This window comes from Camelus dromedarius, chromosome 11, assembly GCF_036321535.1.
Source record: "Camelus dromedarius isolate mCamDro1 chromosome 11, mCamDro1.pat, whole genome shotgun sequence".
In the NCBI taxonomy this organism is placed as follows: domain Eukaryota; kingdom Metazoa; phylum Chordata; class Mammalia; order Artiodactyla; family Camelidae; genus Camelus; species Camelus dromedarius.
The window spans coordinates 7733182-7871272 of record NC_087446.1 but is presented as its reverse complement, the minus strand read 5'-3'; the positions used below and the strand labels follow the sequence as shown (position 1 = coordinate 7871272).

The 138091-nt window shown below is 55.8% G+C and overlaps 2 protein-coding genes across 4 annotated transcripts; one reads left to right on the top strand and one right to left on the bottom strand.

Annotated features, from left to right (window-relative positions):
• Positions 1–946: 946 nt before the first annotated feature.
• Positions 947–4521, bottom strand: RPS19BP1 (ribosomal protein S19 binding protein 1). Its single transcript, XM_010983552.3, has 4 exons — positions 4393–4521; positions 4099–4227; positions 1882–1979; positions 947–1455 (listed from the first exon to the last, which is right to left on the bottom strand). The coding sequence occupies exons 1-4, from the start codon at positions 4442–4444 to the stop codon at positions 1318–1320; spliced, it is 417 nt and encodes a 138-aa protein (XP_010981854.1). The 5' UTR covers positions 4445–4521; the 3' UTR covers positions 947–1317.
• A 20789-nt stretch (positions 4522–25310) lies between these two features.
• Positions 25311–132434, top strand: CACNA1I (calcium voltage-gated channel subunit alpha1 I). Of its 3 annotated transcripts, none has more exons than XM_064491430.1 (37): positions 25311–25435; positions 35410–35666; positions 53645–53756; positions 55345–55478; positions 70658–70755; positions 84631–84790; positions 90548–90863; positions 91979–92071; positions 95259–95571; positions 97977–98398; positions 106038–106189; positions 106848–107033; positions 107345–107462; positions 108103–108258; positions 108751–108844; positions 109611–109699; positions 110361–110840; positions 111213–111313; positions 112052–112175; positions 112414–112482; positions 113028–113212; positions 113621–113747; positions 115042–115167; positions 115662–115751; positions 117197–117389; positions 118007–118158; positions 119368–119477; positions 120103–120236; positions 121071–121141; positions 124308–124386; positions 125093–125214; positions 125630–125974; positions 126245–126391; positions 127322–127444; positions 128596–128761; positions 130275–130471; positions 131784–132434. In XM_064491430.1, exons 2-37 carry the CDS (start codon positions 35434–35436, stop codon positions 132432–132434), a joined length of 6468 nt encoding a protein of 2155 aa, XP_064347500.1. In that variant the 5' UTR covers positions 25311–25435; positions 35410–35433. The 3 variants fall into 3 exon arrangements, with proteins under 3 accessions (XP_064347500.1, XP_064347499.1, XP_064347501.1); XM_064491429.1 differs by having other exon boundaries at positions 109509–109699; XM_064491431.1 differs by lacking the exons at positions 25311–25435; positions 35410–35666; positions 53645–53756; positions 55345–55478; positions 70658–70755 and adding an exon at positions 79370–80257 and having other exon boundaries at positions 109509–109699.
• Positions 132435–138091: the final 5657 nt, after the last annotated feature.

Genomic DNA, 138091 nt, shown 5'->3' with positions numbered 1-138091 from the left:
TCTCAGATGGAGGCCACCTGCAGACAGGACTGGCTCCAACAGCCTCAGGCAGTGGTCCCCTCCTGTCCCCGTTCAAGGTGGAAAGCTGGTTAATGACTAGGAACAGACTCCCTCTTCCCGGGTCTGGGTGCATGTTGGCTAAAACTCTTTCCTTTTGCACAAAAGAGCCCATGCGGTTGTGGGCACTCACTCCCTGCCAGAGACGCCAAAGTCCTCACCAGACAACGCCACGTCCTGAGGAGCCCTGTGAGGGTGCTAGGAGAGCCAGGCGGAGCTGCCTGAAGGCATCTGGGGCCCCACCCTCCACAGAAGGGCTTCCTGGGCTTTGAGGCCTTGTTGTCAACCCCGCCCTGAAGACCAACCTGGGCAGCACCACTCACTGGCTCGTGCATTTGTTCAGTGGGTCTGGCACTGGGCCCGCTGGGCGCGGTCCAGCCTCTGCCTTTTCACACTGGTGCAGCTCCAGCCCTGGCACCACCTCCTGCTCCGCACAGACCTGAGCATGAAACCCTGTTCCTTGAGGTCACCTCCAGAATGGCCCCACCAGCCCCCACCTTATGTGACAGAGAGAGGAGAAACAAGTGGCCTTTGACTCCCTGCCCCACCTGCTCCCAAGGGCACAAGCCTGGGGCAGTGGGCTGAGGCAGCAGCACCCCCTCCCTCAGACCCTGGTGTCCGTGTCCCTGGAACAAAGCCCCCAGCAGCTGCGGGCACTATTTTTGCCTCAAGAGCTGCCTTCTCAGCTGTGGCTGCCACCCCCAGGGGAGGAGGCCCGGGTGGTAGGTGGACGAACTGCTCTCTGGGTGGCGCCTGCGCTGGGGCCGGACAGGAAGACTTCAGACCCGGAGCTCTAAGATCCACTTCAGGAGGTGGGGGAAGGGAGGGAAGGATCCCTGGTGCCAGAGGAGATGGGCAACACCCTGTAAGTCAGAGCAGCACGCACAGCTCCCAGGCCACATTTATTAGAACCCAGCAGCCCTCCTATCAGAAGTGAGATCCCTGAGGGCCCACTAACTGGCCCCTCCACAGCTAACAGCCCAGAGGGCCTACTTGGGCCAAAGCAGACAGAACAGTCAGTAATGTTCCTTTCCGGCAGGTAGATGGCACCCCCTGAGCCTACAGGTATCAGCGCCCGTCAGTGAAGATCCTCCCCTGGGCTTTCAGCTCGCCAGCTCCATCCCAGCCTCCCCCAGACTGCACTCCCGAGCCATCCTGAGCCAGGCTGGCTGCACCATGCAGGGCAGGCTCCGGAGGCCAGCAGAGCTGAGAGCAGGAGGCTGGGCCCAAGGGCCCCTTCTGCTGTGCCCTCCTGGAAGCCTAGCTGCCAAAGTATTCCTGCTGGAACTTCTGGAAGTCCTCCTCGGTGAACACGGTGCCCTTGGCCTTCTTCTTCTTCTTCTTAGTCTTGGTCACAGGCCGGTCACAGGCCTTGCGGCCCCGGTTCTGGCGCACAATCTGGGGGCATGTGGGAGTCAGGAGCCCTGGGGTGGTGACTCCTAGCACATGAGGGACCGCCACTTGGAGCCACACACCTGGCACAGCTGACCAAGTGCTGCCCTCTCACACTGTCCTGGGCAGCAGGACACATCATTTCCACTTACAGAGGAGGCCAGCAGGAGGTACCCACAGGGGCCACAGGGGAGTAAGGCCAGGCCCAGACTCCCACCTTCCCGCCCCCCGCCCCTGCTCGACCCAGCTCTGCTCTCGGCCCCCCCTGGGAGAGCCTCTCACAGTCCAGCAGTGTAGTCCAGCTCCTAGGAGCCTGTAGGGTGGCTCAGCTTCCACCCTCTGCTCAGGACTGAGACTCCCACAGGTCCCAGGAACAGCCTCAGCAGCCCCCTCCCAACCCTGTTCCTTCCCACAGCTCAACCCCTGACAAACCTGCTGGGTGACAGATTCAGCCACTGTGCTCCTTGCACTGGTCATAAACCTCAGGTTTACGTCAAGGTAACCCCGACGCTCTCGCTTCTGGAACTCAGCTGTGGGTGGTAGGCAGGGTGGCATCATTTCAGATTCACCCCCTGGAAGCCTTCCAGGTCCCATCCTGACATTTCCCCACTCCACCCATACCCTCCAAAGGCCCCATCGAAGCCCCATCGTTCCTTCTGAAGATTACTGCAACAGCCCGGGCTCTTCTGTCAAAACCACACTCTACAAGATCCTGCTCAAAGTCTCCCTTGGTTCCAGTTGCTCAAGTGATTTATTCAACCCATACATCCTGAGCACTTATTCGGTATGAGGCACTGTTCTTGATGCCAGAGCACACAGCCGGAAACAGAACAGACAAACTTCTGCCCTTAAGGAAGTTACACTCCATAGGAAAAGGGATGGTAAACGAGAAAAACTGTATTTTAGAAGGTGATGGTTTTATGGAGAAAAAGAGACTAGTAAACAGAAATGAGGAATGCTAGGGAGCAGGGTTGCAATTCTAAATAGAAGGGCCTGAGAAGGCCTTGCTGAATTGAGTTCTGAGCAAAGACTGGAAGGAGAGAGTGTGCCCAGGTTGGGGAAGAGCATTCTGTATAGAGGGAATGGCCAGTGCAAAGGCTCTGAAGCAGAAGTGTGATTAATGTGCTTGAAGAAAAGAAAATGGCTGGGATGGGGAGGGGACAGCCCTAGGAGACAAAGCTGGTGGGGGAGCAGATCATGTGGGGCCTTGTGAAGCAACGTAAGAATGCAGAACTCAGGCTTTCACCGAGTCCGATGGGAGCCACTAAGGATTTGGGGTAGAGGAGAGTCAGGTCTGACTTAGGATTTTACAGGTCACTTTGGCTGTAGTGGTGAGAAAAAGATTACAGGGGTGGAGATAGGGGGCCAGTTAGGAGGCATCTGCAATAATCCAGGCAAGAGGTGATGAAGCTCAGACCAAGGCGGCAGCCACAGAAGTGGTCCTTAGATTGGCCACCTAAGCTCGAGAGTCCTTGCACTCATCAGTAATGTGCCAAGACAGGCAGTGGGAGGACGGCTGGAATGGAGGGGTGGCCCCTGGCATCAGATGTTCCTGCTCCACACCAGCATCCCTGGTGCTCAGCGAAGTCCCACTTTCCTGCCTCCACACTTTGCTCATGCTGTTTCCTCCTTGGAATTCACAGACTTTTAACAAATACTCAAACACCTTTTATGTACCTGGCCCTGGGGATTCAAAGACACACTGGGAGCTCACCAAGTCCTGTCACATGTCAATATCCCACCATTTTGCCCACAGCTGCTCCCCTTCAAGTCCATACGTCTTGTCAAGTGGCACCATGTCCCCCAACATGCTCTGTTAGAAACTGGGCTCCATTCTCGCTGACTCCCTCTTCCTTCACCCTCACAGCCACCAATGCTCTCTCCTCAGCGCATCTTCCACTCACACCATTCTCTTATCTCTGCACCATCACCACTGCCCAGGCCACAGCACCTCCTACTTGAATAGAGTAAGTGACAACAGGGCTCTGGAGACACACTGCCTGGTTTCTACCTGTACCATCTGCTCGCTTCTGTATCTGTAAAATGAGGGTAATGATAGTGCCGACCTCCCAGGGTTGCTGCGAGGAATTAAATGAACGAACATTTGTATGAGGCTTAGAACAGTACCAGGCACAAGGAGTATTAATTTTATTAAATGCTCTGTCTCTGACCCTTGTTCACTATATGTCCCCTTTACCAGGCTTCTTTCAAATTTTCAAAAGCAATAAAATTTCTGACTCCGCATATGCCGTTCTCTCTAGAGTACTCTTTCCCTAGCTCACTCTTATACTTCCTTCAGGTCTGGGCTTAAGTGTTGCTTCCTCAGAGAAGCCTAATTTGGCTTTTTATTCTAGGTCCCTCTAAGAACATCACAGTTTTACTGCATAGACCTCATTACACTTCGCAACTATACGCTGATTTCAACTCTTTGATGATTCTCTTCCCACTAGGACTGTAGACCTTGAAGGCCGGGACGATGTGATTCGTTCACCTCCGTGTTCCCAGGGCGCTGCTCCGTGCCCGTCGCACAGTAGGTATTCTAGAAAAGCCTGGCGAATGTTTCAAACCCTGACTCAAGCGCTGCCTCCTCCAGGGCACTGCCCTCAACCCCCGGAGCAGCAAGCACATCCAGCCCCTTCCCGAGCTCACCTAGGGCCGACTTGGGCACCTTTCCCTTGGCCGAGTTCCGCAGTTTCTGGCCCTGGGTCGCCTTCGCCTTCCGGGTCCGCTTCATTGGAGCCGCGCTGGGCTTGGTCTGGCTTGGCGCAACCCCGGGGGCTGTAGGGGAAAAGAGAGAGGATCGGACCAGGTTGGAGGGCTATCAGGGTTCCCATCTCACCAAGGCTAAGCCAGGCCTGGATCGTTCCGCACCCTCCTGACTCCTGTCCCCGGCCCTGCCACCTTCCCTCCAGGGTTGGACGTCCCTGGGCAGGGCCTCCTTACCCTCGGGCATCCCCAACAGCTCCAAACCCCGCCGGAGCAAGGCCGCCGACATTGCTGCGTTTAGCCCCGCCCACGCGCCTCAACTACTTCCGCCTTGGCCGCCCTTGTTGTCTCGGCGGAAACCCGAGCGAAAATGAAAGGTTCCGCCGTCGGCGGGCGGAAGTGCCCACGTTCCTTAGAACGCCTGTGTTAGGTTTACCACTGGGAGGAAAGGGGGCGGGATGTGGAGGCGGGGCCAACGCGCCGAAGGTCGCATTTGTCGTCCAATCACAAGCCAACCAACCAACCCTTTGCGAGCCAAGCCCTCGCCTTCTCCCGGAAGCCGTCCACCACTAGTCAAGCTTCGTAGGTCAAGCCTCTAGGGTCTGGCCGCTCGGTGGTGGGCGAGGCCGGGGGCACGGTGGAGTGTCAGTAGTCTCAATTTTTACGAAAAAGGAGAATGTATTTTTTGAAGTATTTTTTTCATGTTCTTCAATCAGAGCAACGTATCGCACAGATCGAGTTTGACATGAAAACCCAGCTGTCTTCCATGAAGCCAGACATTAAAGATATTTGCAAAAATGCAAAACAGTATCAGTGTTGTCCCACTAGTCTGTTTTGTTTTGGAAAATACAACTATTTTCATTAAAATATGTCACTAATGTTAATATGTGAGCTTGTTATTATTATTTAAAATGGATTAATAAGTATTTTTAAACATTCTCTGTTTTAGTTTCTAACGGTAACTGTCGTTAGATATTTACACAGACAGAAGTTCTTTGGGATCCTGAATTTTATAAGAGTAAAGAGGTTCTTAGAACGAATAGTTTGAGAACTTCTGATCTGGATATTAGTACCCTGGTACAGAGGAATGCTGTCTTGTTCACTGCCCCATTTGCAGCTCCTAGCCTGGTACCTGGCATGCGGAAGGCACTCAATAAATGAGTGGTGAATGATGAGGAACTACTGAATTCTCCAGGCAAACATGTTCTAAGGTCCTTCTGTATATCTGACACTGTAAAGTGTAGAATATGGAGATGACTCACTTGGTCCTTTGTGAATGAACCTCACTAATCTTCATCAGCTAGTCCAGGAGGGAGATAAACACCTAAACAGACATTAATAATAACAAACACAATGTCAAAGTGCTGTTTTAAAGGTTTACATTTGTTAACAGACTTATCACTCCCTGCCCCTGACTCTGACGTATGAACTTCCCGATTTACGGATGAGGAAACGGGGACACAGAGAGACCAAGGAGCCTGTCCAGGTACACAGGTGGTGTCAGAGCTGGGAATAGAGGCAGACAGCCCTGCCTGAGCATCCATGTACTGCTCTCCTGTGCCAGCCACCCAGGAGAGTACTGCTGAGGCCCTGAGTAGGGCCTGTCAAGCCATGGAGGTCAGGAGGCCCCTGTAGGAGAAGAGCAGCTGGCCAAGGTGGGAAGAAAGTGTCCCAGGCAAGAGGACTCCATAGTGAGGGCAGATCCCTTGGGGACAAGAGTGACCCCAGAGGAGCAAGGGGGACAGGATAGTTTCTCTGGCAGCAGTCTCCATGGAATTGCCCTGAGGGCTGTGTGGTGCCTGGAGCCCAGAGAAGTCAGCTCTTTTTCCTTGCTTCTGAAATGGCCAGATTGCTTTCTTATTTCTTTTATTCGATTTCTTTTTATTATAATCATTTATTTTTTATTGACTATTCCCTACCCACTCCCCCCTGTAAACTCTACAAAGGCAGGGATCCTTGCTTTGTTCCCTGTTACATCTCTAGCGCCTCCAACAGTACTTGGCATATAGTAAGGACTCTGTAAATGCACGAATCAGACGGATGAAGGCAGAGATGTCCAGGTGGTCGTGGGATGTGTGAGTCTGCCCCTCAGGAGGGCAAAGGACCAAGCTCGACCATACCCCCTTTCTATGAATCTGGGATGTATTCCAATATCCTAGCTAAGCGGGGGGGATTCCGGCTTCGTTTTCAGCTCTCCGGACGCTGGTAGGGCCAGATGGCCACTAGGTGGCGCCGCAGGACAGCTTTCTCGCAGGGCGCGGCTCAACCATCCCGGTCCACCGCAGTCTAGTTGGGGGTCCGGGTAGGAGTGTGGGATCAAGATGTCCTTCGGCGTCAGCCGGCTCTTGGTGGCCAACATTGCTCTGGCTCTGGCTTCCTGCTGCCCCTGCCCCGCAGCCTTCCGGGCTAGACAGTCTTCCTGGGCTTGACCTGGAGGAGTGTGTGAAGTTGAGGCAGAGTCACCAGGCTGGGCATCCGGGTGGGGAGGGGAGGAGGCCCTCTTCCGGAAAAGTGTGCAAAGGACTGCTGGTCACTCACTGTTAGGAGGCTGTGCGACCCTCGGCAACCCCTTAACAGACAGTGCCTCAATTTCCCCATCTGTTAAATGGGCTTAGTTCCCTAATAAAGAGTGTATGAGGAGCCAGTAAGTTAATACCGGTAAGGAACTGGGTAGGTCAGCACCCAGCAACTGTTCATGGCCGATATTACAGACATGTCCACTCCACTCTGAGCAAGAGCAAGAATGAGGTGCTCACATTTGGGCACCTAAGAAATGTCAGGCCTCCCCTGGACTCCTGATGGGACAGGCTCAGGGATGGCAGCTCCCTCCTGCTCTGTCCCTGTCTCTGGGGCGAGGCTGGGGTTATAAAGTCTCATAGGCGGGTTTCTGTCCTGGTTGCCTGACGTCTAGGTGAGCTGTTTACTGATCTCAGCCTGTTTCCTCATCTGCAGGTGGAAGTGCTGGGCTCCCGCACTCCCCTCGGTGCCCCTCAGTGCCCCTCAGTGCCTGCTCAGCCACACAGAAGCAGCATCACGGTGAGGTTAACTCCTCCCTATCTCTGTTGCCCGTGTGCCCCATCCATGTCTCTTTCTTGGCCTTTCTGGAACCAGATTAACCTCACCAGGCCTTGGGGGTGGGGGTGGGGAGGGCTGAGGCTCAGAGGGAAGTGGGGTCTTCTGCAAGGTCACATGGCACTTCAAGAGCAGAGTGAGGACTAGAACCTGGGTCTCTGAGTCCTGAGCAAGAGTGTGGTGAGTGTGAGTGAGCGTGAGTGTGTGCATGGCCTTTCTGAATTGTGTGTTGGAGGGGGCATCTGGGGTCTTGTAACTTGCTTTTTCTTTTCTCTCCCCATCTTTCTGTGGCTCTTAATCTTATCCTTATCTCTGACTGTTGTCTCTCCGTGTCTCTGCCTTCTCTCTCCTCTCTCTGTCTCTGAGTCCTCTCTCTTTCTCTTCCTCAATCAACACCCCTGTCTCCCTCGCCACCACCCAAAGCTCCTGGCTTCTCTCCACCTTCAAACTGAAAACCTAGATGGAATTTCCAATTGCCTCTTCCCACTGGCAATTGCGAGTCTCTTTATGTCCGATGTCTCTCTTCCCTCCGCCGCCTGGCCCTGCATTACTGCTGAGGTCTCTCTTGCTTGCCCTCCTCCGACTCCTGCCATCAGCGGCTTTGAAGTGCGTTCACAAGAGCGCTCAAGAGAAAATCCATTTCTGCACTGTCTGGTTCTAAATGGACGGGGAGTGGGCTCCTTTAGGCCTCTGGTCTCATCTCCTCCTCTCTCAGGCTCCCTGGAGCTTTCTTTTCTAAAAGGTGATGCTCGTGTCTCCATCTTATTTCCTCCTGACCAGGCTGTCGCCAGGCAATCACTCCTCATTTCCTCCTGGGTGGGGAAGGGGGCCGTGGAGCAGAGGGAGGTGTTGGGGGATGGGTGGGGTGGAGGGGTGGTGGTGGGAAGGGAAAATAGCCCAGGGGACTGGGGCTGACACAGATGCTCTGGGCTCCAAAGCCTAGGCTCACACAGCTGTGTGCCCAAAAACAAGCCACCTTCTTTCTCTGGACCTGTTTCCTCCTCTGTGAATTGGGCTTTGAGAAATATTGTCTCGCCCTCCTCCCAGGACTGAGATTGGTGGAGGCTCAGAGCTCCTGGCTCCTGGGTCCTGAGGTCTGGAGGAAGCACAGGTTCTGGAGCCAGGCTGTATAGGTTCCAATTCTGGCTTTTTTATTCACTAGCTGTGTGACCTTGGGCAAGTTGCGTAACCTCTCTGTGCCTTGGTTTCCTCATCAGCAAGTTGATTATAATAATGGTCCCTACCTCGTAGGGTGGCTGTGAGGATTGAGTGTGAAGTGCTTGGAATAGCACGCTGGGCACAGGATAAGCGCTGTGTGTTTGCAAATAAATGATTGCCATGTGGGCCAGCCGTGTGCTCTTGGGACCTGTGCCTGCATCTGTGCGCGTAAGCTTGCATGTGTATGTAGCTGCTGGGACCCCCGCTCTTGTGATCAGCACACAGGGAGAGTAACGCTCAAGAGCCTGGAGCCAGCAGATCTGTGTTCAAATGCAGCCTTTGCCACTTACCAGTGCAGGGACCTGGGGAGGTTATATGGCCTCTCTAAGCTTTGTAAGGGGATTCGTGGGGGCTGGCGGTGTCTCCCCTAGGGATCTGTCATGGGAGGAGGGTGCAGTAGGAGGTTGCAGAGAATGTCCACAGCACCAGGCCTGGCACTTAATCATCTGTTCACTCAGCAAACACTAGGAGCCATGTTGTGTACAGGAGGGTGGATTCAGGGTGAACCAGGGGCTCCGTCCAGGGCTGGTGGTGCTCAAACATTCATGTTACACTCTCATCAAGTGTGAGCCTCTTTTGCTCTTAAGGCCTGTGTTTGTGACTCCAGGGTTTGTGGGGTTCAGGGTGGCACCCACAGACAGGCCCCAGGGACAGCAGCCCGTCTTGGGAGGGAGAGGTCCAGGCAGAGGCTGAGTGGCTTCTTTTCAATGATTTGAAAAGATAAAATTGTTGGCATGACTGATTTTAAGAACTTAATAAAGTTACAGGAAGAATCTACTACAAATTCTCCACAGTGATCTAGGGTCAGATAGTGACTCTGGGTAGGCGTCAGAGGTGGGGTCTTTTTAATGGCTCCACCCTGACCAGCCAAAGACACAGCTCTGCCCTAAATTGCTGTGTGACCTCGGTACATCCCTTCCCTCTTGGGCCTCAGTTCCCCCTGGGGTCAAATGGGAGGGGTCCCCCAGCCCTGACAGGCCCCCAGGGCCACTGAGATGTCAAGAGGTTACAGGGAGAGGAAAGGTGAGCTTGGAAGAGCCAGGGGAGGGCTTGGGGGCTCTCAGTAAGCTAGCACTCCTCTTCCCAACCAACTCGTACTCTGAGACTCACCAACGTGGTGGGGTCAGATGGGGGGTCCTTAGGCAGAGCAGACTCGGGGGGCTCGTAATCATTGTGAGATCTGGAGTAAGTCCCTTCTCTGGTCGGGGCCTCAGGGTCCCCATCTGGCCAGGGAGGACAGATACTAGGGTTATGGAGGTAGAGAAAGTGTCAGCATAGGGCTCCTCAAGGGGCAGAGGATGAGGAGTGGGAGGGCTTCTGGCTCCCAAGGGGAAGGGGAGGGTTCAGTTCCTTCCAGCCTCAGCTTTTAAATTCTAATTACATCTCCATTAAAATGCAAATTTCCAACAAACACTCGGAATGGAGGCTCTGTTGTCATGGCAACTGAAGTCTGAGGTGGGGAGAAGGGAGCTGGTCTCCATCTCCTGAACCTTCCTGACCACGCTGAGGCCTGCCTAGGAACCTCCCTTCTCCCCTTCTCAGAACTCTGAGCATCTCATCAACAGCTTGGGGGTCCCCTGCCCTGAGGCTGGGTCTTCAGGGGAAGACAGCTGGGTAACTTTGCTGAAATCATTTTCCTTCTTGGCCTCAATTTCTCCATCTGCGAATTGGGGAAAATTTTTATAGGCCTCTCTTGCAGGTTTATCCTGGAGATTCAGTGAATTAATGTGCAGGACATCAGGGAAGGGGGATCTGCCCTCCAGGTGCAGTTTCAAGGTATTTGATGAAGCCATGGCCTGGACCCCTCCCCATGTGGAATCAAGGTGTCTCTTGCCTTGGAGTTCTAGCCTCTGCTCCATCCCTGGGCTAAGAGCCAAAAGGTGGTATGAGAGGGACCTTCAAATCCTGTGTAGTCTCAGTCCTGCAGGTTGAATCTTCCCTTACACTAACACTGTAGCCATTTGACTTTATGGTCTTCTTTCCTTGCAAGGGGGATATGGATGTCTAAAAAATGGTGGGGGGGGGGTCTTTTTGCCCCCAGGTGATCTGAAAACAGGGAGGATAAAGAGAAAGAACTTCGATAAGGAAAAGAGCTGACAAAAGGAGCAGGAAGGGATGAATATATGGAGGAAGAAGTTGTTTCCCTTTTTGCCTCTGCTTCTAGGAAGCTCAGATTGAATAGCATTATTATTGTATTACAGTGATAACTGTAACTGATTACATTATTATATTACATGACTATATTATTCAACTGTAGTAAGTGTCCCTTTCAGCTTTCAAGTATATCTAGCTCACTCCTTTTCCCTAAATGACTTCTAATCTTTTATTTCACTTTTTAAGAAATCCTCTTTAGAAATAGCTAAGAGTATAAATTATAAATTAACAATTATGACAGAGAGAAAAAGAATGAGCTTGGATTGTTCTGTGCCAACCTTTCAGACTCTAAACTTCCTGGTGATTGTGGCCTTATGCTAAGTGGTAGAAGGGGAAGACGGGGGGGGGGGGGGGGGGTGGGGTGGGGGGGTGGGGGGGGATGGGGTGGGGGGATGGAGGGTGGAGGGTGAGGGGTAGGGAGGGTGGAGTTGTGGGGAGTGATGGCTGTAAATGCGTCTGATGATTGATTTTAAGTTCCTAATGCTAAGCTGGTAAGATTGTATCCCCGCAAGTGAGGCTCAAGGGGCTGGTCTTGAAGGGGCCAGATATTGAACAAGACGGGAGCTCAGTTCTTAGAAGAGGCCAGAGAAGGTGCATTAACTCCCTTACCAACCATGACGAGACAGTGTTGGTGTTTACACCACCTTCCCTACCTCTGCCGCTGCTTCCTTTGCAATTGGGCGGGGTCAGAAAATGAGTTCTGGCTGATGGAGTGTTGGTGGACCGGATGGTGCCACTCTGGGCCTGGCCTGGCTCTTGAAAGCATCCCTTGCAATCTCCAGCTCATTTTCCTTGCTACCATGACCTTGGTACAATATATTGTGGATGGCAGAGGACTGTCCAGTCGGACTGTGATGCATTTAAGCAATAAAATATTGTTGTTATATTTTTTATAGCTCTGAGATTGCAGGGTATATTTGTTGCCCCAGCATAGTCTATCACCTCCTGACTAATATACCTATACTAATATACCTCCCTGTTACCCTCCTGACAGTCCCCCAGGAGCCCCCAGGAGGTCAGGCTGGGATGACCTGTGTCATGTGAAGTTTGTGCACAGAGGCAGAACGAGGAAGAGCAGGCTTTGTCATGGCTTCAGGGTCCTGAGTCTGCTCGGTGGTAAACCCTGGTCCCCTGAGGGCTCAAGCTTCAAGAAAGCAGAGGACCAAGAAGCCTGGAGCTGGGACTTGAGGGGTATGGGTGGACTGAGACTTCGGCCAGGCCCCAGGGGCTTTCTCAGCCACAGAAAAGGAAACCCCTGAGATGGCTTAGAGGGGGCACTTAGAGAGGAACAAGGGTCAGAGGCTGGCGTTCTCATCCTGCTCACGTCCTTGCTGGCAGCCCAGGACAGTCAGCCCCCCTTGGGCCTCCTTTGCCAACCTGTGAAAAGAGAAAGTGTGAAATGTCTGAATCTCTTCACCCCACACAGGTGGAGCTGAGGGTGCAGGGGACAGGGGCTGGGCGGGTGGTAGGGACTTCTATGGACCCCAGAATCCTTAACTAGATGTGTCCGGAGAGGCTGCCTCCCAGTGAGAAGCCTGGAACCAAGAGTCAGGATGTGGCTGGAAGGGAATCGCAGGATCTCCCAGGAGGGAGTGGAGTTAGAGATTTGCACCAATAACTCCACCCAGGACCCCCAAAAGGGGACAGTCCATTCCATCCCACCCCAACAGGTCCAACCCAGCCAAAACTCCCCAGGGGTCTGCCTTTGCCCGCCCTGTGCTAGGCTTTGGAGACACAGAGAAGAATCTCTGTCCCCACCACCATCAAGGAGTCTTGGGGGGAAGATGGGTGGCAGTGCCCCTTGACTGAGGAGGAGGGGACAGGAGGGAGGGAGCATCTGTCCAAGGCCTTGTTACCCTGAGGGCAGGACTGGCTACCTATCTGGATCCCAGTGCAAAATAAAAATTCAAGGCCCCTTGTTCCAAAACTGTTGAGATGGTGAGCTGAGAGCAGAGCATTAAACCAAGTATGAGGCCCTTGTGAACACGGGGACGGGGGGGGGGTGGGGGGTGAGGTGGTGGGGGAGGGAAGCCCTGTGTGACTGCACATGTCGCACCCCAGGGCCGTTGCCCTGTCCAAGGGCACAGGTTGCCTGGAAGGGTTTTCAGCTTGGGCTTTTTCTAAGGCATCACCCTCCACACCTCACCTCACCCCAGCACAGAAACCAGACGCCTGCTTAAGGTCCTGGCTGGAACCAGGGGCCAGAGACTCACCCTGCCGGTGCCTAGGTTGACTCACCTGCAAAATAAAAAGAATAACACCCACCTCCAAGGGTTGTGAAGCAAAAGCTTGTGAAGCCTTGGGATGGGGCAGTAAAGATCCGCAGGTGGACCACCCTGGGGCCTCTAAATGACAAGACCGCCATCCCCGCTCCCCGGCCTGCGCCCCGGCCTGCTGTTCACACCACAGCACTTAACTGCTTTCTGACCACCTTGTGTTTTCCTTCCACTTCTTATCCTTGTTGGTTGTCTGTCTTCTCCATCATGACCTGAGGACCGCAGGGTTTCTATCTATCTTCTTTCCCCCGTGTCTTTTGATTGGAGCTTTTAGTCTATTTACATTTAAATTAACTATTGATAGGTGTGCACTTACTGCCATTTTGTTAATTGTTTCTGGTTGTTTTTGTTGTTCTCGGTCCTTTTCCCCTTCTCTTGCTCTCTTCCCTTGTGATCTGATGACTTTCGTGTTCTGTTTGTCTTCCTTTCTCTTTATATTTTTTTGTGTATCTGTTATCAGGTTTTGGTTTGTGGTTACCATGAGGTTTTTATATGACATCCTATGTATATAATGGTCTATTTTAAGGAGATGGTCGCTCAAGTTTGAGTGTGTTCTAAGAGCGCTACGTTTTTACCACCCCCCCATTTTATGTTTTTGACGTCATATATTTTACATCTTTTTATTTTGTGTATCCTTTAACTCATTATTGTAGATATAGACAATTTTGCTGCTTTTTCTTTTAACCTTCATACAAACTATGTAGGTAGTTGCTTCACTACCTTTACTATGCCTTACTGTGAGATTTTTTCTTTCATAATTTTTGTATTTCTTGTTATGGGCTTTTCTGTTTAAAGGAATCCCTTTAACATTTCTTGTCAGGTCGGCTTAGTAGTGATGACCTCCTTCAGCTTTTGCTTGCCTGGGAAATGCTTTGTATCTTGTTCTTACCTGTAGCTGCAGAGCCCCGAATGGTGCCTGGCAGATGTTTGTTGAATGAATTAATGAGTGTCAAGCTATTTATTAGGTAAAACTTATGTACTGAGCACCTACTATGTGCCAGGGGCTGTCTGAGGATTCAGTGTGAGGGAGGTTGAGGCAGGAAGTGCAGGATGGGAGCAGGGTGACAGTGTGACTGTGAGATGGTAAAGCCTGGAGGGGTGTGTGGGATGCAGATGGTGTCCACTGACTCCAGGATGGGGACATACAGGGGAAGGCTTGGTCGGGAGGAGGGAGCATTTGTTAGTTGTGTGGATGTAACCTGTCATGGGGAGCTCACCCCTTAGTGGGCAGCCTATTCCTTGGCAGGATGGCCTTCAGTCTTGGGAAGTTCTCCCTGAACCTGGGGTAAAGTCAGCCCCAGGTGTCCACAGTGTCTGTCAGCTTCTGTGCTGGAGATCATGTCTCTGGAATTGCCCAGGGGGAGGCAAAGCCCTGTCTGAGGATGGTGCACCTTGGTAACCCCTCTCTAGGAGGGAGTTCTGGATGACCACCCCTTGCTGAGGCCCTGACTTGGTGGACACTGGCAGAAGAGGTCCCCAGAGGGTCCTGGCAGCTCGACTCAACCCCTCTCCTGAGAAACGAGTACAAGGAGTCTGGTGAGTCCACCAGCCCTTGGCTGAGCCACCCCAAGCCACACAGTTCATCGCGAGCTCAGACCTCTCTCCAGGGCCCCAGACTCACATCTCCGTGGCCTCCTGGGCGTGGCCTCAGTCTTGGATGTGGCACAAACCTCCAGCCTCAACAAGCCCAAAACGGAGCTTACTTTACTCACCCACACCTTCTTCTCTCCTTTGTCTCTCTCTAGACAGAAATCCGGGTGCCACTCTCCCCTTTTCCTTCACCCCACATGAGGGGAGTCACTGTCTCTGGCATGACTCTGGAGCTGGCTGCCTGGTTCAAATCCTAGCTCCACCATCTATGGGCTTTGTGACCTTGGGCAGATAACTCAGTCTCTGTGCTTTGGTTTCCTCATCATAAATTGTGCCTAACAGTACTGTCAATCCTGTAGCTTGTTGTGAGGATGAAATGAAAACGTTCTAAGTGCCTTATGGACGTAGCTATCGTGTTTTTGGTGCCCACCCATTTACAGAGCACTTTCCCAGTTAATGTTGTGTGACATAGGTGTCATGCTTAATCTGTGGTATAAGTGCCAGAACTATTTGACAAACGTGGAAATTGAGGTTCCCACCTACTCAATGCAGTGGAGAGGCTGGGACCGGGAGTGGGGGTCAGACCTGGGTGTGAGATTAAGTTAGGTCATTTCCTGTGTGTCTTTGGGAGATGCCCTCTCCCGTCTGAGCCTGTTTCCTGAACTTTAGAGTGAGGATTATAAGCCTTACTTTGCAGGACTCTTACAAACCCACTCCTTTTCCAGCTGCATGACTTTTAGCCAGGTTACTCACCTCTCAGTGCCTCAGTTTCCTCATCCATAAAATGGGAGTGATAATCTTAGCATCTACCTCCTAGAGCTGATGTGAAGGTTAAATGAAGCAGTGTGTGGAAGTGCTTAGAACAGTGCCTAACACATAATAAAGACTGTATCAGTGTCTGTCATTATTATTAGTTGATAACATTTACACATAGGCACAAGATTTCCCATATACTTCCAAGAGGTTCATCTCTGGAGAGTCAGCATCCTTGGATTAGACATCCCCTGGGATTCCTTGTCAGAGATGTGGCGGGGGTGTGTTAGAGACCCCTGTGGAGGTGGAGCTTGTGGGTGGGGGCTTCAAACCAGAAAGAACACTTTTGAGTCCTGGTCGTTCCTCTTACCTACTTCATGGCCTTGGGCAAGTCATCTCCTCTCTTTTGAGCCTGTTTCACCTTTTGCTGGTAATATTGTGAAGTATAAGTTAGGTCAGATACAATGCCTGGCAAGAGAAGACCCTCAAGAAATGATCGCAGTGATTCTGATGCCCGGCACAGGGCAGGTTATCCACAACAATTTCCTGGCTGTGTGTGTGAGTGCCGTGTCTTTTAAAATACCGGGGAGGGGGGCTGTTCCTAATGTCCCTTGCTTACTCTCCCAGCTGCCTCCCCACGCTCTGCCAGCACCCTGCTTTTTCCACAGTTCAAGTCTGGTGGAGGGGTTCCCTGCAAGGAAAGTAGGGGGCACACACAGTCCCAAAGGAAAATGGAACTATGGCCTCTCTCCTTTCCCTGAAATAGGAGAGGAAATCCTCCCTCCCTCTCGGGAACTACTGAGCATTTCCTCTGACTCCAGTTCAAAGCTCCGCAGAGACCTGAATGAATTAAAGATGTAATTAAATTAGGTATCATTCATTATTCGAAGGCTGGGATTCTTTGGCAGGTGGGGTGGTGGAGGAGAGGGGGCGGGGCCATCATTCTGCCGGGGGAGAGGCGTGTGTTTGGCCAATCTGGGGCCCAGGGACCTGGGAGAGAGAGCCGGCCCCCTCCCCATCTGCTCCCACTCAGAAAGGCCTCCCTACAGCCTCAAGATAGTCGGGATGCCCACTATCTCCTTGGACAAGCTTGCACCAAAGCCCTTTCTCTCTCAGCCTGATTTCTCATCTGCAAAATGAGGCAAAGCAAGGAGGGAGGACTGTATTAAACAGCTTTTAAGGTTGCTTTAGGAAGTAAGTTTTTATCTAAGAACTTGGAGATCTTTCCCTTTGAACACCTGCAACACTCTCCTTGCTGGAGGAGTCATTTTGCACCCCCCCCCCAATCCTAGGGAATTTAGTCAAGCATTTCTTTGGCTCAGTTCACTCATCTAAAAGGAAGGGAAACTCAGTGAATGGGTATGACAGGTTCTGTGCTGGCTGCTGGGGATACTGAGATGAGTGTGATACTTCTTACCCTGCAGTGTCCAGTGGGGGAGACAGAGAAGCTGGGCCTGGAAGGAGAAAAAGGAGGAAGGAAGGCACTCCAGGTGGGGGGCACAGCATGTGCAAAGGCCTGGCGGCATGAGACAGTGTAGGGATGGGGCAAGTGTAACTGGAGCATGGAGGGGGGCAGGTGTGTGCCAGGGAACGAGGCTCCTGGGCCTGGTGTGTGATGGGGAAAGGGGGGGAGGTTAGCACTCTTCTGCATTCCCAGAGGAAAACAAAAATTTTCGAAACTGTCAGATATATGATAGAACTGTCAAGAGTACATGAAACAGCCACGTACCCTGGGAAACGGAAGTCGCGACTCTGTTTGTTCTGTGACAGTGTGAAAACTCACAACCTTTTCATCAAGATGGGTAATAAAAACACAGGAAAACTAGAAGCATTTTTGTTCAAGTCTGCTGAGGACGTTACTCCCAGCCTGCCCAGTTTCCGCCCTCCGGCCTGGATTCGTTTATGCATGTCAACGGTTGCCCAGATTTGCAGACATCTCACTCTGCTTTGGTTCCTCGACTTGTCAGCCATCTTCACTGTGGTGTTCTTGGTCACTGTGGATATTTGAAAATGATGTCAAGGGAGAAATTGCTCTCTCTCTCCCTGGAAATCTTTGGCTGGGGACACCTCTCTCACAATCTCTGTCCTCTGTCTCCTTCTCCCCCTTCCTTCCCTCCACGACCTCTTCCCTCAACCCTAGTGAACTGCTGGGAGATGTTTGGGTGGGAATGGACACTGTCCAGGTTGGGGAGAGGCGATGGAGAGGTTCAGCACCACGGACAGAGACACAAGCCAGGAACTATAGGAGGTGATTCTGCAGGCTCATGACTGCTGCTTGGGTTGCCTTGAATGCCAGCTCAGGAGGTCTGGACGCAGGGAGCTGGGTTAGGGGCTGATGATGTCAGAGGAGCTCCCCATGAGTCCAGAGGTGATTTTGCCAATGGAACTTTCTTTCTCCTTTTGTTCCCAAGACCCTCAGTCACTGCCCCCTACCCTCACCTGCCCGTTTCATTTCTTCCTTGCTCGGCAGGTCTTGGTTCATGCTCTTTATCCCTCCACCTTCCACTTTCCCTTCTCCAGTCCCCAGCCTGCCTGCCCCTGGGCACTCAGTGCCACCGCTCAGGCCCTCACTCCTGTCTCATGCAGGAGTTTCTGGCCTGGCAGTCACAGGAGGCTCTAGTGTGGCTCATCTGTATGCATGCTGTGTGACCTTGGGCAAGTGTCACCCCCTCCCACCTGACCTCCTGGCATCAGAAAGGGGTGGTTTGGACTATGTTATTTCTGAGCTTGGAGCCAAGCCCCATGGTCAGCTCCTGACAGCCAGTATCCTGGTAAGGAGAGCCAGAGCAAGGGCAGGGTGTGTGCTGGTGGCTGCAGGAGTGTGAGGCAGGGGCTCTGAGCGTGTGTATCTGTGTGTGTGTGCTGGGGAGGGGAGGCGAGGGCGGAGGAAGAACGCAGAGGAGCTGCTGGACCAGAACAGAAGAACCCCTTAGCCTGTATATTTAGCTCATCGAGGTATATAAACAGAAACCTGGAGCCAACCCAACGCTCCCCCCGAGCGTGAGTCATCTGCGCTGCTGCAGCTAAAGTTAGGCTCCAATCACAGGCTCCCCCTCTCTCTCTTTCCTTCTTCATTCTCTGTCCCCTTACTGCCTTCTTGTCTCCTTATCTTTTCTCCCCATCTTTCTCTTCTCCTCTCCTATCTTTCTCCCTAAATCTCTCTCCTCTTGGATGCTCTAAACCCTCTCTCTCCCTGATCTGCCCCTTCCCTCTCTCTCTCCCCCTAGATTTTCCCATCTTCCTTCTCCTCTTTCTTGTTCCTTTTCCTCTTGACTTGTCTTTGACTTGACTATGTCTTTCTCCCTTTTGAGTGCATTTGAGAGAGAGTATTTTTGCTTTTGTGTTTGTGTTTCTGTGAACCTAATAACACTCAAGTGGCTGTGTATACTTGAGAGGGAGTGTGAATCTGTGTGAGTTTGTGTCTTGCTGTGAGGTGTATTTAATAAAAATTCTATTTGGGTGTACGTGTGAGGCTGTCTGTGGTGTTTGTGGGTCTGAGTGTGTACACACAGGAGTGTGTGATTGTGTGTCAGTGTCTGTGTGTTTTTTCTTCTTTGGGGGGTGCAGCTCTATGCCCTGGAAGTGAAAGCAGTGGAGAACCCTTCCCTAGTTTTACCCAGAGGTTTGGAGTGTAGGGGAACTGCCAGGCCCCTAAAGACTGGGAGCAGGGTGGCCATAGGCTCCAGACTATCTAGAGAATGGACACAGGCTTGGCTTTTGGGCTCTGTTCCTTTCTGCTGTGTGACCTTGGGCCAGTCTGTTAGCCTCTCTGGTCCTTGCTTCTGCATCAGAGGAACATGATGACACTGCCCACCTTGCAAGGCTAGAGGTGAGCAGCAAGGGAATTCATGGGTGTAGAGGTGGTGAGGATACGCTGGTCACCGGAACACTGGAGACCTTTCCTTCAGGTGTATGCTTTTCTGCCTCAGTGGGCTGGCTCATTCTGCTTCCATAACTATGTATTTATAATTTGATGTTCAACCAGAATTGGAGGCTGGATCCCCCCCACTGGAAGTGTCCCCCTATCTTAATTTGTGGGTGGCCATTCTCACCTTTAAGGCGTATCCTGAAAGCCGCTCTCTGCAGGAAGTCTCCTGGGTCTCTGCTGAAGATGTGCCTCTGCATCCCCCATCCCTCTGTGGCCCCTCTCACACCTGCATCATGGTCCGTGTCTCTGCCCTCAATGGAGGGATTCCTAGAAAGATTTTACGAAAGGGACCATGTGTGCCCTGGGGATGGTGTGGGAGAGTGGAAGATGAGAGATAGATGGGAGGGACTGAGATAAAGTGGGGCAGCTTGAGCCCCAGGCTCTGCTCCACTTCACCAGAGGGAGAAGTGTCTCGGCCCTCAGCTGGGTAGGGGGCCCAGATGTCAGGGGCCATTTGCATCAGGGACTAAGGGATCTGCTGAGAAAGCATCAGTCCTCTGGCCCTAGAGCGTGTGGAGACGGATGAGCAATGCTCCCTCCCGGTCTAGTCACTACACAACAGCCAGGGTGATCTTTTAGGGTCTGAGTCACATCATGTCCCTGACTACCTCACTTAAAGTGACCCCACCATCCTCAGTGTCCATCTGTCTCCACTGCTTTATTTTTCTCTAGAGGCTGATCATATCTGATGTACTATGTATTTCATGTATTCATTTTGTGTATTTTCTGACTTGCCCACTACAGTATAAGCTCTGTGAGGGTAAGGACTTCGTCTTGTTCACTGCTGTACCCCAGGGCCTAGAACTGTGCCTAGCACCTAGCTGGGGCTCAGAGAGGAGCTGCTGAAGAGACAAAGCTGCTCCGTCGCACCTCCTGTGTGATAATCATTCATTCAGCCATTCACTCATTCAGCAAGCCTCTGCCACCTGCTCTATGCCCAGCTCTGCCCTTCTTTGCAGGGGTCCAGTCTGGCAAGGGCAGGACAGAGTGCAAGGCCATCAAGACAGGGTTGGGGTGAGGAGTGAGGGGCCTCTGAGTCGGTCTGGTGTGATGGGCAGAGAAAACTGAGCTGGGCTTGAGGATGGGGAGGCACTCTCTAAGTGGAGACATTTGATTGTGGCTTTTCATACCCTTCCCCCTACCCCCCAAGACCAAGGCCAAACAGAGGGCAGGACTGGGGATGATTCTCCAAAATCTAGAGTTGGCACAGGCATAGAGCTAGCCCCAGGACTCGGGAGCTGGGCTCCATGAGTCTTCCCGGGATGGGGTGGGGGTGATGCTGGTTCCAGTTTTTAAAAAGATGAGAACCTTAAAAGAAAGGAGGAATTTGGCCACCCTGGGAGGCCAAGGAGCTGCTCCCTTGAATATCCATCCTGAGCTACTGTGGGTCCCAAGGTTGCCGGGCAGAAGCCAGCCTGGGCAAGCTTCTCCAGCCCAGGGCCCCGCTCCCACCCGCACAGCCCCCAGTCATCCCTCCTTGAGGGCGACATTGAAGGTGGCTTCCTGGAGGCCTGACTGCAGGGGTGCCAGCCTTTGTCCAGCCAAGGATAAAGGGAAGAGTTGCCTGCCCTATTATTCTTTCTGCAAGCAGCAGGAGGGGCAGAGAGATAAAGGCAGTGAGACTGAGAGCGTGTGTGCCGCCAGTCGCAGACTGCTGGGGAATTAACCAGTCCTGTCCATTTGCCCCCAGACTGGATTCTTCAAGCCCCAGCCCGGAAGGTTCTAGGGCATTAAAGGCTTCTTTTGGCTGTAAGTCAGGTGCCCCCCACCTGGCAGGAAACTGGGGGTCCTGAGATCTGTCCCCTCTCCCTCTGCCCTTCTCCAGCCAGTTCCTGGGCAGGTGGGAGACGGGTCTCTACGCTCTGTCTCTCTCTCTCACACATACACACACTCTCACACACTCACTATGGCATAGAATCCTGATTCTGCCACTCATTAGCTGTGTGACCCTGGGCAATTTACTTAATTTCTCTGGATTCTGGTTCTCCCATCTGTAAAATGAGCTTCATGATCCTGCTCACCTGCTGCCAGGGTTAAGTGGGTGAATAGAGGAGATGGGCACATTTCCGGGGGAGGGAGCCCTGCTCCTTAGCTGGGTGAGACTCTGGACCCCCACCCACCCAGTCAGGGCAGGATTCCTGTGGCTGCAGCGACTCTGGAGGGCTGCCAGTGCCCTCCTGGGCCCCTCTGGCTCTGACCTTTGCTTCCGCAAGCTTAGTCCTGTTGGGGGATGGACTGGCTGGCCTGCCCAGGGCTGGCCTCATGCACATCAGCTCCGAGGGGGATTCATCCCTTTCTTCACATCCCCACATGGAAAGCCCCACTCTCACAAGGCATCTAGCAACTTTCCTGGGGGCTTGTGGGGAGAGACGACTGGAGCCTCCCTTCTGGGGGCTCCCTCTCCCTGTGACCCCACCTCCTCATCTTCTCTCCTCTCCCTTCACTCTTTACTCTCTTCCCTTCGAAATTTCCAGTTCTTCTCCCTTTCCCAGTCCAGCCACAACCCTCCAGAGGGCTCTGGGTCCACCTTGGCCTCTCTGGATCCATCACGCGCCGGCCCCACGACATTTGGGAGGCCCAGTATTTGGCCTATCTTTCCTCGGCACCTGACTCCAAATCCTCTCCCTGTTTCACCCACAGTCAGAATTTCTGGACCTTTCCATCCTTTATCATGTCCTTCAGCCCTGGCACAGGCCTGGTACCCAGTAGATGCCTAATAAAAGCTCTTGGATTGTTGAAGTTCATTTTCTGCCATTGATTTTCTCCTATCCCTAGCTCCTATCCTGGTGGGCTGCTCCCAGGGCCTGGTTCTTAGGCATCCAGGGTACTGCTTGGGCTAAGAGCAGTCCCCCTCTATGCCCCGGGGGACTGTGCTCTAAAGGGGCACAGGGCGGCCAGTGTGAGGGTATCTCAGGCCATCCCCTCCCTGCACTAGTAGATGGGGTCACTCTGCCAGTTTGGAATCCTAGAAACCTTGACTCTTCGTTTTTGAATCTTAGAATCCAGAATCGTACTTAAGAGTACAGAGTCTGGAGCCCGTACCCGGGAATTCAAATACTAGCTCTGCCATATATTAGCTGTGTGACCTTGAGCAAGTAACCTAACTTCTCTCTGCCAATGGTTGCTCATCTGTAAAATAGTAGTGACAATTTACAAGCCTGTGGAAAGGATCAAATGCATTAATATTTGTCAAGGGCTTAGACCAGGGCCTGGCGCAGATAAACACTCTGTAAGTGTTTGAGAAATAAATTAGCGTGAATTTTGAGGATATTGGAATCTTTATTTCTGTGCTCTTAGGATCTTTAGGTCTGGAAAAGACCTCATCTCGTGTCCTAGGGCAGGAATCCTGCCCCAGCTTCCTTTAGTCCCAGCTTGCTTGTCCCCATTGACAGATGCTCCCTACCCTTCCAGCCACTAGAAATGCTAGAAAGTTCTCCTAGGGGATGGAGGTGAGTCTGGGCTTCTCTGCCCAGCAGCTGCTGGAGTCAGGAGTGGGGGCCCAACGTGGGTTGGGCTTTGTCTCTGGGGGCGGGGATAGGGAGCCTGGCCCAGCTGTCAGGTGGGTGCACTAGGGGATTCCAGGCCGGGGCCCATCTCACCTTCATCCTGGCAGGAGCTTGGCAGGCCCCTGCTCCCAGGGCCTGGCGGGGCCTAATGAGTGTGTGCGGCGGCTGCAGCCTTCTGCAAATACCAGGCACAATATAAATAGCAATAATGAATAAATGAAGCTCCTGCAGCCAGTGAGGGCCTCCAGGAGGGACTGCCGCAGCCTTGCTTCTTGTGGAGACCTGGAGTTGCAATCCCATCCCCCAGCAGGTTTGACGGTCACTCCTCATCAACACTTCTTCCATGACCTCTCCATGTCCCCAGAGCCCATCCCTCTGCTGAGCGGTGGGGTGGGCAGAAGAGGGAAGGAGTGGACAACAGGCTTTAGTTGAAGCATAAAGCAGGTTGGACATAAAGCAGGACTTCCTGCCGGTGTGGATGCTTCAAGGAGGCTGGGGAGAGGGTGTTAGTCCTGCCGGGACAGGGAAGGGACTAGGGTCATAGAGGGGGGCAAATTTCTCCTTAAATCTGAAAAAGAACTTTAGATGATCAGAGATGCCCAGAGAGCAAAGGAGCTGCCCCAGGAGGTGGTGGGATCTTCGTCACCCCAGGTATGCAAGATGCGGCTGGGCAGTTGCGTGGGAGGCTGTAACTGAAAAGACCCAGTCCTGAGAACTCACCATCTGGTGGCTTCTCAGGGTCCTAACCAGCCTTTGAACTTAATGAAAATGTTGCCAGACGAGAATGGAGAGAAAGCGAGCAGTACTTGGCATCTTCTCCCTGCCTTGCTGCCTGTTCCCTTTCACTGTCCCAGGCCTGGGGATGTCCAGCTGGGCACTCAGCCGGTCAGGGCACTGGGAGCCTACTTGTGCCACCTTATTTCTACCTCCTTGCCTTTGCATATGTCCTTTCTCCCTCCTAGATGCCATTTCTCCACCCACCTCCTCTCTTATTTCAGTCCTACAAGCCTTTGAGGCCCAGTGTAAGCCTCTGGCCTTTGATGGGGCCTTCCCTGAGACTCCTGATCTGAAGCCCACTCTGCTCTGAAATAAATCCGTCCCACCCGTGGACACCTTCTGGCCTGCTCCATCCATGCCTCTGAGACCTTGCATAGCCTGGTGTGTGCTCATGTGACCTTGTACTGTGGTCTGGTGACAAAGATTTGCCTTGTCTCCCTGGACAGATTAAAAGATGAGTATTTGTTGAGCACCTACTATGTGCTAGGCATGGTGCTAAGCCCTTTTTAAACTGTTCTCATTCTGCAAAGCGTGAACTTTTATCCCCATTTCACAGATGTGGAACCTGAGGCTCAGAGACTTCATGGGGCTTGCCCAAGGCTCTCAGTCAGGAAGTGGCTGAGCTGGGATCAGATCTGAGGGTATCTTCCTCCAAAGCTCTGCCCATCTGCCAGACCAAGTAGTCCCAGGGCAGGCCTCAGTATCGCTTTCCTTCACAGCCCTAGCCCAGCAGGGTGCCCCTCACATTCTTCAAGGAGATGAGGTGGGGGTGGAGAGCTGAGATGAGGTTTCTGACCTCGCAGGCTCCTGTGACCCAGGGGAAGTGGAGAGGCTGGGGTATTTGCAGTTGGAAAAAGAGGCATCTGTTCCACCTGGAGGCTCTCTTGGACGCCTTCCTGGAGGAGGAAGCTTTTCTGTCAAGCCTTTAGGCTGGGAAGAAGCAGAGTATGGATGAGAAATGGGGAGGTTGTCTGGGCTGTGGAGTGACCTTTGGAGCTGAGTTCCAGCCGGGATCCACCGTGTAAGAGCTGATGGTCTTAGATGGGCAGCCCCTCACTGGGGCAGTGAAGGCCTCCCTCCCGCCTTCTCACAGCATCTCAGGGAAAATCCGGAGTATAATTTGGCCAACCAGGCACCTGGGACTTGGGGGTGGTCAGTAATGGGGTCCCTCCCTTTTTATGCATGACGCAGCCCCCATGTTGAGGGGGTAGGACCCTCCCCCAGGCACGACCCGGGATTTAAAGGAGGTGGCCACAAGGCTGGAGGCTTCCTGCCTTCTGGGGAGAGGTGGGGGCTCACCGGCCGCCGCCGTCAGTCTGTCTGTCGCCTCCACGCCTCCCCCCTACAGCGTCCCGCGCCTGCAGCTTTCCCCGAAGACATTTGGTGTCAGTATAAGGACGGCTCTGCCTCGCACGCGGCGCGGCTCGGTCTCGCCGCCGCCGCACGTCCCCGCACCGCCGGGCGCTCAGGCTCCTCCGCAGCCCCCGCCGCGCGCAGACCCCGCGCCTCGAGCCCCGGGCCGGAGGCGCGAGCCCAGCCGAACCGCGCGAGGGACGCGGCCCCGACCCCGCGCCCCCGCCCCGGGCCGCCGCCCGCGCGGCTCCTCTCCGGGCACTTGCCCGCCGCTCGGTCCCCGCAGTGCCCCCGCCCCCGGCCCCGGCCCCGGCCCCGGAGCGCCGCGCTCCCGCCCGCCTGCCCGCCGCCCGCCGCGCGCTCCAACTCCGGCTCCGTCCGCGGCTCGTCCGCGCCGCCGGCTTCTCGCCGCCCGCCGGAGCCGCGCCGACACTCCCGCCAGCCGGCCGCCTCCTCCCGCCATGGCCCGGGCCCCAGGGCCCGCCGCCCACCGCCCGCCGCCCCTCGCGCCCCAGGGGCTCAGCTGATCCTGAATTGGCGGGGGGCGGCTGGCGGGGCTGCGGGTCCCCCTCAGTTTCCGGCTTCGGAGGGACGCGTCGGCCCGGCGGTTCTAACCTGAACGACCCCCGCTGCCCGGCCAAGTCCATGCCAAGGTAGGTGGGGGTGGGGTGGGGGGAAGGGGAAGGAAGGGAGGGCTCCGCTTCGATGCCAATTTCTTGGCGAGTCGGATTCTTTCTTTATTGAGGCGTTTATTTATTTATTTCTGGGGACAGGTCCCCCCACCCGCTCGTGCCCATCAGGTCGGACCCCCATCCCATGCCTTCGGGGTAGGTGCCCTGGGAGGAAGGACGGGAAACTTTGACCGGTCCCTTCTCTAAGGCCACGAAAGTTCTCTCGGTGCCAATGCTGAAGCCGGCTGAGCCAGCGCTGCAGAAATTTATTCAACAAGTCAGGCTGCCGGCCGGGGGCCCAGGCTGTCTGTCTGTCCCGCTGCCCCTCCGCTGCTGCGGCTGTGCGGCCAGCGGGACCAGAGCTGGTGTCAGTGTCCAGGGGGCTGAGCTGGGGGTGTTGGCGGAGGGACAGCGGCAGCAGGGAGACTGAATGGGGGAATCCCAGGCAGCGTTTAACTTTCCTCGAGGCCGTGGTGGGAGCCGGCCCCCTCCCTGGTCAGCACCCAGGGGGTCCCCAAGGCCTCCCTGTGTGAAGCCAGGCGGGGTCGGAGCTGGGACTCTCGGGGGTAAAAGGAATCCTCAGCACGTTGGGGCTGGTTATATAATGAGTATTTATGATGACTGGGTTTTAATTGTACGCTGGGTGGTGTGTGGGGGGATGTGGGGGGCAAGAGGCCTTGGCAGGGGGTGAGAAGGCCTCTGGGGGGAGGTCATGCTGCCTGGGGGAGGGGGCGCTTGGATGGGCCCAGGCTGAGGCAGCAGTCAGCTGCTCTGCTTCTGTCTTTCTTTCCCTTCAGGGTCCTGGGGGCTCCTGAGCGTTGGATGAGATTGGCATCTGGGGAGAACCCTGAGCTGTATTCCAGCCGTGGGAGTCTGTGTTTTGGGGCCAGGTGTGTGCGTGTGTGTCCCTATTAGTGTGTGTGTGTGTGTGTGAAAGAGAGAGGAAGCTTGCTTGCGTCTGTGCCGTGCAGTGTGATGGGGTCTGACAGGCCACGTGAGGAGTGTCCTGAGGGCTGGGGTGCTCAGGTTGCCCTGTGCAGGGAGCCAGTCTGTCCTGCTGTCTCTCACTGCCTGGGGGATTTACCCAGCAGATAGCGGCACTGTCTGGGGCTAGGATGCTGTGCCGATGAAGCCGTGGGTCCGTGGTCTAGGCCCCATGGGAAAGGGGCTGGCTGAGGAGTTCCGCCCTGCTTCCCCACGGTCTCAACCCTCAGGCCTGGCCCATGCCCCTCTTGGATCCATGTCACCCCTCAGCCCAAAGGACTGGCTTTGGAAACTGTTGTCCACCCTTTAGAACAAACTTTCTGTTCAGGCTCCAGTACCTGGGCCTGGGATGGGGACTGGGCAGGAAGTCTGGAGACCTCCCTGTCTCCTTGCCACCTCTACTGTCCATGCTGAGACCAGAGGCAGGGGATCCAGTGGGTGACAGGGCAGGTGGCACTGAGCAGGACTGATTCTGGGGCTGCAGTCTCGGAGAGGAAGAGGAAAAGAGGAGAACATATGGGGGTGTTGCTGAGCTGGCTGACACTAAACTCACCCTCCCAACACGCACCCTGGGCCAGGTCACCACGCCATGACTGCTGCACTCCCTTCCTGGCTGCTCAGAGCTGCCCAGGCCTGTCTCTGGAGCACCTGAGGGATAACTTGGGGGAGGGGCTACCAGCCTGCCTGAAGGTCCCTCCCAGTTCCTTTGACCAAGGTTCTCCACCCCCTTCCCCTCACCCCATTCCAGGCGCTTCTGAGAGGGCATCTCCTAGGCCCACCAGGGGGCACCAAGCAGCAGTTTCCAAGTCCCTGTGCCCTGGCTCCCCTTGACCTTGGGTGGGGAGGTGGGAGCGGAGAAGCCCTCCTCTCCCACTCTCTGTCGTTGGCTCCGTACAGACAGCTTGCGCCTCGTGAGCTTGCAGCCAAGCTGGAAGCAGTTGCAGAGACTGGCTTGACTGCAGCCTCCCTGTGGTCCTGGACCCAGAGTCACATCCTGAACCCGCCAGGGGGTCGCCTCCGACTCTCCTCCTGTTGTCCCGCTCCACTGCTCTCTCTACCACCCTCACCCTGTGCCCCTAGTGGGGCTCCCCAGGGCCTCAGCGCCCCCACCCAGGAAAGTCTGTTTGTGGGCATCGCTCTGTCCCTCCCCCACCCTCAAGAGGCTCCCACCCCCAGCAGCTTCTGAATGCTTTCCAAGGTAACAAAACAGGCTCTTGCGGGGCTCCTTGATTTGCGGCTGTCTCCCCCTCAGCTGCTCTGTTCTCTGGGTTCCCAGCCCCGGTTCAGGGTGCTCGAAAACTACGGCTGGAAAGAGAGGCTGGTGGGCTGGGTGGGGGCTGCAGGGAGACCCCGTGGGCTGCAGAGGGAGCAACGCCCTCCTCCCCTCTCCTCCACCTCCTCTTCTCTCCTGGCTCCCAGCTTCCTTTCTTGTCCTCCCTCCCTCTTGCTCCTTTCTGACCCCTTCCTTCCCTCTTGTTCTTTTCTGCAGAATGTTTTCTTCCCGCACGTTACCAAGATGTGCTTTTGCCTTGTGTCCTCAACCCCTGTGCTTCTAGGAGTCCTCCCGCTGGGCTGGGAGCTCTCAGACAGCCCAGGGAGCCAGGTGCATGGTCTGTGAGTCCATGCTCCGTCATCTGTGGTCTGCGGGTCTCTGCGAACGTGTGAGTGTGGGTCTTTGAGTCTGTAGGTCCATGGGTGCGTGGATCTGCAGATCTGTAGGTGTCTGTGAGCCTGTGAGTTTGTGGATGCAGGATCCTTGGGTCTGTAGGTTCGTGGGTCTGTGGATCCTGATATCCAGGAAGGTGTGGGCCGAATCTCTCCCCCTCATGGCTGCCATCTAAGGAGGGAAGAAAACAGATCTGATTTCCTTCTCTCTTTCTCTCCTACATTTATTAAGCACCTATTTTGTGCCAAGCCCCGTTCTGGTCACTGGGGGACATAGCCATGAAGAGAAGGGAACAGACAAAGCCTGCCTTCTTGGAGCTTCTGTGCCCCTGGGAGGGGCCTGGGGCATCCCCCATGCCAGGTGCCAGGTGGGCACACAGCCATAAGGCCTGATTTCCTTGTGTGCTCTCAGAAAGGAAAACCAGGGCTATGTTTGATACAGGGGGGAGGGGGTACAAATCATGGAAGGCTCTGAAAGCACTAGGTGTTTGGATGCCCTTGGAGCGAGTGCTGGGCTCCTAGGGCTCCTTGAGCAGGAGAGGATGAGAGGGAAATGGTTTCTCCAGGGTGGAGATCACCATCTTTCGGGGCTGAGGTCAATACTGACCTGGCCCTGCCTTGCAGACCTTCTCCCTTTGTCTGGGAGGCCCTCCTGCTGCCAGCTCCCCCTTTCCTGCGCTCTTGCCAGGGCGGTCTCACTGACGATGCTTTTTGAGAAGAGCATCAGGGTTTTCCCTTTTCTCACCTCTGACCACCGGCCCTGAGGAGCCGCCAGGACTGCGTTCCACTTGCTGTTGGTCCAGGACTCAGGCCTCTTCCCTGGGTCACCCAGCTTTTGTCCCGGCCGGGAGAACATGAGCCGCCCAGGATGACAGGCATGGCCCCGAGGGGCAAGGCACTCAGCATCACGGGAGCAGCAGCTTCTCGTAAAACTGGGATAATAACTTCCACCTTACAGGATTTTTGTGAGGCTTAGAAATGTCTGCACAGTGCCTGACATGGGGCCTGGTGCAGTGAGGCTGTTTTTCTTCCATTAAGGTTCTTTCCCAATCGTTTTCCCCATTTGCCTTCCCTTTTGTGAGTCAGAGAAAGCAGCGTGTTCTGCGTTTGATACAAGAGGAAATGAGGCTTGGGGAGAGGATGCGATGCAGAGAGGGAGGAGCTGGGACTTGAACCCAGGCCCTGAGACTCTGGAGCCAGTGCTCTTTCTGCCAGAATGTCTCCCTTCCATCAGGGGCCACATTCATCCTGATCTGTTAGCTGAGGACCCAAGGCCCTAGTTACTGCAGAGTGAGTGAAAGATGATCAGCAGAGTCACCTGCTGGGAAGCGCTCAAACACACAGCCTCACTTGCTGGTACTTGTCATAAGGCCGGGAGCTGACAAGCAAATGGCAATGCCTAGTGACGACAGGACAGGTACTGGGGGTGGAGAGTGGGCTGCAACCCTCTGACGGCAGCCCAGCCTGGGCAGCCCTTTAACTGGTGACCTGGATTTGGACCTCCCAGATCCAAATCCTAGCTCTTTGACTGAGTAGCTCTTGGCCTGGGGAAAATCCCTTAACCTCTCTGTGCCTCAGTTTCTTCACCTTTACGTTGGAGAGAGCAAAAGTGCTTACTTCATTCGGTGGGATGAGGTGCCCAGCACGTAGTAAGTGCTCAACAAATAATGTTGGCTATGATTCTTGTTCACCGTCATCGGAGGGGTTGCTGATCCAGTACGTTGCACACTGCAAAGCTGGGAGGGCTAGCTGTTGATTTTGGTGACAGAACCAAGGTGACTGCAATAGGTGGGCAGGCTTGACTGGTCAAACCAGAGCAAGTTTTGTGTCAAGTCCTTCACTTAGAGGCCAGATTTTAGCCATTCCTCTTTAGGCTAGAGGAGCCTTGACTTGGCTGCAACTCCTCCGAAGATGATCTGAGGAGACCAGTGGACCACATGCCCCATAGTTGCTACAGTAACTGGGTTGCCAGCTAGGCTCTGGGGCTCCCAGGCTGCATCAACAGAGTTCTCTCTCTGCCCCTGCAGAATCAGGCAGGGACCTGTCTGCTCTACTCTGAGTGACTTGGTGCAAACCTCGTCCAGCCCTTGCAGAGGGAAGTAGAAAAACTCAAGTGTGATTGGGGAGAGGTCCCAAGGAACAGATGATCTGGAAATCCTCACCAAAGGAATAGATGAGGGAGCTGTTGACAAGAGGCCTGGGGCAGATAGGCTTGGGGGTGGGCAGGCCACTGTCACACATCTGCAGGGCTGTCATGCGGAAGAGGGAGCGACAGGGGGTTCCAGGGGCTCTGAGATGCCGGCTGGAAGATTCTGGGAGACAGGTTTCCGGCAGCCTCATAAAGATTTTTCTACAGGCCACCAGATGCAGGCTCTGTATTGGTGGGTGTATGTGTGTGTGTGTGTGTGTGTGTGTGTGTGTGTGAGTGGGTGTTGTGTGTGTGTGATAATGAGTGTGTGAAGTGTGTGAGTGCATGTCTGTGTGAGTAAATGTTTTTTGCGTCTGTGTGTGTCATTGTGTGTCTGCGTGTGGGTTTGTGTATATCTGTGAGTGTGACAGTGTGTGAGATGTAGTTCTCTGCTACTGGATATTGTGTGAATGTCTGATTGTACGTATGTGTCTCTGTGTGTGATTGTGTTTGTGAGTGTGCGTGTGTGCAGCTGTCATTTTTGTGCTGGTGAATGCGTGTGGTGATGAATTAGGCCACTTCAGGGGTCCCATTCTTTTCCCTTTGCAAAGATCTGGAGCCCATAGGGTCTAAAGTCAGACACTGTGTTTCTGGGCCACCTAAGTTTCAGGGTTCTGGAATTTCGTGGCTGATGGCACTGACAAGCATGGGAGACCATCGCGGGCTTATTGTGCACTGTTCGCGGGTCTGATGGTGTGGTCAGGGGCTTGTGAGTGTTACCCCAGTTCATCCTCCCAGCAGCCTTGCTGCAGAGCAGCCGTCACCCTCATTTTATCGACAGGGTATCCGAGGTCCCTGCCAGGCTGAGTCGTGTTGCTAAGGCGGGTTGGTGTCAGAGCCAGACTCCGACACAGGTCTCGGCTTACAGTGCCAGTGTCCTGAAACACACACTCTAGAGTCTAAGGGAACTGTCATTAATATCTTGGGCCTCTAACAGGCTGGGTGATTCTAAGGTATTCTGATTCTGAGATTCCTGGATTCTAGAATTCCCAGAATGAGTTTGTTGTTCGTTCTTCAAGCGGTGACATTAGCTGATGTGTGGTTGTTGACAAAGGGGTAAACAAGTTGCTTGCCCATGTTCACACACACACACACACACACACACACACGGCCTGGAGTGACCAGGCCAGGCCTCAGGTCTTTCTCCACCAGGACTCTGAGCTCTGCAGACACAAGGCTCCCCAACAGCACACTCTGAAGGCTGTGGAGTGCCAGCTGGGAGACTCCGGGCGGCAGGTTTCCCCATAGACTTGGGAAGACTTGGAGGATTTCTACTCATACTTGGGGGGGTCTTGGCTGGACCAGTGGCTCTGTCTGCACTGCCTGCTGACTCGGCTGGGAGGGAAGGACTTGTTCCAGGGCACCTTCCCCTGTCCCAGGGTGGTGCCTGAGATGGTTCAGTGCTTGGGCTCAGGGGTGGCTGACCTGGACTGGGACCTTTACTCTGCCCTCTGCTAGTTGGCGACCTTGGGCACTGCTGGACTTCCCGGTCCCCAGTCTCCTCCTCCACAAAGTAGGAATGAGCACGGACTGTAGATCATGGAACTGTGTGGGAGTCCACATAAACACTGACTGGCACAGGGTCAGACTCAGTCAGAGCCTCTGTAATGCTGTGATGATGGTGGTGATGGTGATGGCGGTGGTGGTCATGATGGTGTTGGTGTCGGTTGTTGTTGGTGATGGTGGTGGTCGGTGATGATGGTGGTTATGGTGGTGCTGGTGATGGTGGTGGTGACGGTGGTGATAACAAATAGGGCTGGGGTGGCAGCCCCTGGGGATGGCACAACCGGCCCCATGCATGCTTGGACATTCACTTTCATGGGTCCTAGGGAGCCTTTCCATCCACATCACATTGCCTCTTCACAGGGGCTTGCAGAGGCAGGTAGGAGGAGGGCTGAGCTTTACAGAGAACTGAGGCTTCAAGGGGGCAGTGGAGTCAGGACTGGGGGGTATGTTCTAGACACAGTGGGGTCCTGCTCCTGCCCCTGTTCGTGGAGGCCAGTCCAGTTACGGCATCCCCGCCTGGGGGGCCACCCTCGGAGCGCCTGGAGGGAGGAGGCTCCAGCTGTGGGGGCAGCTCAGACTCTGGGACCAGATGAACCTGAGTTTGAATCCACCAATGCTGCCACCTAAAGCAAGTCCTCTCGTCTCTCTGAGGCTCCATCTGCAGACAAGTTGGAGCCCAGGGGGCCCAGCTGCCTTCTCTCCAAGAGCTTTCAGCCATGGGTGGACAGGAGGTGGGCTGCAGGCACAGAGCAGAGGGAATTGGGGATGGGGAGCAGGTCAGAGGGAGGTGGTCTGGGTGGGCACTGGAGAGTGAGCTGGTGGCCTTGGCAGTCATGGTCTCTAAGAGCCCCACAGTGTGGGGGAGAGGTGTGAGAACAAAGGAGAGCAGCACAGTGTGACAGCATTAAACAGGGCCAAGTGAGGCGAAGGGAAAGTCAACACAAAGCGGACGGAGCTGAGCGCGAGGAGAGGAGGTGGCTGTGTGTGGTCCCCGAGGCCTTGGCAGCACTGTCCACCCATGCAGTTGCAGTTTTCGCAGTGCTGGGCGGGGTGGCATCAGGGCCGATGCAAGGCCAGGCTCTTGCCTCTAAAATATATCCAAATCCACTCCCTTCTTTTTCATCTCCACCAGCATCCCAGGCCAGCCCAGCCCATCTTCCCGGTCTCCCTCTGGCCCTCCCTGCTCCACTCCTGTCCCTCTACCCACTCCCCCTTCAGCTTATAGAGGGATGGCTTAGAAACACAGATCAGAACACACCACTCCCTGCATCAAAACCCTTCTGTGGCTTCCTGTTGCACCTGTAATAAAACCCGAGCTCCTTCCTTGGGCTAACGACAGGCCCTGCCAAACTCTCCAATTTTGCCTCCTGTGCAGCCACACTGGCCTCATTTCTGTTCCTTACATGTACCGAGTGTTTGCACATGCTGTTCCTGGTACCTGGAGATTCTCATCGTTTTTATCTTAAATGTCTTTCTTTATAGAGGGCAAGGTGGGTTCTCTCTACTCCCACCTTTCTCCCTTGTTTATTTACTTCCCAACACTTTTTATTTATTCAACAAATATTTATTGAGCACCTGGTGTGTTCCAGGCACTGTTCCAGGTGCTGGGGGACATAGCAGTGAATGAGACAGACCACAGTCCCTGCTCTCTTACAGCCTTCTTTCAGGTCAGGAGACAGACACTAAATCATAAATATATAAATACGTAAATTCTACATTATGCTTGGTGATGATAAAAGCTGTGGAAATCCAGAGAGAAAAATTAATTGACCCATGTGCCTCCCTCCTTTTCTGGAGTGTCGGCTGAATGAGGGCTGGTGCCAAGTCTAATTAATCACCAGAAGAACCCCAGATCGTGCACAGTGCCTGCACATAGTAGGTGCTCAGGAAATGAGCCACATTGTTGGCCAGATTAATGAATTGTCAGGGCCTGGGAGAACGGGGGATGGGAGTTATGGGGAGCGTGCTCCAGGGAGAGGAGACAGTATAAGCAGAGGCCTGGAGGAGGCAGCTGGCACTCTGGGACCTGAAGACGTCTGGTTTGGCAGGAGTGAGGGGCCAGGGCAGGGAGTGGCAGACTCTGAGGCTGGTACGGTGGTGAGCAGACCTACAGCCACCCCGGGGAGGATGTTTTTCCGCCCAGTGGTTAACACGTGGCGGTTCGAGGTGCCTGGGAGCTTATGTAAGGCCCATGGCTGTTTTTCTGGAACTGAGAGCAAAGCCTTGAGCTCAAGAGAAAACTCTGCCTCGCTGACCAGCCGGGCGAAGTGGCAGGAGGTGCCAGCTCCCGCCTGTTGCCTCCAGGAGCCAGAGAAGTGTCCAAACGTATCAGCTCCAGGCAGCTCAGCCCATAGCTCAGAAGTCACGGGCAGCAGCTGGGTGGGTGCCAGGGATTTGGGCCTCATCTCTGGCTCCCACTGCCCAGTCTGGCACTACTGGGGTGCCAGGGCCCAGGAGACCCCGGTGGGTGAGGGTGCAGGGATCGGTAGCCTCTTGGGTGAGGTGGTGAGGGGCAGGCCCTGAGGAGTAGGACTGGCTGTGGAGGGGGTTGAGCGACCACGGTCAGTCATCCCCGAGTCAGAATGGCTGGCGTGGGCTTCTGACCCTAGACATGCCCTAGTTCAGTGTGTAGCCTTGGCAGCCTCCTCTCTTCTCAGTTTCCCCATCTGCTAAATGGGCATAATAATGCTTCTGGGGTTGTAATGAGCATTAGATGAGACGAGGATGTGGAAGTATCTCTGAGTTGAACTCAGGACCAGCTACATGATTTGCAGGGCCCAGTGCAAAGTGAGAATGTGGGCCTCTTGATCAAAAAGTACTAAGAATTTCAAGTTGGTGACCGCAGAGCACTAAACCAAGCACAGGGCCCTTCTGAGTACAGGGCCGTGGGTGGTTGCCCAGGCGACACACCCAGGAAGCCAGGCCCGATGGAGTTCTGTCTCTGCTGTTCCCTGGCTGTGTGTCCGTCCTGTCCCTTCTCTGAGCCATCCGTTTCTCCAACTGTAAAGCAAAAAGATTGATGTGTGTTAGGTCCCTGGGTTCTCAGCTTTGTGAAGCAGTGAGTAGGGGAGGGGGTCCCTGGGTTCAACTGTAGGCCTTGGCTCAGGTCTCACTTCCTCAGGGAAGCCTGCCCTGATTCCCTCCTGGCTTGCCCAGGTCCTCTGGTATCTGGTCCCACAGTACCTCAATCTCTCCTTTGTAACACATGTCATCCTGGCAGTAATGTCTGTTACAATAACTTTCACGTTTTTCCTGCAAATTTTCTTTACCTTCACACAGTAAACAGTCAACTCTAGTCTCATTAAAAAACAAAAAGTAACAACAACAATTAATATCACAGCTACATTCTAAGAAGGTTTTATTCTCCCCACTTTTCATCTCTCCAAACTGAGGCTCAGCAAGGTTACCAGACTTGCCCCAAGACCACCAACCTAGAAGTGGATTCCAGCTCGGTTGCATCACCTCTTTCCTAGTCATCACGGCCAGAGTGAGGGTGAGGGGCCCGGGGGCTGGAGCTGGGCTGTCTGAGCCGTGCTCCCTTATCGGGGGAGGCGGGTCGGGGCCTGGATGCCAGGCCTGCCCCCACCAAGTGCTGCCTCTTTTTCTTCCGCAGGGCTCCCTGCTTAGCGCAGACGACATGGCTGAGAGCTCCCCGCCGCCCTCCTCACCTGCTGCAGCCCCGGCAGCTGAGCCAGGAGTCACGGAGCAGCCAGGGCCCCAGAGCCCCCCTCCTTCCCCTCCAGGCCCTGAGGAGCCCCTGGATGGAGTCGATCCAGACGTCCCTCACCCGGATCTGGCGCCTGTTGCCTTCTTCTGCCTGCGACAGACCACCAGCCCGCGGAACTGGTGCATCAAGATGGTGTGTAACCCATATCCTTTGTGCGGCCTGTGTTGGTCTGGGCCCTGCCCAGGGCCCGGCTGTTCTCTCGGGGCCTTGTCTGCCACACCTTCCTCTGGTCAGGAGGTCCGAGGCCTGGTGGCCGTGAGCCAGCTCAGGTAGTGGGTCCTGGGAGACCTCCAGCCATGGGGCTCGGACTGCTGAGGACCTGGTGTCCTGCTGATGTGAATGTTCTGGAAGTTGCTGATGACTGTGGGGGTCATGCAGCACCTGGCTGGTTCAGGAAGTCCTCAAGTGTGAGCCCCAGGCCTGTGCCCGGACTGTAGATGCAGAGTTGAGTCAGACCCTGGCCTGTGGACAAGCTCGTAGTGACTGATGGTGACCACAGGGGTGATGAGAGCCTGATGGGGAACTTGTGGGCACAGACCCGGGGGAAGGGAGCTGACCCCAGCCTGCAAGGCGAGGTTCCACCCACCTCTTACTCTCTCTGTTGTGCCTCCGACTGGGGCTGGAAGGCGGCAGGGAGCAGCCTCCTCACAGATTCACAGATCTTCCTGCCTCCACGTCTGCCACGGGTTGGCTTGCGTCACCCCCTGCTCAAGCCCCTTCTCCATTTCCCATTGCCCCGAGATCCTGCCTCATTTCTCTTGCTCTGCTTCCCCTGTGCTCTTCCAGGCCTCAGGGCCTTCTCAGTTGCTCTTCCCTTTGAAATCCTTTCCCTTTCCTGGCCACATCCTTTGTTCTATCCTTCAAGTCACATCTTAAGTGTCACCTCCTCAGGGCAGCCCTCTGTGATTCCTCCTCATCGTCTCCATTTGTTGTCACTATCTAGTGTGGGATTCTGAATCTAACATTTCCCTCCTTCAGGGTGCTGTCAGGTGACCAGGACACAGACTGAGCCTGTCTTGCTCACTGTGGGACCCCAGCACAGTGGCTGGTGCACCGTGGATGCTCCCTCAGTGTTCCCTGGGGGCATATCAGCGGTGTCTTTGCAGGGTCTCCAATAATGACTGGAGCAGAGGCTCATTCATGGGATACGCAGGCGGGGCTTTAGGGTGTGGGGGGCTGCCTTTGATCAGGTGCTGGGGCTCCAGGATTCTTCCCTGGCCAGAAACCTCCCTCCCCCTACTCCTCCCTGGGAGGGGGCAGTGTTTAACCTGGGGCTCCACAGTGGGGGCATGGTTGGCACTTTGAGTGTAACGTTGTTTTGTGGTCTGTGCTATCTGGCACATTACAGGATGTTTGGTGCCTAAATATTGGTAGGTAGTGGCCCTCAGTCACTGTGACAGCCAAAAATGACCCTTCACATTTGCAGATGTTGCAGGATTTTGCTCCCCCTCAAGACCCCAAAGGCACGGTGGACATGTCAGCATCAGGGTCAGGCCAGCAGGCCCGGGGTGACGGGGAGGGGCAGGGGGGCAGGGCTGTGTGGGAGCTCTGTCCCAGACAGATGTCCTGAGCACGAGTGTCCCTGCTGCAGAGGGGCCCTGGCTCAGAGCCAGCTGCCCCTTGAAGCTTGGTGCTCCCTGACTCAGTTGCTCACCCAGCACAGAGGTAGGCCCTGAGTCACCGCCTGACTCACTGGAGAGCCAGAGGGCTGCTGGGACCGTCCCTGAGCTGGTGAGCCAGGCTGGGAATAGTGGGCACACCCACATGTCAGCACCACTCCCTGCCTGGCCCAGGCTGTGAGTGTGCCCTGGCAGCGGGCTTTCCGCTGGGGGGGCTCTGGGTCTGAAACGTCAAGGGATCAATTGTGCTGTTTGACTCATGAGTAGGTGATGTATAGAAAGCACTGGGGACCTGAGGGAGACAGATCCACGGGCTGGTTCTGCCTTTTATTTGCTGTGTGACCATAAGCCAGTTTCTCAGCCTCTCTGAGTCCCAGTTTTCGCACCTGTCACATGAGGATGATGTTACCCATTTCACAGGATAGCACTGAAGACCACAGCAGTGCATAATACACACGTGAAAATGGATCTTTGTAGATTAGAGAAACTGCATATGTGTGGTTATCACTTTAAAAAAATATTTATTTTTGTTTTGTTTTAGGGGGAGAGGTAATTAGGCTTATTTATTTGGTTATTTATTTTAATGGAGGTACTGGGGACTGAACCCAGGGCCTTGCGCATGCTAAGCATGTGCTCCACCCCGGAGCTGTACCCTCCCTACTGTGATCATCACTCTTACTACCCGAGTCCAAAAGGTGAACAGGGCCCTCACATATAGCTGATGAAACCCTGCTCATGGTAGATTCGATAAGACACTGGGCACCAAGTCTTTTAGATAGAACATAATGCCTTCAGAGGACATTGTTTCTGGGGAAAATCAGATTCAATCTCTGTTATTTAGGTAAATTTGTGCCAGTTATGCTGCTAGTAGCCATGCCCTCATCTGTGCAGTCATTGCTAACCGATCATAGCACCCTCCAGCAGGGCATTCTGGCAGCATGACTAATTAGGTGGAAACCTATTTTCCACCCTAGATTAGACTTTGAGAACCTTTCTTAGGAGCGTAACCAGCTGCATGCGGGAGAAGGGCCAGTGGTGGGTTGTGCTCGCTCTGGTTTCCCTTCCCTGAGCCTTAGTTTTCTCATCTCTACAATGGGATAATTAAAGATGATAAGAGATGATTCCTGCAAAGCACCCAGCTGTGTGCCCAGCACAGAAGAGGGTTCAGGGCTGATAACAGCAAGAGCTGGCACTTACAGTGCCCAGAATGCTTTACCTGCATTATCACCTTTTAACCCTTATAACCACCCCAAGAGGTAGGTGCTGTCAGAGCCCCATTTTACGCAGGAGGAAAGTGAGGCTCAGAGAGGTTGAGTAACTTTTTCCAGGTTGTGCAGCCAGGATATGGTAAAGCTGGCATGAAAACCTCAATTTCTCTGAATCCCCAGGCTCAGCTTTTACCCAGGACACCGCTGCCACCTGCGGAGCCTGGAGACACCAGCTCTCCACACTCCACCAGAGCAGGGAGGTTTGCTTCTCAGTTCCAGGTGGCTGGATAAAGGTCTTCCTGGGTTCCAGCATGTACGTTCGTCAGGCACCTCACTGCATCCTGCCAGGGGCCACCCCCTTGAGGACTTTGCAGCCCCCTTCCCTCCCGGCATGCTCCTGGCTGCTGCCTCCCCCGCGCCAGCCAGCGCTGAGCCAGCGCTTCTGCTGCGGTGCAAACCAGCCATGCATGGTGGGAAGCCAGTCGGCTGTGAAGGCTGCCTCTCTGCTGGGCAGGGGGAGGGTGCCAGCCTGAGCTGGGAGGCAGGAGACGCCAGTTGCCAGTGACCTTGGACAAATCACTTCCCCTCCTTGCCCTCAGTCTCCCTGTCTGTAGGATGGGGAGAGCTGGGCAGTGAGGTCAGGAAGCGGCTGCCTGGGGCGCCCATTCCCCTGCTGCCCTTGTCAGGAAGCATCTCAGTGGTGTCCGCAGGGACTGGGCGCTGCGCTCCTTGTGGGCAGGCTCACTCTCTGTGCCTTCGTGGCTGTGGTCCTGGTTCTCATCTGCCCCCCTGTCCCACTTCTGCTTGCTTCTGGCCCCCTGCCTGGCTCTGCCTTCTGCTGCTAGGGCTGGGGTCTGTGGGTGCTCATGCTTCGAAGTCCGCCTGGCTGAGACCCCCGCCTTGTGGACCCTCTGACCTGGGTTCTCACTGGGCAGGAAGACGGCAGAGCCCACCGTCTCATCATAGCCCTGCGGTTCCAAGCCTTGTGCTGTTCACTGTGAGGGTTCAGTGTGTTTGCTGAGGGAGTGAACGGGCTTTCATTCATCCATCCTGTGCTCACCCACTTATGAGATCATTCGGCAAGCCTTTACCGAATGCACACCGTGTACCAGGCACGTGCAAGGGAAGGTCACTCTGGCTCCCTTGGAGAGATGGCAGCCTGAAGACCATCAGGAGAGCGGACCTGTGGGATGGTGGCAAGGGATGATGGTGGCCCAGGGTGCTGGTGGGGCCTGGAGAGGAGGGTCCGAGTGGAGGGGTGGCTGCTTTCGGGTTGGTGTTGGAAGGACTCAGAGGTGACTCTAGGGACTGTGGCCTGGTTGAGCGTGAATGATAGCCTGCTCCTGGCTTCTTGGCTGAGAGGCCTTTGTCTTTGCTGAGGCTCTGTTTGCTCATCTGCAAAATGGAAGCCTCAGCAACTCCTAGTTGGGAATGTGGGAATGTCAGAGGGTCCAGTGAGAATTCTAGGGCAAGCACTGACCAGGCAAACTGTGAAGTGCCGAGTGGCAGCACCGGGGCTGATGATGGCACTGGCAGGGGGCCACCTGAGGTGGCTTGGGTGCCCTGGTTCAGAACAAGGGTCCGGAAGGCCAGCAGGCAGCTGAGCCCCACGTCTTTGGTGATGGTCTGAGGAGCCTGTGGGCCGGGCTGCCAGGGAGAGGGGGGGAATGTGCTAATTCCTGGGGGGGTGGGGCTGCCTGGAGGCTGGGGAGTGAGAGGGGAGACAACCTGGCAAGCCCTAACTGTGGGGAGGAGAAACGGGGCTGTTACCAGCAAGAAGACCCCTCTCCCGGCACCCTCCTGCCCCTGCTCTGGTCATTTAGTCCGTCCCCCTGCCTCTGGCGGGCTACCTGTCAGTCGTGCTGTGCCAGACGGGGCCTTGGGCCACCCGATCAGGGCGCTGAGGGCTCTTGACACTTGGGAAGTCCTCCTTCTGACCTCCGCCCTCCCTGCCCTGAGCCTGGCCCCTGTGTCTGGGCCACCCGGAAATCTGGGCTGTGCTTTTCCGCCTCTTCCTGTCCAAACAGGTGGCTCCTGGGCTCACCCCTTCCGCCTCACTGGCAGCTGGCGTCACCCTCCCTGCCTCCCCTACACCGTGGAGAGAGCGCCCGGCCGGGAGCCCAGAGCTGTGTGCCCTCGGGTGAGGGCCTCTCCCCGGACCCACTCTCCTCCCCACTCACCTTCGTCCTCGGGGCCCTGGGGCTCCTGGTGTGGAAGCAGTTTGTCGTCTGTCAAGTGTGTTCCCTCCTTCCCTGCCTTCTTTCATTTGTTTGCTTATTCATTCCTCACTCAAAAGCCCTCAGTGACTCTCTGTCACCCCCGGAGTGACAGATTCCGGGCCTTCCATGATCCACAGTTTGGCCTCCAGCCGCCTTCCTGCTATTCCTCTCCGTGTGCTCTGTTCTGAAGCCCAAACAAGCCGCTGGTGTTTCCTGAACCCTCTGTTTCCCTGCCTGTCTGCCCTGCGATGCCCTCTGCCCCATCCCCACGGTGCCACATCCTGCCGGCCACACCAGCCCCAGCTTCCCAGCCACCACCTGCAGGAAGTTTTCCTGGATCTCAGCTTTTTCCGCTCTAGACCCCCTCAGCCCTCTGTCAGCCCTTCCCTAGCCTAGGAGCTTCCTCCTGCCTCAGGGAATTGTTTGTTCCTTGCCCTTTCCCCTCCACTGGGTGTGAGGCCCCAGACTGCCTGGCCTGTGGCTCTCACTTTACTGTGTCTCCAACACCCAGGCCTGGCACAGATAGGCTTATTCATCACTTTCCGGTTTACAAAGTACTTTCCAGCTCGCCATGACCTCTCAGATTCTCTCAGCCCTCCCGTGCAGTGGCAGGGCCTGGAGAGTGCTAACTCCCCATTCTACAGCTGGGGAGACTGAGGCCAGGGGAGGGAGCATGACTTGCTTGAGGTCACATGTTGAGCACTTGGCAGAGCCAGGGCAGACTGGAACCTGGGGCTCCAGACTCTCAGGCCAGGGTCTGCTCGTGGCTGGAGAAGGGGTTCTTTTGGGGAGGGTCCCCTCCTCCTTAGGCCCTGGCCCAATGGGAAGGCCCAGATGGACGGTAAGTGTTGCTGGAAGAAGCAACACATGTCTGGGAAATTGTCCGTTTCCCTCCATCTGGTGTAGGGAAGGTTGTTTTTCTCAGAAGTAAAAGTCAGCATCAAGCTGTGCTCTGGGGATGCTTATCATGGCCAGAGTGGATGGGACATTCTCACTGGTCAGCAGGTTGGACTGGACAGCCAGTCAGAGGAGCCTAGCTGGACCGGGGAGAGCCTGACCCGTGGTCAACCTCAGGTACGGTCACCTGGAGATTTCTATATAAAGAGAGCTACATATGCAGAAGCTGCCCCTGACCCAGCCCAGGAGCATTGGTGAAGCCTACCTGGAGGAGGAGGCATTTGGCCTGGGTCTTGCTGCATGAGTAGGAGTTTTCCAGGAGAACAGTTGAGGGTGGTGTTTCAGGCAGAGGGACTAGTGTAGAGAACAGTGAGGAATTTAGTGTGGCTGGAACAGTGTGAGGCAAGGGCTGGATAGCAGGGCATGAAATGCCAGGTTAGAGGTTGTTCTTGATTTTGTGGGCCCTGGGGAGCCATTGAAGGGTGTCCAGCAGGGATAGGACGTGGGAACTTCATTTATTAGAGTGGTCGTTGCTAGAGCAGAATGGAGGATGCTTGAGGGAAAGAGACTAAGTTCTGGAGACCAAGCAGGAGGCTCCTGTAATGGATATTGATTGGTTGATTCATTCGTTCATTCATTCATTCAGCGAGTGTTTACTGAAGCCCAGCTTCAATAGTGTTGGACACTGTTCTTGACTTGGGTGGGGACGTGGTGTACAAGACCTGGACACCGAGTCCCCAACCTGATGGGGGAGGCAGAGCCACACCCTAATCGTACTCCAGTGAAGAAGAATGGGGTAAGGACTGGGCAGAGGGACCTTCAGGGGGCCGTGGGCACCAGGAGGATGGAGTGGTCAGCCTGTCCTGCCCGGGGATGCTGCAGGAGTCAGGAGGGACTTTGAAGGGGGTGAAGTAGAGAAAGGGGGAATGGCACCCCAGTCGAGGAAACAGCCTGGTCCAAGGCGCTGAGCCAAGCTGGGGTCACCGGGGTTGCAGATAGGCTGGAATGGGGGCTGGGAGGGGACAGGAGTGGGAAGGATATTCAGGACCCAGATTCTGGAAGGCTATGCCAGAGAGGGCACTGGTGTTCACCCAAAACCCCAAGCGCTGGGTGCATTTCTTTGTCCCAGCAGCTCAGCCGGATCTTGAGATTTGCCCGCTTGACAGTCGAGGCCCAGAGAGGCGAAGTGCTCGCTAGGCCACCCAGCCTGGCGGTGGCTGCGTGGGGCTTGGGGTGGGGGCCCGGGCCTGAGCAGCCAGCCCTGTGGAGCCTGTGAGCCCAGACAGGAGGTCTCGTTGTAACTGATAAAGAGCAGGCGGATTAGAAAGAGGGCTAGCTGGCTAATGAGGAGTCAGCCTCCTCCTGGGACATTTAAAACATGATTGGATTTTTACTCCTCCATCCTGCCTGTGCTCCGGCTCCGGCTTCGTGTCAGAAGCCAACTTTGACCTGTCGCCTCCCTCAGACCGCCTCACAGTCCTGTTGGGAGACAAATGGCCCGATTTGTTTCCCTTGGAGAAAAATCAATATGTCTTTTTAATCAGCCAGGATGTCTTCCTGCGCATCTCCCTCCAGATCTCCTATGGGGCTGCCTTCCACATTTCCATCCCCATCTGTCCTGTGGAGCCATGCTCTGCTCTCCCGTCTCTCTCTTCTCTCCCCAAGTTCTAACCCTGACGCTGGCGATTACTGCTGTGTGATGCTGAGCAAACAACTTGACCTCTCTGGGCGCCACTTGCCATCTGGCTGAGCTACGTGAGAAAGTGGGAGGAGGCTCAGCCAACTGTGAAGTGCTGTAGGAATGTGGGGGTTTGGGGGGCTGGGCTTGGGGGAGAGGCTGCACCCACGTGCAAGCTTTGTGAGCTCAGGGAGGTCACTCCTCTTCTAAAATTGGTGGGAGAAGGTTGAGCTGTATCAGTGATTTCGGTTGGGAGTGATCTTGCCCCCAGGGGACATTTGGTGGTGTCCAGAGATGCTTTTGGCTGTCACAGCTTGGGGAGGGTGTGCTACTGGTTTCCGGTGGGTAAAGTTCAAATGTCCTACAATGCACAGGACAGCCTCCCACAAAAGAATCATCAGCTCTCAATGTCAGTAGTGTTGTGGCTCAGAAATGTTGGCCGAGGTGGTCTCTGAGAGCCCCTGAGGATCTGAAAGTGTGGGAAAATCACGGAGCCGAGGGTCTTGTGGGGCGGAGGGCTGAGACTGAGAGTGGGAATCACTGAAAGAGGAGTCAAGGATGGTGCTGAGTCCCAACCTGAAGGGATTCCTGAAGTCACATAGACCTGGCTTTGAATCCTGGAGCTGCCATTTACTAGAGTCACATGCCCAACCACCTTCCCATGTACCCACCCACCCATCTCCCCACCCACCTTTCTTCACTTCATCCATTCATCCATCCATCTGCCCACCAACCCACTCATCCATCTATCCATCCATCCATCTATCCATCTATCCATCTATCCATCCATCTGTCCACCCACCAACCCACTCATCCATCTGTCCATCTGTTCACCTTTTCATCTCTTCACCCGTTTATCTGCCCACCCACCCACCTAATCCACCCAATCCTTACATCCATGCATTCATCCACCCACATTCCCAACGGCCTGCTTATTCAATCATCCATTGGCCCAACTACCCAAAGGCCCCACCCCACCCTCCTTCCTACCTATCAACTCATTCACTCTCCATCAATTCACTTGTTTGGCAAATGCTTATTTATCCGCCTGCCACCCGCTGAACGCCCAGCTAAACCCTGTGTTGGGCGCCATCACTCTCTCCTTGTACTACTTACAAGGCCTTTTGTACCTGGCTTTTTCTCCTCATCCTCTGCTAGACTGTGAGCTCTGTGAAGACAGGCTCCATAGTCCATTAATGCCTGTCTCTTCTTTAGGCCTGGACCCTCAGCCCCGCACATAGCAGGTGTGCTGCAAAGCTTTCAATGAAGTGCATCCTAGTAAACAAGGTTGAAGGCGGAGATTGTGTGGACAGAGATGAGGCCAGCCAAGAGCCCTTACACAAAGGACTGCCAAGCCAAGGAATTTGGGAATTCTCTGGAAGGCAGTGGGGAGCCAAGGGGGACTTTTGGTTTTAGAGGAGCCCTTGGGCTGCTGCATGGAGGATGTATCAGAGGAGGCAAGGCTGGAGCAGGGGGCTGTTCAGTTACTCAGGAGTGAGTGGGTGCGTCCTGCCTTGGGCAGCGGCGGTGCAGAGGAGAGGGTGGAGAGGAGAGATTTAGGCGGCGCAATGGACAGGTCTCTGAGATGGACATGGGGATGAGAGGGAGGGAAGCTCTGGAGGGTTCTAGTCTGGACAACTGGCAGCATTGGTGGTGGTTGGGGGCATTATTCTTGGGGGCGTGAAATGCAGGGGAGAATTTGGCAGTCTGCGGAGAGTATGACCTATCCCATTTTGGGCCTGATGAATTTGAGGTTCCTGGAGACATCCCAGGGCAGTGTCTAGGAGGCCAGTTCAGCAGTGAGTGAGCCTGTGGCTGGGACAGACTCAGGACCTGGTCAGCCCAGGGACGGTCATCGAGGTTGTGGCAGTGGGTGTGGGGTCACGGAATGGAGAAGGGAGATCAGGGGGCTGGGGACCTGAGAAGGGCCAGCATTTAAGAGGTGGAGTCTGCAAAGTAGGAAGGGGACCTGCCCGGGGGCTTGTGGTGTCCCCGCCACCCAGGAGGAGAGCATTTCTAGAACAACGTTCGTGAACTTGGATGGGGACAAGTTGCATGTTTGTTTTCACTGACCTCTGACCGAAATGCAGCATTTCTTTCTATTATGAATGGAGGCAATGAAGCACGGTGGGATTCCTGGCTGTTCCCGTGACTGTCACCAGTAGCGGTCATGGAGATCTGTGCTGCATCTCGGCCGTTGTAGAGCTCTCCGAGTGTCATTGCCACTCATCCCCGCTTCCTCGTCACACAGAATCGGACCCGCCCCTGGCTCTGGTTATTCATTGTGTTGATAACGAAGCACACATAGTTCTCCATGACAAATTTGTGATTTTAAAAAATATTTTGACAACTATTTCAACATAACTGGCTTCTTTCCTTTCTAATGGTAAGCATTCTTCAAAGAATGTATGCACTTAAGAACATTCTTCTGAGAAAGGGCTCGTGCGCTTCCCCAGAGACCACAGAGACCCTTAAGAGCCGCTGTTGCAGGAAGAGGGGGTGGGCCGTGTCCAGCGTTGCTGCCTTGGGGGCACAGAGGACGCTGTGCACGCATGTTAGCATATGTGGTGTGCAGGTGCATGCGGGGCTGCGGGGCTCAGGGGAATGCACACGTGAACATGTGCAGTGTGTGGTCAGGGCGGGCAGGGACATGTGTGGTGGGGTACAGGCCCCCAGGAGGCCAAGGGAGAGTGTCATCACCCTCCATCCAGCCCTCACCCTCTCCATCTGTCTCCACTGAGTGTTTGGTGGTGGTTTCTGGAGGGCAGAGACCATGTCGTCTTCATTCAGGGTTCCCAGAGGCCCTGTGGGCCAGACAGAGGGGGACATCAGTGAGGAGGTGCTGAATAAATGGATAGTGAGTGATGGATGTTAAAAAGGAGAGGAGAGGGGAGTTCAGGGTGGGAAGGGAGACTGGGAATCCCTCCAGCAAAAAAATCCCTCCTTAGCAACTTGATGCCTCCAAGTGACAGGGACCTCATTCCCTCATAAGCTGCTGCTCCAGGTGGGCACAGAGAGGGACAGATATGCTCTGCCTTTGGAGAGCACAGCCTGGTTGGAGATGACAGGTTGGGACAGACCACACTGTTGTAAGGGGGACGTCCGAGGTTCAGTGAGGGCCGGGGAGGTGTCCACACCCTCTGCCTTGGATTCCAGGAGGCTGCCTTGCAGGCACACCTTCTTTGTAGGTGGGCTCCTGAGGCTGGGTCAGCCCACAGACAGTGGGACCCTGACCCCCTGGGGCTTTCCCTGCCCTTCTCTTCAGCAGTGGCTGAAGCATGGCGTCTGGAGGGTCTCCTGGGCTGGAGCTTCTGTCTTGTAGACTGTCCACCCCAGGTTTTCTTCCAAGCTGGCAGCCCCAGTTCCCTCGCCATCGCCTGCCCCATTCCCACTGTCTGCACTGGGCACGGAGGCCTGCTGGGCATCTGAGAATCAGAGACTTTGGCCAAATTCAATGAGTTCTCAAATTAAGGGGACTTAAAGAAGTGGGGTTGGGGGCAGGGACAAGGAAGAAAGGGAGAGCTCACTCTTTCTAAGGGATCTCAACCCACCGAGGCTCCATAGTTTATAGCCAGAACCAATCAGCTCGGGCAGGGCTGTGTGTCATGTGGGGAGCTTCCTGTCGCTAGAGGCATGTAAGTGGAGACAGGCCTAGGACTCTCTGCCCAGCAGGTCTGTTCACTTTGTGGAACAATTTTCTGTCTCAGCACAACTACTGTGTCCGCTTGGGCAAGTTCTGCTGTCTCTGGACCTCCATTTTCATATCTATAAAGTGGATGTAATGTCTCCAGGCCTGTCTCCAAGGGCTCCTGTTGTGGGCTTGGACAGAACAAATCTTTAAACAAACTGAAGACGGGATGGTGTGAGGTTCGGATCTCGGCTCTGCCCCTTGCTGTGGCCTGGGGCAAGTCTGTAAAACAGAGATGACACCTCCTCCTCCGCAGGGTTGTGGTGAAGGTCCCTGTGGGGGTCCATGACAGCCGGAGCCCCAGCAGGTGCCTGTGTTTTTTAACGGTTGCATTTTCTTTGTCCTTAGAGCAGTTGCTCGTTACCATTTTGTGTTACACTTTTTATTGGGGTAAAACGGGCATGCGGTAGAGCTCACATGTCTTAATGTGCAGCTCAAGGCATTTTTCCACATAAACACTCCTGTGACCCCACTCAGGCCAAGAAGAACATAACATCTCCAGCCCCCGGAAGCTCCCTGGCGCCCCCTGCAATGGGCACTCCCCCAGAGTTAGCGCAGTTCTGACCTCCAGCACTGTCGGTCCACTTTGCCTGGGTTTTCACTTCGTATAATTAGATTCGGATGCTCTTTGCTTTCTGGCATCTCCCTCCTGTTACCCAGAGTTGTGCCTGGCAGCTCCATCCACGCTGCTGCAGTAGTTTGTTCTTTTTCATCACAGGGTATCCCATCGAAGGGACGTACCGCAGTGTTGACATTCTGGGCTGGATGGTTCTCTGTGGAGGGGCCGTTTTGTGCGTTGTAGGATATTGAGCAGCGTCCCTGGTCTCCACCCACCACATGCCAGGAGTGTCCCTCAAACCCCAGTTGTGACAACCAAAATTGTCTCCAGGCTGGCCACATGTCCCCTGGGGGCCAAAATCATCCCCAGTTGAAATCTGCGCCCAACTCACTCTCCTGCTGTTGGGTTGGGACTCTTGAGCTTTCCCTAGGTTGACACTGTTAAGAATATCGTGTGCCTTTTTGTGGACTTATGTCGGCGTTTCTCTGGGGTATGGACTCAGGGGTGGCACTGCTGGACCCTAGTGTGGGCCTATGTTTAGTTTGAATAAATGCTGCCAAGCAGCTTTCCAGAGTGGTTGTTGCTCATGAAGCTACATTGAATGAATGAATGAATGAATGAGTGAATGGATACCCTCTTTAAAGCCCAGGGCCTGCAGCATAGGTGACATTCAAAATGGTAGCAACCTTTACTACAGTGCATGCCACATGGCCTCATACCACGCTGGGTCCTGGAACAGGCGAGCACTCTGGGCGTCTCCAGGGCAGGAGCAAACCTGTTTCATCTCAGTACACTGATGCACAGGCCAGGTGGATAGCAGGTGCCCTATGGATGCCTGTGGGCCTGGCCTTGGAAGAGCATGGAGCTGGCCCAAGAACTGGGGCCTGGAGCCTCAGGCCTTGGTCTGTGGAGACCTGAGTGCCCATCCCCGGACCCACTGTTGGAGGAATAGGGGAGGGACTCCCGTATAGGGGCTGGGTCACCTTCCCTGCCTCCCTGGTCCAGGAGGATGCAGCTCCCAGCCCTCCTCCTGCACTTGATTTATTTAAGCAACTGAGGTGCATCCTGGGAAATGGATCTGATTTCAGATTTGACAAAAAAATAAACAAACTTGGCTGCCCCAGCCAAACCCAGTACTCCCGCCCCCATCCACCCTTCCAGAGCCCCCTGCGTTATAGAAACCATGACTGTCAGCTGGGCCTCCGGGATGGAGGGTGATGGTTGCCATGGTAACCATGCAGGCCTCTGGCTCTGGCTCCTGGAGAGGAGGCTGCCCTGAGGGGCCTGCTCAGGCTATGGGCACTGCCCAGCCAGTCACTCTTCTCTTTGAGAAGTTGAGGAGGGGGGTGGGGCCTGGCATCATGGCTTCCCTGGTGACCCTATTTTCCCAAATCACACCCTGGCCTTCTCAAGATAGCAGCCAAGTTATGGTTTCGATCCAGCTCGGTCTCTTGCTGGGGTCCTTGAGGCCAGCACCCTCCCCTCACTAGCCTCCCCTCCCACCATCTCCTGCACTCAGGTCCTTCCTTCCTAGCTGTGGCAGGGGTGGAATATCCCCCTTCCTGACCCCGCCCTGCTGACCTAGGCCAGAGGGAGACAACGTGGGCGAGAGGGAGACAATGTGGGCGAGAAGGGAAGGGCAGATACTCCACTGAGCACATGCCAGTCCACGCTCTGTGCCTGGGGGATGCAGAGCACGTGGCCAAGAACAAGGGATTTGGAGTCAGCAGAGGCGGGTTCAAATTCTGCCCCTGCCGCATTCCAGCTGCGTGACCCAAGGTGGCTGTGACTGGAGCCCCAGAGCCAGCACTGGTGCCTCAGTTTCCTTATCTATCAAATGGGGTTAATGATAGTACCTGCCAGTTGGGGGGACTTGGCTGAAATTCCAGGGCTACTCTCCACATTGCCAGGCCTGAATTGATTGAACCTTCAGCACTTGGGAGGCAGACATCATCTAAAGGGTTTGTGATAGCATCTCTTCTTCTTACTCAAGGTCATATTAAGTAATCAGTCAGCAGATAACACCAGCATGGGATTCTCAGTCCTCTGCTGGTGAGATGACTTTTTTCCCCAGAAGAGCCAAAGAACTGGAGACCCTGGACCCTGTTATAGGAAAGGTTGACAAGGGGAAGGGCTTTTCCTGTTGCACACACTTGACAAGCCCTAGTCTCCAGTCCACAGCTACACTGGCTCTGTGTTCTGGGGCCTCTGGGCTCCCTGCCTCGTGTGCTTGCCGTAAGGTTTAAGTGAGATAATACGTGCCGTTTGGTTAGAAAGCTCCTTGGCAAACAGACACTCAAGAACACTTGAGCTATGTTGGCCATTGTTACATTTATTGCTCTTGTTAACCTGGTCCCTGGCACATAGCAGGCACTCAATAGGTGCTTGTTAATTCACTGCTGGGCTCTGAGGCCCCAATTTCAAGGACCATGGGAGGCACTGAGAACAGAGCAAGGGTACAGGGAGGAGAGTCAGGCCCCAGGGAAGGGCTGTTAAGAGGTGGGGCTGAGATGGAGGTGAGGGTGGAGGTGATAGGTGGGGTGAGGGCTCTGCAGCCCCTAAGGGCCCTTTGGTTGCCCCCACCCCTGCCAGGGGCTTGGGAAGGCTTTGCCAAGGAGAGTACCGATCGGATCACCATTGATGCGTTTCCCCATGTGTTCCTCAGAGGAGCCCCCGGCTGCCCGTCACGGATCTAATCAGCTTCAGATGACCGAAGGTGCCTGTACCGAGCAGCTGCTACACGTCTGGGGACACGTGGCGTTTCGGTGGGGTTTGGAATCCAGCCGTGGCTCAGGGACCCTGTGGGTGGGGAGTCTCTTGTCCTAGGGTCACTTCTGCTCCAGGCTCGCCGTGTCGCTGGAGTGGCTCTCTGCCCCGCCGTGTCACATCTGTGCAGTGGGGGATGGCACTAGGTGCTTTCTGAGGACCCCAATGGGATTGTTCTGTAACAAAGGTCACCCAGAAGGTGGCGAAGTGGGCCAGGTGGCAGGATCCTAACTACACAGCCTCACTGTAGGAGGCAATGCAGGGCCACTGACAGCGCCCTGCCCTCGTGGAGCTGGCATTCAGGCCCCTGTCGGCCCTGTTACCCAGAAATCCCTTACCACTCTCCTGGGGCTTCTGTCCTCCCTCACATTGTCCCAGAACGCCGGAGCTTTGCCTGACTGCTCTCGGAGTTCCTCAGTACTTGAGACTAATGATGGAAACATTGGGCGCCGGGCCAAGCCACCGAATTGCTCAGCCTGGGACCTTTACTCCCTCTGACACGCCTTCCCCATGCCACGTGATCTAGTTCAACTTCAAGGAGGGCTGGTGCCTTTGATCCCCGAGCCAGTGGGGAGCGTGTCAGGAACCACGGGCAGCGATGCCAGCTCTGGCCTGACTTCTGAGCCTCACGGGCTCCTGGAAAGGGCCCAGGCTCTGCCATCTGGGATTTCCCTCAGTGCCTCGGGGCAGGGCTGAGATTGTCCATCTCTGAGTGTCTGAAGCTGAGCAATCTAGAGGTGAAAGCTACTCCGTCTGCCCCTGAGAGGGATGAGCAACAGAGGCAGCCCTGTGCCGGTGGCTCCGGCACCACTGAGTCAGACCATTTGGGGGACTTACTGACTGTGTGACCTTGGGCAAGTCACTCCAGCTCCTCTGGCCCGTTCCTCCATCTGCCCACAGCGGGCAGTGATGAGAGCTAAGGCCGTGCCCCTAGGGGCCTGGCACGTATTAGTTGTGATTACTGCCAAGTTCATTACTTCGATAGGAGCTAGACCAGGTGGGTGGGGAGCATTTCTAGAGAGGATGCTGAGTCACCACTGTGTGGGTGGGGAAAGGTGCTTCAAGGAAAGCTTTGAGAGAGGTGACAGATGACCTGGGCTGTGAGGGATGATTAGGAGTTTGCCTGGTAGAGATGGCAGAAGGAAGTGCATGCAAAGGATATGCTTGGGAACAGCAAGAAGTTCAAGGCATGCCAAGGCTGGTGGGAGATAAGGCCAGGATTGTTCAGTGAGGTTGGTGTGTAGGAGGCCTTGGGTGTCAGGCCAAGGAGGGCAATGGGGAGCCATGGAATGTGTTTGAACATAGGAGAGGTATAATCAGAGCTGTGCTTCAGGCAGATTAATCTGGCAGTGGCAAAATACCTTGAGGGCAAGAAAAGCAGGCTCTAGTTTTATATCCCAGCTCAGCCTTATTCTAGCTGGGAACCTTGGGCAAGTTACGTTCCCTTTTGTGACTCAGTTTCCTCATTTTTAAATGAGGCTTATAATAGTGCTGGGGGGTTTAATGGGATAACACTTGCAAAGAGCTCCGATGGTGTTGACCACACAGCAAATGCTTGGCGGTTGTGTGCGGGGCAGATTGGAGGAGCAGAGAGACCAGAGCTGGAGGCTAGCCAGGAGGCTGTGCAGGGTCCTGGTGAGAGACACTGAGGATGGGCTGAGGCCTCAGAGGAGAGAGGGGTAAAGCACAGGCAGAGACAGACCATGCATCACAGAGGAGAGCACTGCCCTTGGAGTCCAGCAGGCCTAGTGTGGCGCTCCACTCTGGTGTGTCCCAGCTGTATGAGCTAGGAGAGGCCCCTCATTTCTCCAAGCCTCAGTTTTACTCATCTATAAAATGGGCCTGCTGACCCCCACTGCTCAGGGCCTTGTTGAGGAAGAATTGGGGGTGCCAGGCTCCTGGGAGACACCTGCCAAGTGCACTTTGAACTTGAAACTGGTGAGAAGGGCAGAAGTTGCTGAAGAGGTGACTGGAAGGAGGGAGAGCATGACAGGCTGCGGGAAAGGCAAGGGGGATGGGGGACGTTCGCTAGTAATTAGAACGTTTGAACTTCAAAAAAGTTAATTAATGATGAAGCTGCTACTGGAGCGATGCGCAAGCTAGAAGGGGGCCCTGGCAGCGACTGAAGTTAATTACAGGCTGTGGCGGGAGAGTGGCAAAGGAGTGGGGGGCGGGCAGGAAGGAGCAGAGCTGGGATGAGGAGGGTCTGAGGGGGAGGCAGGAGGGAAGGCAGCATCCCAAGGTGAGCAAGGGCCCAGGAATGAGAGGGAGGCTGTTGCCACGGAAACCATGTCAGTCTTCCATCAGGCAAGAGGACTCACCCTTCCACTGAGTGGGGGGTTTGGCTAAGGGTCTGGCTGGCATAGCTACATCTGAGCTCAGAGCAAGGGCTTTGAAATTGAGGGGCCAGGCTTTCATTTGGGGGCAGTCAAGAATCCTTGGATGTCAGAGTGGGCAGGGCCCAGAGAGATGGATTTACTTATTTGCACAACAGACATTTATTGAGCTCCTCCTAGGTTCCTGTTGCTGTCAGAGCTGTGAATGCAAAACCCCTGTCCCCTTGGAATGTAGATTCTAGTTATCGATAAAGTCAATGCTCATGTCAGCAAGATAACTTGTGAATGACCCAGGCCCTCAGTCCCTTCAAGCTCTGGCTCCTTGGTTCCTTGGCTCCTTGGCTCCTTGACTCTAGGTGGATTGGGAGGGGTGGGACTTGACATCGTTTGGCTGTGTTCGAAGCCTGGGCAGGAATCAGCCCAAAGGAGGTGAGTGCTGATAAGGAGAGTGATCTGGCTTGGGGAGCCCACTCATCCTGGGTCCAAGCAGGTGCCCCAGAGGCCCTGCAAGGTTGGTGGCAGCGGGAGACTTTCTGCCTGGGCAGACCTGAGGACAGTGAGCCCCACTCCGCTAGGTTCGGAGCCTGGGGAGGGCCTAGGCACAGATGTGCCAGAGTCTGGTGATGAGCTGTAACCCAGCCACAGGAGAGGAGAGAAGGACAGGGGTGCCTGGCCAATCTCAGCCATGCTGGACGGCCCCTCGGCAGGCTTCAGCTCCAGGCCTTTGGCAGAGGTGGAGGGGGCATGGGTCGGGGAGGGGAAGGGTGGTCAGAGAAGGAGGCAATGACAGTCAGAGGGAGGTGGTCAGAGATAGAGAGGCCGAGATAGTCCAGAGATGGCCTGCCAGCTGGACCTCTGAGAGCCTCTCCTTTCCTGAGAGGGGAGCTCTCAGACTGGGGCAAGGGTCCTGGCAGGTAGTAGCTTGGTGGGGTTTGGGTTCCCTGGTGGGTTTGGCACGTGTGGCCATGTCTATTGTGAGGGAGGATAGGCTGGCTCCAAGGTCTCTAAAGGCTTTGAAAATGTGGGCTGTCACCCATCAGGAGAGACACCTGGAGGGGAATGGGGTGTGGGCTTGTGTTTGTGGTGGGTGGGTGTACTCTGACCCCATGGCTATGGTCCCCTAACTGTTTTGTCCTTGACTTGGTGTGTACGTGGTTTGAATGTGTCAGCATGCTGGTGATCCTACTGAACTGCGTGACACTGGGCATGTACCAGCCGTGCGACGACATGGACTGCCTGTCCGACCGCTGCAAGATCCTGCAGGTGAGGCCGGCTGCTCCGGGCCCCACCCACCACCCCACCTCACCCAATGCCCCCCCAAACCTGCCCCTCTTCGCTCTGCCCTGCCCGGCCTAGCCACATCTTCACCACCTGGCCTGCCCTCGCTCCCCTGGTTGTCCTCTTCCTCACTCCCAGCTGGTCTTACCCATTTCCCTTTGTAATCCTCTCTCTCTTCCATCCTCTCCCCTCTATCTCGAGGCTTCTGCCTTAGTCCAGGCCCCCTTTTTCTCCTGCCTGGGGACCACCACCAGGTTCCTCCTGGTCTCCCAGAAACTCCCTGCAGAAAGCCTGCCTTGGCTCCAGTGCTCTTGGAATAAAGGCTGGGTTCCGTAACTCTCAGTCGGTGCCTTTAGGAGTGGCCTCTTGTATCTCTCCTGTTTTCATCTCACCGAGGTCCCAGGTGGAGGCCTGACCTTTGATCCCTGCAGCACAGGTATACCCAGAATGCAGGGTGTTAGGCTTATACCCATTTTACAGATGTAGAAAGGAAACATCCAAGTCTGTCTCCCTGGGAAAGTCAGATTCCTCCTAGGAGGAATTGCCATCTGTCTCTTACGTTTCCACAGGACTCAGCAGTTCACAAGCTACCTGGGGCCTCTGATTCCTTTGGGGCACTTGTTAAGGATCCAGACTCCTGGCCCATCCCAAACCTGCAGAATTAGAATCTCTGGGGCAGGTCTGGGGCCCAAGTGGGTAACAAGCTACTTGGCCAGCCCTGGGGCCTTGGGTGGGGTTAGAAGCAATTAACCTCAGCGGATACTAGGCTGGCTTCCCTACCAGGCGGTGAGTTCACTGAGCACTCATCTCTGTGTCCCCGACGCCCAGTCTACGTCCTGCACACAGGAGGTGCTCAGCGCCCACTTGTTGAACTGAATTGACTGTAGCCCTCACTGATCCCTGAAAGAGGAACTCCACCCAGGCCCTGTCCTCAGGAAATATACACTCAACTGAGCCTGTGGTTAGGACATTTGGGGCCTCCTTTCTGAGCCGAGGAGGGCAGCATTGAAACCTGTGCCTAGGAAGATGTCAGGCCCATTTTGAGAAAGCTCCTTCCACATGACTTTTGGAGTCAGATAGACCTGAGTGTCATTTCTGGTCTTCCTTTCACTGCTGTGTGATTTGTGGCAAGCGGCTTAAGCAGTCTGAGCCTTGGTTTCCTCATCTGTAAAATGGGAATATTCAGGGGATCATTGTGAGAATCGAAGAGAGAATGCAGATCACATGTCTAGCCCAGTGCTTGGTGATTATTAGGAAGGGTCCCTTTGCCCCACTCCTAACTGGGTCCCTTGTCAGTACACTTGCTTTTAGAGAACAAATAGAGTGGGCTGGATGACCTTGGGCAAGCTCATTCCCTCAGTCTTCTACCTCAGTCTTCTCATCTGTGAAATGACCGCATTGGACCAGGATCTCTGAGGTTCTCTTCCTGCCCAGGAGGAGAAGTTTCTAGATCTTCCCCTGGCCCCTCGTATCTGTGCCCATGTTCCCACCTAACACCGTGGCTCTGAGCCCCAGATCCTGCTCCAGAACCTCACGCTGTCCCTTGCTTCTTGCCTTCCTCCTGCCCCTGCAGGTCTTTGATGACTTCATCTTTGTCTTCTTTGCCATGGAGATGGTGCTCAAGATGGTGGCCCTGGGCATTTTTGGCAAGAAGTGCTACCTTGGGGACACATGGAACCGACTGGATTTCTTCATTGTCATGGCGGGGTAGGTAGACCATATCAGACAGGTCCTAGCCTCTAGTGCATGCCAGACAGAATTTATGTAATCTCATGGGCTTCTTGGTAATAATGATGAAGCTGTGTGATAATGTCTGGGTCCCTCCTGGACCCCTGCAGTGGAAGGAATGATGTCTCTTCACTGAATGGCCTGGACAGACAGACATTCCTTCCTCCCTACTCTGGTAAATCATGTGTCTTCCTGCACTGTCAGCTGATACTGCATCTATTTTTTTTTTTTTTTGATACTACGTCTATTTTATACTAACTATGATCTTGAGAAAGCCACTTAAACTCTCTAAGCCTCAGTTTCATCATCTGTAAAATGGGAGTAATAGATAATGAAGAGTAGCTACATCAAAGTGAGCACCCAATAAATGTTGACTATTATTATTACCATCATCCTAGATCACTCGGCAGGTCAGAGATCCAGCACAGACTCAAGTACTGTCTGACTCCAAACTGTGGCTATTTCTGCCAAGGTGTAAGCTACAGTCAGAGAGGCCAGGTGATAACTTAGCCTGTTTTGGCGCATCTTGGGCCCTGCTCTGTGCCTTGTTCTTGCTTTCCTGGGTCAAACCAGGCTGAATGCCCATTCATACACTCCTCCAACAAGCAGGGGTTAAATGAGCACCTACTAAGTGTTTGGGCCTACTGAGTGCTGCCCTAGTTGTAGGGTATGGAGGATGGCAAATCCAGACGTAGACTTTGTTCTTCCCCACTACCGTCTGGAGAGAGGCACCCGGCAGCCACGTGGGTAAACATGCCACGCTGAGACCAGGGCGTCGTGGTTTTCTGAGAGAATTTCTGGGCCAGGCTGGGGCTTGTGGGCTTGAGGACTTGTCTGAGGAGGTGACACAAACACAAGAGCTGAAGGGCGAGCAGGTGTTAACTATGCCCAGTAAGGGTCAATATGGCAGAGGTGAGAAGGGGAGACCAAAAGGCTGGCAGCCCATGAGTGTGGGCCTGTGTGTGAGTGTGTACATGTGTCACTGTGTGAGAGCATGTGTATACGCATATAGGTCTTGCCAGCATACGTGTGTGATGCCATTTGGAAGGGACAGAGGGTGGACGGGCACACAGCTGCGCTGGCGAGTTAGCACCACCGAGTAGATGCTGAATTCCACAAATGTGCCCTGAAGTGAAAGGATTCGCTCACTGGTGTTCTTTAAAATGTTTTAGCTCTTCCGTGTATCCTGTCCTAAGAGCTGTATTTAATTTCACAACCATGTTGTCAACGATGGTTTAGACCTAACTAGAAGTTCTGCTGGGTCTCTATGGTATCCTGTGAACTGTGCCATCCCTTTGACAAAGTCTTCATTCTCAGTCTCATTTTGGTTTGGCTGGAGGACATCCTTAAGCAGTTTTTTTATTTTTTTAAACTTTTTTAAGGGAAGGTATTTGGATCGTGTCATTTTCCAGTCTTGTCAGTCCAAAAATATATTCCTTTGATCTTTGTGTGTGAAGGGTGGTTTTTGTCTGCACTGTTCTAGAGCCATAATTTTTCTCCCTCAGAACCCTGCACATGGTACCATGCAAACCTACACCACAGTCACTGAGCTATACCCATCCCGACCCCTTTTAGAACTCAAGACTCGTGTAATTCTTCAGGTCAGAAAAAAAACTCTATACCTTCTTCGGTGATTGCCCATTCTCTGCTGTCTCCTGGAATTCCCATAAGTGGCTGTTTCCCTCCTCTATCTGTGCTCTGCATCTTTCCTCATTTCTCTCACAGAGTTCATCCAGACGAGGAGAGAATTCTTGGCTTGGCCTCTGAATCACTAGTGAGTTCCTTTTCCCTCTTACAGTCCCTGATGGAAGCGTTCGTCTCCTCTGTGTCTTTTTAACACCAGGATCGCTTCTTGTCCTTGAATGTCTCGTTTTTCAGAGCAGTTTGTTTTAGTGGGCGCAACAGTCACTCATCTCTTTACAGGTACAGATTAGGCTTCTTAAAAGTCCTTTCCTGACCCCAAAGTCCAAGCATAATTTTCAAAAAGTTAAAAAAAAATTACCCTCACACAAATCTTAGAAGGAACATGTATCACAGATTTATTCAACTCATTAATGAGGAACCAGCAGGATGGTAATCAGCCGAATTAGGAAAATAGACATCGGAGGAAAAATTATAGGAATAAGAGGGGACTAGAATCAAAGCTAGTTAGTGGCTTTATAGGGCCATAAAACCATAACCTTTGGGGTTATCTTTTATATTGGGCAGAAATCACTTACGAATCTCTTATGAGTTCACATGTAATTTCACAACAGCCAGACCTTTAATTAACAGTAAAGAGTAACTTGAACAAAGGTATATTTCCCTAGATAATGAGATAATCTTTATATGGGTCTGTTAAATAATGCTCCAAATGCAATTGCGAGAAGTACTGCCCTCCCTTTGCCATATTTCCCAGTTTTAGGATGATTTTTCTTAACTCCCGTTTCAGAGAAGTCATTTGTTTTGCTGGCTCCCCATGAGTGCCCCTACTCCGCCCTTTTGACTTGAAGAGTCTCCTCTGTTGCTTAATGATTCCCCTCGTCTGCTCATATTTATAAATAAAGACAGTGAAGATCTAAGCTGAGCGGAGTGAGGAGCTGGCCTGGCTTCAGCACTGCCGCGGGGTCTCCGTTTGCTATCTTCTCTCAGTCCTTGGGGTGGGGTCCACAGGCCAGCATCCTCCTGGGGGTCAGGGAGGGCTGGGCGCATGTGCAGTCCCACAGGGCCCCATGCTTGGTTTAATGCTCTGCTCGCACCATTTTGAAATTCTCAAGAATTTTTGAACAAGGAGCCCTGCGTTTTCACTTAGCACTGGGCCCTGCAAATTATATAGCCAGTCCTGGCTGGGGGGCGGGTTCAACAAAGACATTTTTGGGAGAGGCATGAATAGCCTTAGGCAGGAGGCTAGGGACTCCAGTGACCTACCCCTGTCCTCAAGCTCCGCCCTGTGCTTTGTGCCTGGGGATGGTGAGCGCAGAGGGCAGGATGGGAAGCCACAACCCCCAGCATCAGAGCGCAGCCCCCCCAGCCCCACCCAGGCTCGCAGCTATAAATGTCCTGTTTCCCGAGTAACAGGCCTGCCATCCCGAGAATGTTTTCTTCCTTCCTGCTCCTCCTCTTCCCTGAATTACTGGCTCCCTCTTCAAGTGATGGAGGAGACAGAACCTCCACATTGGAAAGTTCCTCAGAGGTCAGAGCCTTTGTTTCAACATCCAGTCCACCACCTGGGCCAGCTCACAAGACAGCCTATCGCAAACTGGGACAACCTGCTGTGCTAGACAGTTCTTTCGCTGAGCCGAAATTTGTCTTCCTGTAGCTCCCACCTGATGGGACCATGCGGTCACTGATTTATTCACAAAATCAGCATTTACTGAGCACCTACTACATGCCAGGTACTGCGCAGTGGGGACTCGAGGTGAACAAGACAGATGCTCTCATGATTTCATGGAGCTCACGATTTAGAAAACAGATAATGAAATTCTAAACAAATTCTAAATTGGGATCAATGCTGTTGCAAAGAAGTATAAGGGGCCATGAGGGTGTGGAATGGGGACCTGGCTTAGATGGCGGGAGAGGTTAGTATGCGGCTTCCTGAGGAAGAGAGGCCCCGGGGTAAGAGCTGACCAGGCAGGGGGTGGGGAGGGTGTCTCAGGGGAGAGGGGACAGCATGCAGAGGGCCTGGGGATGCTGTTGGAGGAAGAGAAGGGAGAGCAGAGGGGCTGTGGGAGCCCAGGGACCCTGGGGGTGGGTGGGCGCTAAGGGGTAAAGCCAGGGAAGAGGGCAGGGGCCTGGTTGCACAGGGGGGCCTGCAGCCTGTGGACAGAGGTGTCCCCGACAGACTTGTGACAGTCCTTCTCAAATTGGAAAGCGGCTCCTCTACTTCCTGAGTCACCCTTTCTCCACATAAAATGTCCCCAGCATCTCTCACAGTTTGTCAAAGGACTGGTGAGGTGGCCTCACCTGCTGGACTGACTTGAGGCTGTCGTGGTCCCCAGCTGGGGAGCAGGACCCCAACCTCACGGTGATGACTTACAGGGGAGAGAAGGGGCAGCCCTCACCTCAGGGCAGCATGGGGTTGTAGTGACCTGCAGAGTGGCTGCTCTGCCTGCCATCCCTAGGTCTCGTTCACTCTCCAAGCCAGGCCTCTCCCACCCTGGAACTAAACACAGTTGATTTAAAAATACCCAAAACCTAAATATCTACCTTTAAATTTATTATTAATTTCATCTTATACTGATCTCTTGGAGCCTTGATTCGGTCATTCATTACATTTCTTCCTGTCCTCAATCAGCCAGGACAGCGAGCCCTGTGGCACCTCACTAGAGACTCTTCTTGTGTGAGACAAAGCCCCCGTAATCATTGGATAATTGTTGAATTTACCTCACTGTCTTATTTAAGTTACACTTCTCTGCCTTTGTCCACTAGGAGGTCATGAAATATTCAATGGCATTCTTGTTGAACTCGAGATTTTCTTTATCTATATCTTTCCCTTGGTGCATCACGCTGGTAATAACTACTTCCTCCTCTAACCAAAAACATGAAATGGCCACTGACAGCTGTGGGGAGGGGTCTGGGCACCTCTGCTAAAATCACCCCTAAGAATTCCTGATGACGGGTGTCTGGGGTGAACCAGGGCTCTAGGGATCTTTCCAGAATGAGGCTGAGCTAGAGCCCTTGCCAAGGGCATGGCCGGTGGGGGCCCCCACCTTGGATGAGTGCAGGGAACAGGAGTGGCCTTGAGTCTGAAAGCTGCTGAAAGCTTCCGACTGGGATGACATCCAGGAGGGGGCCTCGGTGTGGGAAGTGGAGCCGCCCAGGGACGCGTGTGAGCAGATGGGGAACGGGCAACCTCCCCCAGCCTCAAGCATATGTGCGACCTTATATCCCTTCTCAGTGCTCCTCCAGATTCAAGGAGCAACAAGATTGCTGGGGCCCATGTTAAAATATAGATTCCTGGGCCTCACCCAAGGGACCCAGATCCAGCAGGTATGGAGGGCCTGGGAACCTGCATTTTATAAAAAAGCTCCGGTGGTCCTGATGCAAGGGGATCTAGTTCATCTGACCCTCCCAGAGCCCCTGGTCAAGAACGCTTCAAGTGTGGATCACGATTCCCAATCTGGAAACCGCAGGTCGCGGAAGAGGCATGGGGAGGACTCCATCTCTGATCTGTGTCCAGAATCTGAATTAATTCTCATGACAAGAAGATGTACTATGTCACCAGAACAGTGGGGATTCCTTGTAAGCATTTCTGTCATCATTAATAATATTAACACAAATAGCAGTAGCGTCGGTAACTCCGCACCTTGACCTCGGAGTGGGAGGGAGAGGCTGGGCCGGGATCTATTACACCCTGGAAACAGCTTCTCCCAAGTGTGCCTGGGGAACAGCTTCTCCAACTTGACTCTTACAGGCTCTTGGGAGACAGAACATCAATAAGAATTGTTCGTCATCCCTGGACTAGAGCTTTCTAAAAAGATTAGGCAGGCCTGTCCCCTCTGTGGTTGCTTGCTGAGAGTTCCTATTGTCCAAAGTGCCCCATCAGTGGGACTTTAAAAAGCAAAGGGGATTGAATCCTCTTAGGCATTATCCAGGTGATAAAAATAAGAGCATCTACTGTTTGCTGAGTACTCCGTGTGGGCCCGATCCTGGGCATTATCTGGCTTAATCTTCAGACTAGCTCTGTGAGGGAGGAACTGCAGTCAGTTCCGTTTCACAGATGAGGCACAGGGACAGGGAGTCACCTGCCTGAGGTCACAGACTGGTAAGGGGCAGAGCCAGGAGCTGAACCCAAGGAGCTGGGCTCCATGGGCTGGGGTTGAATCCTGGTTCTGTGTAACTTGCTGGGTGTATTTGTCAGGGATGTGTTTGGCTGCAAGTAACAGAACATGTGACCAACAGTGGCTGAAGCAAATCCTGGGGTGTTTTTCCTGACATAACACGAAGTTCTGAGATTGGTGGTTACCAGTGATGGCTCTGTGATGTGGGGGCTGACGTGCTTGTGATTTTCCAGGTCTTTCTTTCATGGTCACAAGGTGGTGTTGAAGTTGTGGGCGTTTTTTCTGCACTGAAGGCAGGAAGGGTGGAGGGAGACAGGGCTATGCCAGCTGCGCTTCTACTTGGGTCTGGGAAGCGACATTTTTCTCTTCTAGATCCTTCCCGTGTCCCAGCACACTTGGCCAGAACTGGGTCTCATGGCCATGCTTAGCTGTAAGGGAAGCTAGGGAAATAGAAAACATCATTGAATTTGGATAAATCAACCAAGAATTGTTCTCTGGGGCCAGGCAAAACTGGAAGAAGAGAGAATGCATATTAAATGGGCAACTCAGAGTCTGCCCTTTCCTGAGTTTCTTTGTCTCTTGGCCAAAGCTGTGACTCTGCCATGTCTCCAAGTCCCAGTTGGAGCCTTCTGTCTGGGCTGACTGGGGGTGTGCATGATCTGCTGAAAAATCTAAAGTCAGTTACCAACTGGTGCAAGCTCTGCAGAGGCCCGCACCCACCAGCAGACCCGCTGTGGTTACGGGTGTCAGAGGGTCACCACTGGCTTGTTTCCAGAAGCCTCTTCTTCAGTTGGCCCCCCTCCTGCATGGCTCTGTATGCGTGACCTCTGGGTCAGGGAAGCACTCTGCGTGTCAGCAGGCCCAGGGCACCCTCCTGGCTCTGTCACTGACTTTCCACCGATTTATCCTGGGGTCTACAGGTCTGTTTGCTCCAAGGCCTGGATGCTCTGAGGGCAGGGCTGAGGCTGAGCCATCGTCCTGGAGTCCTTGGAGCCTGGCCCTGGGCCAGCATGGAGGGGAGGCCCCATGACATTTTTTTTAATGGGGGGACTAATTAGGTTTATTTATTTATTTATATATAGGGGCACTGGGAATTGAACCCAGGACCTCATGCATGCTAGGCATGCACTCTGCCACTGAGCTATACCTTCCCCTTTCCATGACATGTTTTGTATCTTTGTGCACAGTCACCACAGAGCTGGGGGAATCTGGGGCCATTTTCTTTAAGCTGAACTGGCCCTTGGGTGAGTGTGGACCTGGGAAGTTTCCAGGGGGAATCCTGGTGTGGATGATTTTTGATTTACATATGGAGTACAGTGGGAGAGAGAGAGAGATGATCATGAGCTCCAGTCCGTTTCCATGGAAACAGGATGCTAGATGCCATGGTGGGCGGGGTAGGGATAAGTCACCAGAGATTCTCAGGCTACAGGTTGATAAGCCAGACACCAGTCAATCATAAGTCAGTCAGGATTTTCTCAGTTATACAGACAGGAACCTGCCGAACCTGGTTTAAGGAAATTTTTCATCTCTTTTACTGAAAGCTGAGGCGTCTCTGGCTTTAGGATCCATTCAGTCCAGATTCCTGAAAAATGTCACCAGGCATTGTGTCCTCCTGTTCCACAGCTCTTCTCATTCCTCTGTGCTACCTCCATCCCTGGCAGCTCTCCTCTTGGTTGGAGGGTAGCTGCTGGCAGCCCCTAATGCGCAGCCTACTCCCTGGGGTTCAACAGAAAGACCTTTACTTTCTCAGCCACTCCAGTGAGTGCATAATGGAACCTCCTTGGCTTGGATTGGCTGGCGTGGGTCATGTGCTCATCCATGAACCAATCACTGTCACCGGCATGAGGCAGTGCTCTGATTGGCTAGACCTAGGTCAAGGTGTTGGCACCTCTCATACCACAGGGCCTGAGGGAGAGGAGGATGCACTTGGAAAATCCCAGGACTGTTACTGTGCAAGCAGAGAAGGGAGCTCCAGGTGGGCACAAACCACTCTGCTTAGGTGGGTTACCAGAACTAAAGTTTCCTTACTGGGCTGGACTGTCACAGTCGTGAGAACTTGGGGTTGTTACCCCCACTTTGCTGATGAGGAAGTGGAGGCTCAGAGAGATTAGTGGCGTGCTTCAGGTCACACAGCCTGCATGGGCCAGATCTGGGATGTGCTCAAGTACGACGGTGCCGAGAACGCATGCCGACTCACAGCATGAGGGGTTGTACCTTTTCAGAGGCCAAAATATTCCAGTTGATCTGCCCTGGAGGACTTGGGCAGCCTCATCAACTCTTAGAAGGATGTACGGTGAGTCCTGGAAGAGGGACTTTCCCCTCAAGCTGTGGTAGAGCCAAAAGAATCTCAGTCCGGTTTCCATCAGCTGTGCCCACCTGCCGTGGGCAGGACTACTCTGGAGTAAGGGAGCCGAATGTCATGGGAGGCCTATCATGAGGCACATTTGGGGTATATACTAAAAAGTTGTATATTGTTGTTTGCCTGACGTTCAGACTTAACTGGGCATCCTGTTTATCTGGCAACTCTTCCCAGAGATAAAGTCACTGGAGTATTGTCACCTGAGTGGAGCCTTGTCAAGAGAAGGTCCAGGGTCTTCTGCTGCTGAGGTCCCCAGATTTCCCCTTTACTCTGAATTTGGCCTGAGTTGGGTTCAGAGCATCAGTTTCTTTGTCATGTGGGTTTAAGAACTCCTGTTCTTCTGGTCTCAGTGGATTTGCATGAGGATGTGTGGGTAAAAATGACCCGTAAATCATAAAACACTGGCCAGAGTCAAGGGCTAATGTTATTACTCCCTAATTCTCTCTTGCTGTTAGTTCCTTCCGCCCTCCCTCCACTGAACACCTACTGTGTGCTGCGTGCTGGGATAGTATCCTCAGCTGGTGTCTGGTTATGAACCAACACAAGCCTGAGTCATCGCAGAGCTGCCTCCTGACAGATGAGCTGCCATTTCCAGCATCTCAGCTTCCTTTCCATTAGCTACATCTTAAATTACATTTTAAGAAAGCCCCCGTGGGTCCCTTGTAAAGATTGAGGAAACACCCTATTTTTATCAGCAACACAGAAATCGTCTCCTGGGAGGGGTGTTTCCTGGAAAGATGTTAAATCTCAGTCATTTTATGTTGCTTCTGTCAGCTCCAAGCTTTTTTTTTTCCTGATCTTGTCCCCTCAAGTTATTTGTTTGACAGGCTGGCAGGGAGCCGCCTCCAAGCCAGGCCCTGGGTTGGGTGCTGGGGACCCGGCTAAGACTCTGAGCTAGCCCCCGTGGAACAGGGGCGGGGCAGCACCCCTCAGAGCCAGAGGTGCTGTACTAGAGGCCCAGTGGGACACAAGGCAGGAGAGCTCAATTCTGCCTGAGGGTGGGCTCCGGAAAGCCAGGAAGGGCAGTCCAGGTAGAGGGGCTGGCAGACGCAAAGACAGGTAGGCTGGACATAGCGGTGCACTCTGGGAAGTGGAGATGTTCGGTGTCCCTGGACTGCAGGGCAAATGGTGGTCAGAGAGCTTCCAGAGGCCCTTCCTGCTTGATCTTTCCCCATCAGGAGATGGGTCCAAAGAGGGGTTTAAGCAGGCATCATGTGATTCGTGGGCCAGTGTGAACTGAGGCAGCGAATGAGGCTGTGATGTAATAGTAACTGACACCTATTTGGCTCTTACTTGTGCCAGGCCCAGCTCTAAGCACTGAATCCATATGTGAACACATTTCATTCTTTCCATACCCCTGTGAGGTCGATTCAGTGACACACGCAAGGTCACACGGTGCACTAGCAGCAGAGCTGGGATTGGAACCCAGGCTCCATGCTCTAACCATTGGGCAACACTGCTGCCACGGATGCTGGCCCTACTCCACGTGCTGCCAAGTGTGTGGTGCCTCCCGGGCACCGGGCCAGCTGAGGGGGTGCTCCTGAGCCAGAAGGTGGCCTGGCCTGATGAGATGAGGTGGGGGGTGGGTAGGCCATGCAGGGCGCCGGGATCCCCTTGCTACGCGGCCCGCTGCCCTGCGACCTGGGCTCTTTCTGGCTCCAGCTTCCTCATCTGCAGTGGGCGCCCTTATCCCACCATGGTAAGCTGTGTAAAGTGCGTGGCATGTGGCAAGTGCTCCAAAACCCTTCTGAGTCAGCAGGACTCTGAGTTGCCAGTGATAGAAACCCAATGCGAATGACACCCAAGCCCCAAAGGGACTGCACCAGCTCACGGGACTGGGAAGAATGGAGGGCAGATCTGCAGTTCGGGTGCAGCTGGAGGGAGTGCTCGAACCATATGGTCAGGATCCTGCCTCTCCCCGGTTCTGGCCTCAGCCTTCCTTTGTGTTGGCAAAATTCTCAGGCCACCATGGAGGCAAGATGGCCATTAGCGCCTTCGGGTTTCCTGGTGGTGGCTTAGCCAGGGAGAGCCTCTCCCCTGCAGTCCCAGCTCAAGAGCTGGCTGCCCCTTATGGCCCACCTGGGGTCACGTGTGCCCGTCCTGAACCAGTCATGGTGGCCGGGGGTGGTGCTCCCTGGGTGGCCAGGCCTGGGTCTCTGGGCCTCTCCAGGAAGCTGGGGAACTGGGAGTAGGGGAGGGAAGCTCAGGAATCCGTGGGACGTGCCCTGAAGAGCAGATGTCCACCCTGCTGACCCACCCCTGCCACGGCCCCCACCTCCGCACTCCACGCCTAAGCCCCTCTCCCCAGACAGACACCTGACACGCACCCGGGAGCTAGGTGCAGCCACTCTTCTCCTGGGGTGATGTCAGGACGAAAGTGCTTGCTTTAAAGCAAAATTACTTACCTAATTAGGCGCTTGGGAGCTGGCAGGATGTAGTGGGGGGTTTTGTTGATTTTTTTTTTTAGACTTTTAGCACTGAAGCTGCGCGATAAAGTAACTGTGTAATTAGGGATTAATTTCTCACTCCCGCAAGTGATGTCTTACTTGGGGCCTGAGGGAAGTCAGCCGGGTGGTTATTCACCTACAGAGCCGCCCTCTTCACCTTCCTTTTTTGGGGGGGTGCTCCCTCAGCTCTCATCCAGGGGTGGGGTGGGGGAAGGGGTTAGTAGGCGGCTTCTTCCATCACAGGTGTTATTCATGCTCCACAGGTTCCCCGATGCCTGCCGACTGTGCGGCGGGGCTGGAGCGGGGCTGTGCTGAGGAGGAGAGAGGTGCTCAGCCGCAGCCCCCCGCCCCCCTCACTGGTCGAGTTCTGAGCCACACAGTCTGTCAGGATCCCTGCTGGGATGGCGCCCCGTGGCCCACAGTGGTAACCTGCTCATGAGCAGCCCCCCTCATTGGCCTTTCTTTGCCCTTCCGTCTCTGTGCCTCCTGGGATCACCTCCCAAATAAACTGCTGCTCCCAAGGCCTTGGCTCAGTCTGCTTTGGGGGAACCCAAACTAGACTAGTGGTGTGAGCAGAGTGTGGAAGGAGCCAGAGCAGAGAGCAGTGAATTCAGCTTGCGGTGCAGGGACGGGGTGAGCAGGGCTTCATGGAGGAGGGGATCTTGAAGGATGAGAGCGAGGAGACGGCACGGGACAGAGGAAAGGGGCAGAGAATCACATGTTTGGTGAGCTTGGTGGGCCTAGCCCGGCGCCTGAGCTGCAGGGAGTGAGAGCAGGGGGTGGGGGAGGGGGCCGCGGCCAGACTGGAGGGCCTGAAGGGCTGTGGTCACGGGTGTGGACTTTGTTCTGAGGGCAATGGGGAGCCACTGAGGGCTTAAGTCCAGGAGTGGCACAGCTAGATTAGAGTTTTAGGAGGTTTTGACTAACTGAGGATGGGCTGGGTGGGGAGGAAGCAGGTACTGCCGCTGTCAGGAGAGGGACAGAGACTAGACTAGGGCAGGGTGGTGGAGCTGTCGGCCGACTGTCCCACGTTGGGCTTGCAGATGCAGAGTCACCGTCAGACAGCACGTTTTCCAGGGCAGAGACAGCCCCACAGTTCCCACCTCCTGCTGCTTCTCTGACCATCTCTCTCCATCCTTGTCCAGTGTTCACCTTTCTATCCTCTTCCCATCAGGGAAGAATGAGCACTACTGGGTTCTTCACTGGGCACCTACTAGTTGCTCTTTATCACTGAAAGCATTTATACCTGGTCTTGCTTCCCTCGACAGGTGATGCAGGTGCAGCAGAACATAGGTGCATGGGACCTGGGAGAAATGTTCTGGCAAATGAATTCCCTGGGAGAATCCACAAGGCCAAGTTCTTTCATGCTGCTTCGAACTCAGTGACTCATCACGTTTCCCCTTTTGACTTGACTGCCAGGAAGCTCAGAGCTAAACTCTTGACGCTAATTCTCCAAGAAATTTCTCTTGGAAGATTTTCAGCAGGGACCCTGAGGGCTGCAACTGATGGATTCTCAGGGGAATTTTTTCAGTGAAGGGTCAGGTCAGAGGTGAAGGGAGGGAACTGGGCCACTGCAGCAGACCCAGAGTTCTGCCAGGTTGTGACTGCTTAGTCTCCCTCATGAGATGGGGTCTGATAAGTGTTCAGACCCTAAAGCTTGCTCACTCTAGGTAATCGTGGGCCTCGGTGACTTTCAGGCATAACTCATGTCTCACTCAGGGGCCAGCCCTGCTATTATTTTAGAGAAAAACATAAGGAAAGTGAACCCGATTTCTCACCAAGCAGCCTGAATATGCAGCGCATCTGTAGGCATTTTCCGTTCTTGCCCCACAGCCTATCCTGGATCAGGGGCCCTGGTGGGTACCCTTCCCTTAATTAAGAACCAGTAGTCCCAGACTGTGGACTGTGGGTTCCTTGAAGAGGGCATATGGGGATGGAGCCCATGTGACTGTGGGGCAGGGGAGTCAGGGACCAGGCGGGATTGTCCCAAGGGCTCCCAGAGAGGCAAGCGCTGGTGTGGTTTGTGGCCGTGGGTCTGCTCTGGTCCAGGAGAGCATGGAGAGGGGGGAGGTGGGACCTAAGTAATGTAGGTGGGGCTCAAACAGGTTAACTTGAGTAAATAATGAGAACTCACACAAGAGGCCCTCAAAAACCATTTCTTTCCTCTGTCTCCACATCCGTCTGTGAAAGAGCTATTTATTTCTATTGTGAGACTTCATGGGGATGGAACAAATCCTGGGCTGGCACCTGCTGGAGCTCAGCAGATGTGCCCAGGGCTCCTGGAATATAGTACCTGGGTGGGTTCAGTCTGGCGTGAGCTAGGAGCCCTCACCTCCAGCACATTCAGCAAAGCACAAACCGAGCCCGTCGGCAGGATGGAGAGAACCAGGCAGAAGGAAGAGGGTCTGTGTTTCGGGGTGCGGGGTGGTGCGGGGCACAGGCGGAAGGGGCTGGCTGGAGCTGGGCCTGCCGTGGGGTGGCTCTCCTAGGCCTGGTGTGTGCGTGTGTGCGCGTGCGCCAGTGTGAGAGCCTGTTTGTGTGCCCGTGTGTGCCGCCCCCGCAGCGCCTCCATCACACTCATCTCCCTGGCTGCCTGGAGAGCTCTTTCTACCAAATATGAAAACGACAGTGTGGCTCACCCACGCACGGAATCCTCATACAGCTCCACTCCCTCGGCACCCCTTCTCAGATCACCCTCTGCCTGCAGCCACTGCCCCTGGGCGCGCCTCAGCCCTCACCCTCTGCCTGGCTGCTGCCCCTGGCACCGCCACTCCTTCCCTCCCCCTCCTCTGGTCCCCCTGGTCTCTGTCTCTGGTTCTAAGGTCTCTGCCACTTTTTTGGTCACACCCCTTCATCTGAATTAGGAGTGAGTGTGGATGAGAGTGTCCAAGGAGTGTGTATGTGTGTGTGCACCGATGGCGGCGTGCAGGCGTTCGTGTTGCGTGTGAGCGCGCATCTGCATGTGTGTATGAGAGAGAGAGTGAGCGAGCACGAGAGCCGGAGCCTGTGCCCCAGAAAGCTGGGGGATGGATGGAGGCATTTCAGGCAAACGGAACTTTCACTCAATTACTCTTCAAGCAGCGGGAGGGGGTAGCGGCTTCACAACAATTGGACAGGTTTCCATGGTGTGTAGGAAAAGCCTTCATTTCCTGCTGATGATGGTGACAGGTGGAGCTGGCAGCAGTGCCGGAGTGCCAGGGTAGGGGGCCCAGGTCTGGTGATTGGGGCACCCGGGGTCAGGCTGGGGCTGCAGGCCTCTGGGACCTCTTTCAGTGGGGGATGGGGGGGCAGGTAGCAACTGAGCAGGAGGGATCTGGTGGACATGCGGGGAGCTGAGGGGACCCTGGAGACTACCCCATAGATCTGCATTCTGTGGAGATCTGAGAAGGCTTCCTGGAGGAGGCAAACTGTCTCCTAGGAATTGTAGGGCTGTTGACTGTGGAATGGGGTAGACCTATTTGGTGAGGTCCTGAGGATGAGAACTGGGGCAGCGATGAGGGCTCCAGTGTTGTCTTTGCTTTGAGTCTATCCGCTGCCTGGGTGCGTACTCCTGAGAGTAGGGGGCCGGGTCTGAGTCATTCTTGGACCCATAGCACCTAGACTAGCCTGGTTCATCGTAGACTCAGGGATGGAGAAACTTCCAGGACTCCAAGGGCATCTGCACAGAATCTGATCAAGGTTTCAGTGGACAGAAATGAAGGGAGGGGCGTCCCCGGCCGGAGGGACAGTGGGAGAATGTCCTGCAAGGGGGAAGTTCGGTGAGCCCACGAGGTTGGAGGGGGGAGCCTGGGCACCCTGCAGGGGGCTGGCTGGACTGGGTTTGTCCAGGAAAGAGTGGATTATTCCTGCAGGCAAAACACAGCATTCTTGCCACATCCCAGAGACGTGGCCTGTGATGCCTGGCCTCGCATGGGCCCACGGTGGAGCTCAGAGACAAAGAGACAGGGATAGACCTGGGCTGTCTCCTGGCTTGAGCCTCTACCCATTTGCTGGGTGACCTGGGACACGTGACATCACCTCTCTTACAGCCTCATCTCATCATAAATCCAGGCATCTAGCCCTGGCCTGGGGGGCCCCTGCAGACTTGGGGACATGAAGGGACTGGGAGTTCCACTCAGGCCTCTGCCCTCAGCGAGGGCCCCACAGACGCTGCTGCTGCTGTGACTGTGATGGCCAGTTGCCATCTGGGGTTAGCCTGGGGCCTCTTGGCCCCTCAGTTCTCCCGTCTGAGGAATGGGGCGAATCCTTCCTGCTTCAGAGGCTGCCCTGGAAGCTGGGGCAGGAGCCGCCTGGCACAGTGCTGGGTGTGCAGTGGGGACCCAGCGTCTCTGCTTGTCCTTTCCTTTGCTCCCTGGCTGCATCTGCTGGGATCCTCGGGGCAGTCTGGGAGGTAGATGTCACCCGCCCAGCTTACAGAGGGGGAGACAGGCCCAAGGAGACAGCCCCGAGCCACAGGGCTGACGGGGCTTAACTGGGATTCTGACTACTTTTCTCACTCACTCCTTCCAGGCCGGTGTGGACGTGGGTGGCCTGGCCCATGGCTCCGGCTGACCCTCCCGCTCCCCACCTCATTCTCCTCCGCTCTCTTTGCAGGATGGTCGAGTACTCCCTGGACCTTCAGAACATCAACCTGTCAGCCATCCGTACTGTGCGTGTCCTGAGGCCCCTCAAAGCCATCAACCGTGTGCCCAGTGAGTTGGTGCCCCCTGCCCTGACCCAGCCCGCCCAGTGCCCAGTGCTGGGCACAAGATCCTTCAGTGACTGGACAGATGTAGGTCCTGCTCCCAGAGGCTCATGGGCCAGTATCTGAAGGTGCTGGGAGGTGGCCCTGATGCCTCTGGGTCCCCAGAGGACTCAGATTGCAGCAAGTTCTGGCTTTTCGGGGACAAGGTTCCTTGGCGGGGGGCGGGGGGAAGTGGGGTGCTGTCAAGGTGGCCTGTGTGTGAAAATAAGCTGCTTGGTTTGAGGGAGTACATTGTGCAGAATTTCACTGGGGGGGGGGGGGCTCCCGGACTCCTCCACTTGTGCTGACTGACTTAGAACTCAAGCTCCCAAACCCCTCATCACCCCCACCATAGGGCCACCCCCATAGGTCCATTCACCCTCCCCCACCCCGACCATCTGCCTGTCCATCCGTCCATCCACCCACCCATCCGCCTGTCTACCCACCTCGTGTTGAGAGAGGTTATTGGATAACAAACCCTGACATCTGCCCAGACTCACACAGCTTTCAAAGCTTTTCCTCCCTGTGATTGTTTTTGAGCCTTACAGTCCCCCTGGGAGGGAGGTGGGCTATTCTCCTGAAAAACTGAGATGAAAAAACCGAGACTTGGAGACACAAGGTTACTTGCCCAAGAGGTCTCCTGACTCTTTCCACTGCCCTGGGTCAGGAATGGGATGGGATCCAGGGAAGGAGATGGGGGGCCCTGCTTGCATGGGCTTCAGCCCTGATGGGGAAGGACAGGAACTTTATGAGCATCTGCTCACCTCCTGTGTGCCAGGCACTTGACTTAATCCTCTCAACAATGCACTTGAGGCTCAGAGAGGTTAAGTGGCTTGCAGAAAGTCACACAGCAGTTCTGGGGCAAGGCAGAGGGATCTGAGCAGAGCTATGTCCGTTCTAAGCCCAGCTCTTTCCCTGGCTCCATCTGAACTCTTGCTTCTCCTCCCCGCCTGAGCCTGTTTCCCCATCTTTAGATGGGAGGGCTCCTTGCCCCTCTTCCTCCTCCACAGTCAGCACTGACTCCACTCCCCCCATACCCAGCTGTGGGGCCCTTGGGGGTGCCCTGCCACTCGTCCCACCCAGTCTACCTCTCTGCAGCCGTCTGCTGTGAGTACCCTGAAGGCTGGCCTGACTCTGGGTTCACGGAGCCTGTCGGTCAGCCCAGGCAGGCCTGGTGGGGCAGTGGACGCCATGCTCTGGGACATTTGTGGAGCAAGGTGACCTGGAGGGGCTGGCTGGCTTGCATTGGGCAAGGTACAGAGAGGCTCCTGGGGGGCTGGAGTCTCAAGGTCGCATGTACAAGGTCAGCTCCCCACTGGTGAACCTTGACTGATGGGAAACTCCAGGGGTCCCTGAGAGCTGCTGTGAGGGTCCTGAGGGACAGGTTGAGAGGTGGGGGTAGGGGGTGAGCAGTGAGAACCAAAGCTGTGGGGGTGGGGAGAGGAGCAGTCCAGCTGTAGCACCTTTGCCCCTCCCACTGTCCTGGGAGACTCGCTCGGGGGCAGGGAAAGGACATCCAGAGAGGCCGTCCTAGGTGACAGCTTCTCTCTATCCTTCCCTTATTCTAGAAGACACCTTAGAGATCACCTAGTTCAAAATCATCTTTACCTCATTTAACAAATGAGAGTGAGGCCCAGAGAGGGCAATGACCAGTCCAAGGTCACACAGCAGGGACTAAACTGGAGCCCGTTCTAACCAGGACACCTTCCCCAGTGGCATGTGTTCCTCTCCCTCAGGCTCCACCTCCCTCTGCTGGGAAACTGGCCACAGTGGGCTTCGTTCCCTCAGCGCCCAGAACGATGCCAGGTGCATAGAAGGCATTCAATAAATAGGTGTGAAGTGGACCCACAGGGCTGGTGTTATGGAGCATCCGTCCTGTGCCAGGGCCACAGTGCCGTCAGCGCTCAGACAGACAGGCACTGGCATGTGGAGCACCCGGGGTGCAGGGCGGGGCAGAGTGGGGGACGCTGGGGGTCTGAGGTGATATCTGTGCAGAGACTCAGCAGGATTTGGGGATTAACCAGGCAAGGGAGTGTTTTAGACGTGCCAGGCAGTGGGGAGGAGAATGAGGGGGTGAGCTGGACACAGGACTGCTCTGGTAATGTGGATGAGTGATGGCCAGGCTGGGCAGGATGGAGAGGAACAGGTGATCAGAGGCTCTGCTTTGGTCTTGGAGAGTCATGGAGGAAGCCCGCATCTGGCTCGGGCAACCTCAGCAGGGAGGGCACAGGGCAGGGCCACATCTCTCTGGTTGCCCCACTCAACTGTTCCCATTTCTGTCCTGCAGGAAGCAGCCACCATATGGCCATTATCACTCTCCTGGCCATGCAGCCCACAGGCCCGGCCCCCTTTCTAGAGATGTGTGTGTATGTGCTGGGGTCACACATGGTGTTTGTACATGATCCTGTGGTCTACACCTCCCTTCAGGTCTCTGGATCTGACAGGCATGAGAGTAGCCATGTGACAGGACATTTGAGAAGAGATGGTTTAGAAGAGGGGTGGACAGGGTAGACACACAGGGTCTCTGTGGGTAGGTTTCCATACATCTGTGTGTGTGTGTGTGAGTGTGCAGGTCTCTGTATCCATGAGAGACCATGTATTGTATGTATATGTGTGTGCACACGTGGGGTTGTGTGCATGTGGGGTGTGTATACGTGGGGGTGTGTGCACATGTGGGGGGAGGTGGGCACCTGTGTCTCCTTCCCGGCCCCCCACCTCCCTCTCTTGCTGGCTGTGTAAGGAGCTCATTAGGTGGCTCCTGGCTGTGGGGGTCACTCCAGGCCCCCAGTGCCAGTCTGTCCGGTTCTCTGGAGAAGACCCCAGGTTGGGCCCTGCACTTCTGGAGGCTACAATTTTGGAGGCTGGGTGGCCTGGAGAGCCCAGAGAGGAGTTCAGATCTTTCTTCAGGGGCCTCTTTCCTGCTAATAGGCTTCGCTGGGTGGCCCAGGGTGGCCCGAGGTGGGGAGTTCTGTTCCCGCTCTGAGATGATTCCACCTCTCAGCGAACAAACGAGTCTCTCCAATTTTGCTTTCTCAGAATCTGGCATGGGGAGTTGTTGGCGGCATGAACCCTCCAGGATCCCAAATATTACCAATGTGCCCCCCCTGGAAAGGGACCTTAAGATAAATTCATATTCATGAGAAACTTAATTAACAGGAGCCTCAGGTCGTTGGAGCAGGTCCGCTGGTCCAGACCCTCATTTACAGAAGGGGACGCTTCTTTCCCGGGTGCTGCGTGTTCTGCCCAGAGTCACCGGGGACTGAGCGGCATTGGGAGCTGGGAGGGCAGGCACAGGCTTATAGAAGTGTCTCTTTGAGAGGTCTGCTTGGTTGCCTCCTTTTTTTCTAGATGTTTCCCTGAACATTCCAAGTCCTCTCATTTATCTTCAGAGCGGCTTCTGCCCTGGGACGCATTCTTTTCAACAATAGCCTGTAGCTTTCAGTTTGGCCACTAGATGGCAGGCTAGAGAACTGGACTGGGCAAAGTCAAATTATGGGTTATTAATTGCAAAGTTGTGGAGAGTGGGATGGCTGCCTGCAGTTCAGAAAGTAGTGTAAAAACATGACCAACTAAGAAGACTCGGTCGGGTTGTCAGGGAGTGTAAGTGCTGCTTCTTAGCTCAGCTGGGAGCCTGCTGTGTGACCTGGGAAGCCTCTTGGTGTCTCTGGGCCTGTTTCCTTACTTCCACAAAGGAGGAGGAGGTTCTGATTAGATGTATGATTCTCGGCTTTGCCCAGGATGGACGGGGCGCCTTTACAGAGCCTCGTGAAATATGTCCCTCCACCCCACTCCTTCAGGTCTGTCCTGACCACTCAACCAGTTATGGACAGAAGGCAGGAGATAGCATGGAGGAGAAGGTTGGGAGGGAGGGAAGAAGCACTAGGCCGTGAGTCAGGAGGCTGGGTTCTGGTTCCTCTCTCTATGACCTTTCATAAGTCCCTGTCCCTTTCTGGGCCTTGGCAAGATGGGGCTGGATTATCTCTGAAAGTGCTGCCTCTTGGCACCAGCGGACTCCTGGCCTCTCCCAGCCTGCACACCCCTCAGGCAGCTGTAGTGCTTCCCAGAACCCACTGGCCAAGCCATTTAAACATGGAAAGTGCTTTTTTTCTCCAGTAAGAAACTAGGGCAGTTACTCCAATGCCTGAGCCAGCTGAGTCTGAGCTGCTGGCCCACATCTGCACCTGGCCGCTGCACACCCGGCCCAGGCTGGGGGGAGGGCGGGGTCGGAAGGGAAGCCAGGGGAGCTCGGGGGCAGCTGCTCAGAATGCTGAGCCTCCCCTGGGCCACTGCCCACCTCCCAGAGCCCTGTCCCCTGACAACCCCTGAACCCCTGGTTCAGCATGGACCCACCTCTGTGCAAGGGCCTCTGGGCTGGGCCTGGGATGGGGTGGAGCGAGGTGGAGCCTGCCTCCTGTGGCAGGGCCCGTGGACAGGGAGGCAGAGCTAACAGTCCTGTGGGGAGGGCTACTGTTGGACTTCAGCTGCTGGACCAGGAACTGGAGATTTACTCTGTATTGAGAGGCCCATGGGCTAGTCCCTTCACCTGCCCATCGTGAAACCCTGGGCCTCCATTTCTCTAATGACAAGATGAGCTTAATAATACCACTTTCCATATAGTTTTGTAAGGATGAAATGCTTTGTGTGTAGAGAACTTAGCCCAGAGCCTCATATGCAGTAAGTAGTCAATAGGTGCTACTATTATGAAGAAGGTGCTGGGAGCATTGAGGATAGAGGGTGGGGACATCAGGACCTCTTCAGAAGCAGCTGGGTTTGGAAGATGCTCACCACGTGCACAGAGGGCTGCGGCGGGGGTGGTCCTGGCAGACGGAGTGGAATTACATGTGCAGAGGCGGAGAGGAGGCGCTGTCCTGGGAACAGTGGAGCTGGGCAGAGGACTGCGTGTCAGGGGGAGGCAGGAGGTGAGTGTTCCACGTCTTTGAGTGATTTACTAATGACAATAAACGGCTAAATTTTATCAGGTGCTTTACATGGTTGTTATTTCACCTTCATAACAGCCCTAGGCAGAGAGAGGTTGAGTAACCTGCCCAAGGCCACACAGCTGGCCAGCGCTTTTTGCCCCTTTTCACGACCTCCTTCCTTTTCCTTTTAGTGTGTAGACATTCAGCCACCTACTCCATCTACAGGGCGTCAGAAAGACCCCTGTCCAGGGTCCAGGCAGAAAGGCCCTGTAGACTACAGTAATGCCCTTCCTCTCCTGGTCTACCCCCAAGGTTAGTGTGCTCCGGACGTTTGAACGCCTTTCACCGTCAGGGTGCAGACCTCTCATGGTGCTGAGCCCTGTGCAGCTCTATGGGGACGAGTCAGGGCAGGAAGGATTGCACAGTGGTCAGTGCAGAGTGTGGCCTGAGAGTCGCTCTGCCAGCATTCAAAACGTAGGTTAATTCACTGCAGGGCCTGGGGAAAGAGTCTTCTCTTGCTTCGGACCCCTGTCTGCATTGTACGGATTGGGGATGGCACATGGCACCTCTGTGTGGGTTAGTCTGCAGTGCCAGGTGTAGACCAGGTGCCCTGTTAGCTACCCATCCCAGCCTTCCTCACAGAGGGAGGGTCCCAGTGTCGGGGCTAATGACTGCATTAACCTGAACTTAGATCAGAGTTTGTGCCTAGGATCTTAGCCAGTGGCTCCACCTCAGTTTCTCCATCCATATAAAGGGGACCCAGCCCTCCTTTGCTAGGCCCTGGGGCAGCAAAATATCCTCATGACACCTGCTCGTAGAAGGGGTGCCCAGCGAAGGTGCCAACACCAGGCGTTGATCACGTGGGAGTCTCATACTCCGCATCTGTTGGCAGGAGGGCTGGGGGCCTTGAAACAGAGCTTGCATGAGAATCTCAGCATCTTCACTGTGCACGTGTGTTTACTAGGGCCTGGGGTGCAGCTGAAGGAGGCTCTGACCCCGGGCAGGACCTTGGACTTTAGAGTGTCTGTTCTTGGCACCCACGAGGGGCTCCCAGCCACCCTGGGGAAGAAAGGCTTGGCAGCCCCCAGGAAAGGAAGGGAGGGGAGGACGGAGGCAGGGAGAGAAAAGCGACAATGCAGTGGAGGGGCCTGATTTCCCCAGGGCTGCTGCCTTTTGGAAAGGATGGGGGTGGGGGGGAGAACATCTGGCCAGAGCATCTGATGAGAACCTGACTTGGGAACAGGAAAGAGCAGCCAGGACTGTGGAAGGAGATGCTTGGGGTGGGGGCGGGGTGAAGGTCCCCCTCCCGCCACCATGAGAGGGAGTGATTCCTGGACAGGACACCGGATCAAGGGAGAGAGCCACTGTGTATTCATTCATTCATTCATTCATCCAATCGTCCATTCATCCAAAGTAGCATGCGCTAAGGCACCACCGGGCCAGGCTTTGGTCGGATGTGCAGTCACGACAAGACTCGGATGCAGCCCCTTTTCTGCAGGCAGACACTGGAGCCAGGAGCTGTGGGCCACGGGGACACGTGCTCTAACAGAGGCAGCAGGGTCTGAGGGGAAGGGCCACCAACTACTTTGAGGAGGCTTCACAGAGGAGAGGGACAGGACGTTTGAAGAATGGGTAGGAGGGCAGCAGGGGGCACAGTGGGGGTGGGGACGTTCAGTGGGACAGGGCCAGGCCCACCCCCAAGGGTGTGAGCACTGATGGCCTAGGGAAGGACCCGGAAGTGTCCCTGGGCTGGAGGGTGCAGGGCTGCCAACTCCTTGCCTAGGGTTTGTTTCTTATCTCAGGTGGGTGCTGAGGCCCCTACCTGGCTGGGCCCTGCAAGCAGCTGTGTCCTCTGCAGCCTGGCCGTATGCTGCCTGGCCCGCCCTCCCGGCACCCACTGTGCCCCTGATTAGTTGGCACTGGCCGTGGCAGGAGCAGCAGACGGCCTCTCCCGGCTGCTCAGCGCCCTCCACTGACCTGGCCAGACACGAGAGAGGGGAGCCCCATGGCCAGCCACAGCCTCGGCACCCCTTGCCCTCGGCCTGCCTCCCTTCTCCCGGCTGCAGGCTGTACCCCGGCAGAGGCTGGCGTGAGTTCGGCTCTTTCTACTTGAGCTGGCCTGGCAGAGGGGCCGCGCTAATCCGGCCTGACAGTGCCTGTCTGCAGGGAGCACCCCAGACCCCCGGGGGAGACGCCTGTCAGGAAGTGCACCCCATCTCCTCCTGGGTCCCTACTGCCCCCAAGGGCCCCTGTCTGGCTGCTGCCCGGCTTCCCTCAGGGCAGGGGGTCTGGTCTGGGGGTCTGGTCTGGGGGTCCCTGGTGAGAAGGGGTGAAAAGGTTGAGCAGCTCCATCAGTTTGTCCACCCGTCATCCGTCTCCCCCAGCTCCTGGCTTTAAATGCCGCCTAGAGAGTACCTCTACTCTGATGCCTCCCACATGACACTCTAGGCCATACTTCCCTCTTCTGAACCCCAGACCCCGAGAGCTTATGAAACGACTTCACGTGGTTGTGCACCAGGCACCCCGAATTCCACGTGTCCCGGTGGAGCCCTGTCTCCACTGATGGCCGCTCTGTGCCTCTGGCCTCAGGCCCCTGACCTTGGAGCTGCCCTGGCTCCTTTCTTCCACTCACACCACATCCTGCCCCTTGGCTCAACCTTTAAAATGTCTCCAGAATCCAGCCACGCCCCCCTCCACTGCCATTGTCATCTGGACCCAGCCAGATGTGCAGTATCAGGCTGGCAGGTAAGAGATGGCTGCGCCAGGCTGGGCAGAATGGAGAGGAGCAGGTGGACAGAGGCCCAGTTCCCATCCTGGAGAGTCACGGGCCCGAGCAACGTCAGAGGGCACAGCCCAGGGCCACATCTCTCTGGGTGTCCCCCTCTGGGCTTTCTATTTCTGTCCCTCAGGAGGCAGCTACCATGTGTCTGCTGTTACACCCCTGGTCATGCAGCCCACAGGCCCGGCCCACTTTCTGGAGATGCGAGCATGTGCTGGGGTCACACATGGGCGTTTGTACAGCAGCCGCAGGCTGTGTCCTCTTTCGGGCCTCCCTCTTCTGCCCTGGCCCAGCAGCCGGGGAGAGTCTTTCCAACCTCTCAGACCACAACTCTCTTCTGCCCACTGCTCTCAGCGTGAGTAGAAGCCGGAGTCTCACACTCACCTGCAGGCAGCCCCCTCGTTCGCGCCCCTCCCGCCCTTGCCCTCTGCCTGGAGAGCTCTTCCCCAGATGTGCACACAGCTGCCCCATGCACCTTGCCGGTGAGGCCTTTCCCGGCCCCCGCTTTAAACCAGCCTGACCCCCGGCCCTAACCTGGCACTCCCCATCCCCTCCCCCATTCCGCTTTTTGTTTCTGTAGCACGTCTCCCCCAGCAAATGAGGAAATGCACTGATTTATTATGTTTGTTGTTTTCTGTCTGTCTCTCCCTTCCCTGAGCTAGAATATTGGTTTCACAAGGGCAGAGAACTTGGTGTGGTGTTTTTTTTTAACTGATATATCCCTAGGGCTTAGAGTGGTGCCCGGTGCATCGTAGGCCCTCACTAAATATTTGTTGAATGGACCCATCCACTCTCACTCCTCCGTTCATTCACACTGCCCTCCTCGGAGGGGCCGCTCTGTGCCAGGCCCTGGGCTGGACTGGCGGACGTGGAGCCCTGATGGGCCTGGCACTCCTCGTTTCCGGGGGAGGGCAGGGCTGTGAGCTGATGAACACTGACATTGTAGTTAAGTACTGCGATGGAGGGCGGGCGGGGCTGAGGCAGCTCACTGCCGGGGCACGAGCCCAGCCCGGGGACCAGAAGAGGTGTCCACGCAGCTGAGGTCTGAAAACAGAAGAGAGATGGCCTGGGTGTGTGCGAGGGCCTGGAGGTGACCCAGGAACGGGAAGTGCGTGGGTCTGGCTCCAGCATGGACCCCCTCCTGCCTTGGGAAGTGGACCCAGCATTGTCCCTGGGGGCACAATAGTAACAGGAACCCTTATGGCAGAATCGGGGAGGGTGATGTGGGTGGGGGCAGGTGTGCAGAGGTGGGGAGTTGGGGTGCTGGGGGCATCTGCAGTCTGGCTGGAGCAGCAGGTTGAGGTGAGGCCGGGAGAGAGGCTGGAGGCTGATTGTGGGGGCCTGTGAGCAGGGGATGGGGGCAGGCGGGGTAAGGATTTACACCTTCTTCATGGGGGTAGATGGGCTTCTGAGTTTGGGGGCACCTCCCTCTGAGGTGTCCTGGCCTTAGGGTGTTCCTGAGGCTGAATAGGAACCACTGTCCTCTTCTGTAGTTGAGGCCACTGGGTCCCAGAGAGGGCCAGCTCTGCCTCGAGGCTGCCCAGCCAGGAATGGGACAGATGTCCTGTCCTGGGTCGCTGCTTTAGATGCTTATCAGGGTATGCACTACACTGGATGTTCTGAGGACTCCGGGATCCTCTTTCTGTTCTTGGCTGAGGAAGCAGGGCCCTCAGCCACACTCCTGGGTGGCCGGCAGCCTGCCCTCATCAAGGCCCACCTGGTCCCCACCCCAAGCAGAAGGCCTGAAAAGTCACACCAAGAGAGCAGACCAGGTAAGCTTCATCCTGAGAGGGGATAAAGGAGAGCCGTCGGGAGCTAAAGGCAGGAGGCCTTCATGACTAACTGGACGTGAGAATCAGAGAAGACTGACTGAAGGAGGAGGCTTTGGCTAGCGGAGGGTGTGGGGGGAGACAAATAGAAAGGATGGTCCGAGGCAGATGGTGACAGGTCTTAAAGGCAGTCTCTCTTTCCCTCCATCTCTGTTCTCTGTCTGCATTTCTCTCTCTCTCTCTGTTTCACTTTCTCTGTCTCTGTTTCTCTCTCTTCTGTATCCAGTGCCATGGGAACTGAGGCCAGAGTGGAGCCGTCGGACTTGCTTTAGCTAATTACTTGACTGTGGACATAAAAGGAGGATTAGCTGGGCTCTTGCGGGGTCCTCCCTGGCTCCCTAATCCTGTGGCCCCTTTTCCCTGGTGCGGAAGCGAGTTCCTCGCTTTGCGTCCCTAATTAGCTAATTATGCCTTGCCTCTGTGGCCCTGGGACTCTCTGGGCCCCAGGGAGGACTGAGAAGTGAGCTGGGGCCCAGCTCAGCGGAGGGAGAAAGGAGGGGAGGAGGGACCCGGCTGCCATTCAGGGAAGCCAGCTGGGCAGGTTTTCAGGAGCCTTTCAGAATTTCAATATCCCAGAGAACTGGGAAATGTAATTAATTGAGCCACAAAGGCTGGGCCCAGGGGAGCAGGCAAGGAGCAGCCAGGCTGGGACTGTGTGGAACAGCCTCCTCCAGACCGTTCTGCTGCAGCCCCTTCTCACAGCCGCTGCCTGGCCCTCCGCGCTTGCCTCCAGCCTGTCTCGGCCTCCAGGATTGCTCCTTCCCCCATAAAGCCTAGAGCTGATGGAGGGCCCCTCCTGCTTAGATATCTGCCCACGGGACTCCCTGACCAGCCACTGAGCAGAGAGCCCCACTCTCCTCAGACCTCCAAGTGCGGCCTGAATGCCTTCTCTGGACAGTCATGCTCTGTACTTTGGCCTCAGCTTCTGTAGCCAGCAGGGCCCAGCTCCAGTCAGCCCCTTCAGGAATATGCCTGAAGTTGTCCCCACTCCCCGGGCATGGTCCCTTTCCCCAACACTGTGGCTCCCTGCTGGTAGACTACAAGCTCTGAGGGGGTGAAAAATGCAACATTGGATTCCCATGTGCCTAGTACTGTGTCTGGTATGTAACAGTATTTATAAGTGTTTGATGAATGACTGAATGATGGGGCACCAGAATGGCCTGCAACTAACTTACATAACATTTGGATGGATTACAGGGTGCTTGCTCTGTTTTCTTACTTCTCTCTTCTGCACACCCCCTGGTTACCCTGTTGGGGGGCGGTTGTGGCAAGGTGGGTATCGAGCCTTCACTCACCCTGGCTTGCTCTCAATTGGAGATCAGGAGCTGCAAGGGAGCCCCACTGCTTTCCCAAGAGGAGGCTGACCTAGTTTTGTGGGGAGGGAGGATAGGGGTGGGCATTAATTATTGATTGGAAATCACTCCATACGGAGCTTGTGATGCAAATCCCAAATAATTACCCTCATTAATATCCACCTCAGCAATCGCCCTGGAATAAATAAAAGTCTGGACAGGGCTACTGTTCTCCTTGTCACCACCCTTCCATCCTCCCCTGTTCAATATTTCAATCCCTCCCCATGACTTATCACATCATTCATTCATGAACAGTCATTCAGTAAATGTTGGCTGAGGCTGTGCTCTGGGCCAGGACCTGCTGGGTTCTGGGAACACTGAGGTGACTCAGACACAGGCCCTGCCCTCAGGAATTTACAGCCCAGTGGAAGAGACAGGAGAGTAAACAGATGACTGTGCACTAAGGCTAGAAGAAGACTATATGTTGCTGTAAATGGTACCTCCAATGTTGTGCAGTATGTAACCTGTACAACTGTACATGGCAGCCTAGGCTAGGTTGGAGGCGCTGAGGTTGCCCAGAGCAGAAGAGAGAGAGACTTGGTGAGAAAGAGTATGGAAGTCTTCACAGAGAGAAAGTAGATCCTTAATGGAGCTGTGGTGGCTGAATAGGGGTTTGCCAGGCACAAGAGAGGTGGAAGATTGTTCTAGAAAGAGGGAACGGCATGAGTAAAAAAGCATGGAGGTGTGAAATCCCATGGTATCTTTAGGGAACTTTAAATAATTTGATATTGTTAGACTCAGGGTGCACACTGGGGCAGGAGGGAGAGACGAAGATGAGACTAGAGAGGCAGGCAGGGGGCACAGGGATCACAGGATCTTGTGGGGGGTGTGACCCACCAGCTCTTGACACCCTTTGGGGCCACAGACACTTGTGTGGACCTTCTTCTCAGAAAAATTCATGACATCATACCTGCATATTTTATAGCAATTCCATGAGGTTCATGCAGTCCTTCCAGGGACCTCCCCCTGCCTGCTAGGGGTTCACAAACCCCAGCTTCTGTAGCTGTTGGGAATGCCAGCAGGTTTCACACACAGTGGGGACATGCCCAGAATAGCGTTCTAGAGTTGGCATTATCAGGAATCAACCCTTCTCTGTCCTGGTCTCTGCTTTCCCTGGGCTGACTACTTCCCCAGGCAGACTCTGTCCTCCCCAGGCAAGAGGGCCCCAGCTGCTCCAGGCTTAACTCCTCCCAGCTTGGAACCCCTGCGGAAAGAGAGCATCTCTTTTTCTGTAGTTCCAGCAGAAGTCTCAGTGCTGCCTCTCATTGGGCCTGGAGTCACGTGCCCATCTGGGATCAACCACTGGGGCTGGGGGAGCAGAATATGCTGATTGGCCAGGCCTAGATCATGTGATCTCCATGTCAGCCCACCCAAACCACAGGGACTGGAATTGGGGCGTAGGACTCTTAGGACTGTGGAAGGAGGGGATGGGCAAAACCACAGAGGCTTGCAGTCCTGTGGATTCTCCAGCGGCTGGGTGGCTGGATGTTCTTGCAAGGGAGGAGTCAGGAGAGAGCGAGTGACCTGCAGACAGTTACTGAAGTTGTGATGGTGGGTGACTTCTTCCAGACTTGGGAGAGCTGGGTCCTTTTCACAGCTGGGGACTGAGCCTCCAGAGAGAGGGGGAGAGAGGGCATAGAAGGTGCAGATGGGTGAGCCCAGGGCAGGAGGGGCAGAAGGGAAGGCTAGGAAGACAGAAGTGAAGGATGGTAAGTGTGTGGAATGGGGCCAGAAGCTGAGCACATTTTCCATTTTCTCTGTGGGTGGGAGCCCCAGAATTTGCTGAGAGTTGGGTGTGGCCCCTGAGCCGGGGAATCTTTGCAGGGTGGTTGCTGTCTTCTTGGGTCCCTTTGCTGAGTGGCCTTGTCCTCCAAGAGGGGAGGGGACTGGTTCAAGGTCCCACAGGTCCCAGAGACCAGCAGGGTGGGGATTTGAACCCATATCTCTCTAAATTAGAGGCTTCGTGCTTTCCACAGGCTTCCTCTCCCTACCTGTGGGGTTTCAGGACGTCAGACCCCTGCCTCCAATGCCACAGGAAGTGACTATCATGTTCTGCTCCCCTTCCCATGCCTGCCTGACGCCCTGTTCAGGTCACCCTGTCACCCTCCCTGGGGATGTCTGTCTCCCCTCCCAATTCCTCACTTTCTCCTCCTCACCTCTGGCTTGGCTCATTCTTTGCAGTTGTTTCTCAGAAAAGGAAAAGACCTCTTTCCCTGGCACCAGGTCAGGTCTGAGTCCTTTGGCTGGCCGTGGTTCTTCAGAGCTCTGCCTGGTTCCATCATGCAGTGGGGTGGGTCAGCAGAGTGCCTCTGGCTGGTACTGATGGGTCCTGGCATGATCAGGGGACAAGTGACTGCCCTGGAGATGAAGGACATTCAGGACACACTTATTAGGCACCTGCTATGCCCATCCTAGGTGGGGGCTGGGTATAGTGAGATGAGCCCACCTCAGTCCCAGGCCTCTGGGTCCTTGGTGTTGTGGAAAGAGTGCTGGACTTGGTGTCAGGACACCTGGTTTAAGTCCAGACCCTGCTCCTTCTGCTGTGCGACCTTGGGCAAGTAACTTCAGTTCTATGAACCTCCAGTTGCCTCTTCTATAAAATAGGGATAATAGTACCACCCTCACAGAGTTGTCACGGAGACCAAAGGAGATCATATTTGTGCACTACCCAGAAAAGCACCTGGCACATAGAAGTTGCTCTATAAATGCCTGCTTATTCATCTGTGATCTAGTGGAAGTGCAGTGGGGCCCAGAGCCATTGCCATGGCCTCTGGGTGGAGGGGCAGATACCAAGGAGAAGGTCTGTCTTGTGGCCACTGAGCAGGCTAGGTGCAGTGAGGAGGCCCTGCGCACATGTCTCACCTCTCCTCCCACCGCCTCCTGTTTCTCTAACCCTGCTCCCGCTCTCTCCTCTCTGGGACCTCTGCCTCTGTCTGCCAACCCCTCCACCCTTCCCTCTCCCAGGTATGCGGATCCTGGTGAACCTGCTCCTGGACACGCTGCCCATGCTGGGAAATGTCCTTCTGCTCTGCTTCTTTGTTTTCTTCATCTTTGGCATCATCGGCGTGCAGCTCTGGGCAGGCCTGCTGCGCAACCGCTGCTTCCTGGAGGAGAACTTCACCATGTGAGTGCAGCCCCCGGCCCCCCGCCCCGTGGCCCCCGGCCAGCTTTCCCTGGGGCAGCAGTGGGGCTGAATATTTTAGGGCTAGGAATGTCTCCCCATTGACCACCTGGTCCCAAGCCTTATTCCCAGTGGCGCAGAGAGATGAAGGGATGTGCCCAGGTGAGCTGGTGGGGGGTCTCCCGTGAATGGTTGGACACCAAATGAGCACAGAAGGCCTCTGAGCTCTCAAAATTGATATCACAGAGTTCTAGTCTAAACAGCTCCTAGTGACTCGTACTTAATACACAGTTTTACCTTATTTGGGAATTGAGAATTGGGGCCAAAGAATGGAAGCAGCAAACTAGAAGGTTGGGTAGGAGGGGAAAGGGCAGTTGAGACCCCAGCAGAAGTGATGCCAACAGGGGAAAAGAAGACAGAAAACCTTAAAAGCAGACATGGAACCCGGCTCTCTAATTACAGCCCAGACATTCCTATCAGTGACCGTGAGTCATCAGGGAAAGGTTGGCTTGCCCTCGGCCCACTTGTGTCTAAGAGCAATGCAGCAGGCAGCTTCTCAGAGAGATGATTATCCAGAGCTATCTAAACAGAAATCAAGCTTTGGTTCTTGGAGGAGTTGGGTTGCGTTGTCTGAGGAATTTGACATCTATAGTCTCAGCGGAGAGGGATGAGCACTGTCTCCGAGTGTACATACGTGCCCGTGTGTCTTTGGACATGACTTTGATTTCATTTCACTAACGTGCATTAGTGCACTCCTGCTGTGTGCCAGGCCCCAGGGACACAGAAGTAAGAAAGCATCTTCATTCATCCTCTCACTTGACAAACCCACCCAAGGGGCAGCTCTTGCCCAGCTGGTGCTCAGGGCTGAGGACGCGGTAGAAGGTGGAGTTCCTGCCCTCGGGGAGCACCCTGGCTGGAGCTGGTCACAGATGCCTCCCCTGAGTGACTTTTGTGGACTGAGGATGACCTCAGGAGCATGGGGACCTGCACAGGCGTGGGCTGGGTTCTGCTTCACAGCCTGACTGTTGCTCGTGGGAAAGGAACTAAGCTGGAGAGCCGGGAGGAGGCCTGTAAAAGAGACTGGCTCACCTGCCCATCACTGTGGGGGAAAAATGGGGGATCTGGGCCGACCAGAGATGGGACCCCTCTGTGGGTAAGGGCCCTATGGCAGGGAAGGGGACCCATACAGAGTCAATCATTTGGAAAAGTCGGGCCCTGAGGCTCGGCCTGGGGCAGCAGGAGAGGGGGCCACTGCTTCTTCTGGTCTGGCCTTCAAAGATGGAGATGCACAGGTAGGAGCTCTCAGCTTTGGGGGTGCAGGACACATCCAGACCCCTCTGTCCCACTCAGATCCTTCCCATGGTCATTCTGTGGCGGCCGCCTTCTCATTATCCCAGCTCAGCCCCAATGTTGCCTCCTCCTGGAGGCCTTCCCTCACCACCCTGTCCCCCAGGCCTTTTATTGCATTATCCTGCTTGATTTTCTTCTTAGCATTATCTCTGTCTGAAACTACCTCACTTGTGAGTTCATTCGGTTGTTGGGTGTCTCTGGACTGGCTTATTTACTTGGTTAGCAGTGAGGAAGCGCTCCTGTATGACAGAGGCCGTGGAGGTGATGCTTGGCTTTTGATCCCATGTGGAGACCGAGAAACTGAGGCTGAGAGAGGAGAACCTTGCTCCCAGGCACATAGCTTGGCAAAGTCAAAAATAGAATTAGAACCTGGGTTCCCCTGACTCCAAAGCCTGTGGTGACTGCCCCCTGTGAGTGTGCTCAAAGCATCCATCCAGGTGTGGAAGTCCCTGGGGAGACCGCAGATGGTCAGTTTGAGCGTTCTTGATGAGCACAGAATCAGGACAGTGTCGCCCAGCTAGGAAGTGGCAGGGCCCAGAGTCTGAGCCCAGATCTGGTGTCCCTTCTCCCAGAGTTTGTCTGGGCAATAATGCACACATACCACTGTTTACACCCCAGAGAGGTTTTAAAAGTGCAAATTGCTTTGACAGTGTGTCTTCACATCAGTGTTTCTTATTCCACGGATGAACCACAGTTCAGCAAGCCAGCTTCTGTTGATGGACCTTGCACGGTCTCCAAGTTCTTGCTCTTAACATACAAGCCTGCAGGGAACATTGTGTACGCTTGCAAAATGTGTATACTCGTGTGATTAATGACTAGACTCATAATTACTGGTCAAACTGTAAGACATACCTCGGAGATATTGTGGGATAGGTTCCAGACCCCAGCAATGAAGCGAGTCACATGAATGTTTTGGTTTCCCAGTACCTATCAAGTTATATTTACACTATACTATAATCTACTAAATGTGTAATAGCATAAAAATAAACATACCCCAATTAAAAATTACTTTATTGCCAAAAAATACTAACCATTCTCCGAGCCTTCAGCGAGTTGTGGTAGTAACATCAAAGATCACTGATCACAGAGCAACATAACAAATATGATAATAATGAAAGTTTGAAATATTGCAAGAATTACCAACATGTGACACAGAGACACTAAGTGAGCCAATGCTTTTGGAAAAATGGTACCGGTAGACTTCCTCGAGGCAGGGTTGCCACAGAACTTCAATTTGTAAGAAGCACAATAAACAAAGCTCAGTGAAATAAGGTATGCCCATGTGTCCATTTTTAAAATACGTTTTTGGGGTTAAGATATAAATTACAGTCAGTAGCGGGCACAGCTGTTAAGCGCACGGCTCCGTGAGGTTTACGTGGGTCCCACGCCGGTGTAAGTCTGCCCTGAGAAACTCGCAGTCCCCAGGAAGCTCCCTCCTGCCCCTCCCCAGTCATTCTCTCCTCATCCCAAAGCAGCCGCTGTTCAGTGTGACCACAGATTCCTTTTGCCTGTTTTTGAGGTTTCTTTAGATGGAATCATGTAGGCTGTTACCTTTTCTGTCTGCTTCTTTAGCTCAGCGTCCTGTGTCTGTAAGATTTGTCCAAGTTGTTGCGTGGGTCACTATTTTCTTCTGTTTCATTGCAGCGAGGATTCGGCCAAGTGAATATACCGCTGTGTGTGTTTCCACGCTGCCGTTGATTTGGGTGGTTTCTGGTTCTTTGGCTCCGCGACTCATGAATATCCTTGTACATGTCTTTGAGTGGATATGGCTATGCTTTCTTTTGGGTAAATTCCCAGGAGAGGAATCGCCGGGTTAAGGAAGTGGATATATTTATTAGCTCCACTAGATTTTTGCCAAATGTTTCCCCCAGATGGTTGCACTAAATGTCCACCAGCAAAGTCCGAGAGTTCCAGTCGCCTCACATCCTTAGCAACTTTTGGAATTGTCAGCTCTTTAATTTTCACCGCTCTTGGGAGAGTGCAGTGGTACCTTATTGTAGTTTTCATTTGAATTACCCTGATGAGTAGTGATGTTTTTCAGCCATTGGTATATCCTCTGGTGAAGTGTCTGTATAGTCTTTTGCCATTTAAAAATTGGATTGCCTTTCTATTATAAATTTGCAGCAGTTCTATGTATATATATTGCAGATACTTTATTCCAGTCTGAATTTTCCATTTTCACTCTCTTAATGGAGTCATTTAATGAACAGAAGCTCTTGGTTGCAATAAAGTCTAGATTATCAGTCATTTTCTTAGCATTGCTTTTTGTATCCAGTTTAAACAATCTTTTCCTAACTCAAGGTCATGAAAATATCCTCCAGTGTTTTCTTTTCGAAGCTTTCTTGTTTTTGTCATTCACATTTAGGTCTATATTCCATTTCAAATAATTTTTAGAATGGCCCGTGGTTGGAGTCAAGGCTCATTTTTCATGCAGATATTCAGTTGTCCCAGCACTGTTGATGGAGAAGTCCATCCTTTCTCCACGGGGTTGCAGGAGTCCCTGTGTTACTGCCAGGTGACCGTATGTGTTTGGGTTGATGTCTACATGTTACTTGATGATGAATGTTGCCAAATTGCCCTCTGAAAAGGTTGTATCAGTTTACTCTCCCACCAACAGCGTATGAGCACCAGCGTGTCTGTTTGCACGCACCCTTCCCTGCTCAGCATTATCGAGACTGAAATGGTTGCATTTGGATGCACGTAAAAGAGCTCCTGTCATTGTTTGTGTTTTCCTGTTATTAGTGAGGGAGCCTCTCTTCCTATATATTCGTCATTTTGATTTCTTCTGTGAATTTTCTCTTTTCCTTTGTCCTTTTCCCTCCTAGTGTGTTATTTTTCTTTTTCTTATTGAGTTATAGGAATTTGAATATGCTTTAGATGGTGATCTTTTATCTGGTTTGTATGATGCAAACATGGTATGCTGGGGGATACTGGCAAACTCTGGCCTGTTTTTGTAAATAAAGTTTTATTGGCACACAGCCATGCCCTCTTGTTTACCTGTTTCCTATGACTGTTTTCATGTTACAGTGTCGGAGTGTGTGATTGGGACACAGACCATGTGGTCTGCAAAATAATACTTACTATTCGGTCCTTTACAGAAAAAGTTTCCCTGCCTCCACTTTACCCCAATTTGTTGTCTGTCTTTTTACTTTGTCAGCTAACTTTTGTCTCGCAGAAATTTTACTTGGTGTGTAATCAATCTTGTTAACCTTTTTCTTTATAGATTTTGGATTTTATGTGTCTTATACAAGAAGGCCTTACTTATCCCCAATTAGCAGAAATATTTCATATTTTCTTGTAATGTTTGTGTGGTTATTTTTGTTGCCTTTATGCTTTTAAATCCACTAGGAGTCTATTATTTTAAATTTTATGGTATATTTTACTTCACCTGATATATCCAAAATGTTATTTTTTTCAGTGTGCAATCAATATAAACAATTAATGATGGGATAATAGACATTCATTTCTTTTGATACCATGTCTTCAAGAGGTTTATTTTTGTATATGGTGTCATGTGGAAATCTAACTTTATTATTTTCCAAATGGATAGCCAATGTCTTAACATCATTTATTGACTAGTCCTTTCATTCTTCACGGATCTGAAGAGGCGTCTCTATAACTTACTAAATTCTCTTTTATACATGGGCGTCCCTATGCTCTGTGGTGTTCCACAAATCTCTGTTCCCGTTGTGATACCACACTGGATTAATAATCAGCACTGAAGAGTATTTTGCTCTCTTGTGGGGCTGCACTCCATTCATCTTTCTTATTTAAAAAAAATTGTCTTGACTATTCTTCCATTCAGATAACTCCTAGAACCATCTGGCCAGGTTCCATAGACAGAAACATGTTGGGATTCTGATTGGGACTGCAGTGAATCACAGATTATCCCTATATGATGGGCAGGCAGGGTCTGCCACCTCTCTTTACAGATGAAGAAACTGAGATCCAGAGAAGGAAAGTGACCAGCCCAGGGTCACATAGATGGGAGAGGGTGGGGCAGGAAGAGGATCGTACCTTCAGTAAGGTACTGAATGCTGATCAGTAAGATTCAGCATTTGTGTATTGAGCACCTACTCTGCACCAACCAAACGGTGTGTGGGTGCTAGGGTGCTCAGACCCAGTCTTTGCCCTGGAAGAGCTCCAGCCTCCCAGGGGAGTTGGGTGCAGGAGTAATAATGGAGGTGTGTGCAGGGTACAGTGTTTCCTGAGCAGGGCGACCCTGGAACTGCCCACAGTGGGTCAGTGGGTGTTTTGGGGACCATGGCAGAGGTGGGAAGGGTGTCCCAGGCAAGGGGAACAGCATGTGCAAAGGCCTGGAAGCAGTGACAGCCTGTTGGGCCAGTTCTGCCATGCTGCGTGGTGGTGACCGCCCCCTTCTCCTCTATCCCCGCCCTCACCTATGGACAGACAAGGGGATGTGGCCCTGCCCCCCTACTACCAGCCAGAGGAGGATGACGAGATGCCCTTCATCTGCTCCCTGTCGGGGGACAATGGCATCATGGGCTGCCACGAGATCCCCCCGCTTAAGGAGCAGGGCCGTGAGTGCTGCCTGTCCAAGGACGATGTCTATGACTTCGGGGCGGGGCGCCAGGACCTCAACGCCAGCGGGCTCTGCATCAACTGGAACCGCTACTACAACGTGTGCCGCACAGGCAGCGCCAACCCCCACAAGGGCGCCATCAACTTTGACAACATCGGCTATGCCTGGATAGTCATTTTCCAGGTGAGGCCCTCTGGGCTGGGGCTGGGGGAGGGCAAGGTGGGTGAGCAGCCTCGCCCGGCAGGTGGGGCTGTGTGCTGGGCGTTTGCAGCCTGGGTCACTGATGTCTGCCCAACGTGCCCGTTTACAGACAGCAGCTGAGTTTCGAGGAAATGGCTGTAGGCCCTCAGGTTTATTGCTTCATGTCTCTGTGCCTCCGTTTTCTTATCTCTAAAATGGGAATGATAAGTTTCCCCCACCTTGAGTGGCTGAGAAGAATAAACCAGATGATGTGAGCAGAGCCCAATGTGCAGTGAGTGTTCAGTCAAGGTTACCTTCCTGCTGTCGTCAGAAGAAGGGAGGGGGCAGGTACAGAGGGTGGTGGCTGAGAGGCCCCTGGGGGGACGGCAGGGCCTTGCCGAGATGGCTGCCGTGTGCACTTTGCTCTGGGGAGTGGCAGGACCACTGAATTCAGAGCTGCAGGCGTGGTGTGATCACAGCCTGGAAGCTGTGTTTTGGGACCCTCTGGCCCCCAGAGGGTGGTAGGCTGTGCATTTGCCAGACATGAATAAGACCATGGTGCTGGGGAAGACCCAGTGTCCATCTTGCCCAAGGCTGCTCTGTTTCCCTCTCTGGGAAAATGTGTGGGGGACAGAGTCACACCAGCCTCGTCACAGCCACACTCCCAGGCTCAGCTGAGCTGCACTCCAGCCCTACCAGGTGGGCTCCGTTAATCCCACACACTGAAGAAGCAGCTGAGGCTCAGAGTGGCCTGGGGGCGAGCTGGACCTGCAGCGTGGGGCCCCTTGCTTCCAGCCCTCCTGCCGTGGTGTGGTAGACTGGAATTCGGGTGGGCTCTGGAGTGAGAGAGACCAAGTTAAGTCACCGGTCCACTCCTTCCTGGCTGTGTGACATTGGGCAAGTGCCCTAACCTCTCTGAACTTCAGTTACCTCACCTGTATAATTGGGGATGAGGATGGCTGCCCGGTGGAGCCCTTGTGAGCTTGATAGAGACAGCGTTTGTAGGTGCCCCGGCACACAGTGGAGCCTCTGTCTGGGGCACTTCCTTTGCTGCCTGCCTTTCGGGAGGGTCAGCTGTCTAAGGCAATCTCTCCTCCTCTGCTGTGTCCTGGCTGCAGGTGATTACTCTGGAAGGCTGGGTGGAGATCATGTACTACGTGATGGATGCTCACTCCTTCTACAACTTCATCTATTTTATCCTGCTTATCATAGTAAGTGTCAGGGAAGCTGGGGCTCTTCGGGCAAGCTCAAGGACCCATGACCAGTGGACCAGAGTTGGGGGGGTCTTTGGAAGTCCCCAGGGTGCCCCTCAGAGCCAGGAGAGCTGAGTGGGAGACAGCTGGAGGGGCGATTTTTAAATGCAGCCGGGCCGTGGGTGATTGAAGGAGCTCATCGGGGGTGGCTGCTGGAGGCATCCATCACTTCCGATTGCCTTCGTTTCTCATTTCTGGGCATTTAAGTCTGCGCGCTGCTCCTGCTTGTGTTTCTCTGCCTTGTTGTCTCTGGGAATACATGCTTTTGTGACCCTAGCAGGGATGCAGCCCCAGGATGAAAGCTTCTCCAGGGCTTTAGCTTCTCCCTTTTTCCCTGGGTTGGGAAGATGAGATGCTGTGAAACGGAAGCCTGGGGCTGGTTGTGAGCTGGTGGTGCTCCCTGAAATTCTCGGAGGGACTCGCATCTCTTGAGCAGCTCTGCTTTGTAGGGGAGACCTGGAGATGAAGGGGGGCTCTCTCAGCCCCACAGAGAGGGCCCCCTTCCTGGCCCGCCCCTCCCACCACCACCCCGTTTCCCCAGAGCCATCTCATCCACCTTGTCATGCCTGACTGCAGCTTCAGCCACAGCACAATCCCCAGATGTCAAGGTGATTCACTCCTAGGCGAGTCGCTGCTGGCTCCCTGCTGCTGCAAGGCCAGATTCTCCGGCTTCCTGGTGGTGGGAGAGAGGGCACGCTTGGCCCTCTGGGGCAGCACCCTATCCTGGGCTGGTGGGACTTTGACCTAGGGGTTCAGGACAAGCTAACCTGAGACACACCTGCTGTTGGCTTAGCTTCGATGCCTCCCTGGATCCTGGGGCCTTGGACCCATAAGGAGACACCCCAGATCAAAGGGGAGGGGCCCAGGCTTTGTTCGGCATTGCCATCCATCCACTGGTTTAGTCATTCCCCAGCACATTCAGGACAGCCTGCACTGCATCAAGCCCTGAGCTGAGGGCTGGGTACTGAGCAGTGAGTCAGGACGGCCAGTTCTGCCCTCCAGGAGCCCACAGTCTCGTAGGGGAAGATGGGCTACAGCAGACAGGAGCCAGACAGCGTCTTAGGTGCCATGAGAGAAGGAAGCCCAAAGGAGGCCTCTAACCCAGCTTGGAGAGGGATGGGGGAAGTAAGGCTTCCTGGAGGAGGTGATGCCAGAATTGAGCCTTAAAGACTGGAGATGGAGGTTGAGGGAGGGAGCCAGAAGAAGAGTGTCCTGGGCAGGGGGCGCCTGCAGAGAACCTGAAGCCAGACAGAACCCTGCAGTGGGGGGACTGTCAACCACTGGGGTTGCCGGAGGAGCCCAGAATTCCAGAGAGAGGCTGGAGGATGCTTCATCTGCTTCTCCTGAGGGAGTTAGGGGTGGGAGTCTGAGGGTGGTAACTCCCAGTGTGACCCTGGGCGGTCCCTTAGCTCCCCGAGCTCATCTCGGAGCCGGGAACAGGGACGGCACCTGGCTCACAGGCCCTGGGGAGAGTTAGAGGAGATGGAGCCTGCAGCCTGCACAGCCCCTGGCACACAGTAAGTGCTCAGTAAATGTGCCCTGCTGCTATCATTGCTGTGATGATTGGGCCCTGGGTGGCCCTGTCCCAGGAGAAGGCATGCTGGTGGGATGCTGAGCATGCTGAGTTTTCCAGGTGCTGGGAGGGATCCAGACAGCAGAGCCTGAGCCACCATGCTGTCATCCTATCCTCACAACCCTGGCCATGCAGGTCACTTGTCTGTTCCTCAGAGCCCCAGAGGGGTGAGATTCCTGGCGGGGGCCACACAGTGGGTGAGGGGTCCTTGGCCCTCAGAACCAAGGTCCCTAGTGCTCCTGATTGGGAAAGCCCTAAGCTCATTTTGCCCAAGCCTTCTGTTTTACAGATGCTGAAGTGGAGGTCCAGAGGGGATGGGGAGCTGCCTGGTTACCCCGGGGACAGCAGCTGCAGAGGCAGGTGTGAGCTCCCAGAGGGCAGGGTCTGTGCCCCTCACCCAGGCCCGAAGAGCGGGTCTCCAGGAAATGGCTTATGAAAGAAATGACAGAGAGAGCGAATGAGTGAGACATCTTCTTACTTTAGAGGCAAGGGATTTTCCCAGAGTCCTCTGGGCAGGGAAGCTCCCCAACTGCTATACTCTCTCCCTCCTGAACCCCAGCACCCCAGCCATGGTGGGGCGGGGAGGGGAAGGAAGGCAGATCAGCAACTGGGGCTGCAGCCTTCAGGAACCTCCTGGCGGGCAGCCTGGAGGAGGATGAGCCACCACCAGCCCCTCTCTCTGGCAGGCAGCTGAGTCTGTTCAAAGGTTTAGCACATCTCTGGGAGGAGCCTGCCCTCTGGCAGCTGGGGCAGGAAGGGTTCTTTTGCCTGTGGTGCCCCCTGGAGCTGGGCCCTGGGGCTTGAGGTGGTGAGAGTCCTAGCACCAACTGGGTAGCCTCTCCCCACCAGCCATCCAAGCACAGACAAAGCCACACAGCGAAACCCTTTCTAGGGAAGCTTCTCTTTCTTGTCTGGAGGCCCACCTGGGGCCAAGGTCAAGGCTGTAGAGAGGGCAGGGCTGGGGTGGGACTCAGGGCCTGGATAGCCCGGGAGGGGCTCTGCCTCCCTCTCTGGCCTCAGCGCTAAGGGCCTAGGGGCCTGAGGGGAGTGGGCTGGGAAACAGGCTCCACAGGGGAGCTGGGGAGCTGCCTGGGCCACGCTGTCCTGTGGCCCTGGCCTCCTCCCAGAGCAAGACCTCCTCCTGGAGCCAGGCCTCAGCCATCTTTTCCTGTCCCTGTCTGTGCCTGTGCCTCTCCGTCTCTCTGGGCCCTCCCCTTCCCCTCCTCCTCCTCTCCCTGTCTCCACCTGCCCCCTGTCACTTTGTGTCTCCCCCACCCTCTGTGTCTGTCTCCCTCTCCCTCGGTGTCTCTCCTTGCCCTGGTCTCTCTGCACCCCGGCTGCTTCTCCCTGTCTGCGCTCTGCTCTGTCCTTTCCTTGTTCCATGTTCTGGATCTGTCCCTGCCCCTCCTCTTGTCTTCCTTTCTGCCTCTGTATCCCTCTGTTCCTCCGTCTCCATCACCGTCTCCCCGCCTCACTTTCTCCATTTCTCCGCCTCTCTTTCCCACCCTCCGGCTCCCTGCCTCCACCATCCCCTCTGTCCCTGTCCCTGTCCTCTCCTCCTGTTGGTCACAGGTGGGCTCCTTCTTCATGATCAACCTGTGCCTCGTTGTCATAGCGACCCAGTTCTCGGAGACCAAGCAGCGGGAGCACCGGCTGATGCTGGAGCAGCGGCAGCGTTACCTGTCCTCCAGCACCGTGGCCAGCTACGCCGAGCCTGGCGACTGCTACGAGGAGATCTTCCAGTACGTCTGCCACATCCTGCGCAAGGCCAAGCGCCGGGCCCTGGGCCTCTACCAGGCCCTGCAGAGCCGGCGCCAGGCCCCGGACCCGGGGACACCCAGCTCCGCCAAGCCCGGGCCCCACGCCAAGGAGCCCAGGCACTGCAGTAAGTGGCCCTGGCCTCCCGAGTGCCCCACGCAGACCTTGTGTGCCTCCAACTGGGGACTCAGAAGTGGCACCGTTTGCAAACATGTCCTATCTCTCCAGCACAAGCAGAGGTGTCCAGCAAGTTCAGAACCCACATCTTCCCCTGGGAGTTCCAGTCCACAGCCCTTGGTTCCCTGTCCCCTTTCCCGACCACCAGTCAGTGCCAGGCCTGGGCTAGCCCTGGGCCTGGGGGACTCAGCCCCACCCTGGAGGGATTCTCTTCCAATCCAGTGTGCGCACACCGACTCAGGCTCCGCCCTAGGATCCACACTTCAAAGAAATTCTCAGTCTTCTGAAGCTATAAAATCCCTCTGCCACTACAGCCTGCCCCCTCCCCCTTCCCCCAAGGGTCCCTGCTTGCTAGCACACCTGAGCCGTGATGCTGGGTCACCTGGAATAAAGGGGCCATGGCCAGCCTTGCAGAGACAGGGCGTGTTGGGAACACGTGCCACTCTATAATCTGCTCCTGCCTTGGGGCCATTTCTCCTGCTTGACTGTAGACGGTTCCAGAGAGTTAACAGTTTAGGCTTAGAAAAGATTTTCCATTCGTTTTCTCCTCTATTCTAGAAAACAGTCCTGAGAAGGGAACAGAGTGAGTAATATTATCCCCAGTGTTCAGATGGGAAGACTAAAGTCCAGAGAGATGAAGGGAGTCACTTGAGGTCACATAGTGTGTCAGTGACAAAAGCTCAGCATTGGGGATGTCAGAGGTACACTCTCTGCTGGGCCCACCTCCAGGGGAAGTGAACCTCTCTGGTGGGAGGAGGCAAAGGCACCACAGGAGGTGGGCCCCACCCCAGGCCCAGTCCTGCCCCCGGTTGGTGCCAGTGAGGAGGTCAGCAGGCATCAGGACTACCCTAGAGCAGGCGCAGGTGTGACGGTGGGCAGCCCGGCCCCTCTGCCGGCCTCCAGCTCCCTGCCATGGAGTGAGGACGAGGCGGTGCACTGTGGGAGTCAGCCGCCCCCAGCCCCTGCGCTCGCAGCTCTCACATCCTGGGAATCAGATTCTTGAGAGGCAAGCTGGAGAATTCCTCCTCAGAGCTGCCGCCCACCCGTCCCTGGGTGCCAGCCGTCCAGGCACGGTGCTGGGGGAGGTTCCAGGTGGCCCGTGGGCTGGCCCAGCACGTGGACGGGGGAGCTGGGGTCTGGGCAAGGCTGGCACCCCGTGTTCCTGGATGACGCGGGGAAGGGTGTTTACTGCTCGGGGCTTCCTGCTGCTGCCCGCCACCCTTTCTAGGGAACCTGCATGGAGGGAAGCCCTAGACGGGCTTCTGGAGGGAGGTCATGCCCTCTTGCCCCATGGGCTCTGTGCCTCTGCCACCCCCCTTCCTTGGGAAACAGGTGTCAGAGGGCCCAGCCCCACGTACAGTTGGGCTGGCAAGGGCTTTGCTCTGACCTCTGGTGCTGAGGTGGCCCCACTCCAGGCTTCTGGCTGCCCCACCAGTCTAGAGGGCAAATGAGTCAGAGGGCCTTGTCCATGTGTTGGGAGGTATTTGGAAGCAAGTGCAGAAGTGAAGGGTAAACATTACAGGTTTTTTTCCTCTAATTTTTTTTCTTTTTTGCTACATAAGCAAAACCTGTTTATTCTAGGAAAATGTAGACAAATATAAAGAAGGAACCAAGCCACCCAGAAAGAGCCTTTCTGACACCTCTTTGAAATGGTTCAGAGATCATACAACTTGAGTCCAAGACCCTCCCAGCTCCTCACACTCCCAGGGCAGCAGAGGGGATGGCAGCTCCGGCCCCTCCCACTGTGTCGGGCCCTCCTGCCCGCTCCCCAGGGCCTGGACAGGGGGAAGTGGGAGGGGTGCGTCCAGAGCCCCTGCCCAGGGCTCCTTCCTCCTTCCTCCCGGATGCAAGAAGCCCCCGACACAGGCAGGAGAACTGAGGAAGGCCACAGCCACCTTGGCCTCTTCTGAGGGATGTCTGCCTGCTTTGCTGGGCTTTCAGAAGCTCCTCTTCAGCCGCTTTTTCCAAACTCCAAGATGTCATGAATCAGGACCGTGGGGAGGGCCTGGGGTTCCTGGAGGGTCTTTCAGTGACTAACCTGGGGCCAAGGGCCAAGGGATGACAAAGCAGGGACCCTGTTCTGGGCTTATCATGTGTCAAGGATAGAATCCGCCCCACAGCCCTGCAAGATGGGTGCTCCTCGTCCCTGCGCAAAGAAAGCCCAGAAGGTGAAGCTATTTCCCCAGGAACCACATGCCTCTGGGCCTCCAGGGATGGGGTGGAGGGCTGGCAGGTTCCAGGTGACCCTGTGGTCACACGCAGGGTGGGCACATGCTGGGTGTGGGCGGAGGCTGCCTCCTCCGTGACCCGCAAGTATGACCCGAGGCATCCACCCTGACCTCTGCTTGCTTTCAGAGCTGTGCCCCCGACACAGCCCCCTGGACCCGACGCCCCACGCGCTGGTGCAGCCCATCTCTGCCATGCTGGCCTCGGACCCTGCCAGCTGCCCCCGCTGCCAGCACGAGGCGGGCCGGCGGCCCTCGGGCCTGGGCAGCAGCGACTCGGGCCAGGAGGGCTCGGGCTCTGGGGGCTCGGGTGGCAGTGAAGATGAGGCTGACGGAGACGGGGCCCGGAGCAGTGAGGACGGGACCTCCTCAGACCTGGGGAAGGAGGACGAGGAGGAGCAGGCGGATGGGGCTGCCGGGCTGTGCGGAGACGTGTGGCGGGAGACGCGAGCCAAGCTGCGGGGCATCGTGGACAGCAAGTACTTCAACCGGGGCATCATGATGGCCATCCTCGTCAACACCGTCAGCATGGGCATCGAGCACCACCAGCAGGCCAGTGGGGGCAGGCACGGGGCGCGGGCTGGCACGCAGGCGCAGGAGGGCCCTGGGCAGCCCGGGTCTGTCCAACACCCACTCTGTGTCTGTCTCCCCCCAGCCTGTGTCCCATTCATCCATGTGGCCTCAGTGCCTGGCCCAGGGCCAGCCACAGAGGAGGCGGAGCTCAGGGTGAATGAGTGACCAAGTGACTACTCAGGGTGAGAACGAGGGGTTCCAGTTCTGTTCCCTCTAAGCGTCTCAGCCTGGACACCAAGGCACCCACAGCCCACTCCCTGCCAATCCCTGCCAAATCCTAACTTCCATTCGCCACCCCTCCACGTAAGCCTGCTTGTCTCTTGTCTCCAAAATAGCTGGACTGATCTTTCCAGAGGCTGGGATCTCCCCTGCCCCCAAACCTCCACAGCCCCCATTGCCCTTGGCATGAAATGCAGACTTTTCCACTGACATTCAAGGCCTCTCATGCTCTGCCCACAATGTACCTGCCCTCCTGTCCTTGACGCACCCCCTGACTTCCCCCTCACCACAGCCCCGAGGCTGCCCTGCAGAGGCTGTCCCCCATCTCCCTTCTTGGCCAAACCTGTGGTTGCTTCTGTCCTCAACTCTGGGTGCACGGGGTGCAGGAAGGTGTTGGCTGAGTAGAATGGTGTGTCCCAGGCCCCTTGGGCCATCAGGGATACTGCTGGGGTTCAGAGGTGAGATGAGTTCAGAGAAAGGGTCCCCAAGAGGGGATAGCACGTGGGGGAGGGGACAGCTTCTGGGAGGTGGCAGGAGCACAGGGAAGGTGTGTACAGCAGGAAAGGAGGCTGTTGTGGGGACACAGGATGGAGACCTGTGAGGGGTTAGCACAGATGTCCCTAGTCCATGGGTCATACCTGGGGTGACAGCTTTGACAAATCCAGCCCTGGCTTCGTTTGGAATAACATCATTTTCTGGCTCCCATTGTGCCCCAGCCCTTAGGTGGGGGGCCCTCCCCTAACCTGCACCCCAGCCCTGTGAGGCTCTGCATCTGGCAGCTGGTGACCCTGAGGCTCCAGGAGGGGATATCTCCAGCCCAAGGTCTCACAGCCAGACAGGGGCCAAATTTGAACCCACATCTTTGTGTGGCAAGACTGACGCCCTACAGGGTTTTGGTTTTCGACGCCCCCCCCTTTTGCTTCCCTGTGGCCCTCTTTCTGCGGGGCCTGGCCGCCCGCTGTGCCCGGGGGTGGGCCACACTCTCATTTCCCTGTTCATTAGTTCGCCAGACACAGGCTCTATTCAATTTACTGAAATGCGGCCCCTGGGGCTGCCACCACTCTGCTCAGAGCTGCCTGTTTGCCGGTTTGCCTGCCGTTCCAGCTTAATTAAAAATGTCTTGGGGAGGGCTGGGGGAAGGCTCTCGGCAGGGTAAAGCTGGTGAGACCGGCAGCCCAGACCCCCTGGCCTAGGGTCCCACCTTCTGGCCTTGGTCAGGTCAGACAGGGGCCAGAGGCCTGGCTGGGCCTGTGTCCCCAGGGAGAGCCCCACAGGGAACCGGTGCTGTTGGGATACTGGCTCTAGCTTCTGGGTGGGGCAGCACCAAGGGTGCCCATCACCATCCTGCTGCACCAGAACCTGAGCCCTGTCCCTGCCAGTGGCTTGTGGAACTAGCTTGCAAGAGCCAATTTTCTCATACTCAAGGATTTGGCAAACCCGTTGTTAAAAACAGTTGGTAGCTTGAAATTGGCCGTGGTGGGAGTATTTACACCATGGAAATTGGCACATGTTGCAAATCAGGACTATTTTTCAGAGGCCTGTTTGCCAGCGTACTGCTGGCTCCTGCCTTCTCAGCCATCCCCCCAAGGCAACACGGCGGCCAGGGCTGCTCCGTTCGCTGGTCCAGCCTCTCTCTCTCTATCTGCAGCGCCAGCCTCAGGCCAGGCCATAGTCCCTGCTCAAGCCTCCTCAGGGTCTCCCTCCCTGGCCTGGCCCCCCTCACTCCTGCCACATCCTACTGAGCAAGGTTTTCGGCCTCCATATGGGGAAGCCGCCTCTGTGGCCCCGCAGGTACCCCTGTCCCCTGGCTGGTCTGGGAGAGGCTGCCCTCACTGGCCAGGCTCTGCCGCTTCACAGGACCCTCCCTGGCCTCCTCATCCATGAGCAGGCGCCCTAACTTCATGCCCTTTTCCTCATAGGGATCAGCTCCCATATACTGAGCACCTACTAAGCGCAGGTATTACCCCCACCCCCTTCCCACTCTGAACGTCACTGCCAGAGAACTGAACTCTGTCAGCTCAAGGTCTGGGCTCCGTCCCTGGTTCTGCTGTTGACCAGCAGGGAGGCCTTGGGCAAGTCGCCTGGCCTCCTTCAGCCACTGTCCCCATCTGTTAATGGTCACACGGACCCTTCTTCCAGAGGGAGGGTTAAATGCATCAAGAAGCCTGGTGCATAGTAGGTCCTCACTAGTTATGAATAATTTTCTAATTTTTTGTTGGAGCCTTACGCCACCACCCTTGGAGTGAGCTTCCTATATGCCATCTGGAGTCTCAAAAAATTATTAATTAAAGACAAAGTGAGGGGGAGGAAGAATTTAAAAAATGTTCTCTTTAAAGCGGCTCGGAGTGTCAGCCATTGACCGAGCTCTGTGCAGGGCCTGCTCCTAAGCCAAGGGTAGTTTTGCTCCACAGCCCCCGCTCCCAGACACTGCTGGCAGGGAGCTGGCCGCCCCCGAGTTTATTTTGAGCAGCCTCATGTGAGGGGCGCCTGTGGAGAGAGGTGGCTCAGGGCTGTCTGGGGGGCAGGGAGGGAAGGGGAGGAGCAGGAGAGACGTGATTGTATACTGCCCCTCTCCTGCGGGGGAGGTGACTGCAGAGGGGAGGCATCCTGGGGGCCCCACCCTACCCTGGCTGCCCCACCCTACCCCGGCTGCACAACCCGCCTGCAGGGAGCTTAGTGTGGCCACCGGGTTGGGGGGCTGGCAGGTGGTGAGGTGGGGGGCGGCAGGTGGTGAGGTGGGGGGCGGCAGCTGGTGAGGTGGGGGGCGGCAGGTGGTGAGGTGGGGGGCTGGCAGCTGGTGAGGTGGGGGGAGGCAGGTGGTGAGGTGGGGGGCTGGCAGCTGGTGAGGTGGGGGGAGGCAGGTGGCTGCTTTCTTTCTCCTGCTGCGAAGTGGGGCCACCCCTGCCTCTGGGGTCACAAGCACTCAAATGAGAGGTGAGATTGTGGGAGCCCATGGCCTTTAGGTGGTCGCTGCTGCCAAAATCACAAGGGAGTGTCACCAGGGTCCTCGTGGCCACATACATTCCTTGCAGGCACTGGCCTGGGAGGAGGTGACAGGGGAAAGTGGGGGTCAGCCAAGCAGGGGCCTTTGTGTGACCCATGAGGTGGTCAGATGGTGCCGAAGTCGGTCCCCCACCCTGCATAGCCCTAGGGTGGAGGGCCCAGGACAGTCTGTGACTGAGACAGGTAGATGGGGTCGACTTGGGCAGCCAGATTCCTCTATCATCATCTGATGTGTTGCACATCTCCTCCCTGTGTGAGCCTCACGGCAGCCCTCTGGGGCAAGCAGGGTGAACATCTTGTCCCCACTGGGCAGACGGGGAAACAGGCTCAGAGAAGTGGACTGGCTTGCCCAGTGTGACATGGTGAGCAGCTATCAGCACTGGGCTCTCAGATACTGAGGTTGAGTTGGAGGTTCCACAGAGCCAGCAGGAGATGGGTGGGGAGGCACTGCTCCTGGGAGCAGGCTGTCTGAGCGCACCCCTCTCCTCCTGAGCTGGGCAATGCTGTCCTAGAGCTAGAGGATGGTGACCAAGTTGGACAACAAAAAAGAGGGTCAGGCTGAATGGGTAGCAGGGCAGGAGTGCAAGGAGCCTCTGTGGGGAAGGGCTGACCCTGGCTGGGGCAAGTCCACTCTCTCCAGCTCCCAGAAGACAGCATTCAGGGCCTCCAAATCAGTGGATGGGTCAAGTAGGCTTTATTCTCTTTTCAGCAGCTCCATCAAGTCACTGCCAACCCAGGTCTGGGGTGACTCCGGGAAGAGGAAGATAGAGTGGCTTAGTGCCCTACATTCCAGCTTCGTGAGGGCTTAGGGGAGAGAGAGACACCAACATGAGCTGCGGTTGGGGAAGGCTTCCTGGAGGTGGTGACACAGGAGATGGATCTTGAAGGATGACTCAGATTTCATTAGTGAGACAGGAGGGCCAGAGGCAGGCACCAGGAGCATACGCATTCCCATGTAAGACCCTGAGTCTTCAAGGAGGATGTGCACCTGGGGCAGGGCCAACAGCCCAGGAGGCTGAGGGGGTCTATTCATGAAGTCTCGAGACTGGCTTTATCCTTAGGGCAGTGGGGAGCCTTGGGAGGCTTGTAAGCAGGGCAGTGACGTGTCTGTGGTGAACTGGAGCCTCAAGTCAGAAAAGCAGGACAGGTAAAGACACTTGGGACATGGCAGAATGAGGGTGTGGGCTGGAGGGAGGAGACCGGTGTTTGAGATCTGATTCTACCACTGCTTGGCCATGGCCGGGGACTGTTGCTTCTCCTCTCTGAGCCTCAGTTTCCCTGTCTGTAAAATGGGGATACTATAGGGTAATGTTTGAGGCTTATACCGGATAATTCATGGAAAGTGCTTAGCGCTACCTCGCACGTGGGAGATGCTTTAATACCAGCTGCCATTATTATCATGGGGATGACGCTGGGCTCTAGGGGTTCCTGGGGGCAACTTAGAGACCCCTGCCTGACTGGGCCCTTATCTGCCCCTGCAGAAATGGTCAGAGGCCAGGCAGCCGGGCCTCCCAAGCCTGGCGTCCGGCAGGGATGAGCTGGTCCTGCCCCTACCCCTCTCCCTCTGCTTCTGGCCTCACCTCCCGCTGGCAGCCCCTCATCTGCCCTCTGTACTCCTGCCTCTGGCTTAACCTGGTTTTTCTTCCCCTGGCACCTCCTCTTCCATTGGATGGGTCTTTGCCATTTCCAGCCACCTGTCTGCAGTCTCTATCTGTCTGTCTGTCTGTCTGCCTGCTCTCTCTCAGTTTCTGGCTCTGTCTCTAACTCACATACAGTGTCATGATCTTGGTCCCTCGCTATGTTTTTATCTTTATTTTTCTCTCTCTGTCTTGTCTCTCCACACCTTGCCTTTGCTTCTCACTCCCTGTGTCTATATGAGTCTGTCTGTCCGTCTCTCTTTTCGAGTCCCTCTCTGTCCATCTCTCTAATGGCTGCCCTGTCCCTCTCCACGTACCTCCCCCCTTAGTCTCTCACTCACTGTATCTGTATTTGTCTGTCTCTCTCTCCCGCTCACTGCCCCTCTCCCAGAAAAATGCTCGCAGGAGTGATGGGTGGTCCATTAGAAAAAGATTAACAGGTGTGCGCTTGACTAGAGAAACAGCTGTTCCAAGGGAGGAGGGGAGCAAGCAGGTGACCTTTCGGGGAGAGAGAGTGGGGTGGGGGCTCCTCCTCAGCTGCAGTTGGGCGGGAGTGTGTGCAGCACGTGTGGCCGGAGCCAGCGCTGGCCATTGTGGACTGTCAGCGGCCGCATCTTTCATCTCTGTTTTGGCGGGCTGGGAAATTGGTGGCTCCGAGCAGCACCTGGGCCCTGGCTCAGCCAGGGATGCTGGGCCCCAGCCCCTCCTCACTGGGTGCCTCTCTCGGGGGCCCACTCCCCTTTTGGGACCATTTTGTGAGTCAAATGTAATTACAGATGGAAATAGTGCCTTCGCCTTTTATCTGGGCTTGAGAGGAGCTGGCAGTTTTATTAGATTTCTCAGACACCAGGCGGAAGCGGAGGGTTGGGTTATTTTTCTCTCATCTCCTTTTGACCCGAGTGGAATCAGCGTCAGGCCCTGAGGCCTGGTCCCCCGGTGGAGGGGTGGTGCTGGTGATGGGAGCTCTCCTGTCTCCCCCAGCCTTGGCTCGGGCTGGTCCCTGTGCCCAGATACCCTCTCTTCTCCCTGTCTCCTGCTCCCCCTTCAGCTTGAGGTCTCACTGAGATGTCACTTCCTCCAGGAAGCTGCTCCTGACTCCACTGTCTGTGTTCCCCCAAAACACCCTCAACCTTCCTCTGTTTTTAGCATCTGCCGACTGGTTTGTTAACTCGTGAAATGGGCTTTGTCAGTGGACCCTGCCCTTCTCAAGGGCAGGGAGAATGTCCTGATTCGTTCACCACTGCCCACCCTGGCTAGCACGAGCCCAGGACCTGACGGATGCTTGGAAGACCTGTGGAGTGTATGCAGCTGTGAATGAGTGGGTGGATGGGTGGATGAGTTTCAGGGGGCGGGTCGGTGTGTGTACTGGGAGAGTAGTTTGGAGTCTGACTTGGTGGCTCTGCCACAGCCTTGCTGTGTGGCAGTTCACTTCTCTGAGCCTCAGTTTCCTCATCTGTAAAATGGAGATGCCAACAGCGGCCTCATAGGTTGTCTGAGGCATCAGTAATTGTGTTGGTGTCGGGCTCAGCAGGGGCGCATGGTCAGGCTTGACAGATGGCCTTTCCCTTCTCCGTGATCAGGCGGGGACAGCCTGACTCAGTGGTGAGCAGAGACCAGACACTTCACTAGTCCTGGTGGGGCTGCAGAGGGGGAGAAGGGCTGGGGCCTCGTCTGGCCCTCATCTCACTCCCCTTGTTTTATGGGTGAGGAAACTGAGGCCTGGCCGAGGAGGAGGGGACCTGGAACCCTGCCCCTGGTCATGGCCAGCAGTGTGGCCTGTTTCAGACACTGGTGTCCCTCGAGTGGTCCCACTTGCAGGGCTGTCACTTGCTGCTAAAAACCAGCAGGTACACAGCTCCTGGAGTAGAGGGTGGCTCTATGGCCAGGGGGACTAGCCTCCCTCTGACCCGCTGGTGACTTTGATTCTTAATCTCTCCGCCCTTAGTGTCCTCTGAGAAGTGTGTGAAGTAAGCCCTACCGAGCGGGTGGTCGGGTGGATTAAGAGCTGTCGAGGCACACGGTAGATGAACAGTCTCTGTCCTCCCTCAGGGGGCGTGGTGGTCTCCAGCCACATTGCTAGGAAAGTGGAGAGAAGGGAGGGCTGGATGGGGAGGTCTGCACAGGCAGGGGTTAAGGGCAGGAGTCTTGGAGCCAGGCTGCCTGAGTTTGAATCCTGGCTCTGCCCCTTGCTAGCTCTGCAGCCTCAGGCAGGGGACTGGCCTTCTCTGAATCTGTTTCCTCATCTGTATGATGGACTCCCGTGAGGGATTAAGTAACATGATGCCTATAAAATGCACAGAACAGGTCCTGCACATGCTCACTAAGTGGCTTAGGGTCATGGGCAAATAGGAAGTTTCAGCAGCTACTGGCCTGCCTTTCTGTCTTGTTCTGTGTTTAGTCATATGACCTTAGACTGGTTTCTGAGCCTTAGTTTCCTCATCTGTAAAATGGGTATCATAACATGGCCCTCAGTATGTAGTACCAGCATCTCTGCCAAATCTGTGGAAGGTCATTCCCATCTCAGTGGACCCCTCAGAATGGCAGAGATGCAGCAGAGTTGTCAGGTTCTTGAGGCCAAGTGCAGGGGGAGATGGAGCTCCAACGAGGACACCAACCTGCAGGTCATGGAGCCAGGGTGGCTGAGCCAGGCCTCCCTGCCTCTGCGGGGGTCCTGAAGCTGATGGGTGTCCAGAGGGAGGGACCCGCAGCTTCCCTCTGGCCTGACCGGGCTCCCATCCCCTGCCCCAACACCCCTACAGCCTGAGGAGCTGACCAACATCCTGGAGATCTGCAATGTGGTCTTCACCAGCATGTTTGCCCTGGAGATGCTCCTGAAGCTGGCTGCCTTCGGGCTTTTCGACTACCTGCGCAACCCTTACAACATCTTTGACAGCATCATTGTCATCATCAGGTGCCGACCCGCCCCCTGCCCCCAACCTTCCAGGCTGTGGGCCTAGAAACAGAGCGGAGCAGGAGGGGCACTTCGTGCACTGACCCCAGCCAGTAAATGAAGTATATGAAATGAAGGCAGCCAATCATCCTGAAACACAGTTATCAAAATATTGTAGAAGTTGTGACTTAGCAATATATGTGCTTCTGGATGAATGCATTAAATAGCAAGATCTAGTAGTGGGTCCATGACTACCACCATTCCAAAGAAAGGATGAGCATAAGTAATATTTGGAAATATCTGTATTGGCCACCATGTGATAGAAAAATATCAGTGATTTCAATTGGCTACGAGGCCAAAGAAACTGCTAATTCTCTGTTGTTTGTTGTTGACATTTGTAATCAAAAGAATGTTAAATCTCAAAAAGTGGTCAGTGACATTCATGGACCATAGACTTCTTGGGGGGGCGTCCACAGAATCCAGGTTCAGAGCTCCGGATTTAGGGTGCACGGAAGTGCAATGACTTGTGAAACAATATTCCTTGGATGAATGAGTGAATAAATGGAAGCTCTCCGTCTCTCCATCCTCCCCGGCCTCTCCTTCCTCTGCCTTCATCTCCTCCTGGCCTCCCTCCTGCCTCTCTCCCTCACTACCCCTGCTGGCCCCCTCCCGGCTGCAGCATCTGGGAGATTGTGGGGCAGGCGGATGGCGGGCTGTCGGTGCTGCGGACCTTCCGGCTGCTGCGGGTGCTGAAGCTGGTGCGCTTCATGCCCGCGCTGCGGCGCCAGCTCGTGGTGCTCATGAAGACCATGGACAACGTGGCCACCTTCTGCATGCTTCTCATGCTCTTTATCTTCATCTTCAGGTGAGCCCGCCACCCTGGAGGCCACACCTGTGGGGTCTGCTGGGGCCGTGGTTAGGAGCCTGGGAGTGTGGGTGGTTGAGCTTCTCTGGGTACCACCCCAGACCTGGGTGTGAATCCTGGCACCATCACTTAACCCCCTAATGGCTCTAGGCAAGTACCACCCCTCTGAGCCTCGGTGTTCACTTCTGTAAAATGGGACCAACACTGCCTCCTCCCATCTTACTCGGTTGCTCAGGAATGAAAGGTGGGTGGGCAAAGAGCTTGGTGTGTGTGTGTGTGAGTCCCTTGAGCCACCTCCATCCCTCCCCCAGCATCCTCGGGATGCACATCTTTGGCTGCAAATTCAGCCTTCGCACGGACACGGGAGACACGGTCCCTGACCGGAAGAACTTTGACTCCCTGCTGTGGGCCATCGTCACAGTGTTCCAGGTAAGCAGCGGAACATGTCCATGTCTGTCCAGGGAAGGGGTTTCTCCCAGGATCGCTCTTTGGAGGTGCCCCCAGCCTCAGAGAATTCAGGGAAGAGCAGCAGCCTGACAGTGAGGCCCCTCAGCCCCAGCCTCCAGTGGGCAGGTCCGGAGTGCGGGGCCAGGCTGGGAGCTGGGTTGACTGCCTGATGCCTGTCCCTGCCCCTCCACTCCTGCCCCAAGACTTTGGATTCATCCCTGAGACTGTTTCTTCACATGTACCATAGTGTGGTTGAATGGCTGTGTGCACACAGTTGTGGTAAGGGCAGAGGGAACAAGGGGAAGAGGCGGGGGCGGGGGTGGCTTGTGCCCTGGGTGATGGGATAGGCTGCTGAGAGGATGGGGTTATGGGAGCAGTCAGGATGGAGCACCACGAGTGTGTGATGCAGGCCTTGAGGGTGTGGGCAGACAGACAGCAGGAAGATCGTGTGTGTGTGTGTGTGTGTGTGTGTGTGTGTGTGTGTGTGGTATGCCCAAGCACATGTGACAGGCTGCTGTAGGTGTGCATGGGCTGCAGCACGCCTGAAGCTAGTCCACCCGGTTGGCTGGGCTGGGGCCTGGGGCTCTCTGGGGCTGAGCCCTTGTTCCCCGTTCCCCCACAGATCCTCACCCAGGAGGACTGGAACGTCGTCCTCTACAATGGCATGGCCTCCACCTCCCCCTGGGCCTCCCTCTACTTCGTTGCCCTCATGACCTTTGGCAACTATGTGCTCTTCAACCTGCTGGTGGCCATCCTGGTGGAGGGCTTCCAGGCAGAGGTGACTGTGGCCCTGGTGGAAGATGCACTCTTTTGGGGCCTGCACGAGACTGGGTGGGGGGATCCGGATGGGGGAGGATTGTGAGTCAAACATCTAGCAGGCACTGGGTCTCCAGAGGAAGGGGTTGCCCATGAGGCAGTAGAGGCAGTGAACTCTCCATCACAGGAAGTGTGCAAATGGAGGCTGCATCTAGGATCCCTGTCTTTTTCCCAGGGGTGCAGGACTAGGCCTCTCTACCTCTGAGATTCTAAGATCTCCAAGATCTGGGATTCTGGATCACGGCTCCTCCATTTTATGAGGCTTTGGGGATACTTACAGTCAGGCAGATGTGGGTTTGTGGCCCAGATCCTCGTTAGCTTCTCACTTCCCTTTTCTGAGCCTCAGTTTCACTATCTATAAAATGGGGGGAGGGTGAAAACACCTATTGAAAAATTCAGGAGGGAGGGAAGGGCTTAGCTGACTTTTGTTCCAATGTGAGGGACCGTCTCCCAGGGCGACGCCAATCGCTCGTACTCGGACGAGGACCAGAGTTCATCCAACATGGAGGAGTTTGACAAGCTCCAAGAGGGCCTGGACGGCGGCGGAGGTAAACAGACCTCCACTTGTCACCTAGGAGGCCAGGACTCTTCCCCTGAGATCTAGGTGGGCAAAGGGCATAGCATCTGGTTTCCCCTCAAGCCAAGGTTCGGGGACAGCTAATTCTCTGTCGCTTCTTATTTACACTTACTATTGAAAGAAAAGCTAAATCTCAAAAAGTCCAGTGACATTCATGGCTCTCCTGAATTCTAGCCACAGGGGTAGCTGCAGCCCACCCTCACCCCTCCACACAGCATGGCCTGTTGGGAAGAGCCTTCAGCCTCAGGATGCCTGGGTTCTGTTTAGCACCTCTGGGCAGCTTGGAACAAACTTCCCCAACCCATGCAGTGTCCTTCTTGGTAGCCAGGCTGGACAGTATCTGCCTGCTTCCTGCAGTGGCCACAGAGTGAGGTTCTCATGAGCTGGCCCTGAACACAGTAGGCAAGGGATCCACTCATCCAGAAATAAAGCTGAGAGCCTTGCAGTTGGGGCAGAGGGGAGGCACACGTGATGATGTCCAACCGGGAAGACTTCCTGGTGGAGGAAGTCTCTCCAGAAAAACTCTTAATTTCTGTTACTGTCCATGTCTGTTTCTTTTCCTCATGGCTTCTTTTGCTCTTGTTCTGTCCTTCTGTCTGCCCCTCCCTCTGTATTTCACACCCCCCCGCCCCCAGATCCCAAGCTCTGCCCAATCCCCATGACTCCCAATGGGCACCTGGACCCCAATCTCCCCCTGGGTGGACATCTGGCTGCAGCATCTGCCCCTCGCTTCTCAGTGCAGCCAGACCCCGTGCTAATGGCCCTGGACTCACGCAAGAGCAGTGTCATGTCACTGGGGAGGGTGAGCTACGACCAGCGCTCCCTGGTGAGTCCTTGTGGGGTGCTCTGCCTGGTTGCTCCCTGCTGGTTGTGTGCTGAGGGACCTTGGGGAGAAATGCCTGCCAGTTCAGCCCCAGACTGGTGCCTAGGCTTAGGGCACCAGACTGTCTAGCCAGAACCAGGCAGGGACCATGTCTGTTGCATTCCTGGATGCCCGGGGATCGCGCAGGACTTGGCAACAAGGAAAAAATGAATGAGTAGTGCCAGTGGATCTGGTGTAGGGAACTGGGTTTTTGTCTCAGCAGCAATGTGTAGGGTAAAGAGTTGGGCTTTGAGGTGGTGCAGACCTGAGCTTGAATCTGGCCTCTGCCACTGCCAACCTTTGTAACTGTGAACAAGTTACAGCCCTTCTTTGAGCCTCAGTTTCCTTTCCTGCAAAATGGGCAGATGCCCTAACTTGCTGTACCTTTCTCAAGAGAAGTGAAGTGGCAGGAAGGGACATAGCCACAGGGTGGAGGTGCCCTCATGTCCCTAGATGTGGCTAGAGTGAGAGGCAGGACAGGGAGAAAACCCCTGAGGTCCAGCCTGTTCTGTCACCCATTAGACGGGTGGGTGGCCCTCACTGGGCCTCAGCGGGTGTGCAGGGTGTTAGTCACAACCATGGGTGTGTGTGATGGGGCTGACCAGAGTCCCGGGCTTCCTCCCAGTCCAGCTCTCGGAGCTCCTACTACGGGCCGTGGGGCCGCAGTGGGGCCTGGGCCAGCCGCCGCTCCAGCTGGAACAGCCTCAAGCACAAGCCACCGTCGGCGGAGCACGAGTCCCTGCTCTCCGCGGAGCGTGGCGTCGGCGGCGGCACCGCCGGGGGCTGCGAGGGTGCCCGGGAAGAGGGGCCGCCGCGGGCCGCGCCCCTCCACGTCCCGCACACGCACCACGCGCATCATGGTCCCCATCCGGGGCACCGTCACCGCCACCACCGCCGGACGCTGTCGCTTGACACCAGAGACTCGGTGGACCTGGCCGAGCTGGTACCCACCGTGGGCACTCACCCCCGGGCGGCTTGGAGGGCTGCAGGCCCGGCCCCCGGGCACGAGGACTGCAATGGGAGGATGCCTAGCATCGCCAAGGATGTCTTCACCAAGATGGACGACCGCCGGGATCGCGGGGAGGATGAGGAGGAGATGGACTACGTGAGTGCGCGGGGCTCTAGGGCCGGGCCGAGGGGCCCACGAGAAGATCGGACAGAAGCCGGAAGGGTGCGAGGGGCGGGGCTGGAGTGGGAGGGCCCGACCAGGCCCCGCCCTAAGGGGGCAAGGCCAAAGGCCAAGAGGGAAGAGGGCTTCAAGTGGGTGAGCAGGGGACCAGAACTGCCCACCTCTGAGCTGGGCGCGCCCATGGGAGAAAAACTCTCCCTGCCTCCCCTGGAGGGGGCGAGGGTTCTGGGTTGATGGGAGAGCTCGGAGGTCATCCAGTGGCCCCATTTTGCTAGATGGCCAGGGTGGGCGGAGATGAGCAGCTCTGGGCAGCGCTGATGCGCCTGGACTCCATCCTTCTCTTGCCAGACTCTGTGCTTCCGTGTCCGCAAGATGATTGACGTCTACAAGCCTGACTGGTGCGAAGTCCGTGAAGACTGGTCTGTCTACCTCTTCTCCCCGGAGAACAGGTGGGCAGGGCCAGGCTTGGGATGAGGTTAGAGTAGGGGGTTGACACGTCTGGGAGGAAGAGATTTCTGCCAAGCCAAGCAAGGCCACTGGGGAGTTCCCCACACCCCAGAGGACTCTCCTGGCCTTGTAGTGGAGGGTCTGCAGAGGAGGGTAGTGTTCGTGTGGGGGCTTTCCTGGGCATCTCCTCTACTCTAGGCCATCCCTGTGCTGGGCACCAGGTTGAACAAATCTTTAGTAACTTGGGGTGCTTCCATCTGGAGGCAGGCATCCTAAGGCTTCCTGGGGGAGGAGGCCTTTGTGCTGGACTTTGGAGGCAGACAAAGTTCTGTAGATGAAGATGGGGTTGTGAAGAAGTGGAGGCTGGTCCAGATAGAGGGCGCAGCCCAAGGGAAGACCTGGGGGCAGAAGCTGAGGGTATCAGGTAACATGTGTCCATGCGGCTGGAGGACAAGGCTCAGGGATTCAGGCCAGTGTTTGGAAAGCCTTGAGTACCAGGGGTAGGTGGGTGCCCATCATCCTGTGGTGCCAGAAGTTTGCAGTGTGGTCAGTGGAAGTGGCTTCAGGTGGGCATCCTGAGCAGATATGAAGTCTCCACCTGTTGTGTGGCCAGAGGAGAATAGAAGGGTCAGCTTCCTCTAGGCCATCCTGGCCCCCATGTGCTTGGGCCTTCTGCCTTTCTCCTGGGCAGGGTGAGGGGCAAACCGACACTCGCATGGCCTCCTGCCCTCCCTGCCCAGGTTCCGGGTCCTGTGTCAGACCATCATCGCCCACAGGCTCTTTGACTACGTTGTCTTGGCCTTCATCTTTCTCAATTGCATTACCATTGCCCTGGAGCGGCCCCAGATTGAGGCCGGCAGCACTGTGAGTGGCTGGGGACTTCGGCCATGCAAGGGACGAGGCAGAGGGGCAGGCCACCAGGGCCTGCTGTGGGACAGCGTGCAGGGCTGAAGGGCTTGGAGGGCTCAGCGAGGCCGAATGCCAGGCTGGGAGGTGTGGCAGGGAGCTTGGAACTGGGGGGGGGGGGGCTGCCTCCTTAGCCTGTGAAGGGGCAGTCTCTCCGGGATGCCCCTGGGCCCATGGTATCCCCCGGCTCTTTCAGGAACGCATCTTCCTCACTGTGTCCAACTACATCTTCACAGCCATCTTCGTGGGCGAGATGACACTAAAGGTACCTGGCTTCACCTGGGACCTCTCCCAACCCTTGTCCAGGGCTCCAGGCCCTGGCCCAGGCCCCCCTCAGCTTGTTACTCACCTGCCCCTCAGCAGAATTCCACAGGTGGCCTTGGAGGCCTACCCCTACTTGGTGCCAGCAGCTGGGCTGGGCTACTTGGAGCGGGGAGTGGGGGCAGTCCCCACTCTCCAACAGCTCACAATCCACTTCCAGTGTAACGGAGGTAGCTCCGGGAGGTCGGGGCACTGGGGGAAGTTTCCATCTATGATGCTTCCCAGAGTGCATGGCTTCAAATTGGGTTTGCCAGATGTGCGGGGAGAAGGCAACGGGGCAGTTGTGGGCCTGTGCTTCAGGGATCGGCTCCTTAGATAGGTGGAGACCTACCTATAAGCCACCTTCAGAGGGGGTGGCTGGGCAGGAGTCTCCTACTGCCCATGCACTCCCCACTGCCTGAAGCCTACCTGACTCTGTCCCTCACCCACCTGACCTCGCCCTGCCCCATGGCGGAGTCCGGCTGACCCCTCCCATTGCCCCTCCCCCAGGTGGTCTCGCTGGGCCTGTACTTCGGCGAGCAGGCATACTTGCGCAGCAGCTGGAATGTGCTGGACGGCTTCCTCGTCTTTGTGTCAATCATTGACATCGTGGTGTCAGTCGCCTCGGCTGGGGGAGCCAAGATCCTGGGGGTCCTCCGAGTCCTGCGGCTCCTGCGCACCCTACGACCCCTGCGGTGACGACCCTGCCCCATGGGTGGGGGAATCCTTGCACTGTCCAAGGAAGCCCCCAGAGTCTCAGTGGACCCCTCACTCCGGCCCTCCATCCTGCTCTGTCCTCATAGCAGGCGCCAAGCACCAGAGGGGTGGGCCCTGGTCCTGGGGGAGGAGCCTGGAACAGGTGCTGGAAGGCAGGGTCTGAAGGTGGCCTCCAGTCTCCCTGTGTCCTTGGGTGGCCTCTGGGCCTTGGTGTCTAGAGGAGGGTGTGATGTGGATCCTAAGGGGATGGGGTGAAAGCATAGCGCTTTGCTTTGTGTATAGATCTGGGGCCTGGTGTCCTCTGCCCTGGTGACTCTGGGCCAAGGAGGTGTGTCTCCAGGCCTGGCTAAGGGCTAACAGTGCCCTTGGCCCCTCTCTGCCTGCAGTGTCATCAGCCGGGCACCTGGCCTGAAGCTGGTGGTAGAGACACTCATCTCCTCCCTGAAGCCCATCGGCAACATTGTCCTCATTTGCTGTGCCTTCTTCATTATCTTTGGCATCTTGGGGGTGCAGGTGAGGGGTACCCAGGCTGGGCAGGCAGGGGTGGGGGCCTCTGTGGTCGGGGAAGGGGCTCCACACTCCTGCCCAACTCTCCCGGTTTTGTGCCAGGTGGTCCTGGTGGAGCAGCCGTGGTCCCTGCCAGCAGTGAGCTCCCCTTCCAGGGAGGGAGGCAGACAAGGCCCCAGTGGCTGATTGCAGGGCAGTCTGGGTAAATGGGATCCCAGGGGTCCGAGGTATGCAGGAACGCAGGTCTGGGCTGGGGACAATGGAGAAAACAGCCTGAGGAGGTGGCCTCTGCACTGGGCCTTGAAGGGCAGGTGATTTGGGCAAGTCACCATGGGGGGAAGTTGTTTCAGGGGCAGATGGGTACCTGTAGGGAGGTGGGACCAAGCAGGGCATTTTTGGGGAGAGAACTTGGAGCTATAGTGGGTGTAGAGAGATGAGCTGGGCCAAGTGGGAAGAGACCTGGAATGGCAGCTAAGGAGTTGGGCTTGGCTTCTCTGGGGTCAAGGCCATGGCTGGTCTCTGACCCACGCAGGGCTTTGAACTGACTCAGATTTTGGTTTGGAGGTCAACACAGGAATAGGAAGGGGCAGATCACAAAGTACGTGTTGGGACAGTGGGAATGACCTGGGCCTCCTGGGGCCTGAGCTGCTGCTGAGCCCGTTTCTTGAGGGTCTGAGCCCTACTCTAAGGCTCCCAGGCTCCCCACCTGGCCCTGCGTTTGGGGCTGCAGCTTTGCAGGAGCCCTGTGCACAGGTGTCCTTTGGGGTTGCTGAGAGGTTCACAGCACAGCTGCTTGGGCAGGAGGGGCTTGGTGTGGACCCGGTGTGAACAGTGACCCTGCCCTTCCAGGCAGTTGACATGGAGAAGGCTTGGGTCCCTAGAAGGAGTCCCTGTACTTCTCTTTCTCTCCCCTTGGGGCCCGCAGGCAGCACTCTCGCATGGAGTCCCTGCCCGAATCCCCAGTGTGGGTACTGGGGTCTGATCTCCGGGGTCTGAGGAAGAGCTAGGCCTCAGACAGACCAGAGTGTGAACCTTGCCTCTGCCACCTCCTAAACCTCAAATGACTTTGGGAAAATTACCTTACACCCCTGGCTCTCAGTCTCCTCACCTGTGAGACAGGATGAGAGTAGCCCCACCTCACACTAGGGACATGGAGGGATGGTGTGGTCCAGGGCTTGGCTCAGGCTGTGCACAGCAGAAGGGCCCCCGGAGGGCGGGTCCCTCTTCTGATGTGCAACCCACTCCCACCCTCTGGGAGCATTGGCAGGACAGTCACTAACCCTGTGTCCCTACCCGCTAGCTCTTCAAGGGCAAGTTCTACCACTGTCTGGGTGTAGACACCCGCAACATCACCAACCGTTCCGACTGCGTGGCCGCCAACTACCGCTGGGTCCATCACAAGTACAACTTCGACAATCTGGGCCAGGTGAGCACCCCCACCAACCCTTGACCTGACCCATTCCTGGTGGGTGGAGGTGATGGCTTTTTGGTGCCAACAGCCCTGGGATTACAGACCAGCCTCCAGTCCTGCCCTGCAGCACTTCTGCTTTCCAAGCCTTGGTTTCCTCTTCTGCAAAATGGGCAGAACTCACTTTACAGGTAGCATGAGGCTTAAGACCCTGATTGCTGAGTGTCCAGCAGGTGCCTGGCACTTAGTAAGTGCTTCAGTGGGGATTGGTTCCTGGTCCCCACCTTCCACTCAGCGGACCTTGATAGGAGTTTTGGAGTCAGCCAGACCTGGTGTGAATCCTGCTTCTGCTACTTACTGTACTTACCTCAGTTTCCAGCTCTGCCCTCAACGTGGGGAAGGCCTCTTGGTCCCTCTGCCACCCAAAAGCATAAAAATGGTGAGGAGGGGCAGATGTAGCCTGCATTGCCTGCCCTCACCACCCCTGTCCCCTTTCTTCCTGTGTCTTCCAGGCCCTGATGTCCCTCTTTGTCCTGGCCTCCAAGGATGGCTGGGTGAACATCATGTACAATGGACTGGATGCTGTCGCTGTGGACCAGCAAGTGGGTGTGGCTGAGGTCAAGTCCAGCCAGGGCAGCGGGGGCAGGACACGGAGTCTTTGGGGCCTAGGGGTCTGAAGCTGGTGTCAGGAAACCCCAGTGTCTCCCACTGTCAACCACAGCCCACCCCTTCCCCACCTGGCCTGTATCCTCCACCATTAGGGCTGCTCTCTGGCTAGCATAAGTCACTGTGTCCTCTGCTTCAACAAACCCGGCTCTGCAAGCTGGCTGTGCCTGGAGGGCTGCACAGCCTGTGGGTGGAGAACCTAGTGTCGGAGGAGGAGAGGGGCCGAGTACAGCTGCGAGGGATAGCAGGTGCAGGCTTGGGGTGGGACAGTGACGTGTTCAGGGAGTCGAGAGTCGAGGGCCAGGGTAGAAAGTGGAAGGAGAGTGGCAGGAGGTGGGTGCGGGAGGTAAGCAGGGCGGGAAAGTCAGGAAGACCTGTGCGTGCAGCTGGGGCTGGAGTATATCTGAGGGCCATGGGAGTCAGTGAAGGCATTACAGCCACCTTAGCTTGTGGGAGCTTCCTGGGGGCTGCTGGGTGAGGATGGGTTTGGGGTGCCAGGGTGGAAGGGGTCAGGGAGGAGGCTGGGCCTGAGAGGAGGCCTGAGCCCTCGCTCCCAAGATCTCCCTGAGAGCAGGGGTCCCCTCTCGGGCTGGGTGGGGACTTTAGACAAGACATGTGGCTGACCAGGGTCAGCAGTCAGGGTCATTCCAGTAGAGAGATACTCTAGGTCACAGCAAGGCCCACTCACTGAAGGAATCAGGCCTGAAGGTAACTTCTAGGCCTGTAGCTGACCTCAGGCTCTTGGCTTCATGGGCCTCACCCAACTCGAGCTGGAGGTGGAAGTGGAGGATGGAGATGTGGGGGAATGGGAACGCTTAGAGACATCCTCCTCCACTTCTTTGTCTGTACACCCCTCCTGCCCACCACGTCCACCAACACACACACACACACGCACACACAGACACACACATAGATGTACACACACACAGACACACACACTTGGACTCCACCAGGGCTGTGCTCTCTCCTCTGCTGGCTGCTTTGTTTCCTGCCTTGTTTCTAGAGGATGAATAAGTAGATGGGTGGGTGGTAAATGGATAGTTGAGGACTGGATGGATGGGTAGATGAATGAATAAGTGAGTGGCTGGATGAATGGATGGACAGATGGATGGATGGGTGGATAAATGGATGGACGATCAATGAATGGATGAATAAGTGGATGGATGGACGTGTGTCCAGGTGGCAGGGAAGGGGAGGGCTCTCTTTGCCGAGCACCTTTCTTGTGCTCGGGAGGGGCACGTCCTACCTCCAAACCTCACAGCCTCCTAGGAGGCTGCCATCGGTACGCGCTCTGCGCAGACGCTGGGCGAGGTGGGGTGCCCACTGCGGCAGGCCCCGCGGTGCCGACCCGCCTGCCTCAGCCCCGTCTGGCTCCCCGCAGCCCGTGCCCAACCACAACCCCTGGATGCTGCTCTACTTCATCTCCTTCCTGCTCATCGTCAGCTTCTTCGTGCTCAACATGTTCGTGGGCGTCGTGGTGGAGAACTTCCACAAGTGCCGGCAGCACCAGGAGGCGGAGGAGGCGCGGCGGCGCGAGGAGAAGCGGCTGCGGCGCCTGGAGAAGAAGCGCCGGAGTGAGTGGGGGACACAGAGTGTGGCCCCCCACCCCTTCTCTGAGCCCAGGCCCCAGGGCTCCTCTGCCCGCTGCCGCTGGCCCTCTGGGGTGCAGGGACCGAGCCTGGGCCTGACCCCAGCCTCTGGGCCTTTGGAGCTGGAAGGGACCTGTGCCCCTGGCCTTGCCCTTCCCCCAGTATCGGCCTGTCCCGGTGACCTGACCCCTATTGGTGTCCATCCAGAATGAGACCATGACCCCCTGCCCACCTGAATGAGGCCCTGGCAGCTCAGTCCAGGCAGAGGGCAAAGGCAGAGCCAGGAGGCCCAGCCCTGAGCTGTGAGACCCCTGTCCAGCCGCCAGCAGACCCGGAGCCCACACATGGGCACATCTGGGGTAGATGGGGAGAGTCAGTGTCCCTCTTTGCCACCCTCCCTCACGTCCTGCCCCCTTCCCTCGACGCACCCTGGCTGGGTGGAGGAGACTGACTCCCAGGGCCTGGGGTGGACCTGGGGTGGGGCATCTCTCCCCTGTGCCTTCTCCCTCCCCTCCACCTCTCCCTCCATGTGCTCTGTCCCTCCCTTGGCCTGACCTTCTGTGGTCTATGCCCCCTACCTCCCAACCCCACACCCCCTGCAGAGGCCCAGCGGCTGCCCTATTATGCTACCTACTGTCCCACTCGGCTGCTCATCCACTCCATGTGCACCAGCCACTACCTGGACATCTTCATCACCTTCATCATCTGCCTCAATGTGGTCACCATGTCCCTGGAGCACTACAACCAGCCCACGGTGAGCCCAGCCTGGCCCTGCCAGAGGTCACGTGGCAGGGTTGGGTCCTTGGCAGGACCCCGCACCGGGGACGGGGTGGGGCAGGGTCTGAGCACCCTCCCATGTAGGTCTTATACTCAGGAAGCCCTGGGCCTGGTAGGACAGGTGAGTGAAAGGGAAAGGTCACTGTCCTGGTGAGCAGGGGACAGGGGGGTGACATTTGGGCCCAGCCTTGAATGTGAGTGACAGTGGCTGCGGGGTGTTCAGTGTGACTTTTTGCAGGCATCAGTTCTCTAATCCTTGCAGCAACACTAAGGTGTTCACTGGGGAGGGCTTTCTCCAGATTTTGTAGAGGAAGAAACCAAGGCACAGAGAGATAAAATGTGCTGCCCAAGTTACTCAGGCAGTGGGTAGTGGTGGCCGGACTGGAGCTTGATTTGCATTCAAGGCCTGCCATGTGGCTCCACCGCTGCCTAGGAGAGGGGCAGGACCACTGGGGTCAAACACTGGTGCAGGAGATGGTGACCAGTTCCCAGCTAGTTGCAGGTAGTGTGCGTGAGGGGCACGTGAGGGGTGTGTAGGGGCAAGTCTTACGAGAGTAGGGGCGGGAAGAGGGGGGAGCAGAGCCTCTCAATGATGAATTAGTATCTTATTTTAAATGGTAGCAGAGGAATATTAGGAGTGCGGGGAAAAGGAAGGCAACCTTGGCAGAATGGAACAGTAATTATAGAACTTCTAAATTAACGTGAAGAAATGGAATAATAATAGCTCACATTCACCAAGTTCTTGTTCTGTCTGGCCTTGGGCTATTACTTCATTTAATTTTTATAGCAACTTTCTGAGGTAGGTACTATTATCATTCCCAAATCATAGATTGGAAAATTAAGTCTCAGAGAGGTCAGGTGACTTGCCCAAGGTCACACAGTGAACGAAGAGTAAGTGCTGAGCCTGGATTCAAATCTAGGGAGCCTGGCTCTTAACCATTACCCTTAACCACTGCTCCATACTGCCTCCAAAGAAGGGCAGTTGGACCAAACCAGCAGAAACAGGGAAAGGAAACAGCAATGTAAAATAAATAGTTAAGAAGGAAGGAATAAAAGCAGATACATAAATCATTGTAGTCAATGTGAATGGAGTAAATTCTCCCCTTAAAAGGCAGAGATTATCTGACCGGAGGAAGGTGGGCACCAGGTCATAGGGCTTGGATCACTCTCCCCTTTGCCCCTGCAGTCCCTGGAGACAGCCCTCAAGTACTGCAACTACATGTTCACCACTGTCTTTGTGCTGGAGGCTGTGATGAAGCTGGTGGCGTTTGGTCTGAGGCGCTTCTTCAAGGACCGGTGAGCAGCTGGGCTGGGCTGGGGTAGCACTAAGTGCGTTGCAAGATGGAGAAGCAGTCCTGATCCTTGGGGAAGCCTGGAGTAGCTGGAGGAGGGGAGCCAATAAGCATCTGGGCACTGACGGCCACGGACCCCAGGTGCTGCCTAAAATCCTGAACAGGAAGTGATTATGGTCCCAATGGATGGGTGCAGGGCATTCTGCCAAGCCCTCCTCAGCTCATCTCTTGTGGGTCCTCCATAGCCCACAAGCAGAGCAGGGCATCCCTCAGGCCAGTCATTCTAGAGGAAGGGAACAAGTGGGGCTCAGAGAGGTTGATGGACTAGCTCAAGGCCACACAGAGGGAGCAGCTGGTTCAAGACTCAGACCTAGGAGTCAGAGTCCATTCTTCCTGCAGGAGGCCAGAGGTGTTTGCTTAGCCTGGTCAGCCTCTTGCTTGAGGGATCAGAGGCTGTGGTGGGCAGAAAGGTAGCTGGAACCAGTAGGGTCTGGAAGGGCTGTGAGGGACCCCCTGGGCCATGGCAGGAGGGTGTAGAGGTGGGGGACTCGTCCCAGCTGGAGCATATCTAAACTCGTGTGCCTCTCACCCTGCCTCTCACTCCTGCCCTCCTCTGCCCGGCTGCATAGTTGGAACCAGCTGGACCTGGCCATCGTGCTGCTGTCAGTCATGGGCATCACGCTGGAGGAGATCGAGATCAACGCAGCTCTGCCCATCAACCCCACCATCATCCGCATCATGCGGGTCCTGCGCATTGCCCGGGGTGAGGGGCGGGAGCAGGAGAGGCGGGAGAGGCGGGACAGGCGGGGGAGGCGGGGGAGGTGTGGGGGCCAGATGGACTTCCTCCTGAGGGGGGAAGGGGGGGGAACAGGAGCCAGGAGCATCCTGTACCTGACACATCCTCACCCCCTGTGTGCACACATGTGCTCCGGTCCAGACAGCTCTGCACAGCACCCTGCACCCACCTCCATATCACACCGTGACCCGAGCGGTCCAGCCTCAGGTTGGGCTGAAGGGAACCCAGTGTAGCTGGGAAGACACTGGGCTCCTCACTGGCATTTCTCCAACACTGGCTGCGACACACCGTCCTGAAAATCTCTTTCCTTCTCCAAGAGCCTCCCTCTCACCCCAAGGCTGTCCTCTTCTTTCAAAAACCTCCTGCTTCGGTGCTCGCCCTTCCCCCTGAACCACCTGTTGCCTCCAGATTCGGAGGTGGGGAGGGGCCCAGTGGAGAATCCCGGCTGTAATACGGAGGGGCGGGGAGAGATGTGGGCGCTCACACATCGCTCATTGTTGTCTCATCACGGTGATTATTCACTCACGCACACACTTCACATCCCTCCGTTCCCACTGTGCCTGCCCTCCTCCTCTTGGACTTTTTACACCGACGTCCCACCTTGTGCACGCTTGTTTTCATGCAACTCCCTCATTCAGCTGCACCCACGTGCTTATAGTGCGACATCACAGAGCTATCCGCTTTGCTGACATGCTCCCCAAACTCTTCACTCTTCCTCCGCGTTCACATCCGTGCACACCTGTGCACACGCCCGTCCCCATTGGCCTGGGCTGAGTGGGCTGGGCTGGGTCTCGCCCACAGTGCTGAAGCTGCTGAAGATGGCCACGGGGATGCGGGCCCTGCTGGACACCGTGGTGCAGGCGCTGCCCCAGGTAAGAGCCGCTCCTTCGGCCGCCCCGCCTGGCTGTCACTAGTGTCATGCTCGGCCCTGGTGGGTGCGAGCCCTCACTGCCCTTCTCCCTGGGCCTGCCTGGAGCCAGGGCAGAGTCCCGCCTCCAGAGAAGCAGTGTGAGCCAGGGGCCGTGAGAGGTGGGAAGGGTCCCCTCTGCCTCTTTCTTCCTTTTTGGCCAAGGGCTCGCTCACACCTGCTCTGCACCAGCCCTGGGCTGCCCACTGAGGACTCACATTCTGCCCTCAGTAGTCACCAGTCTGGTGGAGAAGACATGCCTCAGGGCAGTGTAGGGAGAAGAGGATCCTGACACTCCCTGGGGGAATCAGGGGGCTTTGAGCTTGACCTTGTAGGGCAGCTTGGTAGGAGGAGGTGGTGATGTGGATGGAGAGGTGACAGATAGGATATTCCAGGAGGGGACAGCGTGAGGTCCTGCCGTGGTGGGAACCCTGGGATGTTAGGAAGGCCCCCCACCCCAACCCCATCTCAGTGGTGGGTGGAAGGGAGGTAGGGCCCGGGCCACATCCTGGGAATTCTGCATCCCAGGCTCCCCTTCTCCCTCCCCTCAGTGTGGCCTCACCTCACTCTGAGGTGAGCCTCATATACTTTCATTTATTCATTATGACTCATCGAGTCTTAAGGAGCTTCAGGTACCTTAAAGTAAAAGGCACAGACACAGCACACTAAAAATGAGGATAAAAGGTTAACGGCCCAGGGAAGGGGAAAGCAAAGCTAGTTTTCTCAGGCAGCTGGGCTGAGGATGTTAGTGAGCTCTGTTCCTCAGTTTGATGTGAGTTTCCCAGCAGCCTTGTTGCAAAGGGAAAGTGACATGGCTCATGTCGGGTCTGGATGGAAAGCAAGGGCCTTCATTCAGAGAGCTGAAATCCCTTCAGGGGAGTTTGTCACATGGGAGATTAGGGTGAGTGCTGGGCTGGGGGTGGGTGGGGGTGTGCAGACAGGAAGTAGGTTGGAGCCCAGACTCAAGCCACCCTACTTGCCAAAGCCTAGTCCCCCGGGGAGATCCTGGTGTGTGATTCAATTTCTCAGGCCTTAGTTTTCTTGCCTATGAAGTGGGGAATGATAAGAGTGCTTGTCTCAAAGGGATGTTGTGAGGTTTACAATTGTTAAGGCTTATAAAGCACTGAGCAGGACCTGGGTCACAGGAAGTGCCATGTGAGAATCTGCAAAGGACGGGGATAGGGGTGGCAAGTGTGTGCCCCCAGCCTGCCTGGCCTCCTTGCCCTTCCCCTTGTCCCCTTGTTCTGACTCCTGGGCACCCTTGGGTGGCTCCCCAGGCCAACTGTGAGTTGGCACAGGGCACATGGAGATGCCTAGAAGGTCCCAGCCTCAAGTGGAAGACACATGATAGTAATTACAATTACATCAGCACTTTAAGAGATGCATGTGCCAAGTACCGTGTGATACTGGGGTGAGGGGATTACCCCTCAAAATCTATCAGCTGACCCTGGACATCTCCTTGGTTATGTGTAAAGTGATATGAAAATGAAACTTCAGTCCCTTCCTTCTAGGCTCTACCTCAGGCATGCAGGGGGAGGAGGCATCAGGGAAGACTTCTCAGAGGAGGTGACCTGTGATCTGGGCTATGAGGGGTGGGGAGGAAGCATTTACTAGGCAAAGACAGAGAGAGAGGGTCTTCCCTGCAGAAGAAACCGAATATGCAGATGAGGTCTGTTTTCTGTGTGGCTGGAGTCTGAGGTTGGAAGATCAGGCTGGGAGGGGGTCTGCAGGGCTAGATCACACAGGTCTTCGATGCCAGGAGAGCAAACTTGGGCTTGGTCCTGTGGGCAGTGGGAGCCATGGGAGGTTCTGGACAAGGGAGGCATCAAGCCGAGCTGCCTTTTAGGAGGTTGCTCTGGTGGCCATGAGGAGCGTGGACTGGAGGGAGAGGCTGGAGGCAGGTGAGGAGGCCACTGTAGCCACACAGACTCGGAGATGCTGCGGGCGGGAGCTGATAGGAAAGGTGAGGTCGAAGACACGCTGACCTGGGCCTGCACAGGGTGGGAGGCTGAGGTGAGGGCCCAAGACATGCCTGATTCCTCTCACTGTCAGGGCCTCACACCTTGCCTTGTAGGGGCTCCATAAGTGCTTGTTTCATTAATGAAAGAGCATCATTTAATTAGTCAGACACTGTTGGTGTGATTGTAGCTCTGAAGGAAACCCTCATCTGGAGCACAGAAACATTAGGAGTCTGTGATTAACATGGTTTACTTTTCAGCAATTACTGTGAACATCTCGGATTCCATTCATGCAGGTCTTCTGAGGCTTCTAGGAGATAGTGCATTTCTAGGGCGAGGACGTGTTTGAACATTATCTTGTCCATAACACAAGTTAAAGACGGTCTCCAGTCTATGGATGGATTTGAAATAGGTTGGAATCTGGGATGCTTTTCTCCCACAGGAGCTGTGGGACGGGGGTGGCTGGGTTTGCAGGAGGCTTCTGGGGCCCACAGTCTAGCATGATTCCTGTGTTCATTCCTCTCTATAGCCAGGGCCCAGGCTGGCCTGAGGAAGCAGATCTGAATTAATCCAGCCATGTCCCTGCTCTCAAGGCCTTCCCAGACCAGCAGAGACAGTGACAGGGACACACCGGTTACACTCACGCTGTCAGACTGCATCTCGGTCTGTCCAAAGGAATCCAGGCAGGCTTAATGGAGGAGGTGGCCTTATTGCTACAACTTCCTTTACTCCCTCTCTCCATTCATCCATGGGATGGTACTAACCACACACAGGTGTATGGAGTAGTGACTGTGTGCATGGACCTTGGGGCCAGCTTGCTGGGCTTGAACCCCAGTCCTTCCACTTACTAACAGTGTGACCCGGGGAAAGTTACTTCATCTCTTAGTACATAATTTCTGGTCATCTGAAGAATGGGGGTAAAAGAGAGTTCGTAGGCCATTGTGTGGAGTAACGAATATGGAGTGTTTGAAACTGGGCTGCTGACAGTAAAGGCGTCACAGGTGCTTTATTATTTTCCCTTGCCCCGTGCTGGACCTACCCTGCCCTGCAGGAGGTCGTGCGCAGGGGCAGACATGGACACAGCTGAGTGAAATGTTGCAGCTGCCCTGACCCTCAGGCTGGCCCTTTGCCTGAAGCCTGCTGGCCCCCCATCCCCACCTGCTGTCCCCACAGGTGGGCAACCTGGGCCTCCTCTTCATGCTGCTTTTCTTCATCTATGCTGCCCTGGGCGTGGAACTGTTCGGGAAGCTGGGTGAGTGATGCCCGAAAAAGGCCTGTAGAGGGGCGGGTGCATGGAACAGGTCTGGAGGAGGGCTTTGGTAGGGCAGGGAGTCCTGAGACCCCCCTGCCCACCAACTGTCATGTCAAGGTCTTTGTGTTGGGGTGGTGCCCCCGCTGCAGGCCCACAGTGGGATGGATGAATAACCCTCAGCCATCCACATCTCTTGCCCAGTGTGAACAGGAGCTTTTGAGAGATGCTAGTCTGAGTCCAGTGCACACCCAGGCCTGTACAGGGGACCCCCCCAGCTTGGAGCCCCCTCAGCCGTCTGAAGCCTCTCGGGAAAGCCCCTTCCGGCTCCACCTGCTGGTGCCCGTCCTGAGCCAGTGGCGCCCCAGCAGGCAGAGTGGCCAGGGCACAGGCCGAGGGCAACACAGCTCCTGCCAAGCCCAGCCCTACACAGGGCTGGCTCCAGAACACAGGGTCCCTTGAGCATCAGCCTTTACCCACCCCATTCTCTCTTGCAGGAATTGATACCTGGGTGTGGGGAGGAGCCAGGCTTACCTGAGTTTGACTCCCAGCTTGTGTACCACCTGCCTGGGCCTCAGTTTCTCCAGCTGTGGGCTGGACATGGTCCGCACACACCTGAGGTTGTGGTGGGGATTCTGAGATGTGGCCAGGAGGCAGCAGTGCAGGGCAGGCTGTGCCTGGGGTGGGGCTGACCCCACTTTCCTTCCAGTCTGCAACGACGAGAACCCCTGCGAGGGCATGAGCCGGCATGCCACCTTCGAGAACTTCGGCATGGCCTTCCTCACGCTCTTCCAGGTCTCCACCGGTGACAACTGGAACGGGATCATGAAGGTACTCGAGGGTGGGCTGGGGAGGGAGAGTCAGGCTGGGTTTCAGGTCTGACAGTCACGGACTCCCAGGCCCACGGGAGGGGTTGCAGGGCACAGAGAAGCAGAGGGACCTGCCTGGGACCCTGAAGCACAGCAAGGTTGAGTTGAGGCCAGAACAGCTTCTCTGTTCGCCCCTAAATGCTGCTGCGGGACCAGTGCTCAGATGCTCCACCCAGGGCCAGAGGCTCCAGGCACTGCTCTTCCAGGTGCCAGGCCCTCGGGCGTTGGCCGCACTGCCCATCACCCAGCACAGGCTCCCTGGCCCCGGCCTGCAGTCTAGCTGGGCTGGGCAGGGAGGGGCTCCTGGAGGACAGATATGAGGCCTGTGCCCGGGGACCTCCGGGCCTCACCCTGCCTCCCCACCCCGCCGGGCACAGGACACGCTGCGGGACTGCACCCACGACGAGCGCAGCTGCCTGAGCAGCCTGCAGTTCGTGTCGCCACTGTACTTCGTCAGCTTCGTGCTCACGGCCCAGTTCGTGCTCATCAACGTGGTGGTGGCCGTGCTCATGAAGCACCTGGACGACAGCAACAAGGAGGCCCAGGAGGACGCCGAGATGGATGCCGAGCTCGAGCTGGAGATGGCCCACAGCCTGGGTCCTGGCCCGCGGCCACCTGCCAGCTCCCCGGGGGCGCCTGTGCCCGGCCAAGGGCCAGGAGGGGCGGGTGGCGGGGGCGACACCGAGGGCCGCCTGTGCCGACGCTGCTATTCTCCAGCCCAGGTGGGCGGGGGCTGGAGGGGGCACCGGGGTCACCGAGGGCGGGCCCGCAGGGCTGGAAGGGCACCTGGGCCAGAAGGCCTCGGGCAGAGACCTCTGTCGTCTGGGGCCCCACCCTGCTCAGCTGTGTTGAAGGGGCGACCCTATGATGAAGGGGTCGGGCCCAGGCCATGGGCACAGTGAACCGGGAGGGCAGCTGTGCCCCGCCCACCCCGCCGTCCCCGGACCCGGCCGATAATCCCGCCTGTCCCCACCCCGTCCTCGTCCGCCTAGGAGAACCTGTGGCTGGACAGCGTCTCTTTAATCATCAAGGACTCCTTGGAGGGGGAGCTGACCATCATCGACAACCTGTCTGGCTCCATCTTCCACCACTATTCCTCGCCGGCCGGCTGCGAGAAGTGTCACCACGACAAGCAAGAGGTAACGGCAGCCCTGGAGGGAGCGTGGCATGAAGACCTGGTGGGGGGCTAACCAGAGGGGAGAGCTCGCGCTGGGCAGAGGACCTGGTTGGGCCGACTTGGCCAATGCTGGCCCCTGTGCCCGTGGCAGACCCATCTCCCCAAGCCTGAGCTGGCCTGTCTGTCTGCACAGTGTGCACAGGTCTGCACAGTCAGGCCCCAGAGAGCTGTGAGGCCCCGTGCTGTGCCTGTACACAGTGGGCGCTCAGAAAGGGCAGCTGCCCACCTTGGTGGTGGGCTGCTGGTGCCAACAGAAGGCCCAGGTGTCACCTCTGGTACAGTTTGCTTTTTCTGTGACACAAAGGGGTTCATCCCAGCACTCAAGGCCTGAGCACCCCAGAGCCTCCTCCAGGAGCTCCTGCCCTGGCCTCCAGCGGGGGACTAAGCCCCACCTTCCCAGGTGGAGTTTCCCAGATGAGCATCCCAAGGCATCCATTGGCCTTGGGCCTGTCTTGTGCAGGCTTAGGCAGGCCCTCTCCCCAGCAACGTGGGGCCCTAAGCTCCTCCCCAGGGGTACTCCAACCCCTGAGCGGACCCCCAGCCTGGGGTGGCTTCAAATACCCTAAGGTCCTCCACAGGCCCATAGATGAGTCAGACCCAGCCCAACCTCGCAGGGCACTTGGTCTGGGGGCAAGTAGGTCAGCTTTGGAGTTCACAGTCTGAGGCAACTTGCCTGCCCTCTGGCCCAGCCCTGGCCTGGCACCCCGCTGGCTGGGACACTCTTGTGTCATCTCCCACCTCCTGCCCAGGTTGAGTCCCTGCACAGGGGGGACATGCCATCCATGCTCAGTGGATCTGTGGAGCTCTGACCACTGTCCTATGTCTTTCTGGAGGACCAGCCTGCTCCAGCCCAGTGCCAGGGGTGACCTGAGGCTGCCACCTTTCCCTGCAGGTGCAGCTGGCGGAGACGGAGGCCTTCTCCCTGAATTCAGACAAGTCCTCGTCCATCCTACTGGGTGACGACCTGAGTCTGGAGGACCCCGCAACCTGCCAGCTCGGCCCCAGAGACAGCAAGGTGAGCACCCCTGGAGGGCACCAGGGCAAGCGGGCCCATCCTTACAGCCTGGCCTCTGCCTGCCGTGCCTGAATACTGCTCCTTCCCAGGGCACCGTCTGAGGGATGCCTGCTGTGTGCTGGACCCTCATCTCCTGTTGGTCAGATGAAGGCAGGGGACAGAGAGGTGGACATTTAACTAAAGTCACACAGCAACGAGTCCAGCCAGGGCTCCAATCACAGCCTCCAAGTGGCACTGGTCACTCACTGTGGCTTCGGATAACTTTTTATCCATTTAATGGGAGTCATCCCTGGCAGGCTATCCTTAAGGAGGGGAGCTATGAAGCTGAAGAGGATAGGGGACAGTCCTAACAGGTGCAAACATGTGCTGTGTGCCAGACTTGACTGGCACTCAGTGTGTCCATCCCCCGGATCTGTACAGTGGGGATGATTTGGCTCCATCCACACAGAGAAAATGAGAGCTGAGAAGTGAGGTGGCTTGTCCTGTCACACAACCAGGAATGGCATAGCTGGGAAGCCAGCCCTAGGGCTGGTCCTCAACCTCTGCCCTCGATGTACTCAGTCTGAGCAGGCCAGGAGGGCTGGAAGGACCACCTTGTGGATTCTGCAGACTCAGGCAGAGGAGGTCTGCTGCCCAGCTAGTGATCTCCAGGCTAGGTCGTTCTTGCACCAGCTGGGGAATGTGAGAGGGAGCCCTTGGCCTGAGGTTGGGATGCAGTGGCCCTGCCCTAAGACAACCTCTGTCTCCCTGACCCCTGGGGCAGGCTGAGTTTGGCACCACTGTCCCCCAGGGCCCTCCTCCATCAGCTCTGGGAAGGCTGGGATGGGGGAAGTGGATCTTCCTATCCCAGAGTCTATACCAGGTACTTGGCTACAGAGACAAGAAGACCCTCAAGGATCTCAGTGGGGAGAGAGCAGGAAACTTACCTGCCTGAGGCATCAGAGAGGGCTTCCTGGAGGTGGAGCCCTTTCACCCAGGTTTTGGAAGATGATGATTGCTGGCCAGATGGAGGAGACGAGAAGAAGGCCACCCCAGGCAGTGAGAGCAGCCAAGCTAAGGGCTGAGTAGCAGGGCCATGAAGGCAGCTGTGGGAGTCTCAGCCTCTGTACTCACTCCACCATCCTGCCCCTTCCACCTCCCTTTCCCTGAAGGGTGAGCCAGACCCACCTGAGCCCATGCGTGTAGGGGACCTCGGCGAATGCTTCTTCCCCTTGTCCAACATGGCTGTCTCGTCGAGTCCAGAGAACTTCCTGTGCGAGATGGAGGCGATGCCGTTCAACCCTGTCCGGTCCTGGCTGAAACATGAGAGCAGCCAAGGTGAGGGTGGAGCCTCGATCTCAGGTGTCGGCTTCAGAGGGAGCCGGCTGAGTGTTTCCCTTAATATTTTTGCCTAGACTGTTGTGTCGAGTCCAGAAAGAACCAGATGGGTAACTGACAATAAAAGATAGGCATCTCAGGCCCAATATAACGATAATGAAAGATCGGGAGCCAAAGATGACAGAGAGATGAGATGATAATTATACCAGAAATCTGGGCTAATGAAAGATTCATGCTGAGTTTCCTAGGAGCTGTGGTGAAAAAGGAAACAGGCTGGCACACACAGCTCTCATCAAGCAGGATAGCTGCCTAATTATTGGAGTGTTTTTCTAGAGTGAATTTTGCGAGGTGTTTATCTTGCAGATCTTCACACAAGGTCATGTTGAACAACAGAAAGCTTATTGTTCTCAATAGCCCTTTTGTACAATGCCCTGCCCTCAGCATCCTGTGTTTGTGGTGGCTTGTGGCCAGGCTATGAGCACAAGGACAGAGGACTAAGTTGACCCGTCCGTCCCTCGGGCTCACATTCACCTCTAGTCCCCTTGAGGGGCGACAGGATCTGGTTTCATAGCACTGGCTGGGGAGGAGGGCAGAGAGATGAGCTCAGCAGAAGAGGGACCCCCAGGATCCTGAGCCCACCCCAAGTACTCTCCAGGGAGGCCTGGCATTGAGCACTTCACTGGAGCTGACTTTTCTGAGGACCTTCACTCGAGCTGATAGCCTCTGGACTGGACATGACAGCTGAGGTGCCAAGACCCCAGACATCCTGAACCAAAATTCAGGGCACAGGACCCGAGAGCCATTCTAATCTGATGAAATTTCATCCTCTTTAGTCGACCAGTCATTAGTGTTTTCCTTAAATAATAAAACGACATAGATTAGGAATGCCCCTACCTGTGGACATTCAAGCTTTCATCTTCATCCTGGAAGGCAGAGGTTGCTGCTGCCCCTACCCTGACCTGCCCCCTCTGCCACTCTCCCCTCACCCTCTCCTTGCCCCTCTCCATCCCCAGTGGAGCAGACCACGCAGATCCCCAGCACTCTGTCTGCTCTGCCATCAAGTGCAGAGCGCACCTGCCAGCTGTCCTGGAGGGGCCTCCAGGCCTGGCCGGGCCCTGTGGGTGTCAGGACCTAGGGGGTGACTATCACAGTGGGCGCTGCTGTGCACTGGACTGGGAGCACCTCAGTGACTCTGGCTCCTACAGCCTTCCCTCCGCTCCTTGAGGTAGGCAGCTGGTCCCCATTTCACAGAGGAAGGAGCCCAAGGGGCCTTGAGTCTGGGTCTGCTTGGCTCCAAAAACTGCCTTTGACCAGTGCCCATCCTCCCAGGAGTCACACGGGCAGGCTCAGTATTTCTCTCTTGCTTTTACAACAGGGACACTGAGGCTCAGAGAGGAAGGCTTGCCCACAGTCTTGCAGCCAGTTTGTTAGGTAGTCCCTTCCTGCCAGCCCACCCTCCAGGAGCCTACCAGCCTGAGCCTGCTCCCCAGCCCCCTCTCCTTCCCCCCAGCAGCGCCCCAGAGCCCCTTCTCCACGGATGCTTCCAGCCCGCTCCTGCCCATGCCAGCCGAGTTCTTCCACCCTGCTGTGGCTGCCAGCCAGAAAGGGCAGGAGAAGGGCGCTGGTGCCAGGACCCTCCCCAAGATCGCCCTGCAGGGCTCCTGGGCATCCCTGCGGTCGCCTAGTGTCAACTGCACCCTCCTCCGGCAGGTATGGCATCTCCCGGCTCTGAGAGCACTCCTGTCACTCCTGAGTGGGGCCTTAAAGGCCAGGGGCAGGGGAGGGGATGGGCCCAACCAAAGGCACGGGGCACAGCAATGCTGGGGGCACTTGGGAAAGTGAGGGGGTGGTGCTGAGACTTGAGGAAGGAGGTGGCACTACAGGCTGATTAAATGGGCAGAGCCAGGTCCTAGGGCATTTGGGGCAGTAGGGTGTTGGGGGAGCCCAGGTAGGGGATCCTGAAGGAAGATCCTTGGACTCTAACTTGAGGGGATGGGGAGGAGGGGGCATTGGGATGCTTTGCAGGGTGTGGGGGGGGGGGGCGCCGAGGAGGTTGGGTGTGATTACTAGGGATAGAGGCGGGGAGGATGGGTCTGGGGGATGGGTTTGCAGGGCCACCTGAGTGGATTGGCCAGGGCCACCACCTAGGCACCCAGAGGGTGTGGAGCACAGAGCAGAAGGTCCTGCAGACCTGACATCCCCGTTTTGTGGGCAGGGGTCCAGGTCTCCGGGAGAGGCAGGAGCTGCCCCAGCTCGCACAGTGTAGTGGAGGCAGGGCCAGGCCCAGGGCTTTTCCAGTCACGTGTTCCATCAGTGACTGCTGACCTCAACTACGCAGCAGGCTGTAGCTATGCAAGATACAAAATCCCTGCCTCACGGGGTTTATAGTTCAGTGTTTCGTGCCTGTGTTGCGGGGGTGCAGGAGGAGACATGATAAACCAAAATAAATGAATGAAAAGTATAGTCTAGCCGATAGTGAGACCTGCCAGGGAAGGGGTGTGGGGGGAGCAGGGTGCTGGCAGCTCAGGTCGAGGGGCAGGGAAGGCAGGGAAGTGTGAAGCAGGTGGGTGTGGGGAAGAGCTTTCCAGGGAGCAGCTGGAGCATCGGTTGGGGTGGGGTAGCGGAGTGGCGTGGGGGCAGAAGGAGCCATGTGAGCAAGGGAGAGGGTGGTAAGAAGTGAGGTCCCAGAGGGATGGGCTGGGGCCCAAGGTCTCTCACTCCCAGCGAGCCCCCAGCCTCTTGGGCTGGGGGCCAGGGTCTGACCTGGGTCTGAGCAGGATGATGCTGGCTACCCACTGAGAACAGGGGAGTGGGGTGGGGGCAGGGCGCTCAGTTGAAGTTCACTCAGAAGCCCAGACAGGTGATGGTGGGGCAGAGGGAGAAGCAGTGGGATACTGGATGCGTTCTGAGTGAATTTCTGGGGGACCGGAGGGGCCCGCGTGTCACCGGGAAGGGTGGGCTGCGGGAGCAGCGGGGCTGGGGGACACTGGGCAGCCCCCCATCCCCTGTGGCTTCCCCATAGGCCACAGGGAGCGACATGTCGCTGGAGGCCAGCCGCAGCAGCTCTGCAGGCAGCCTGCAGACCACGCTGGAGGATAGCCTGACCATGAGCGACAGTCCGCGGCGCGCCCTGGGGCTGCCTGCGCCCACCCCGGGGCCCCACGCTGGCCTGTCGCCCTCGGCCCGCCGCCGCCTGAGCCTGCGGGGCCGGGGCCTGTTCAGCCTGCGCGGGCTGCGGGCGCACCAGCGCAGCCACAGCAGCGGGGGCTCCACCAGCCCGGGCTGCACCCAGCACGATTCCATGGACCCCTCGGACGAGGAGGGTGTGGGCGGCCGGGCCGGCGGGGGCGGCGGGGGCGCGGGCAGCGAGCACTCGGAGACCCTCAGCAGCCTCTCGCTCACCTCCCTCTTCGGGCCGCCGCCCCCGCCGCCCGGGCTCCCACCCGCCCGCCGGTTCAGCAGCACCAGCAGCCTGGCCGCCGCCCCGGGCCGCCCCCGCGCCGCCGCCCGGCCCCGCGGCCTGGCCCGCAGCCCCTCCTGGGCCGCCGATCGCTGCAAGGACCCGCCGCGCCAGGCCGAGCCGGCCGCCAGCCGGGGCCCCTTGGCGCCGGAGCCGCAGCCGCCGCCGGGGGAGCCGCAGCTCGGAGACGCGGCGAGCCAGGGGAAGAGATGAGGGCCGCCGGGCCCAACGCCGCCGCCGCCGCCGCCGCCCTCCGCCCGCCCGCCCCGTCTCACCTTCTTTACCTCAGGAGCCAGGGGGCAGACAGCAATACTTTGTCCACGACCTGGGCACCGCGCCGCGGGCCAGCGCCAGGCCGCCGCCGGGGCGGGTGGAGCAGGGTCCCGGTGCCCGAGGCTCAGATGGCCCAGTGTGGTCCTGCCCGTGCATATAAGTATATACATATGCATATACATAGAGAGAGACAGACATATATATATATATATTTATTTTTTTTACTGAGAGCTTATGACTTCCAGAAAGTGCTAAAGTTGGGGAGTGTGGGTCAGAGCCCAGGTAGGGCTTTTGCCTGATGCTTGAGATCCAGGCCAGACCCACTCCAGGACAGATGGTCCTGCTGGGGCATTGGCAGCCTTGATTTCTGGTGTCTCCCCCAGGGTTGAGCGTAGCTTGGAGAGGGCTCTCAGGTCTCTGAGGGTCCTGTGGCTGGGGAGACTGGCCCAGAAGAAGAGGTGGAATTCAGGGTGCATTTTTTTCCTTTAAAGAAGAAACGCTGCTAAGATCCCGCCCCTCCACATGTCGGGGTGTCTGTCTTGTTCCTGACCGTCTAGTTGTTGTGAACAGTCTTTTGTAGATGCCCCAGAGCACACAAACTCTCTTAGTCAACCAGTTAGATGTCTTTCTTAGAAAAACCAGGGGTGAGTAGTTGTATTTTTTAGGGCAGGGGTCGGGGTGGAGCAGGGCTCCATGGCTGGGCAGAGGGCTTGGCCTCAGGTGAGGTCCCAGCCCCAGTGGCTTTGCCCCAAGGAGGCTGAGAGCAGCAAGGCTGCAGGCGAGAGAGGAAAGGCTGAGGGCACTGAGCAGATGAGATGCTTGGAAGTCAAGGGAACCTGCCTGCTCTGGGCCGGTCGAGCTGTCCAGGGGGCTCCTGGGCTTCAGTCAGTGGCATGGTTACTTATTGCCTTTTACCCCCAGCTGGACCCTGAGCCACAGCTGTTTCAGGAGGTTACTCCCAACCCACTGTCCCCTGAGCAATTCTGCCTCGCACCCCCGCCCCCATGGATTTCAGGGTAAAGGAGATCTGACAGGACTGAAAGCTGGGGTGGGGGTACCTGCCTGGGCCCTGGGACCAGCCCCGATCCCAGCACCTTCACATGCCCATCTGAAGACCCACATTCTCCCTCCTCCTCCGCTGCCTGTCTCTGGGTCTCTGTTTCATCCTCCCTCCCCCCACCGCCACTTTCCCAAAGCTGCAGTGCTTCCCAAATAGGTTCACAGATGGGTATCTTTTATTTAAATAGTTATGCATTTATTTCAGTATTTATTAGGAAAAAACCAATACATTGAATCCGTGATTTTGCAGACATACTGCTTAGGTCAAGGCGAGTGAATGGACTTGGAGTCAGTTTGAGGAAGAGGGCTGAGGGCGTGGTGGTAGTGGGGTCTGCTGACACGCAGAGGTCGTGGAGTGGGAAAGGCCGCAGGTCAGGGCTTTGTGCTTCAGCAATAACCGGGCCCTTCGCCTATGTGAGATCTTCTTAATGGCTTCAGCTGGTTGCCGCTGAGGGGCCCTTGTCCTTGTTCCCAAAACCTGACCTTAAAGAACGTGGGGGCGGGGTGTGGTGTGCTTGACAGGCTCCTTGTGTTTTCGGGGTGGCGTAGAGACCCCTGGGGCCTGGGCACCGTGCAAAGGGAGGAGGTAATGAGGGACACAAGCTTCATGGCCTGCAAAGCCTTTTCCCAAGAGCTGGTGAGTGGTCGGGAAAGGGTTATCAGGCCCACTTTACATGTGAGGGAACCTCGGCCAGATAGGTGAAGGGCCACCCCAAGGTCCCCCAGGGCCCGGGCAGCAGAGGCTGAGGCACCGTGGGAGGCCAGCACTGATTTCCTAGAATGTGAAACAGCGACTCCACGTTTCACAGCAGGTGGATTCAGAAAGCACAGCCCAGCTGCAGGCCTCTGCTGGGGCGGGGAGCTGGGCAGACTTGGAGGTCAGACCCGGATTTGCCCCGAGCCTCTCTCTGGAGTCTCCCTCTCCTCACAGGCAGAAGGGCAGAGGGTGGGGTCACTGTGAGGACATACAAGGTGATGCCCAGATGCTGTGCTTCCTCCCAGGAGGGCAACCTCCAGGGTGAGGGGTGGGCTGGGCCAGGGGTCATGTTCCTTCCCACCCCCAGTGGCCCCTGGGCTCCCTGGGGAGGCTGGGCCCACGTTCCAAGCTGCCTGCTCCAGAGGGCCTTGCGCTGGGCTCCCCTGCTGTGCTGATTGTTTCTTCTCTGGGGCACTTGTCTGCGGGAAGAAGAGGGCACAGGCAGCTTGCCTGGCTCTGCCTCGCCCGCCCTCCCTGCACCATGTCGCCCCGAGCAGTCGCAGGTGGAGCGAGACAGCACACGTAAGCTGCACACAGCAGCGTGTTCCTGGAGTGATGTGTGTGCAAGGGCCCAAAAGATGGCCAGTGGGATCTGGGGGGACCATATGGAGGGTGGGTTGGGGTTCAATGGGATGGCGTCTGACACTGGTCAGCAGCTTCCATTTTCTGGGCTTGAGTGTCATCTGTTTACTCTGCACAGCGGCCCTAAGCTGTGTGCACTGCTGCTCCATGCACAGACCAGGGAAGTGGCTATCCTGGTGTCACCGGTTGTAAGTGGCTGGGCCAGGAACACATCCTGGGCATGTCTGACACAAAGCCATCCTTTTACCCTGAACTGTGTGACCCCAGGACAAGCAGACACATAGGAAGTGTGGTCCAAGCAAAGGGACTGGCCTGAATGATTTTGCAAGGGCTGAACAGAGCAGGGTGTGTCTGGAGGTGGGAATAGCTGAGCACAGAAGAGAGCTTTGCCTGGGGAGTTGTGGAGATAGAGATGGAGCTGGTTCCCAGAGGGTCTCAAATGGTGATCCCAGGAGCATGGTCTTGTTCCTATGAGCAATAGGAGATGGAGGACCAGGGAGGCTGTGATTGGCTGGCCAGGACAAGCCAAAAAGGTTAAGGGTTGGGGGAATGGCCCCTCTGCCCTCCCTGATCCTGTGGCCTGCCCATCACAAAAGCACAAACTTACCCTAACCCACATGGCCTGGCCCTGGGGAGAGTGGGGACCCAGGTGCTGGACCCAAGCTGTTTGCAGACCTCTACAGAGTGGTGGCTGGTGGACACCTCAAGGCCTGTACAGAGGGACCCAAGACAGATAGGACATGGCCTACCCCGGCCAAACCCTTTTCCTGTCCCCTGCCTGGCCTTCTCCTGCACCAGGCAGCCCCCTAAAGGAGGACAAAATGTGCACAGTATCAGCCTGTCTGCCTGTCTTCCCCCCAGATCCTCCCCCCGGAGCTTTCTGTTTCCAGGGCCACCTCTGGCCCCCTTTGCTGCGCTGTGTAAGGGCTTGGGGTCTTAGAAGCTGCTGTTTAGCCCAGATACACATACTCTTTTTGTCTTTGTGCAATAATCAGTGTTCCTGGCAGACCTGGGCCAAGCTGGGGTCTGGGGAGGAGGCAGAGGCCGCCGCCTCCTGGAAGCCCTCGGCCCAGCCCTGCTGCCGTGACTTTCACACTCCCAGTCACTGTACAGTTTCTACGGTGTGAATAAACTTCCCTCCTAGCTGCTGATGGCACTGGTACCTGCTGGCCCAGATGGCCTGGGATAGAGAAACCAAGTGGCAGCCGCCACCAGTGTTGTTTTGAATAAAACCCAGAAGCCTATTTCAGAATTTCTCCACGTGTCTGTGCTGTTCTTTCCCCAATGGGGCGGGTGTTGATCTGCAGGGGCTTCCCAGGCAGTGGGGTGGTGATGTGTTCATCTTGTCCAGGTTGTGGTGTCTGGGGTGTCTGGGACCTAGAGACACTCACGGAAGGGTCCCCTCATGGCTGGGGTATTGTGGCCTGCTGGGCTGAGGAGGAAGCAGACCTGGTCTCACACTCTGGTTCTGTAGATAGGATGCTGGACCTGGGTGAGAGGGTCACAAGGGAGTAGTAGTCTGTTCACCTTTGGCACTGTTTCCTGAAATCATACTATGGATATTATCAGGACTCTTGGCTGCAAAGGACAAAAACCCAACTCAAATGAGTTTAAGAATAAAAGAAAGAATCAGAAGAGAGGAAAGTAAGGGAGGAAGGAAAGAGAGAAACAAGAAGGAATAACCTAGTGGCTCAAGTAGCAAAAAGCCCAGAGGTATGTAGGCTTCAGGTACAGCTGGATCAAGGGCTCCAACTATGTCACTAGAATGCAGTTTCTCTTCACCTCTTGGCCCTGCTCCCTTCTGTGTTTGCTTTTCTCCTCTCCTAGTGGCCACCAGCAGCTCAGGCTTCAGGCCTGTCTGCCCATGCCCAGATAAAGGAGAGCTTCTCTCCCTGACAATCTGGCAAAGTTCATGGACTCTCATCGGTTTACTGGGGTACATGCCATGCTCTGATTGGCCAGGTCGGAACTCTGGGATCTGGGGATGGAGGTGACCTGCACCATGGCCTGAGAGCAGGAACAGGAGAAACTGCCAAGCAGAACAGTTGTGCACTTGTTGGAAGGAGGGGGTGAAGGCTGGGTGTGCAGCAAAACCTGGGGTGCCTCCCCTCGGGCTCAGCCCCCTGTGGCTTTGTCCCTGGGAAGGGCGCTCTCATTGCTGCCCTTCAGATGAGGCAAGGGGCCCAGAGAGGTCCAGAGACTGGTCACCGGGTTGTCAACAGGCTGTGGGAGCAGAATAGCCAAGCTGGTGGCTAGAGGGCCTCCCACCAGCCTCATCTGGGCCTCCCATCCCCCTCATATGTGCTCTCTGCCTTCCTCAGGGACTGACCGAGGCCTTGGCATGGCTGGGGCAGATCATTGTCCCCCAACACCTGTCCCTACCTGGAAACCTGGGCCCTAGCCTCGACCTCTCCCTCACTAGGGATCCGGGGCCTGAATGGGCTCACCTCAGGCTTACTTCCCTCCCGCTCCCCAACCCAAGCTCCTCCTCATCCAAACATCTTCATCCCCTCCCAGGTCTCCCTGCTGACCCCCAGGGACACAACCTGTGGTCCCCACAGCTCACCCCACTGGGCCCTTTAGAGGCGACTGTCAGTAGGACCATCCCTCCTTCTGGGACTCTCTCCTTCCTCCCAGCCCCCAGCCTCTCCCTGCCTCCTTGTTCTCAGAGGACACTTGGAGCCAAGCCCGTCCTCGTCACCCTTTCCAGGCCTCGTCAGCCTCTCACTCTGTGGACCACCCATGCACTGCCAACCCCATGCTATCTCCAACCCTTCAGGTCTCAGCTCAAGTGCCACTTCTTCCAGGAAGCCTTCCTGACTGACCCATGTCTTGGTCCCACAGCTTCAACTTCTCCCTCCACACCAACTCTTCCTCCTGATGTCATTGTCTGTTTCCTGAGTTCCCATCACGTGAATCAGTTGGAAGACAGCGACCATAGTCCCTCTTCCCAGCCCAGAGCCTGCTGCCCGGCTGAGCCTCAGGAAATGTCAGCTACATGTCTATGTTTTGGAAGCAGAAGGAATTTTTAAGACAAACTAAGCTCTTCCCTCATTTCTCTATGGCAGGAAACAGAGAGGTGGCATGGTGTGCACTGTGTCACACAAGGAGGTGGAGCCAGGGGTGACTGTGACCCGCACTGCCCCTTCACGGCTGCCGTGGAGCTAGCGTCCTACTCTCCCACTGAGGACCCTGGGCC

What these genes read in the sequence shown, in the direction of transcription:
- RPS19BP1 (XM_010983552.3), bottom strand. Translation starts at nt 4,444, where the DNA reads ATGTCGGCGGCCTTGCTCCGGCGGGGTTTGGAGCTGTTGGGGATGCCC. An exon ending in GCTGTTGGGGATGCCCGAGG is followed by an intron (nt 4,228 to 4,392) that starts GTAAGGAGGCCC and finishes TTTCCCCTACAG; the next exon opens with CCCCCGGGGTTGCGCCAAGC. An exon ending in GGTGCCCAAGTCGGCCCTAG is followed by an intron (nt 1,980 to 4,098) that starts GTGAGCTCGGGA and finishes TACCACCCACAG; the next exon opens with CTGAGTTCCAGAAGCGAGAG.
- CACNA1I (XM_064491429.1), top strand. Translation starts at nt 35,434, where the DNA reads ATGGCTGAGAGCTCCCCGCCGCCCTCCTCACCTGCTGCAGCCCCGGCA. An exon ending in ATGAGGAGGAGATGGACTAC is followed by an intron (nt 110,841 to 111,212) that starts GTGAGTGCGCGG and finishes TTCTCTTGCCAG; the next exon opens with ACTCTGTGCTTCCGTGTCCG. An exon ending in ACTTCGACAATCTGGGCCAG is followed by an intron (nt 115,168 to 115,661) that starts GTGAGCACCCCC and finishes TGTGTCTTCCAG; the next exon opens with GCCCTGATGTCCCTCTTTGT.